The sequence below is a fragment of the Euprymna scolopes genome, chromosome 6 (assembly GCF_053919585.1).
Source record: "Euprymna scolopes isolate OS-2025 chromosome 6, ASM5391958v1, whole genome shotgun sequence".
Classification (NCBI taxonomy): domain Eukaryota; kingdom Metazoa; phylum Mollusca; class Cephalopoda; order Sepiida; family Sepiolidae; genus Euprymna; species Euprymna scolopes.
This window is the reverse complement of record NC_136487.1, coordinates 90,575,987-90,720,165: the sequence shown is the minus strand read 5'-3', so window position 1 is coordinate 90,720,165 and position 144,179 is coordinate 90,575,987. Positions and strand designations below refer to the sequence as shown.

Here is a 144,179-nt window from a genome sequence, read left to right as displayed (position 1 = left end):
AAAAAACGTTTACAAGTGTTTTTGATGTAGATGTACATAAGAATACTTTGATAAGTATGTTTTAACTTAAATAGGGATGGTATAATAAAATTGTGGGGTCTGCATTTGCACCTGGCCTCCATAGAATGGAAATAGGCACAAACTTTAATAAAGACTTTTCATATCTATCTGCGTAAATATACTTTGATAATTATGTTTCAGTTTGAAGAAATATGGTATAATAAAATTATTGGGTGTTCGTTCGCGCCTGACCTCCATAGAATGGAAATATGTCACAAAGTTTAACAAGGTTTTTTAATATAGATCCACAGAATATTGTGATAAGTGTTTCAGTGTGAACAGGTATGGTATAATAAATTATGGGGTGTATCTATTTTATTTTTTACTTTCATCATATTTTGCTTTGGTTTTGATACCCCCAAATTCAACCCAAATTTACAACCCTTCCTTTTCATAACCTATCATACTTTCATAAATCAGAGTCCATTTTCTGTAGGCTGTTTTTGAACCCAATCAACGATGGGTACTTTTGCTAGTATATATATATATATATATATATATATATATATATATATATATATATATATATATATATATATATATATATATATATATATGTAACAGTTTGAATTTATTATTTGTTAATAATTGTTACTTTGTAATATAATTATATTTGGTTAATAATAAAGCTATTTAAAATATTTTAAAAATAAAATTAATAAAACACATTGCAATTATTAAAACGTTTGATTTTATTATTTATTAAAAATATTTTCAAAATAAAAAAATAAATTATAAAACAGTTTGATTTTATTATTTATTAAAAATGCTTTGAAAAAACTATTAATTAAAAAAACATTCCAATTATAAAAACATTTGATTTTATTATTTATTAAAAATACTTTAAAAAAATTATTAAATTTAAAAAACATTCCACTAATAAAAATGTTTGATTGTATTATTTGCTAAAAAATATTAAAAAAAAAAAATATTGGAAAAAATTTAATTATAAAATACAACATGATTTTATTATTTGTTAAAGAATATTTAAAAACTTTAAAAACAAATTTCAATTATAAAATACAGTGTGATTTTATTATTCCTTTAAAATATTTTCAAAATAAAAATAAAATAAAAAATTAAATCATAAAAAACACTTTAGTTGTATTATTTGTTAAAATATTTTCAAAATAAGATAACAAAAATCAATTTTAAAAACAGTTTGATTTTATTATTTGTTAAAAATATTTTCAAAATAAAAATAGAATAAAAAATTTGAATTATAAATATACAGCTTGATTGTATTATTTGTTAATAATTAAACAAGGTCCTGAAACAGTTGCTTCTGCATGTAAATATCATAGTAAAATATGACAGTTAAAAATAAAATAACAGGAAAAATTTTGAAAATATTTTTTATTAAAAAATATGTAAAATCATTGAGTAGAATTTTAATAAAAAGTAACATGAATTTATGCATAATATTAACAATTTTACAATGAAATGTAGAAGAAAAGTCAGTTCTTGTGCAGGTTAGTGATGGATGTTTTAAACCAATACATTTCCAGTAAAAATCATTGTTACGTACTTATGTGTCATGTTGAAATTAGTACCAGTTTAAAAAATTATGAAAAATTATCCAGTAGAAAAATAATTACAAGTTAAAACAGAATTTATTGAATTATCGAGTTTTATGATATGTTTTAGTGTGGGAAGAGTTGTGCAACTAGTTTTGTATGAAAATCTGAATTATCCCCCTTGATTTTAATTACAGTCTTTAATTTTTAAATGCAAAATATCAACATGTAATTATTTTTTGTTAAAAATACATGTAGCACATCTACTGGATCATTTTTTGTCATTTCTGCAATTTATATTAATTTCGACATGACACATAAGTATGTAATAATGTTTTCACTTGAAATGTGTTGCTTTAAAAGATCACTAATCTCCACAAGTACTGAAAAGTTTGATTTATCTCCCTTGAATGGCTAAAATGGCAGTGGTTGAAGAATATGAATATTAGTTGAATTTCTTAAATATAAATTTAAATACTCTAGAGAACGGGGACGACTGATAAAATGAGTTGGAAAAAAGTGGAACACCAGTCGTCATGTGGGGTTATAAATTCAGTGCTACTCTCAGACTCAGTAGACAGTTTAAGTTCACTTTACATGGCGCTATGAACAGGATTTATTTTTGCAGGATCATTTTCTTACAGAAATTTGAATAGTAATGGCGTAAGGACAATGATGATGAACATTACTTGCAACTAATTTATCAGTTGATGAATTTACAGAAAGAAAACAATGGCAGAGAAAATGTGTCAAACTGGCCCAACACTAGAAAAAACAGACAGAACTAGGATGGTTATACAGACTGGAACTGGGCATTATTCATTGCCATATGGCTCTGGTACAAACAAGTGTGCAGTTTAACTGACCCCATGGAAATACATAACAAATTAAGAATGGCTTGCTCAGACAAGGTAAATAGACTTTTGTTCAAACTAGTAGGGCCTGGAGCTTGCAATATAACCATGGAAGAATAGCTCCTATACGACTCATTACAGTGAAAGGTCTATATCAAGAGGTACATAGACATAGATTCCACAATATGAAACAGCAAAAAGGTAAAGGTCCCACACAGTTTTTAGCAAAGCTTCAGTCCCAAGCAAAATTTTGCAATTTTACTGTCTAGTGTCTTAATAAGAGCTGCTGACAGGCTATAAACTATTCGGAAGATATGGTGGCTGGCCAACTCATAGCTGGACTTGCAAATACAGAATACCAGTGCAAGCTGTTGACCAAAGCCAATATTTTGACAACAGTGAAACAGAAATTTCACAGACTGGTTAGTCTAGAGACAACAGATACGTCAACTCCTCACTTGCAAAGCAGCTTAAATGATCGTTTGGTGTTTGGTTCAATAAGATTCAAGAAGAAATCAATTCGGGAGAGGAAGAAACCCAGAACCCCTGAAAATAAACCATAAAGGGTATGGAGGACATCACACCCCAACGGGCTAAAAGGATGTAAGAACTGTCCAGTGAGAGAACTCAAATGCCATAATTGTGGAATTACTGGACACTTATGAAAAGTGTGCTGAAAATCAGAGAGATCAACAAGAGTCAATGAGTGATTCAACACAACACCAGTAAAAAAATACTTAGCAGCAGAGAAGGAGGAAGATCAGCGTTTTGTGAATAAAAACAGAAATTAGCAGCAATACCACATCTTGCATTGAGCATAATCATGTTCAAAAGAAGCCCACCCAAACCGCCACCGTCCATAAAAGTTGAAGTATCTTTGATACCAGAGTGCCATGCCAAATTTGGGCATGCCTTAGATAAGAGGACATGCCATTAAATACACCATATCCAGGCTGTTGCGGATACTAGTGCTCAAACATGTTCGAGTGGCCCTGAAATACTGAAAGTATTTTGATGCATTAGCAATGTGAAATACCAATGATCCATAGAATACATGGAATCACGGATGACCTACTACACATCGAGGGCATAATTTTTACACATATTAAAGTTGGCCTTAAAGAAACCAGACAAATTGTTTATGTATCAGAGAACACATTGGAATTTTATTTATCTGAGTCGACACTGAAAGACTTAGAATTAATCCCTCATGACTTCCCACACCAGATATCGAAAGCTGACATGTCAGCCTCAAATAATAGGATAGCTCCATATGGATGCCCCTAAAGAAAAACGGTTCTGAACAAACCTACAAGAATTCCGTTTGCTCCTATTGGAAATGATAAGAAACATTTGGTTACAGTGCATTTCAAATCAAGTGCATTCAACACCCCCCCCCATCAACTGTTACACAGGTGATGTTAGGGAGACCACTGGATATAATGTTTGCACTGGGAGTGAAACCATCATCTGTGCACACACCCATTTCTGTCCCCCATCATTGGAAAAAGAAGGTGAAGGAAGATTTAGATAGGGATGTTGCGTTGGGCATCATCAAGCCAGTACCAGCAGGTACGCCTACAATCTGGTGTTTGAAGATGGTGGTTGCACCAAAGAAGGACAGATCACTAATAAGGATGGTGGACCTACAAAAATTGAATGCCACAATGATGAGGAAAGACCATCATACTCTGTGCCCATTTAACCAAATGTCTGTTATGCTTTTGTGAACCAAGAAAACAGTTTTAGATGTATAGAACAGATGTCACAGTTTATTGCTCTCCCCAACAGCCCAAGACACAACCATATTCATAACAGAGTGGGGTCATTATTAGTACCTTAGAGCACCCCAAGGTTTCCATACCTCTGGAGAGGGGTACACTCGCTGGTTCAACGACATTATGGTATACATGCACTGAAGGACTCATTGCATTGATGACACCCTTCTTTGGGATTAAACTATGGAATCTGCTTTCTGGCACACAGTGGACTATGTCATCCATTGTGGCAGAAATGGAATCATTTTCAATCCTGATGTTTCAATTTGCAGGCAATGAAGTCGAATTTGCCAGCTTTTTATTAATTGCTAATGATATAATGCCAACTAAAAAAAAAATGGCTGAAGCTATTCTCAACTTCCCGATGCCAACAAACATCACTGGGATCAGATTGTGGTTTGGACTGGTTAACCAGGTATTGTACGCATTTCTACAGGTCAATATCATGTCCCTCTTTTGAGAATTGTTGCGCATGAAGGACCGCAAATTCTAAACGAGCTTTTTGGAAAATCGAGGAGGTGGGGGGTCAAAGCATTTGATATGAACAGGGCGACTTGCCTCTCAATGGGCTATAGCAAAGTTGGCATTGGGTATTTTCTATTTCAGAAACACTGCAAATGCCCAACAGACTAAGGACCTAACTGGTAAGGATCACTGGAAAATGATTTTGGCTGGATCTCGTCTTATGAAGGATACAAAATCTCGCTACTCTTCCATAGAGGGAGAAGCTCTGGCATTGATATACAAATTCGAGTCTTGTAGAATGTTCGTTTTTGGGGTGTCCAGATTTATTTGTTGCAGTGAACCACCAGCCACTGGTAGAAATATTCTCAGATCTGGTCATAGAAAACATAAAACACTGGTTTGTTTTCTTTCAAAGAATGGTTGTTAATGTATATGTTCCAGATGAAGCATGTTCCTGGAAAACTTAACGCCGTTATGGACTGCAACTCTTGATACCCGGCACTGCCAAGACATAGTAAATTAAAGACCACTGATACTACTCAGCAGATTGCAGAGGTTATACAAGCATCAATCACAGCCATGTACGTGCATGACCTCAAATTTCAAGCTATAACCTGGGATAGAATCGTGGCAGCTGCAACCACTAACAAGGAATGCCGAACGTTAGCAATATATATACAAGACAGGTTCCCAAAGTCACGATACAAACTGCCACTGAAAGTCTGGCAATTCTAGACGATGGTAGACCAACTATATTGTTTGGAAGCTTAGAGCTGAAGTACGAGAGGCACTGCACTCTGCCCATCAAGGGGTGAATGGGATGTTGGCTAACACTAGATAATGGTTATTTTGGCCTTGTCTAGACGCTAGTATCCAACAAACAAGGGCACAATGTTGAAAATGCAATTCAATCGCCCCATCCGAACCAAGAGAACCATTAATGCCCCCTTAAACACAGAATTTCCATTCCAAAAGACTGTCATAGACCTACTGGATATGCATGGGATGAGTTACATGGTATATGCGGACCAATACATCAGCTGGATTGAAGTTGTCCCCCTACCATCAGGGAAGGCTGCAGCAGTATGCAGTGCATTAAGGGGGTGGTTCTGCATATAAAGTGCACTGAAGGAGGGCCACCATTTAACTCATTGGAGTAAAAATCATTCCTAGATGAGTGGGGTGTAAAGAGACATATATCATCTGCACATTATCCCCAAAGTAATGTCCAAGCTGAACTGGCCATAAAAACAGCCAAAAGAATGTTCATGGATTGATAGCTATGGCTACTTATGCTACGATTGGGCAGCACAGCCGATGATGACACATAGGAACACATCCCCACCAGGACCTCGGATTATCACCAGCCAAATTGTTATATGGTCAAACAATAAGGGATTACCTCCATATACTTTGTGAGAAGCACTGGATTCATGGTCGTTAGACAGAAACCAAAGAATTGAGAGGAAGGGTGATGGCAAAAAGTCACGTGCTAAACAAAGAACAGTACAGCATGCACAGCCGTCCACTACAACAGCTTCAGGTCGGTAAATCCATTCAGGTGCAGAATCAGAAGGGACCATATCCACAATGATGGACAAAAATGGGGAGAGTTGTCGAGACGATAGGTAATAGACAATACTGGATACAGTTTGATGGAAATGGCAGAATCACGCTACGCAATTGTTCCCTCTGGAAGATCCAACCTATCATGGATATACCAGATTGTCACACGTAACCCCCCCCTTAACCACCAATGTATTCCCGTGTGACATACACGAGAGGATGGATGTGGAAAACATGAATGATGATGTAATGATGGCAGACGATATATCTGATGCAGATATGAAGGTGGATAACCAAGACTCGATTAGGCACAAACCAATGAGTCTGATCCTGCAATGCATCATGAGAGTAACATGACCACCAAGACCCTTATCCCCACAAATATGAAGACCAATTCACAACTACACAGAACTTTCCCAACAAGTGACCACAAACACCTGCATTGCGATCATAAAATGGGGGGGGGCATGTATAGAATGAGGATAACCGATGAGACAGGTCAGAAAAAAGTGGAGAAATGTGCAGACTTCAATTGTGCAAAGAAAACGTTGTATACAGCTTTTACTTTGAACCCCTTTGCCGCATTGAAACAATTTGCAGCATGCTGTCTTCAGTCAGGCAATATCTTCTTGGTAGAACTATGCAGTTTTGTTTTGTGGCATGTCAGATTAGTGGCTGCAGTGTGCATTTATTGCCGAAGTGTCCAAGCATTCAGAAGAGATCTTAAAAGTGTCCTCTCAAATGGAGGACCTATATTTGCGATGCGTACTGGCATGAGCTTGTGCCATCTTTAAAAACTGCATTGATTACAGAGCACTGTGCAGTAGCTGCACAGGCGTCACAATGCACACAGAAAGAAATGAATACATCTCCATGATGTTATAACTGAGATGGACCTAATCATAAGGTAAGCGATTGTCTCCTGAAATAGAAAGCTATAAGAGGTGCTGATGAAAATCTCAAAAAATACTCACGTCCGTGGCACATTGTTTGATGTTGCCCAGGAAATGGACAAGGGGACAAGAACTCAGTGCCAATCCTATCCCTCAAACTTTTGTAAATGGTGCATTACCGGTGGTGACTGTCCACATCAATAGAATTCTATCTAAAGCTCTAGTGGACACAGGATAGTATGCAAGTTGTGCTGTCAGTCATGGACAAGGAAAGCAACTCGCATGTTCACAGCAGACGGAGGTGCACCTAAGTAATGTGGAACTGCAGTGGTTGTTAATGCAAATACAACCAATTCAGATGTTTGCTTACAAAAATTAAGGGAATGGCAACAGCAAGGCTCAAAAGTTGCGGTTCTAGATCTAAATTGGGTCTATCTGCAAATACATGTCACTAAGTCCCCTTGGCTGTTTTCAACTGTGGAGATCAAGTGATGTCCTGAGTGATTGCAGATATTTGTATGAGAATAGGGCAGGACAATCCTGTGAATGGTGACTGGTGTATCATTGGTGTGAGTAGATACAAGTTCCTTAGTCACCGATGCAATTATAGAGAAGAATGGCTTTGTGGCAGAAGACATAACAGGAATAGGAATTCATCAACTTGGCTGAGCTCAATGCTGTTCTGTGAGGTGTAAACTATGCCTTGCAATATAAGGCAAAAATGATTAATTTATGGACTGACTTTCCGTGTATAGCTGATATCTTGTTTGGACAAACAAAAGTGCTCACCAAAGCAGCATCTGAAATGTTGATCAGACAGTGGGTTACAACAGTCCGAAAGTCAGTCCTTGAATATAAACTGCAGACTGATGTGAGAAGTTTGCCAAATTTCACAGTTACCAAGCTGATCTGTTTACAAGGATTCCACATTAAAGGTTTGAGAATCACATATTAATGTGGCAAAAATTAGCCCTGAAAAGGGCTGTTTGAACTACTGCTGCTGGAGACTCTTCGGCTGCTGTACTCAACCTGACTGGGAACGTCAAAGTCGCATCTCGCAGGACTTCCTACTCCCCTCCCCCTCGCCTGCATGCTTTATTTATGAGAACGTATTGTTACAACACGCGCTGATCTTAGAGAGAAAACAAATGAATAGAATTAATTCTCCGCGAATCGAATACAACCAAAATAATTCCACGTGTAAATTGATTGTGTTTATGTTCAATTCAGCTCAGAATTAAAGTCTCTGCTATTTATTTTTATAGAGAAAGAGTTGAACTTTGATTTCTTTCACCTCTGTTCGATTTGAGAAAATGGTTATTTGTCGCCAGGCATATATGTATGTATATGAGATTGTTCACAAATGAAAAAAATAGCTGGCATAGGAAAATATAAACCACAATGTAAGTGTACCGTGGCAAGTGTAGCTATTTTGTATATTGAAATATTGAGCTTCCTCTTTTCTTTTAGAAATTTATTCCTAATTAAAGTGATCTGAACTATATATATATATATATATATATATATATATATATATATATATATATATATATATATATATATGTATATATATATGTGTTAAGTAAACTATACAGAAATTACCTGGATTTACTTTTTATAAATGTTTTTATAGCTACTACCTAATCAGAAGTATTGGATTTATTGCCCTTTTCCTACCTACTTATTTCCATCAGCCAATGAGTGTTAGCCCCTCTGTTTGAAAGGGGTTTTGGCACATCTAAGTGGGTCATATGAATAAAAACTGACCTTATGCTGATGCCAAAAGAAATTAACTTTGAAATTTCTTCTGATAAGATCAAGAGGTCAGAAACATTTAAATACTTCCAGGACGGGTTATCTCGATTGCTATCTTGTCAGTAAATTTACTCCAAATTATTATAATTCTAAATGACTCACTGACCTAACTGCAAATATTTTTAATCATTCTCTATCCTTGATTAGCTTTTCTATTATTATTACTAGTGTCCACCTTCTGTCAAAAATGATATGTAAATACACATTGATCTTTATTACAGAGTGAAAGATAAACACTTGTACATTAAGAAAACATCATAAAGACTTCTTTATCTTTTATAGTTCAATATATTTATTTGCTATTAAATGTACATAGTAATTTTTATAACAAATTAGGCACAAGGCGAACAAATTTCAGGAGAGGTTATGTTGGTTTATATAAACTTCTCTTAAACTAAAGACTTCCACTGCAACACCACATTTGCTCCGTGGGTTTGACTACTTAGGAAATTCCCAGCATTTGATGAATTATATTTACACTAAGAATATGTACAGATGTATAAATGAGAGAGGGATGACGAAAAACACCCCTCAAAATACTAGAAAATAAAGAAAGCAAATAAAATGAGATTAAATGGTAGATTAGTAATGCTCTCTCAGACCTTCCTAAGCATAAATCAGTTTTCCAGTTTGGCAGTGTCAAAAACACTCAAGAAGATTACTATATGGGAATAGTTTTAAATTAGAAGAGAATAAAAATGAATTGGATTATTTGGATTATTTGTATTACTGTTCTTATCTTGAGCGTTATTCACACAACGTTTTGGTGTAACCTCCGGCCTGCTTCAGATGTATTTTGTCGAACTCGGGAATCTTTCTGTTGAAGCCAGAAATCTGTATGATCTGATTCAAAGTTAGGATGAAACTCATTTGCTCAACTAGCTAAGAGTCTATTTCAAGTGGGGATGCTTTAGGCAGGGAACATGCACACACTCGTTGTTACACTCATTTTCTGTAAAAATCTGTAAATTACAATTTTTCTTGTCACATTTGACCTTAATATTTTAATATTTTTTTTGTTGGGGTGGAAGTAATAATTTTTCACCTTTATTATTATTATTATTGTAACGTCGTACACCTTTTTTAACAGCGTCGTTACATTTTAATGGACCCAAGATGTTGAAGACTCTGTTGCAATGAACATAAGAAAAGAAAAACCTCGACTCACTTTCTTTTTTTTAACAAAAACCTTTATATCTGGTATTTCCAACAACACAATTTTTCTAAATATTTTAACAGTTCTTTTCTTGTATTGAATTAATTTTTGGAATTATTTTGGAGATAAGTAAATTTGTTTTTTTATTTAATCATTTGGACTATCATCCTCATCTTCTATGACGTTTCGGCCAATTATTCCTCTGGCCTTCGTCAGGTAAACTGCAACGGGATATGAATGTCGAATCCTCCAACTACATCCACAGCAATTACTGCTTTCAGTAGTTGTTGTTATCTCACCATAGTTTGGTCAACTAATCCTCTGGGTGGGATTGAAACCGTTACCTCCAGACAATGCTCACTAGAAATCTTGGATATTCCTGCATCTCTATCCACTACGCCACGGGCCCCAAAGGGTAATCAAGGTTGGATTTTTTTTGGTCTTGTAAATCCACAATCTTCCAATTATCGGGTGCGTACCGATTGTTATATTGAATTAATTTTTGGAATTGTTTGGGAGATGAGTAAATTTGTTTTAATTATTAAAAAAAAAAAAAAGTTCTTTTCTCCTTTTCCACGTGTGAGTTTTCATCTTGCCTCTGAATGCTACTTCTCCCAAACACGCATGTCTCAAACATATACTTTTTTGCTTTTTCATGTCTTAACAGGTCTCAAATCCTCTACCTCTAGAGCACATCTTGAATACATGCTTCTCTGAACATGTGTGTCCTTTTTATCTCTGCTGTGACATCACATCACGCAACCAGCTTGGTCATTTGAATATGGCTGCTCCTACTAACCGAGTATTCACAGTTTTATTACAGTATTAACACATAAAAAAATCAAACTGGTTTTTCTAATTGGATTTAAATATTTATTTTTAATTTCAAATAATCAAATACAACTTTTTGTTGGGGAAGGCAAGCTTCTACTTTCTTAGGTGATAACATGTAGTTCTATGACCTTGTAACTCAGACTTGAGTTAGTGGTAAAACATTTAGTTAATTTTCTTAACGAAATGTTTACAAACTAGTGAAGTTAAAAATTCCACCAAAATCTTAGCAGTATAAAATTATAAGCACTACTTGTTGATTTATGATTTCAAGATCATAAACTATTATCAAGTGGTCATTTAATTTAACCTTTTATGTTAAACTTCAAACTAAACCATTTATTTAATCTATAGGGATGTATTGTTCTCGTTCCATCAGCTACATCCAGATAGACGTGTTAAGTATTATATTATTTTTAGTTATTATTGCCTGTAGTAAAACTTGAACATTCAATCTCCAGAATATTGCTATTTAAAACTAATTAAGGTTTTTAACTGTTGCACCAGAATCCAAGTAAACAATTAGTGTATGAATTTTTAACCAACAATCTACGCTAATAGATTAAATAAATGATCTAGTTTGACATAATGATTTCTACCTTCGAAAAGATGAAACTGAAGAAGGTCAGTGTTACATCGTCTAAAACATTCTAAAAATAACAACTAAGATGAGAAGCAAATAAAAAAAGTGAGAAATCTCACACCCAAACACCGCGATTTTCTCTCTTTCTCCATTTCTCTTTCAGGGACAACATACATGTCATCCTGTCTAGATCTTTGGGGAAGACACACATGAACAACAAAACACACTGCTAACCAAAGTAATGTATGCAGTTCATAAACACACTCTCCCACTAAAAAAAACAAACACACTAATATACAAACACATCTACAATGCCTATCCCATGTATACACATTGTTACATGCAAACACACACGGTGCCAGCTGAAATGAACAAAGCTACTATAATTCTCCTTACAGACAAAACAATCTCTCTTCACGTAGGACGTTGTAAGACTCTCTGAATTTTACAATTTATCAATAAGAATGAATTATTTTTGTATAGATAGACTTTATTATTCTTTCTTTCGCTATTACCTTTCCCTTTACAAAAGCATCCAATCCCCTTCCCTTACCAACCGTCAACACATATCATTCCGAAACATGCCACATGTCACTCATGTCCAATTGTCTATGCCAACACATCATTGTGATTGCCAGTGTAATGGGTAGGGACGAATGAAAGAAACCGTATGTATGAGTTAGTGAATGGGGTTAGTCTAAGTATGAGACTAGCAGAACGCTCCAAATTTTCCCCAAACAACACATACCATTAATCCTAATTCGTAAGTTTACACACACACACACACACACACACACACACACACACACACACACACACACACACACACACACACACACACACACTTTTTACGCAAATGTATTAATCATGTAGAATATCTGCATGAATATAATTACATGCTAGGGGTCTCAAATGATTGGATTTTTTACTGACTGTTGTCTTATTGGTCTTTGGCTGGTTAAAATAGTTTTTAATGGGTCAAAAATGTGTAAAAACTGAAAAATCGTTAAACATTTTGTACATTTATCTTAGTTTATTTTTAATCAGTTCATATATGTGTCATGCTGGTACAGTGGTAACGTCACCAGCTTTGAATGCTACAGTTTTGCTTGCAGTTTCGATTCTAGCTGATGGCACCCAAATACATTTTTTTTTACTTTTGAAATCATGACTCTATAAAAATGTATATGAAATCTGGACAAATTAAAATATCATATTTAAGCTTATTTTACAAGTAGGGGAAAAGCTGCCCCCCCCCCACTAGTATATATATATATTTTTAATTAGATTTGATCTTTAGCCGGTAAAAATAGCTGCTAAGGGGGGGATTGAAAAAATTGAAACCCGGTAGGTGTAAAGTATTAAAGTGCTACTGTATGCATGCCCAAATATACGTTAAAATTGGTTCATTTTTAACTCTCTATCAACCATCTAATAATAGCTGATGTGGTAATGACTAAGGCTGAAGTGCTACATGTTTTGGTTTCGATTTTAGCTGATGGCATGCAAGTCATATATTTTTTATTTTTATCTTTGAAATCACTACTATTTATTGGATACAATATAATAATTGATAACAAACACGAAATCTGCATCAATTGAAATATCATATTAAACATTTAACTTAAAATATTGCAGCATTAACGATTTTTTTAAAAATTCAATTTATAACATTATATAATCAATTCTTAATGCTGCAATATTGTAAGTTATAAATTTATTATATTTTTTTACTAGAATATCTTGTCCTTTTCTTTTCCAGTTTGAACAGCTAGTCCGTTACTTTTCCATGTTTAAGCTTAACCATATTACTTTTCATACTCGCATTTTTCTATTGTAATAAAGTATTGTTGAGAGGAAATATTTTTATAAAACAATCCCAGCCAAATAAAATAGCTTAATATACAAGATAGAGGAAAATAAAATTGTAGGATTTATAATTAAATTCTGTGAAGTAAAAATATAGAATTTGGAAAATTGGTTGTGTGATACCAGTATTCAAGAATTCTGGTATGTTCGCATTAAAAAAATAGATGAGTGTTTTTGGGTCAGTAACTGTATAACAGTTGAGCTTGTAATGCAGTTGACAGAAGAATGCAAAGGAAAACAGGAAGAATGATTAGAATGAACTTCAAAGAAAGAGGGATAAATAAAAACCTGGTCAGAGATAGGTTAGTTTGGAAGTCAATTTCTAAAAGGTGTCCAACACATTCCAGCATGTACATGGACGTTAAACTGAATATGGTGGTGGAAATAAGTGAATTTGTGATTAAATGCACTAAAAACGTTTGATATGTCATTAATCAAAGCAACCAAACACAATTAATATGCATTGTTAATTATATTTCCTCTTATAAAAATGAAGAGACATTACCTCATTTATTCACCTGTAACAGATAACTGATAAAGCACATAGGGTGGTGGCGGGGATGTAGACTGATGAAACACATGTGGGAGTAGTGGTGGTGGTGGTGGTGGTGGGTGAAGAGGTTTACTTTCCTATTCTTTCTTGAAGAGAATCAACTCTGCCGACCTTAAAATTGGTGAATTACCTGTTTGCACTTGGTGAGTATTTAAAGGCCAATATTGACAATGTAAACCCGGGACTTTTCTCCTCCTCCTTTCGAAAGTGGGATGGTTTCATTGTCTGTTGCCATCAATCATCAAGGAGTGCCAACAGAACTATACAGGTTATTTTTCGTTCCTATTTCAAAGTTCCCTTGCTTTGTTAAGGGGAGGGGAAACTAGATTCTCCACATTAAACTGACTTTGTATCTAACTTTGCCCTCGTGGGGAGGCGGGTTATTAAAATTATACATAAATACAAAAGTATGGAAAGGCCAAGAGGAAGTTTACTAAATTAAAATTGAAGAAAAATACTGAGAACCTCTACACTTTTTAGAATTAATAATCGTTTAAAAAGAATACCAATCCAAGGATGTGTAAAATTAATAACACAAACAGAACAGTCTTTTATGTCTCCTTATGATGATTAAAATTGAGATATAATACTACTAAACCTTATGTCTAGATACTGATAAAAACAACTGAACAAGCAACTCAACCATACAAAACGAGAGCAAGGAAGACAGTTCACTGGTCCAAGAAACTTGCAAGAGATTACTGTACCTAAATTCTATGATCACCTTCTGCTACAGACGCATCAGTGTCGAACAGTGGTGATATTCCCACAACCGTTCTTGGTGGAGAGCCCTGTAGCAGAGAAGAGATCTCCCTGTGAAAGCGAGCGAGAGTTAAGCTAAAATTTACATATAAATCGACTCACACAAAGAGCAAAGAGCATAAAACCAGTTGACGTCTAAAAGGCAAATGACACATGCTATCTGAGTATCCACTGCAACGAACGGACTTCGCTAAAAGTGATTAAATACCTTAAAAATTGATACAAACCTGTTTTTGTGAAACCTGTAGTGTCTGGTGCAGACAAAAAGAATGAAGAAAAGAAAAAAAAATGACTGCTGCTTCTCTTTATATGCTTGCGATCATGTCACCTCATATGCAAATGAGATCCTTTCGGGTAAATAAAAATCCTAATTTTTCAGAAACTCACTTGATTTTGGATTTGAATATTGGAGTAGCAAGTTTTGACTGCAGTGTGTCGAATTTTGAAGTAGTGATATTTTTCACAGCAGTGTGTCGAATTTGGAGTTATGAGTTTTGACAGCAGTATATCGAATTTAATCCCAGAAATTGCTAGTTGGAAGTGCAGCATAGTCAGCAATCCATTAGGACACGTGTAGAATAATTAACATTTGATTATTTAACCACAACCTATTTTGGCAAACGAGTGAGGTTAAGCAGTGACATTCTGAGGCTGTTTACTTGCAAAGCAGAAACTGTTTGCAAAACTGCAAAAAATTGATAATGTAGTAACATGGATTTGGATGTATCTGGAGAAGAATGCATTAGAAGAATGCATTATTAGTTTATCTGAAAATGCAAGAGAATGACCAAACGATGCTGAGAGCTTTGAGAGAAGATTGAAAACAGCATTTTCAGAGGGTGCTTTTGAGACCTATAATAAGCCCTGAAGAGTTACCTGGATTGCAGAATAAGTGGGTGTATATGCAGCAGAAATAAGGCAACTAGCCAGGATTGGCTGGATATGCAGGATGAAGCCTTGACAAGACTGTTAAACTAGCTTTTTTGAGTGGTTTTCCTGACCGCATCTCTATAGAACTGTAACTGATATAAAAAAAACAGGGAGGTAGAGGAAATTTTGAAGCATGCTGAGGTGCTAGTGAAACATCCTAGTGAACTAGAGACAATTGTAACTTCTACTACAAACAATCTTGGTGGAGGGGAATATGCAGTGAGGAGACAGAGCTGAAAATTTATTGGAAAAGTCTTCAGATGTCAGGGGTGCCACCTAATGAGAGATTGTCAAGAACCGAAACTGGATATCATTTCTGGTGTGATTAAATTGGACACATTAGTAAGAACTGCCCTTCACTTCAGGGAAACAAGTAAAGAGGTTCTATTGTGCCAAAAGTCGTCTCTTTAATTTTGAAAAGCTGTGTGAGACTCTGTTGCCCCAGATAGTAGTCACTATCAATGAGAACAGGGCTAGAGCTCTTGTTGATACCGACTGTACAACTACACTCGTCGCTACAAGTGTCACCGACTCTTGGAATGAAGCCAGCAATATTAGAGCAGTAGATAGCAGAGAGGTGAAGTCTTGTGCAGAGACTGATGCCGAGATTGTAGTAAAGAAAATACTAGGATGACTCTGTGATTGTACTCAATAGACTCGTCACGGGAAACAATGTGATTTTGAGCCTGGATGTTATAGACTGACTAGGAGGAGCTATAACTGCTAAGGGTTATGGGAAGTTCGGCAATTAGTACATAACTAGAATGGTCAGAAATGTGACCAATAGCAATGCTATCCAGCCAACAAAACCGAGGCCATGTCAGATAGAGGATAAGGATTTTTGAGCCTATTTTAATGTTGACAAGTGGACAGTAGAATGGCAATCGATCGCAGGGCCACCTGTGTTGACAAATCGGGTTAACTGCTACAAAAGTACCTTGAGAACAGAGATAAAACCACAGTTTGAGAAGGAAATTGAAAGGTGGATCAGGGAAGGTTGAATGAATTCTGCTAGTCATGGCAGTAGTTCAACCTACCAAGAAGAAAATCATGCCAGTATTGAACTTTCGGAAGTTGAACAAGTATGTTACACATCACACCAAAGGTGGAATTGATGTATGTAAAGAAGTCATGAGAGAGTGAAGGAGAAGGAATGAGCAACCAAAATCGTGGACTAAAAGTCAGCCTACTTACAAATTCACATGGACTATGGCAGTACTAATTGGTCGAATATAAAGGTTAGATTTATTGTTTGATCAAAGTGGGATTTAAACTAAATTTCACACCAAAAATTATACTAGCAGTGCTTAAGACTATGTTGATAAAAGATGATGTAGTGAAAGAGCCGCTTGCTCTTATATCGATGACTACAGACATGACTGCGGAAAGTTTGTGATATCATGTGAACACATATGGGTTGAAGGGTAAACCATCAGAGTCGTTAGAAAATGGAATGACTCTGAAATTGAAATTACTGTGGAATAAGGCAGGAAAGTTGATATTTGGATAAGGAAATTAGATCCTTGAAGTCAAAGATGGCCTAACTAAATGAGAACTTTACTCAGTGTGTGGGAGATTGGTTAGTCATTACCCTTTGGTCAGATGATTGCGAACTACATGCAACTTTATTAAAAGGTAGACTGGTGTGAACCAATGGGAGGAGGCAATTCACTAAGAGGTCTGTGCATGATACAAGAGGTCATTGTGGAAGTAAAAAGGGTTGATCCTGTAAAGGGAGAATGGCAAATAAAAAGAAGCTCAAAAGCGGTAATATGGGATGATACTAGCAGCATGGCATTAGGGGCTTTGTTAGAAATAGGAGTAGTAACTGCTGAAAATGCTTGATTACTAGAAAAGGATGATAGCATCCACATCAATATTGCAGAGTTTGATGCCACGATGAAGAGTATCAATTTGGAAGCTACAGACAGTCGATGTATGAACAGACTCAGCAACAGCAGCATATTGGATTAAATCAGAAGTGTCAGGAGATAAAAGGATCAGGACAAAAGAGCCAGCTGAGATGCTTACCAAGCATCAGCATGGGACACTTGGAGACGTGATCAGAGAATTCGGACTGGAGATAACCATCACATTGGTTTCATCACAAAAAAACAAAGCGAATGGGCTGACCAGAGTGAAGAAGATCTGTCTTTGAATAAATGTGTATGTTAGCAAATCCAACCTTTTCTCTTTTTTACTATTGTCCGTTTATCTTTCTTCCAACACTTGTGTGTTATTTATGGATTATTATCCAACATGCAAAATTGCAAAATGGCAACTATTGTGCTGGAAAAAAAAAAAAAAAAACAAGCGCTCACTAATAACATAAAATCTGGAATATAAAATATTAATTGATTTTCAGTGTGATATACATTTCTTAAAACGTGGAAATCAACTTATATTAAATTCACCTTGTGAAGAAATTAATTTCTAATTTTTGAAAAATTTGTCTTGATTTACACTGACTTAATTCCATAGAATCACTACTACTACTACTACTACTACTACTACTACTACTACCATTAAAGGTACATGATGGTGGCTAAGTGGTCAATGACACAGACTGAGAACTTGGGTATGCTAAATTTAAATCCAGTTCATTCCACAAAATGACTTTCACTTTGAGTTAGTACTCGATGTCTTTTTAGAAAAAAATCTAATTAGAAAGCTACTGGGGAAAAGAATGCCAACGATAATCATCTGATTCATTCGAAATGAATGTTGTTCAACGATAACGACAACAACAACAACAACAGAAGCGAAGAGATTCGATAATTGCTTGACTTAAATGCTTGGTTGGTTGAATGAAAATACACAATCTCGAATGGTTTCTTGTATTAAATTTTAGCCATCAAAAATAATCTGTATGGGAGCTGGATGCATGTTCTCAGAACCTATATAAACAATCACATTTGCTGTTTCAACACATATAAAAATGCCAAATTGGCTGACAAATCTTTGTCAATCTGAATCCTTCTGAACTTCTTCTTGGCAAATGCATTAGTAGGTTCTGGTTACTGTTAGCATTGACACATAGACTTAACTTCCAAAAGTGACATCACTTCAGCACATGGGCATTTACTACTAATAATACAAAGCCTGTCAGTCTCATAAACTTCCTACACAACTCCCATAGATACGATCATGATGACATTTTCATTGTCTTACCTTTTGAACTTTTAATATAACACATGAGCATTTAATAAGTTCTTTATTTAGTTGAGTAAAGGCATGAAATAAAGTTGATAAAATATGCTAGAAAAGACTTTGTCATTTGATTTACTTGTGATCACAAATCTTATTTCCACAATTCTATTGGGTTTAATGTCAAGTAGCAACAATAAAACAAATATGGAATATATGTAATCATATAGTGAAAATACTATAAAGATGCAAGGTACCGTAGATACAAATTTACTTAATATATTTAATTTGCTGAAAAGCCTTTAGTATGCGCGAGCCTTTTCTAGTCTCACACAAAAACACGCATTCACATTTCAAGCTATATTACTTGTCACATACATACATGCACACAAACATACGCGCCCACGTCCACACACGTACATATATTCACATTCGCGTACATACACTCACATTCACGTATACACACACACACGCTAACGTACGCACATACATGCACGCATGGACAACGTCACTTCCCCTTTCAAAGGAAATCCACACATGCACAAAAGACCACCGGAAACACCTATAAAAGAAAAAGCAATAAGCGGCTTCTTCCTTTTCCAACCTGCCTTCCGAGGTGGTTGGTCGGCACACCAACCACCGCCGTTTCGGCAGGCGCACGCACGTGCGTACCTCACACCACTTGCTACTATGTGGGACAAAAAGCTAACAGACCGTACGTACACTTTATACGCTTTCTATCTCCATAACCTGGATTGACTTTCTCACTCTATCTCCCCTTTCGGCTTTGGTCCATCAAAATAGACATGTGCGCAACTCTCTACTGAGCTTAACCCTCTCTTTCTACAGGCCGGCTTGCCACTTCGCGTTTCTCTATTGCATTCCCTTTTCCTTCCATGCGTGTAGTCGTCAACGGCTGAATGAACACGTTTACACCCAAGAATTTCATTTCTCAACAGAAAATAAACGACATGTTTATTTTATTCCAGCATTTGAGTTCTTTGTTTCCTTCATTCAATTCGTTTCATTATTTTTTCTTGTAGCGAGTTTAGGGTATTTATATCCTAGTCTTCTACAAGTATTATAATATATTTTGGTAGTGGTGAATTTTCTTTGGCAGACTGGAGAAGAAAAGATTTTTTTTATGTTTGGAAACTTATACTCTGCATATTCTTCTGAAACTTGGATGTTAAAAGCAGAGGATGAACCCAGACCCTCTGAATTTGAAAATGTCAGTCTGAGAACAATGGTTGACAAAATCCCTCTCAATCACTGTAAGATAACCCAAAGTCTTGGATTTCAAAATGACAAGGTTATCAAGGAAAAGAAGAATGAACTGGTTTCGTTACTTTATTAGAAGAGGTTCTGAAAGCATTCAAGGAAGGTAGGCTTCCAAAATGTTGGACTGACCAAACCTGCAGCAATGCAGAGCTTCTTTTTGTTTATGGTGAAAAGAATTGTCAAATACCAAACAATATGGAAGGATTATTTATTTAGAAAGTGTGCAAAAATCCTTTGAGGATTATTCGGTACTCATGCAGAGAGTGATCCAGATGTAACTCAGAGTCCGCACGGCTTTCTTCGGAACATGACGTCAACAGCTGGAGTAAACCGAGCGTCACCGAGGAAATTAAGCCGATATAAGCATGACAAGAAAAGAAAACTTACCTTAAATTTTAAGTTTTATTAACTGCAAAGAAAAATGTTATAACAATATTTTTTTTATGCTATGTATATATTTTTAAATAAATAATGTTAAAATTTTTTTGTTTCAGAAAATGGTTCAAAGGTAAGTCAAATAAATACTTTCAAGGAATTTTTTTTGTAAAGTTTTTTTTTTCAAGAAAAATTAAAAATTTTTTTAATTTTTTTATTTTTTAAGGAAAAACCTGAAAACTAGAAAAATTGAAACAAAACTGGGTGGGATAGTTTTTTTTCTTTTTTCATATTAAAACAGTTGTTGTTGTTGTTTCCTCAGACCGTTGTTTTATTAATGGTGTGCGTAGATCATATTCCGCATTCACGCTGAAGGTCTTTCTGTGTTGCTTGCTTGAACGCCCACAAGTAGATTATTTTAAGTATGATAGCAATTGTCAGCCTAGTACCAGTCCGGATTGATGTAAAGGTTTGGTATTTGGTAGCCTGACACTTTCAGGCATAACCATCGCTTACCTTTCCTCATATAATAAGATTACATCTGTGTCCACATGATGCACAAGTTTTTATATGTACCAGTAATATTTTTTCTTGACAAAAGTTGAGGACTGTGGCTGGTATTTTCAGCTGCTCACTTAAGGTTGTAAAATTCATGTTTTTTTTTTTTTTTTTCTGACGTGAAAGTACGAAATGGTGTGTGTGCTTTTTTCTTCTTTTTTTTTTTACTAATTTGTTTTCTTTTCTTCCTCTTCCAAATTGTCGTCTGCTGCTTTGAATTTTCAACTTGTACGAACGTGCGTCATGTTGAAAACCATCGTGCTACATTGTCATTGGCTCAGCTTTATGTTACATCAGATGGTTTAATTTCCTTGGCGATGCTCGGCTTACTCCGGCTGTTGATATCATGTTCTGGGGAAAGCCAGACAGACACTGAGTTACTTCTGGATCACTCTCTGCATGAGTACTGATTATTCAATTAAAGTAAAGTAATTTATATTATTTGAATTATTCAGATGACTGTTCTTATCTGGAATGTTATTTTCACAAAATTTCGGATAATGTAACCTCTGACATGTTTGAGGTGCATCTTTATGCCAAAATCGAGAATCTGTATGGAATTTTGAACAAAACCCTTTATTTAATTCACAAGGGGTAGTGTGCTTGTGTTCTGAACCCATAGAACACTTGATAAAAGTGCTTAGTAGTAATGAGTTTTAAATGATAGACTGCTGGATATGAAGGATCAATCCTCAGTACAGGCAATACTTATAATACAATTATGAATTATTCATAGCTGACAGAACAAGAGAAAGCTATCTCCATAGATGGGATAGATGGGAGTTTTGTTTGAAATTCCATACAGATTATTGAATTTGACATACATTCCTAAGTTTCACGAGATGCACCTGAAGAAGATCAAACTTTGGATTGATAGTTATATTAGCCGAAACTTTGTGAGGATAACATTCAACATGAGAAAAGTAATAATACAAAAAATACAAAATCATCAACCACCCCCTCCAAAAAAAAAAAAAAAAAAAAAAAAATTTTAAACAAAGAATATTTTAATTGGATAAGATTTTTATTTATTTTTTTTTTTTTTAACTATAATTCTAAAATATTAACTCTTCTAGTTGAACTCAAGAAAATACCATTTTATTAAAAACTTCAGGGAAATTACGATTTTATTTTTAACAGTGCCTCCCAAACTTGGTAGCTATACTTTTTTTTTTTTTTTTTTTAGTTGGTGATCTTAGAATTTCAAATATAAAATCAATGATCTTTATACAAAAACAAATTCTCTAATGCACCTTTTTGTCCAAACATTTTTTTTTTGTGTGCCAGATCATTTTGTAAGAAAAGAATGATATTTTAAAATATGCGGGGAAAAAGAAAAGAAATATGTTTGAAAGAAAAGGTTGTAGGTCAATTTTGGAAACTTTCATTTTCTCTCCTCTCTCACACCCACCGGATTAATCATGAAACTTTTATTCGCTTTTTCTTATTTTCCTTCAATTCCTAGCAATACACAAGAAAACTAATCCGAGTAGCGTTTTGTTAACCACTTCAAAACTTGTTGTTTTTTTTCTAGTAAGTGTGTATTTTAAATTTAAGAAATATTTATTAATGTGCTTTCGAAATGATTTTAAAAATCATATTAAGTAATAATGAATGATCTGCCCTTAGTTTCGTCCGATCCACTAATAGATGTCGCTTTGGTCACAAGCATGTCACACAGCAACCAACCAGCGCTCTCTCCTCCCCTTCACCCCCCGTATTTGCATACTGTTGTCTGTCTGTTACCCCCTCCCTGTCTTTTTCATTTCGTCTAATCTCTCGAACTGAGAGTGAGTTTTGTTGCTTCAGTCGGACACCAACAGAGGTCGCTGGAGTTCTAGCTGGCAGCATAGGTTTTTTTGGCCGGTAAGGTTTATCTCCATAAATATGTATTATACGAACACTGTACATGTTGACGATTTGTCTACATTTCGTCTCCGTCTCTAACTCAAATGTTTGTCAGTTTTTATTTTTTGTGTGTTTTTCTTTTAGATAGGATGCAAACCCACCTCCCTCCCATCCGACACATGCTGGGAGGCGGTCGATAGGTTTTGCTCTAAAAAATGCCGTCATGTCCACTACACTTTCTTTTAACTTTATATAAACTTTTACGTCCGGTATTAATATTTCTTAAATATATGTATATATTTATATATATTCCCTTTTATTTATTTATTTATTTTTTTAAAGATTTTTTTTTTATATATAAAGCTTATTCATTGATTATTTTGTTTGTATTTATTTATAAGATTGTTCTTTTTCGTGTTGCTCTCTTTCTCATATATTCCCTCCCTTTCTGGCCTCTCTCTCGTTTTTCTCCCTCTGTGTGTCTATGTGCCTCTCTTCGCCCTCCCTCTTTATTTCAGAGTGTTCTTTTTGTAAACACCACTACCAACAGCGCCACGATGTCAGTTTTAGATGTGTAGACATTTAGTCTCCACTCGGTGGCAGTCTTGTTGTTGTAGTAGTCGTCGTTGAATCTGTGTTGGAGCCATGGCTCCCACAGTTATCCCTCATTGACAAGACATAGACTAAATGATGTGTGTGTGTATATTTATATAACTGATGCTCTCCATCGATGGCCACATTTCTCACTTTCTTTCTCTCCAACTTCTATATTCTTATTAGTGACGCCATGCTGCTATTTTATTTTCTGATTGTAGAATCGCGTTCGTGAATCTCATCGCTTTTCATGTTTATTTGTGTTTTTAATGTTCAAAATTTCCTCAGTATAAATCGTTTAAGTATACTGAATGATACAAAAAGTTTTTTTTTTAGAATCGCTCTTGAGTGAGATGCTTTATGCATTTATTTTTAACCCTAACTGTTCAAAATATATAAGGAAGGAAAAATGAATAAAATAAAGTTTCGAGGCGGGAGTGATTCTATAAAAATGTATCAAAGGTTAGAGTGAACAAAAAAACTTGTCCAAACATTTTAAACATTCCATAGCACTTGTTATATCAATATCTGGCACTTATGCAGAATACGGACCGGTTTATTTTTTTTAAAGTGATTTTCAAGTTAAATTAAATTTTTACTGTATTTTATTAAATTGTTAGGTTAAAGTACAGAATAAATTCCCTATGTTAAGGCTAGGTTTCTAGATAATAACATTATTTCAGCACGGTCGGTATTCTGTATAACTACACAATAAATGGCAAACGTTATATATTTTTAATTAAATATAAACAAAAACTTGTCAAGACTTATCGGTAAATTTTTACGACGTGCACACCACATAAACACCCCAACCTCCCCATGTTAAGAACGGCTATTCCGAAAGCCGTTCTTAACATGGAGGTTGGGGTGTTTATAGTACGCTGGGGTATGTCGTAAAAATTTACCGACTTATCTCCCCCCTCCCCGCCTAAAAGTAAATTTAGAATTCTAGTAATAGAAAAGTTGACCATAAGTTAGTTTAGTCACTAAACTTTAGTGTTTATATAAATGACTTTACAGTTTAGTAAACTTAGAATGACCCTTATCCCTCATAGGTTCCCATTACTCTAAAAACTGTCTCCATCACTTCACATCGGTCACTTCTAAAGTAAATAACTGCTACTAATAATATCAAGTTGACTACTACTACCATAGGCTACCCCCCCCCACCACATAAAACTACTAGTCAATGTTGATCCTTAAATGCTACTAGTTTTTACTGCTTATGATATCTAACAAAAAGTCCTTATTATAAAATGCACATTAGTTTTTGTTTAAACCACTGCCTTTAGAAGCTTAGCTTATTTATCTGAAATTAACGTGTTGATCTTTCTAATTTTTGAGTAAGTTAACTTTTTCCGACTCTGTGGGTGAGTTGGTTTCCTTCTCTCCCTCCCTCTCTCTCTCTCTCTCAACAGGTCAACAACAAATCACGTTAGTTCACGACCCCCACAACTCAGAATTTCCTCGACTTTCCCCTTTGCTGTGTTTTGAAACTTAAAATTTGACAATTATGATTCAAACACCTGCTGTCGGGTGTCACCTATATAAGCACACCAGTTGAGTTGACCCCTTTGCCCACACAGATGCACTTGTTCACCCCACTACTCACCACCAAACATTCTTGGGCTTCGCTTCATTATCTTTTATCATTTTTTTTTTTTTTTTATTTCATTCAATAAACAACCCCCTCCCCCATTACTCACATTTTATTTTGCAGTACACACCTAAGCTGCACGCACTATTTTTATTAAAAAAAAAAAAAAAAAAAAAAAATCACGTTATCTTTTTCCTCATACATTTTTGTCCCCATTATTTGTTGGAATTATTAAAACTTGAAAATTAATTTTGTACTTAAAAGGGGTGCGTAGTAGATTAATATCCTCGGCTAAATCGCACCCCACCCCTGCACAAAAAATGAGACTCGACTGGAAAAATTTGACGGAAACAAAACAAATATTTTATAATTTCAAGTAATCGATCAATTATGCAATGGATGCATATAAATTTAACGTAAAATGCAGCGTTTTAGGTTAGTTAACACCTTTTTGACGGACCTGAACGAGCTTTTCCCCCTTCGGACCTAAACGAGTTTGATATACCACCAGCTTTCTCCCTGCCATAAAAAAGAATTCCTTTTTTTTTTTTCCTGTGGATTATCGTCGATAACAGACTTAACTTTCATATTAGCAGGAAAAATTTATTTAAAAGTTCATTTAATGACAACGTGTGTGTAGGGGGGGGGGGTCAGTGATCTCCCATGTTAAAATTTAATAGAACGTTATAATTAAAGTGATCACGAATCAAAGGGGCAAAGCTCGTTCAGGTCCGCCCCCCCCTTTTTTTTTAAATTTATTGGGGATGATAGTTAAATTCAAAATTTGTCTCCATGTTTACAAAGCCCAGAGCAGAGCTGTCATCTGCAAAATGGAACGAGTTAGTTTTCTTCAAATTTTATTTTTTTAAAAGATAAACAAGAGAACAGGAAATTTGATAACCGAATGTTTTTTTTTTTTCGTTTATTTAAAAAAAACACAATTTGAAAAAAAAACAAAACAAAAACAAAGCAAACTATTTTGCTCTGGCAAAACTGTTGTAAACATCGGAGGATTAATACTTTTACGTATACTTTTGTGACCTTGATACACGAACAGGGTTAGTGGTAAAAAATAGTTAACTACCTTAAAAAGTTAGAATAACATGGATTATTTTAAGTTTATACACTAAACTGGTCCCATGCTATAACTGATAATCATTCGATCAACTTTTTCGAGGTGTTAACATCGTTTAAAAAAAAAAAAAAAAGGTAAAGTCTTATTTTGATGGAAGATTTAGATGAAGTTGTTAACCTGCAATTGTACCCATTTTTTACACGATATCTGATCTATTTAATATTCAAGTATTCATACTTAAAATAGAACTAGATCATTGGTATTTTTTATACGCAGACCTGTACGAGAGTGCCCACCCCTTAAAAATACGTGTTTTTCACCTTTTTTCCGAGGATTATCATATTACATACTTGAGTATCATATTGGAAAAAATTTTGAAAGAAAATAAATTTGACTTTTAAGGGGGTTCACTTGTTATAGCACTTTAATCACGTGGCACGCCTGTAAAGAAATGGGCAGTAAGTCAGGTAGCAATGAAGTAGAAGTTTATAACGAGAAAGTGAACCAAGTCATATATATATATATATATATATATATATATATATATATATATATATATATATATAATTAAAAAAAATTTTTTTCTGCTAATACGATACTTAAGTTTGTAGATTAGACTGTATCGGGAAAACTTATAAAAGGTGTTTTTAGGGGCTGGTCTTATTATATTCAAAATTATATGAATTTAAATTCTATAAATGTTTTGAAAATCTTATCGGCATTGTTTTTTTTTTTTAATTCCTGTAGAGAATAGCAACTTTTCACGATTTTGTTTTTACCCCCTCAGACACCTTTTAAAGAAATAACATGTGTCAAGTTCACAAGTTGTGTAATGTCCCAATCCCAAGTTTACTTTATAAGTATTTCTCCTCAGAGCGCAAATATGTTCACATGCTACATCATTGTCAATGACAACTAGCAACTCTTAATTTACATTTTTTTTTTTTGTGCGTTCAAATTTTGATGCATCGGATTTAAAACTTCCGTATACATATTTTTTTAAATTTTGATTTAATTTTTAGTAGGAAACTACTCTTGCTAATTTGTTTCTCTTACTCGCTCATACCCCACCCTTACTGCATCACCTTTTTCTCTCTATAAATGTTTGTTTCTCTTTTCTCCTCTTCCTTCTCCCACTGGTGCGGTCGTCCCGACGCCTGTGTGGCGGCGGCCCGACGGTGGGTGCTTCCACTCTGGGGCGAGTGAACCGATTCGGAAATGAATCTCTCTCTCTCTTTCTCTCTTTAACGGAGGACGAAGAGAGTGAGTGAGAGAAGTCTCTCTCTCACTATCTTCTTTGATAGCACCTTCTTCACTAGTTGTGTGTGTGTGTGTGTGTATATATATATATATATATATATATATATATATATATAAATAATTCCTCATCATCGGTCACTGTTTATACTATGTAGATAAGAGAAGATATATGGCTGATCTATTTTCCACGTGTTTAGTAAATATAACAAACGGCACATTTCCGGCGCATCGAATATTTTTTGGTATTTCTGCAGTTTACGGATCGTACTATTTTTTTTAGATAGGATTTTTAAGTTAATTTTTTTATTTTTAAATTGTTAAGTACAGAACAATTAACAATGCCACTCCCTCCCCCTCCACATCTAATAAGTTCATAAACAATGTTATTTCATCACGGTCCGTAAACTGCAAAAGTATCTTTTTTTTTTAATCCCTATTATTTTTACGCATTACATGGATTTCTGTAAGTTTTGTGAATTGAATTGTATTGATATTTGTTAGTCATCACAGTAACCGGCGTACAGTTATTGTATGCAAAATATGAACGTTTATGGGTCCGTTTTTACTTGCTCTCACTAGAGTAAAGTTACATACAAGTTGAGTTTTCATGTTTTTGGGGAAAGATTCGGCTCCCCCAAAGGGTCACTCTACATTGGAACAAAAATACATGGTAGTCTCGTCGACAGACCCTCCCCTCATAAATTAAGGCGTCTCTGTGGCAGTCAGTAAACTCATTTCGTTAGGCAACGAGAAGGTGATGAGATCGAATACTACACTTTGATCATTGGCCGGAATTACTTTATTGATGTGTGTTTTGATTTTTTTTTCCACCCTCACCTATAACGACAAAGATCAGTTTATAGTGAACTCCCTTCTTTCCTTCTTCCCAAAATGAATAGTCTGGATGGGTTAAAAATTAACGATTGTTAGCATTCCCCGATGAGGACGCTTCAGGCGATCGGCAATTAACCAACTCCCTGACCAACTAAGAGGTAATACTTGTGAGCATGGGATGGCCTTCTGAGACCGAACAGAACAGAAAGTACACTTTGCTTTCTACCAAAAGCAAAAATGTTTGTGTTTGGTAAAATATATAAGGCTATTACCTTCATCCCCTCTTTTTTTCACGTAGCCTAACCCCCTCTTTATACTCTATAGATAAAAAAAAAAAAAAAAAAAGGAATCGTCGGTCGCCTTTACTGGCGACGAATGTGACTGAGTTAAAACCGCATTTGTAGACATTTAGAGAGGGTAAAAGAAAGAAGGATGTTTATTCCATTTTAGTCTATCTCCCTCTAGTCGCAGACACTCAGTCTGGCGCTACCTTTTCCTCTCTCTTTCCCTCAACTTTTAATATATTTTTCCAGCACACATTTACCCCGGGTCACTTTCCTTTTACTCTCCAGTCTAGTCTAACTCGTTTGTACCAAACAATCGTAGATCAGTTTATCTTTTATCTACCCCCCCCTATTTTTTGTAATCTATTCACATACACACACGTCTCGTGAGACCAATAATAAACGATTATTTCCCTATCCTCACTCTCTTTTAAGTTAGGCTTTATATAGAAACTTCCTAAATATACATTTATTAAAACAAGCCGCCTCAATATCGCTCTTGCACTGTTTTGAGCTCATATAAAAGTTTTCATCAGAGATATTATCTTAGTTTTTTAATCTAATGAAACGTATAGATGAGCACCTTCGCCCCCTCACCACCTCAATCTCAATTGTACATTTTTGGTTTAACTGAACACCCTGAAATACTTGGCGGAAAAAAAAAATCAATTATTTTAGAATTTAGAGCGGGAGATCAATTTCGCATATAAATTTGACCTAAAATGATCTTCCTAATTTCTGAGCCATTATAGCGATTTAAAACATTTAAAAGTCACCGTCAATAGACAATATTTAACCACATTTCTTTTCTTTTGCTTTGGGAGATAAACTCTGCCTTTTTTTTTTTTTTTTTTTTTTTGGAGGGGGGGGGGCGTTTTTAGGATTACGACCATGACAATTTTTCCCCCTAAAAAGTTAGATTTATGAGAAGCTGATCTTCAATCGCCTGATGAATAAAATATAATAAATTAGCTTGATTTCCACCGGAAGGAAAACATGAACGTTTGTGCGGCTTACTTGCCATAAATATTTTCATACTAAGTAAATTATTCGTTTAGGGGAAATATTTTATATTTAAATGATAGTTAGTCATTAGTTTATTTTTCCAACTTAATCTATAAATTTTTCACTTTTTTTAAAAAATCCTTTCGATTTTAATTTGGTACTTCCCAATTTTGTTATTTACAAATTTATATCAGCTATTACAACTTTTCGTCAAGAGCAAAGTGTATAATCTGTTCTAATATTACTTTACCTTTCTGCCTTCGGACAGTGAAAGAGAAATTCTTGTATGAGGTAATTTACAAATTGTGGTCCTTATACAGAGATTCCCTTTTCTCAGAACTGGGTTTCCTCACCCCGCCTCATTTTGCCCTTGTGGGGAGGCAAGTGAATAGAAACAGAACTTATTTCTTGTCTTCGTGTCAGGAGATTTCAATTGGAAGTTGCACCCCCCCCAAACAAAAACATTCTTTAACCTAGACATTTAGTTTAATCGTAGGAAATTAAACTTTATCTACATTTGTGCTGTTAAGCTTAAAAAAGAATTAAATTTGACATGTGTCGATGTAGACAGACCTATGTATGTGTGCTCTTTGTTTACTGGCCTAAGTTGTGCAAACAGGAGGATCCCCCTTCTCTTGGTGAATAGCTAATAAAAATGGCGGCCTTTTTATTACTATTACTACTGTTCGTATCCTGTATGTATGAACACGCAAAGGGACGTCGGTTTAGGGTGCGATGGAATTTGCTTTATTACGAATCTTATAAAATAAAAATGAACAGAAAACTTTACCCTAGTTATCAATATTTTAATTAAATTATTGTTTGATATTAATAATTTAGCTGTCCGTATTTCATAATATTACACAACATATTTCATTTCCTTCCAATCTCTGCCTCTCATTTTTTACTGTAAACAAAACTTAAAGCCATGACTTCATTTCCTTATTTTTCGCCTAGAAATGTGAAAGAGAATAAAAAGCTTGAATGTCGTTTTATTAACATCATGATTGTTAATGAGAATTTCTTTTACTTTCATGTTATGATTGATTAAACTTTCTGAAAATGCCATTTTTTTAAACGTGTTTTGCATGGAAACTTCATAAAAAAACGTAAAAATTAATTTTACAAAACACCAAAGATAGTTTTTTTTTCTTCCTTCGGAAAGAAAACTATGGTAAACGTTACAATTAGCGACATTAATTTTAATTGGGAAATTAATCATAACTATTTTAATTTCAGGTTTACCTACTCATTTGGGTTAAAAAAATATGAATATAATTATAGGTTATGAGTAAAGGTCTTGTTTATTGACAGGAAGTACGGTATCGAATTAAGTTATTACTTAACAACAACCAATAATTAGGAACAACTTAAAATGCGTTCAGTTTCTATTTTTTAAATATAAATACGTTACGAATGAGTGCGTTTGTTTGACTAATTTCCCAACTGTAATTTCCTTAAAAAAAAAAAAAAAAAAAAAAAAAAAATTAATAACTTTTAACGTTGGAGATCACTTAAATTATAACGTTCTATTAAATTGATACTCCACTTTTCAGCCAATCAGCAAAACTCTCCTTATTAAGCTATTTTTGTGGTGTAAAAGAAAAGTTATAATTGAAGTGATCCCCCACGTTAAAAGTTATTAGTTCACGTGTACAAGTGGTACCCTCCAGCCCATATTCTTTAGTTTCGTCTTTTCAATTTTTTCAGCGGATTATTATCGAATGGACCAGATTATAAAAAAAAGCAGAAACAAGTAAAGCATCCATGGTCCCCCGTGTGCACAGTGAACGAGGCATAAAAAATAACCAAGTTCAGTATTGCCCCCCCCCTCCATTTTAGCCCCAAAAGCCCCCAAGGGACGTCAATTCCTGGTGAAAATGAACAAACGGTGTAGTTTTAGGCTTTAACATATGTAAATTGGAGTTCTGCTCTGCACCATGCAAAAAAAGAAATGTCAATCATTTGTCCCCCCCCCATTTACCCCCCAAAATCCTCAAGGCCTTAACATATTTGAATTCAGCACCATGCAAAACTGCTAAATAGACACACAGAAAATTTTGGATAAATATGATAAAATAGTCCCAAAATGGAATGTTTTTATTAGCCCTAAAAGAGCCCCTGAGGCACACCCAAGAGTTATCACAAAGTATAGACAAACCAAATTATATAGAAATCAGTTAGTTACAACTTTTCAGAAAGTCTTATAAAAATCCAAGGCATCAATTTTTTTTTTTTTAATAAGCACAAAAAGTGTCAATTTTAACCATTTTTACCTGAAAGGCAATCAGTTTTGCTTTTTTTACTCATATCATGCTTAATGTTTGCACAAAATTTAAAAAAAATTCCAAGGCGTAGTTATTAAAAGTGCGGACAGACGAACGGACAAGGGTGAATTTACAGGTCCACCCTCCTTTTGTCGGGGGACCAAAAAAAAAAAAAATTTTAAGTTTGTAAGGGGTGCTTGTTTTCTAATTCAACATGTTAGTAAATCGATCACCCATTTTAGAACCACTTGACATTTTTAAGTGAAAATCAATAAACAAGATCTAACACTTATTTCTTTACTCATAACCAATGATGGAAGGTTTCTATTAAATATTCATTTTTTTTTTAATCTCGAATACAGTAGGGAGGAGCAAATATCGTAAATAGTGTGGATGTATTTATCATAAAATTTTACAAAAACTTTGTAATTTTCTTTATAAAACGTGGGGTTTGGATGAAGGGACATTTGTCGTCTGCCTGATCTCTTCTCTAAATTAGTTTCAATCACTCAAATACCACATTCACTCTATGGACAACCCTACTGAACATTATCCCCAATTGTTTGACGAATTGTGGAACGGTAAACATTTCCTGTAAACAAGATTTAATATTAAATCTTTAAAATAATTCTGATGGATAATATTTGTAGGTGTATTATTTTATTTATTTTATTTTATTTTTTTTAAATAATACTTATTTAAAAACAATCATCTGGCATTTTCCACCAATTTTTTCTAATATTTTTGAAGAAAGTAAAGACTCGATAACATAGAATTAAAAAAAAATTTACATTTGTTAAACTACTTTATAACTAATCGACTGATAGTTATAGGTGAAACGTTAAATCTGTCGGTTAACACATTCACAGATTATACTTCCATTCTTTTTGTAGATGATTACGTGTATGCACTCTGAAAAATTTGTTGATAAAACAAAAAAAAAAAAAAATCACTTCCAGTAAGCGTTAATCAAGTTTTTTATGACTAACCCTTAGTCCGAGTAGCCAAGTCGTAAAACCATATGTAATCGCCTCAATTTAATAACAAAAACAGAAAGTTGAAAAAAAATCAAAACACTACTTTTATATATGTATTACAACTCTGAATTTTTTAGATGAGGGTTGATTGTTTGTATTACTTGTTTTGATCGAACTATTGATCTCATCTTGAGTGTTATTTATTTCGTCAGGTATGTTGATCACTATCTTGGAAAAGAAAGGAGAAAAGTTACTTGCTCCATAGTTGGTTTCATATTCTTGGAGTTTTTTTTTTTTAAGCTGTGGTTTCATGTGTCAAAAAATTTGTTTGATAAAGTGGTGGTGGGGGGTAACTTTAATAAAGTTTGACAGAGGATTATCTCCTTTTTTACTGTTGAAATTTTAAGGAGTGTATTATACAATTTTTGTTTATCATAATTAGAGGCTCCCACATACTGCTGATCTCTATGCTTGGTCTGCTTAGTAATATTTTTTTTTTTTTTTTTTTTTTTTTTTTTAAGTATATGTGCCGCATCTTTAAGTAGTCTAACTCTTCATCTTGCATCCCTGCCAATTATTTTGATCTTGATTATTTTGATAAAGGGAAGTGTGTTCCTTTTTCTTTCCATATGTGATCAGCCAGCCCCGATTTTTTTTTTTACCTCTCTTGTGTTTTTTTTTTTTTTGTCACAAGACTTTCGATTAAAGGCTTTACTCACTAGACGCTTTTTGAGATTTGAGTCACTCGTGAACACTATTCTGATGTCATATGGACTGCATATTACATTTTTTTCGGACAGGTTCTTTATGATGTGCAAACTGGCACGTTTTTTGGGTATTGTCCTTTGAAGTTTGTTCCAGGTTTTTCTGAGCTGATGTAATGCCCTCTGGGTAGTCTGATGTTGGCCTGCTACTATGAATTCTGAATGTGAGTGCCAAAAATTAAAAATAGAATTAGGGAGACATCTACAACAGGAGAACCAAATTTTAAAATTCAAAGAATTTTCCTTCATTGATCAAATTCAAAGCAAATCTGAAATATTTAAAGTTTCGATTAGGTTATTCTCATATTGTTTCCTAAAAAATAGGGAATGTTTATTAATTAATATCTAATACTGGTGAAAATTTCACAAAAAATCAGATCTGAATTTTCACAAAGAGTTTTCACTCTCATTTTATCCACTTTGTTTAAAACAATTAAAAGAAGTATAGGACACATTTGGATCTCTGTTCTAAAATTCCAAATGATCAGTTTATTAGTTTAGGAATGAATCCTGTAAATACAAATAGGTAAACAACCATAACTTTGTAAAGATAATCATCCATGCACATCTTTGAGTATCTGATTCTGTCAAAAATGACATGTTACATTTTTCGAACATTTCAATCCAGCATTAAAAAAACAAATGTGCAGTATTTTCATATCGCATAATGTATTTATATTTAAACAATGAACAATTTACATTAACAGTTTCTTCTAAGATTGTTTAATGAAATTTACTTCTGGATGTGATTGAAATGAAAATGTACAGACCTGTACAGGTATCAAACTCTCAGCTTTTAGATTAGAAATACTCCCCCCCCCTCCTTTCACACTTGAATAACCTTTAAGTCTTTGAGCTTTTGTGTCTAAGAGTGGATGAACAAAAGCTTGGAGACAGGCCATACCAAGGCTTACACTTGTATGCTGGTATCAATTTCTTTTTTTTTTTCATCCAGCTCTGAATTTTTAAACCATGTTGATTTTGTGCTGGAATATCTGGTTTATAATTTATAAATGCAATAACAGATGTCACTGACAAAATTTTGCTATTCTCCCTTCCTCGAAACAGGAGGTCATTTATATATAAGTTGTAGTTGCTGTCTGTTCACACACTTCTAAAGTTTTGGGGATTAATTAATAAGGTCAAGTATTCTTCTGAATAATTTCCTTCAACTATTTCTGTTGAGCATTTCTATTGGCAAGTCCTAGATGTCATCCAGATTTTTCTACACATTGGTAGATGTGTGTTGAAGTCTTTAAATTGGTCTGTTTTTGAGTAATGAATTTCGTAAGTTCTGACTTATTTCTGCAGTAAGCTGAAGCCTTCACTCTCTGTGATATTGAGATAGGCAGGTGCTCATATAGGCATTTCTTGGTTGTTTCCGTCTAATGCCCAATACAATTTGTGATGTCTTTGTATTGTCCATCAAATGCTGTTTTTTTTTTTTTTTTTTTTAGTGTCTGAGCTGAAGAATAAGAGATTCCACTGTAGCACTAAAAATTCCTCTTAATATTATTGGGAAGGGAGGACTTTTAGATGGTGCACAGTCCATCAGAGCCCCCCCCCTCCTCCACCAAACCTTGCTTTTGTAGATTTTGATGTCTTTTTTTCCCCTGGAGTAAAAGTTGCTGCTGGGGTATGCAAATTTTTGGATAGGTTTGATGTTTCCTTTTTTTCAGTTTTGAAGATAGCACTTGCATAACCACTTGCATACGTGTGAGCACACACATACATATGATATATACGCCTAAATAAAGACATACTTAACATTTGAAGAGATCTTAGTTATTAATAACTACAGATTGAAACATTGTCATGCCAGTGTAGCAAAACCTGTTACATATATGTATAAATAAATAAATAAATATATATTTCTTGCATTTAGATCCAAGGAAATACAACATTATTGTAGTAGTTCATATTTATGCTTGACACCAATAAAAAGAAAATTATATAAAATAAAAATGTTAAGAGGTTCAGGGCTTGGAGCAGGATTTTATAGGTGCTCTTAAGCGTCTGAAGGATATTAAATTTTATTCTGATTATCGATATCAATTTACTTCGATTCACTTCCAATCAATAGTGAGTACATTGTTGTACCCCCACCCTTAAAATTGAAAATGGTAAAATGTAAAAGAAAAAGTTTTTTAGTGTAGGTGGTAAATGAACATAATTTCTCCTTCATTTCAGAGAAATAATTTTGTCTATTTGATCAGTTGATGATTCCTGTCCATTCTAAAATTCTAACCAAATATAAATCAGGGTACTCCTGCAGTATTTTACCCACCGATTTCACGATCTTAGCCGAGCGTTGACGAACGCTTTCGGCGTTAACGCCGACGAAAGCCGAGAATTCGGAGCTACGGTGCAAGAACGCTAAAAGTATGTGAATAGCAACAACATTACAAGGAAAAGATATTACACACACACAACAAAATGGATAAAATTAATACACAAAAATTTGGATAAAATAAATCACAAACACTTACCGTAAGTTTTTTTAAAGTAAAATAAATTTATTTTGTTGAATATTTTTTTTTTTTTTTTTTTTTTTTTTTTTTTTTGGTTCATTTTGTTTTCCGATAGCTTTTTTTTTTGGGGGGGGGTAAGCAACAGTAATAAACACTTCAATGTTTTTTTTTTGTTTGTTTTTAACAAAACGTTATTAAACAGTAACAATGTTTTTTTTTTTTTTTTTTTTTTTTTTTTCCAGTAATGTTTGTAAGGGGGGGGGGGACAACAATTACTGTTTATCTTTAGTTCAGACTGGAAGATTTTCTACTGACTGTAGAGGCAAAGTAGGGAGCAAAGGGTTTTCAGAGGATGTGGAAAGAAGCTCCGGCACTTTTTACTGAGTGTGGACCCAAGCAAAAATTTTTTTTTTGCTTAAGTACGCATGCGCGCAATCGTAAGTCTGCGGCCAAAAAAAAAGGCCAAAAAAAAAAGTCAAATACACATTGAACACATTGACCTCAACAGCGATTTTTTTTATCTCTCGGAACTCGCCAAATACTGCTAAAGCTATAAATTAAAAGCTTATTTTCTGTTGTGTCACAAAGTTTACTGGTGCACTTCAGTACAGTGGAGTCCCATTTGGACGAATTTTTATGGAGGGAGGTTTACGGAAAAAGTGGCAAAGACGCTTTTGACAATGTGTTGCTGCATATATCGCAGTGGTATATTGTTTAAAATAAAATTTGACTTGTAAAAATTTCATTTCACATTTCTTTCACTTTTTGGATAAAAAAAAATCTCAACTTGTTGGTACATCTACAGAAAATCGCTGTTGAGGTCAATGTGTTCAATGTGTATTTGACTTTTTTTTGGCCGCAGACTTACGATTGCGCGCATGCGTACTTAAGCAAAAACAAAATTTTTGCTTGGGTCCACACTCAGTAAAAAGTGTCTTGGCTGATAGAGTATCGTACCGCTCGCCATGTTCTGGCGTTTTCCGATGGATGTCGATCAACGCTCGGCTAAGATCGTGAAATTGGTGGGTAAAATACTGCAGGAGTACCTAAATCAGACTAAAATGTTAATTGTTCGGTTTAGCCACGTTGAAATCCTAAAAGCAATGTTTACCAAGCATACAAATTTTCTGGTAAGAGATCTTGTTGTAGGCCTCCCAAGTGCTGGACTGACCAGATCTATATTGATTTAAAGCTTCCTTTGCTAATGGTGCAAAGATCACTCAAGCATCAAACAATATGGTAAAATTGTCTATTGAAAAGTAAACAAAGATACTCTAATGATTATACAACAACTTTTTAAGAAATAAGAATGTAAATAGTTTTTTTGTTTTTTTTTCTCACTAGTCATGTCTTTAAATTCTCACGTTTTCACTCAAAAGGCTTTTCATTTATGTTTTTTGTATTCGATCATAATTTCGATTGTGATACAATTATAAATTCTGTTCTAAATTCTTGAATTCTGATTTTTTTTATGTATATTAGGGGTGTACCGATTAATTGGCAGGCAATCAGTAATCGGCCAATTAATCAGACGATTAATTACTTTTCTCTTTCCTATTAAATTTAAATCATTTCATCACTACCAAGTGACTTATCAGATGGCTTTGACACATTAACATACTAATTGCTAATTTAACTCAACATTTGATTGTCTGGCCACTATTATGGCTTTTTGCCTTTATTAAACTGCTTCATTATCATCAGTAGAAAGTAGATGTAGAATCCAATTAGTGTTTTCCATGTTATTTTGAAATTTAAATTTGGATCTAGGAAAGTGGATGCTAACAAGTTTTTATCATTTAGATAAGATGAAAATCTCGTTTCCATTGTATTGTTAAATAGTGGTAAGGATTCCACTAAAGTCAGAAATATCAGAATTATATTGGACAGCTTTTGAAAGAAATAACCCCAAAGCTAAAATCGTAGGTATTATCGACATGGTTAAAGTTTTGTGACTTGCTTCTTTGATTTCTTCAAATGAACTCAGTAACTGAACAATTTTTTGAATAAATCTCTATTGGCAAGTTAAGGTAGCAATCTTAGTGTTCTAAATTCTTGTATGAAAAAAATGAACAAATCTCTTAAAAACAAATCCGCTTTGTGTGAATAATTCTGCTTAACATATATGCCATGAAAGTCCTTTCTGATTAATCTTTACCAGTTCAAAAACATTGTTATTCTGAAAAACAGCCAAGTTTGTTTGCTTATTTTAAAACTGGTAAACATTAATCAGAAGAGGCTTTTTCTGGCCATTTAACGTAAAGCAGAACGGTTTGCAGAAACTGGAAATAAATCACTTGTAAACAATCACAGCGTTAACTTGAACAAAGCCAATACAAAAATAAAATAAAGATGCTAAAATAATAAAAAACAATAATACTTGATGGTGAACGTTTTGAAAACGCTTAACATGTTGAGGTGTTTTTCTAACTAATCTATACTTTTAATGAACAATACAAAACAAGTGAATTAGGCCACAAGCATTGGACAACAAATTTTTTCTGTGTATTTGACTGGAGAAGGGGTTGAGGGAACCACATGAAATGGACGAATATGATCAGTGCCAAGCAAAGAAAATATCAATTGTATAAAGAACTCTATCAACATGCCACTCTCTCTTTTATTAAAAGTTCAATTGATGTTTAACATGTATGTTTACTTGATTACATTGCCATGATGAACAAAGTGAAAAACATGACATAAAATTATTACATTTTCTTGACGATACTCTCTAAGAAGTATTTGGTGTAAAGAGCTGGCATTTGGATATAGCATTCTATAATATGTATAGATTAGGCATGCAATATTTCAGATCTGTATCTGTTTTTGTGATGTGTGATTTTGAAATGTTTGACATTTGGTACTTTATTTCTACAACCAAAATTGAACATAGCATTTTTATTGACTTATAATTAAGTTGCAGCAGGAATTGTTTAAAAAAAAAAAAATAGGCATAATAATCATTATGTATAGAATTATATTGAATATTCATATTTACTGTAATTTAATTCATTTTTATTTGATGATACTTTAAAAATTGTCCATCAGTGCAATTTTTCTATTATAAATGATGTAATGTTCATTTTTCACACATCAAAAATGAAGGCCGAAATTGAATAAAAAATAATTGTACTTTTACTTCCTATTATCTTATACTAGGAGTAATGAAAGCATCTTTTGTGACATTTTTACTGGTTACTTTTTTTGTTGGTTTCAAAGTTGTAATTTACACATGTTCATGCTTCTTCACCCTCAGCAGGGTAGTGTATCCGTCTGATTCTGCTTTATTAACATCAGTGGAAAGTAGATGCAGAATGTAATTCTAAATAATATTGTGCTTCCTGTTAGCTCCAACTTTTGCTTTTTTTAAAATGAACCTTTCTGTAATGGTGTTACATATTAGTCGTAAAAGTTTTTGCTTATTTGCCATCCTTTGATCTGATGGTTTGATATAACTTGCAGGCAGCTGCATTCTTATTTTGGAAATTAACATCGAAATACTTCCAGCGGAAACTGGTTGTCATAATGGTTGAAATTTAGTTAATTTTTTATGTATTTAAATTACTTATTTGATATCTAATTAGTAATTTATCTCAATAAAATATACATTGCCTAAACTAGAAAAATAAAAATATATGTAATGGTGACAAGAGTCCAAAAGTGAGGAACAAGAGTATCACTGAAGAATGCTTTATTTTCCGTTCGCACATCTTTGCAATTTACTGTATAATTCCTCAACATGAAAACTGAAAGAAAGTAATTTTATTTGACAGTGATTTAAAGTAAAATATGATAATGTTAATTTAATAGGAAGAGAAAGGAAGGAAATTACATCTATTTGCCTCCAATTCAGTGCAGTTTAAGTCTACGTATTAACAGCATATCATGCTTGTTATTTGATATGGTGTAGATGATGCATGTCTCTTTGATAAATTTTCACAAGCAAAAGAGGGAGTTAATTTGTCTTCCTTTACAAAATAATTTAATTAATATTAGTATCATTTGACAACAAAATTTGCTGATAAATCAGCATTAGAAAACTTATTAATCGGACGATTATTAAAGGCCAATTAATGAGCAATTGCCCAATTTGCAAATCAGTACATCCCTAATATATATATATATATATATATATATATAGTAGGGGGGGGGCACCCGGCATTGCCCGAGTGTTTGGTGGGGGTGGGGTGTTAATGAAAACCTAAGAATAAGCGAAGTAAAAAAGGAAAACATAAAAACGAACGGTAAAACTTAAGCGGGGGGGGGGGGGTAATAAAAACATCGGAAAAAAAAACACAAAAAAAACTAACATAATGCAAACGAACGATGTTAAATGTAAAAATCAAAAAAGAAAACAGAAAAACAAACGTTAACCCCCCCCCCCCCCCAAAAAAAAAAAAAACATGTGAAAAATGGCTTAAATAAGCCTGTTTCGATATTAAAATTTAAAAAATCTGTGGGTACCCGGGTGTTTTTGGGTGTGTGTGGTCGGTCGGGGGTGTTAATGAAAACTAAAGAATAAACGAAGTGTAAAAAAAAAAAAAAAAAAAAAGTGAAAAATGGCTTAAATAACACTGGTTCAATATTTAAATTTAAAAAATTAAAAAAAAAAATCTCCTACCACGATTCGAACCCAAAACGTTTAGATAATGAACCAACGCTCTAACCAATTGAGCTAACACGACGTACATGAAATTTAGTCAGTTCTTCAACTATTTAAACTAAATCAGGTCATGACGTAGAACCGATCTCGTCATGAGAGGACGGTTTTTGTTGACCCCCCCCCCCCCGTAGAAAATTGTTGATTTCAGGGTGAAAAAATGAACGTTTTTGGCCAATTTTTCGATATTTTTCAAGCGAAGGATGGAGCTTCAATATGATAGCAAGTTTGTGAATTTTTGTTTTGTCTGTCGAAAGTTTTTAGCGGACACACAAACACACATACATACATTTTCGCGTTTATATATATAGACTAGTGGGGGTACCTAGCGTTGCCCGGGTGTTAGGTAGGGTGTTTTGTGTTAAATAAAAAAAGAAACCGGGGGAGGGGGGGTTTAAAAGTTGGTAGGATTGAACCCGAAGACCTGAGGCGAAGTTTGAAAATAAAATCGACCAGCCAGAATGAGTTAGTGAAAGATGTTTGAATTTATTTAAGTAAGAACCAAATTGACAGGTGCGCGCACGGAAGTCGTCGAACGTTACGACGTCAATTACCAGGTTTGTTTGTTATAAGCGAAGTAAAAAAAGAAAACGTTAAAACTTAAGTGGGGGGGGGTAATCAAAACATCGAAAAAAAAACCACAAAAAAACTAACGTAAGGCAAATGAACGATGAAAACAGAAAAACAAACACGTGAAAAATGGCTTGAATAAGCCTGTTTTGATATTAAAATTTAAAAAATCGGTGGGTACCCGGGTGTTTTTGGGTGTGTGGTCAGGGGTGGATAAGCAAAGTAAAAAAACAAAACAGAAAAACGAACGTTACGTGAAAAATGACTTAAATAACACTGGTTCAACATTTAAATTTAAAAAATCAAAAAAAAAAAAAGACATCTCACACCACGACTCAAACCCAAAACGTTTAGATAACGAACCAACGCGCTAATCAACTGAGCTAACAGGACTGCTTTTCCCCCCACATTAAAAATAATCTTCATGGGAGATTTAAAAGCAACACCATTTCTGCAAGTCATCTTTTTGAATAACTACGTTTAATTTGAACGCTTAACACTTTCAGTTGTGTCATGGCATAGCGGTAAGACGTCTGGTTTCTTTCACTTTCTTTGACGCCTTTACCTGCCTACTACCTTTTTTATTTTTACATCTACAAACACCCAGGCTAGTTAAAATATGAAATCCTGAATGAACAATTGCAGTCAATCAACAGACAGGCATGTTAACTTTTCCTGCTTTCTTTTACACCTTGAGCCTATATTTGTAATGGCTGTCACTCTGGTCAAGTTGAACCGGAATCTTTCAGAGCAATCTTTCTGATACAGCCCACTTTCGTCAATTCTGAGCAAAGTCTGGCGATATCGCTAGCCAATCTTTATTACATAGTCGAAAACTAAATACTAAAGTACTATCCTTCTTCACTGTGGCAAGTCGGTGCTTAATGCTATAGTATCAGAGCTATGGTGTTGGGAATTTTGTTTCTTCAGAAGGCCACCTAAATGGGATTGATTTAACATTTTGACTAAAAGACTAATGAAAATACAACCTTATGTTGCTCAGACCCTGTGTCTGTAGGGCATCTATGGCAAACAATGCATTTGCTAGTGTAGGGTTTAGGACCCTTCCATTATCAGAATCTGAAAGAAACTCGATAAGTCATTTGCAATTGTATTTTGAGTGTCACCTACACTGAGGATTGAACCTTGCAATTCCCAGAAAAGTGTAACTTACTACTGAATTTTACCAAGTACTTCATTCACTATGCCATGAGTTCTTGCGGACAATTTATGAATGACGGAACAAGAGCATCCCCCCTCCCCCCCCCCGATTAAATAAAGAGATTCATTAGAAATTTTGTGTAGTACCTAGAGTTCAACGTAAAGCTTCATGGATTTACATCTGAAAAATGTTGGAGATTACATTAACCAATGTGAAAATAACACTCAAGATGAGAACAGTAGTTCAAATAATCTAAGTACAAATTCTCATCTAAAAAATTCAGAAACACTGTTTTAATGTGTTTTACTTTACAGATGGGAAACTCTGGAGAGAAACTGTTTATGGAAATTCTGTTTGATATTAGGCACACAGGAAGGAAAGTTCTTTCTAATCGTGGTAGAAAGATGATTTCTTAAAACTAAATACTAAAGGAGAAAACATTAAAATAACAATACTTGTCTGTAAACATGGAACTGCAGAGAACAGAAGAGACTATCCCTCACTAGATTGTGAAGTTGATTTTGTACCTTGTCAAGGCAAGAAAGTATGCTGCCTAAAAGTATAACTGAATGACTACAATAGATTCAATTGTCTTTGAACTCGCCATAGTTAATTCCATAGTCCATGATGAACTATCTAACCCCCCTCTCTACCTCGTATCTGAAAAATACTATTTTAAAAATAGTTAATTTTTTTTTTTTATGTCATAAATTTATCTTTTGAAAATGTTTCTTTCAAAAGATTATTCAATAATGAATTTTGGACTTTAATGTCCATAATTCATTGTCTAGAGTTTCTGCAACTTAAAAAAAAAAAAAAATCTAACATGTTTATGACCTCACACTCGACAGATGAGTACTTTTAACTTTTGCTATTACAAGCATTTAACTACTTCACATTAAAAACAAAATTCTGTTTAAAACACTGAATGTAGCATGAGGTTATTTAACTCTTTATTTTCTATGAATGATACTTTTTTTTTTTTTATTAATGTGTTACTTAGTAAGGATAAGGATTAATAAGATGGATAGATTGTCATGTGAATAATGTAAAATTTTATGAAAAGATTAAAATGATGAATGGAAGCAAAAATACATAGGGGGATGTTTTTATGACAAACATTTAACTTTGGATTTGAAGACAACCATGTAATTTGCATGGAGGTGTTCCTGTGTTCCACAGATGGGAAGTTCTCTGAAAGTAACTCTGGAAATTCTGTTTGACATGAGATATTACTGAACAACTACTTTATACTTTTTGAATGTTATTTAGATTTCTACAACTGATTTAGGACATTTTTGCACTGCTGAATCAAGAAATGGCGCCGTTTGTCTCCATCAGGTCAGGTTTTTGTGCTAAGTTAATTTGAAAAAAAAGAACACCCCAAAAGATCAGATTTTGTGACGAAAGCAATTACATTTTTGTGGCATTATCAGCTGATTTATCATCCTAAATATGTTTTTAAGAGAAAAAAATGTTTTTCCAGCAACATATATTCATTACCTGATAAAAACATTAATTACTGCAAACTAAATGGTTGGCATTAATAAACATAAGTATAGGTAAATTGCATGTTGCTTCACCATTGTTCAAACCTCAGGACTTGAACTTCTGTTTCTTCAAACTTCTGGAATGCTCAACGGCAGGGAGGTCTCTTTTTCAGATTCCAACAGTAGTTAACCATCATGACTGCGACCCTGATATCTGGTCTCTATCTCTTTCAGGTTCAGATGGAATCTCATTCCCTACTTGTCACTCATTGAACCCAGGTTCTTGGGAAACTGGTCCATATGTGAAAATACGTTGTACATCTTTACTCTCCTGTTGCAACCCAGGTTTCTGAAAGCAGTCAGCATGTTAAGTTCTGCATAGTTTCTGGCCTTATTGTTGCTAAGAAAGTTCTTCATTATCAGAACAAATGCCTTCCACGCTTCCAATTCCACTTTGTTCATTGAATTTTCAAACTCTGGATCTCTGAGATGCTGGATTCGACAACTGTTAAAGATGCCAGCTTTCAACTTCATGGTCAATCTCAGAAAAACCTGGCACAGGTGAAGCAGTCACCATCATTTGTGAACTGCTTCATATGCAGCAATGAGAAGTGGACAGAGATAAATCTTCTCATTGCTGCATATGAAGCAGTTCACAAATGATGGTGACTGCTTCACCTGTGCCAGGTTTTTCTGAGATTGACCATGAAGTTGAAAGCTGGCATCTTTAACAGTTGTCGAATCCAGCATCTCAGAGATCCAGAGTTTGAAAATTCAATTTAGCTCTGTTAAAGGAAGAGCGAAATCCGATTAGCTAGCCGTTTTACATTTTTATTTTTTAAAGTCCATGTGAATTGGTCTTTTTTTTTTTTTTTTTTTTTTTTACCAACGATTATTAAATTTTGTACCCCCCCCTCAATTCAAATATATATTCTATACATCATAATGCTCGATTCATTAGTTTAGGTGTGAATCTTATTCATAAAAAGTAAAAAATCGTTTTGTAGCTTAAAGTCGTCGTCTTGTACTTCTATCGGTGAACTATCTGTGATATGATGCTATCCTATCACCAATTTTATATCCAACTACGCTGATATCTATTTAATACATCTTAGAGAATATCTACCTAAGTAGTTTGTCATTTGGCTTTTTATGTACAAATATTAGATGAACTAAAATGACTAGTAAACCATAGATGAGACCTTGATGGTTAGTTATAATGTACACCTTTGGCATCAGACTTTCCAAGAATTTTTATACATTTTAACAGTTGCTTAATTGACAATGATAAAAAAGAATGTCTTGACTGTAAATCGTGTCATTATCAATAAGTGATTGTATGAGGGTTGTTCCAAAAGTAATGCTTCCTCTTTTTAATTTAAAAAGAACTATGCAAACAAGAGTGGTACTGTTAAAATGAGCGACCTTCTGTGCTGTAGAATGTATTTTACTAGATAGTCAGTATTTTCAATGCATTTTTGCCAGTGATGGAAGAGTCTGTTTTTCATGGCTGCGGTTATGACATTGTTACTTGGAGAAATGCTACCCACATAATGTGTGCTTCAGATGTCTGAACAAGTGGAAGTCTGATGCCAGGTCTGGACTATGGTGGGTAAGACAGCACCATCCAGTCAAACTTTGTCACACATTCTGTGGTCTTGAAATGTGTGTGGCTTGGTGTTGTGTTGCAAACAGAATGTTTCCCTTTTCTCTGGCCATTGCATGGGCAATCCAAGCCTTCAGCTTTGTCTACTTTTCAACATAATGATTAGTTGACAGTCAACCTTGGTTCTAAGTAATCCAGGATGATGACCTCTTTCTTGTCCCAAAAGAGTATGCATATTACTTTGTCTGCATCTTGTATTTCTTTGCTGGGGAGTGTGTGGTGCGATTCCATCGACTGTTTAAACTCTGGCTTGTAGTGGTGACACCACGTCTCGTCGCCAGTTATGATATGGTCCAAGAATCTTACCTTCGGCTTTGTACTGATTCCAGAAGTACTGAGTGACATCCCGTCAGTGGTCGTTTTAGTCCTGCGTAAGCATTCATGGAACACATCTACCATGTACTTGCTGTATTCTAGAGATGACCTCGTTTTCAGTTCACTGACACCAACATTCAACTCTACGTGCATTTCATTCACCATTATCTGTTGATCGAGGCGCACAGTGTTTTCTAGGGTGACGGCTGTGCGTGGGTGTTTGGAGCACGCTTTGTCACTAACATGTTTATTGCCACTCTGAAATTGATGAACCCATCTTCTGTGCTGACATCAAATGAGTCAGTTTTGTAAATGTTCAGCAAGCACGAGTAAATGTTGATCAAATGAATTTATTTATTTTTTTTTTTTTTTGCATCGAGGAACTCTATGCTGCATGTCTGCTTCTGACACCTGTCCATAATGTCTTCGTCTCACATCATCAATATCTGTAACAGATGTAACTTTCAAGTCATTAATGTATAAGTTTAGTCAGTCATAAGCATCCAATTTGTAATCTCCTCTGATCTATTTGGGTGGAATAAAAAATAGAAGGCATTACTTTTGGAATGACCCTTGTATTAACCTGCATATATTAATATTTTGCAAAAACTAAAATGGTTATCGTTAAGATTGTCTGTTCCTTTTGGTTTCTGATGTCCATTTGACTAGATAATTAAACATGATCAAGAGTACAAAAAAGCTATTCTTAACATGCGGAAAGAAACGAGCTTTCATGTTATCTAAGAGGAAAATAATCATTAATCAGAAGGACTCGTATCTTGCTTGTCACTGAGAGGTGGTCTAAAAGTAATGCTTGCCAAAGTACAGTTTCTGTAAAATATCACAAATCATGAGTGAACATCATTTGTACCTTCTCGACAATGTCAATGAATGTTGAATGTTGATGCATTACATGTTCTTTTCTATGTGGAGTACTGTTGTCATATCTAAGCTGATGAATCTGTTCCATTTTGAAGGTTCTTGATAAGGTGCAGAAATTTGTAATTTGATTGGTTCCCCCACCATTCTTCTCTGCTAGCTCGCTCGCTCTCTATCTCTCTCTGAGATATTTCTAGTCCCTATCTTTTTTATAAATACTATTATGGCCTGTGTTCTTCAGAATTGTCTGATCTATTTTTTGCTTCCTTTGTTCAAGCTCATTTGACTGACTGATTTAGTGGTCTACATCAATTTGCTGTTTTGATACTTCATTGTAATACAGCTTCCTATTCCAGTAACTTATTTTCAAGAACTTTGGTTTTGTGGAACTCTACTATTCGTTACTGATTTCCTCCTACCTAAAGCTTTGGTCTTGAGCATGTCTTATATTTGCAATAATTATCTTCCATTCTTGTGAACTCCTGACATCAAGTGGCTTAGTGCCTTGTTCAGAGCGATTGCCATAAAAAACAAATTACAGTATTTCTTTTATTGTTTTAGTGTCATATTTGTCTTACTGAACCTGGACATGTTTTGTATTGCTATATTACTTGCTACTGTTATTTCTTGGCAGTCCTAACAAGATTTTCAGACCAGACTGTACTTTGTGAAAGAGATAGTTAAAAAAAAAAAAAAAATGTATAGAGATCTGTTCAAAGTGTTCCCAGTATTTAAAAAAAAACAAAAACTTGTACAATTTGATTTTATACTTTTTTTTACCTGCGGGATTAAATCTCTGAATAAATAGTGCAATTAGCTTAATAGCTTGAAATTAATTTTATATTCATTTTAAAGTTGAGCAAAATGGTGAAAATTAAGATTTTGTAAAAGTTAACTGTAACTTTAGAAAAATTAAAATTAGTAAAGTTAAGTAATTTTTGCAAATGAGGATAACTTTGGAACCACAGATTTTAATAAGACAAGTGAGCATACAAGAAAATTTATAAACAATTTAAATAACTTAAAAACAACCTCAGGATTTAGATTTAATAACCTCAGATTTGTTAAGATGGTTAATGTGTTGAAATTAACTGGTTTGTCAATTCTACCTTAGTTTAAAACAAAATTTAAAGTTGAAATTAGAAAATTTTTTGCTGTAAAATAGACTTGAGATTAATATCCCCTCCCCCTCCCCAATCAATTTAAATTTTCTTGCTCCAAATTTTATGGATTTTGCATTCATATAGACCATTCTAACTTTTTAGTGGTTATGTGCTATTTGGGTTAATTTCATGTGTGAAAAGCAAAGTAAAAAAAATAAAGTTATATTATTTATTTATTCAGAAGATATGGTTTTTAGCTCATTTAAAGTCAAAATATTGAAGTTTTTGCTTTGTGGCTGAAATGGACTCTACAGAAGAAAAACACAACTTCATTCCAAAGACATTTAAGGTTTGCCACAATTATATATAGCAAGATTCAATAAATGATTTCTCTTCATTTAGAACAGATTAATAATTTTTAGGAAATAATCTTAGTTTTTTTTTGTACAAGATCACAAAGAACCATAGATTTTTAACGGTCATTGTTTCATAGCACTGCCAAGCTTATTGTAAAGCATGTTACTCTCTTCAACCTTCCCCCACGTTTCACTCTTTTCCCTTACTTGTCTTGTATATTGTTTTAACAGCGTCGGTTACCACGGCTCTCCAAATTGTAGAGCAATGGTAATCTCTGGAAAACGAGCAATGACGGTAGTTTCAGTCTTGATTCGGGGTGGGGTCTATCTCCCCTATCGGTTAAATACGCCCCTAGATACCAACCTGAAAATTTCTACAACTGGGTGCGGTACATACAGCATCTAGCCTTCCCAAATGGCCAGGCTCGTCGTTGCTTAACTGGTGATCTGCAAGAACTGGTGTGTCAATGTGATTGTGTTGTATAGACATTTGTCTTTATACTTGTCTTAGTGATACTAAAATCCTGCAAAACACATGTTAAGTCATTTGCCTCTTTTTAATTGACCTTACAATAGTGACAAAAACTTTCAGTCACCTTGTATAACATCTACCATTTTGCCATTAATTATAGACAACTCAATGTTAATAGAAAGGACATTTTTGTAAATAGTAAACACTGAAGAAGATTTCATTGTATGTGCTGCATCAATAAATGGTTTAAGATGCTTCAAAACAATGCCATGTTTTTTTTTTTTTTTTTTTTCACATAAACACAGAACAACAAAGTAACAATGAATTTGGAAGTTTTGTTTGACAAATGAGTTTGTCATCTACAAGAACTAAAAGGAAGCTCTTATGTAACTGGTTTCACTAGTATTATTGTTGATATCTTCAAGTTATGTTGAATTTGGTGAGAATCAGGACCATTAATACAAAAGTTTACCATGGTTCATTGCAGGATATTTTCAAGCCAGAAAAGTTTTTATTCTGTGGATTCTTGGAATTCACAATAAGTTTTAATTACTTCTACAATATATACTGATAGATTAGACTATTTTGTATGAATCTATCTCATTACAGGTGGGAATAAATATGGAGTGATCTTTCATATACAAAGTTTTTAATACTTGTCTAGAGAAAAGTTGACACTGTATATCAGGGCATAGATATCCTGTACTGATGTCTGGCTTTTTTCTATTCATCCTTTGATTTCCACTTCACCAACAATGACCTCTCATTTAGCTCTGGGGTAATTTGTTGTATTGTTTCATCTTCAATTTTAACTGGCAAAGCCTCTAAAATCTTGAATTCAGTTCTTTTAGAAACATCCTTCCTGAAATGTTTTCTAGGTCCCCAATATTAAAAGCCAGTAAAGCTACTTTGCACTTCAAACATGAGATAAAATGTTTGAAATTGTTCTGGTTTATTTTTCTGAAGCTGAAGTATAAATGACTGAATAAAAATTTTTTTTTTTTAATTTTGCACAAGAAAAAAACGTTTCATACAATTCCAGATGAATAAGTCTAAATGCACTTCTAATGAGCTATTAATGACAATTTTATTTCAAACACTATTCTAAAATTGAATTTTTAAAAAGGTTTCATCAATATGCCTCCATTAAGATCTGGCAATCTCAATTTTTTATTGTTTGTGTTAACATCTGTCTTTGTGATAATCATATTTGGTTCTAGTTAGCTAGTTATATCAAGTGGCTTCATGCCTTGTTTGGAGCAGATTCCATTAAAAAAAATTAAAATGCTATAAATTCTCTTAAGTTTGCTCTTCTCAACACACTAGCAGGGTGATTTGATGTTGCAATGATGATCAACGAATGTTTCATACTCCCATATTTTTAGTGATCAAAATCAATAAAATTACTCATTTTTTAATCAAATCAATTGATTGCATGCTCTAATTGGAGACCCATCGCAATGCACCTGGACGAAGCTTCACATGCCTCTCACAGTGACTAAGTTTACAATAAAAAAAGTAATCTACACTGCACTGTATAGAACTTTTGATTTTATAAATTTTTTTTATATATAATAGCTTGCATTAAAGTTTAAGATACAAAAGTTAAGTATCATGCTTTAATTGTGCTCTAAAACAGAAACATTAGTTTCGAACACACCCCTGTCATATCGAAGAGCCTACTGTTGATTTTATATGCCTGGCGTTACTAGTTATGTGGTGATAGTGGCTTGAATTTAAGTTTTAAACGAAAAAGTCATGTGTCCTTGTGAAATTGTGTTTGAAACAGAAATATTCATATTTTTCTTATCATATCAAACAACCTACTGTTGATTTTATGTTACGCCTTTTGGCTTGTGTAGTAATAGAACTTCTCAAATGCATTTGTGAAGTCAGGCTGTGTAAGATGTTAACTTTGGTTAAAATCGCCTGTTCCTTCTTTCATTGGATTATTTCGATTAGCGATACTTATGAAAGACATTCCGATAAAAAAAAACCTAAGAACACTGCCAGACACATAAAGGAACTTTATGTGAAATGTCATAAAAATCGACCCAGCTGTTTGAGTTCATAGGGAAGGAACTCAATACAGACTCACAAAGTTCCTATTATATAATAGATAAGATTATCAACATTTATTTCTAATGCAATGAATCTTTTGTCCATTCTATTTCATTTTCTCACATAAATAAATCAATAAAATGGTTAAATCTTCACTAATTAGTGGACAACAACTCATCTATAGTCTTCAAGAATTTGTTACAGCAAATTTTATTTACTAATGTCAAGACCCGTGGAGAGGGAACCACTTGAGGATAAGGGTTACTTAAATTGTTAAATGGACGATGATCACCTCCACGAAAAGACTACAAACAATTGAGATGAGCAGTTTATTTAAAAGGGAATGATTATCCAAGAGAATAGCTTGAGTATTTATCATTAGACTCGGTACTATAGTTGGGTTAGGAAGCCACCTTGTCATGTCTTGTTTCACAAGTGATGTTCTAAGAAACTTTGTTCATAAAAAATTACTTTATTTCTTAAATTATAAATAAATAAAATATCAGTTTAAAACCTTGGTAAAACATTTGCAGGAACTTGCTGATTCTAAATATTTTATTGAATTTGCTTGATGAGCTGATGCGTGGACATGAAAACATTTTTTTGCTTTGTGGAAAAATTTCAAGAAAAATCAACTATTACAATATAAAAATTTCTTTTTTATATTTTTTTATATAGTGAGTCTTCAGGCCTCCTGAATGGTGATTTAAGTGGATCCATGGGAACTTCGGTGGGTTCTAGAATTTCTTCATAAATTGTAAAGTAGTTGAATACAGTATGTTCTAAAATTTATTATTGAATGTTTGGAATATTCTCGATAACCAATCAAAGCCTTTTCGATGATAAATCTTGGAAACCTATTTTTTCAATTTTTTATGTTTTAGCCCCACTCCATTTAAACAAAAAAAAAATTGGCAATTTAATTTGCATAGCAAACTGAACTTTTCATCTAAAAATTAAACAGTAAATTAATGATTTTATAATATAAGAAGTTTGTGTTTGATATAGTAATTTAGATTTAAGAGATTTTCTCTGAAAATATTAACTTTGCATCTCTTTCTATTCTTCATCCATGCCAATGAAAAATTTAATTTGTTTAAACAAAAAATAGTAAACCCTAAAATTCAATGCTGTATTGATAGTAATACTAAGATTAAAAAGGAAAAATTTGGAATAAACATTTTCGGTGCGGGTAGTTGTAGCTCTAATCTGTATAACCCTCACATCTAAACTTTTTTTTCTTTATACTGATTTACTTGGATTAAAAATAGAAAACTTCTCACATATAATAGGTATCCCAAACCAAAATTTTATTTTCATTATATCTAAAAAAAAAAAAAAAAAATGAATGTGGTCATATAGATTTTTGTAAACCATGAACAAAAGTACCAAATATATTTTGGTAGCTCAATTAGCCATCAAGTTGTGATCGTTGAAAATTTGCTATTATGGTCCAGAAGCCAAATTTCATAGTATATAACTAAAAATGTAAGCTACTAACAAGTGAAAAATCCTTATAAATGTAATGTCATCTTGTGATAAATGAAAATTAATACTAATGAAAGCAATAATTATTAGATGAAACCAACCTAAACACTAGGCAAAATCCCACTACCAACAGGAAAAAAGTGCAAATATGACACGGAAATGCAACTTTGACTGTTCATATCAATTTCATTTCAATAGCTAATGTATTGAATCTTCTTGGGATTCATAACACATTAGAGATCAAGATAATTTTTTTCTTTTAATTATAAATTGATTAAAACTACTCAATTGTGGACCATATAAAAGCAGTCGAACAGACAATTTGGTAAAAAGGGCAAAAAAAAAAAAAACCCAACAATAAGATTTAGAACTTTTTTTCAAGCATTGAAAAACTTTCAACTTAAAAGACAAGTAAACAAGTAAGATATTTTATAGGCAGAAGTTACTACAATTCCTTTCCTTATTGATTTTCTCTCAGAATTCTTTCATAGGTTTCTGCTATGGTAGATATATCGAACACTCCAAATCCTACCATCGCTTGAAACTGGCATCACCTCAAAACCCCATCTGTAAACAAACGCTGACTCTACCTGTGCAATGTCATCTGACAAAGGCCATCGAAAAAAATCTTTTCTACCTTTGGTTTGTGATAAAAATTTTATTACAGCGCTGGATGCAGATATAAACTCAATGACTTGACCAATGTAAAAATTGGTGTCATAGTAGACAGCAACTCCTTGTCCTTGATACTCATAACTGAAGATATCCTCAGATGGTTCTTCATCACAACTGCAGGAGTTATCTGAATGTTTAGCAGATTCACTAAGGGACTTTTTTTGTTGCTTTGGAGGTGTAAATGAATTAACTGGATTTCTTTTCAAGTAGTCAGAGAGCAGCTTCCTGTTGAACTTTATTTCCACTGGTGTTTTTGACACCTAACACAACCTTGAGATATCTTAGTTCAAGTTTATCAAAAACACCTGATAGAACATACAGCGGAGTTACTATCTTTAAGAATATATCTGAGAAAATTGACCACATCCTGTCTGCTCATCACTCAGCTGACATTCACATTTGTGGTGACTTCAATGTCCATAACATGGAATAGCTGACCCACTCAAATAAGACAAATGATGAGGGGAGGTTCTGTCATGATTTTGCCATTGCCTATGACCTCACTCAGATTGTTCGCGAAACCACCCGTGTGCCCGATACTACCGGTCAGTATGCAAGCCTTCTAGACCTTTTTCTCTCAACTTCCCCTGAGCTATGTTCATGTAAGTACTTTTTGACAGACCGTCTTTTTAAAAATTTACCAAAAATCAGGTAATTATCCAATCAATACGAAATTTTCAGCAATTATTAAGAGAAGAATGAATTTTATAACAGTGTATTTATTTTTCATAAACAATATTTATATATGTATTTTTTTTTTTTTTGCTTACAACCTCCCCCCCCCCCCTGTTTTGAGGGGGTTCCAAATATGCTTAAAATAATCTTCTGAAACTGAACAAAACATTGTGTTGTTGTAAGGGATAGGATTATAGATTAAAAAACAAAAACAACTTGTTTGCATACCTTATTTTGATGTCTGAATATCAGAATATCGATTGCGTTTAATTATTCCGCTTTTGAGTTTTGAAGTGTGAAATTCAGTGAATGTTAAGTAAAATAATTAATGTTAAGCAAAACAAAAAAAGCCATTTTAAAATCTTTGATAAATAAATTAACATTTTTTAGCGAACCGAATAATCTATAACCATTATTAAACAGGGAATGCTTTGAAGAATCGATACAAAAAAAAATCGATAAATATTGTGCCCTTTGTGTTAAAAATATCATTTTTTCAATCCCGTTTGAAAACGTTTGCTGCCTTTCGACTACGGTGGACCAAATGCGCTGAAATAATTTTTTTTATTCTGCTTTAAATTGCCTCTCTCCCATTTTGGGGAGCCTGACCCACATACACATACACATTAAAAACTAAACCTTACAAATGGTCATCCATCTGGTACTGGCTAGCCTCAACATTAATAATACATTGAAATTTTCGTCACTGAAAAATAATTAAAAAAAAATTTTTTTTTGGCCTGTTTTTCGTAGTTTGCTTTTTATCAATTACAAATGTAAACATTGTATCAAATCGACACGAAGTAACTGGTTGCCTATATGAATAAGTGGAATTATTTGAAATCAAGGTACTTATATTATAATATTTTTGCATATTCTCATAGAAAATCACCCTAAATAATCTTAGACAAGAAATAAACAAATTAATTCTTTAAAAAACCCTTTTTTACTATTTATATACGTTTTTGTGCAAGACAATGTCAATTGTAAACTTTTGGAAAATTTAACATTTAAAATTTAATTAAAAATAGTAGAAAAAGTTTTACATTATTCTGCTTTCTATATGATAAAATTTGTTATCTTTCTGAAAAAAAAAAAGTTATTCAGAAATAATGGATTTTAATAAATTTAATTTCCTTTTAAAATAACAACTTGATTTTTCAGACATTTTTGGCGGTATCTAGATTATAGTGTTAAAAAAGCTTCAACCAGAACTTGCTCCCATACTTACAAAACTGTTTAAGCATTGCCTTAAGGAGAAGTGCTTTCCAACACCCTGGAAAACCTCATCAGTATGCCCTGTATTTAAGAATTCAGGTGATAAGTCATCTCCCTCTCAGTACAGACCAATAAGTCTCCTGTGTGTCATGAGTAAGTTGCTGGAATCCATATTAAATAGAGAAGTAGTCGACCACTTCAGCAGAAATAACCTTCTTAGTGACACGCAATATGGTTTCCATTCTGCTAGATCTACAGCAGATGTGCTAACTGTTATATCTCGTAGGATTAGCGAATCTCTCGACAAAAGCTTCCTTTCTAGGGCAATTGCTCTTGACATATCAAAGGCCTTCGATAAGGTATGGCATAAAGGCCTACTTCACAAGATTTTCAGCTATGGTATAACTGGAAATGTTTTCTAAATCATTTCTCTCTGATAGGCTCATAAGGTTAGTGGTTGATGGGCAGAAATCAGAGGCCCACAGTATTAATGCTGGAGTCCCTCAGGTGTCGATCCTGAGACCAACTCTCTTCCTGATCTATATCAATAATCTCCCAAAACGCACAAATCATTCGTTGACATCTATGCTGATGACATGACCATGTATGGCAACACATCCAAGGCTGTAAATGACAAAGTTCTCTCTGATTCTCTTTCCTCTGATCTTGAGCACGTGGTACAGGTGGGGGGAAGAGGTGGCTAGTTATCTTTAATGCATCTAAAACCAAGCTCCTATCTCTACATCATAAACGCTCTGATCCTCTATCTGACATCAATTGAAATGGATCGCTATCGTCTAGGGGAGGCCCCATGTATTGATAAGCTTCTGGGTTTGACCTTTACTCCTGATCTGAAATGGAACACGTACATCAAGTCTGTTGCCAAGGTCGCTGGGAAAATGGTGGGATCCTTCTACCGCTCCAGAAGATATCTCACTACTGATACAATTCTCTATCTATATAAAAGCCAAGTACGTCCAAGGATGGAATACTGCTGCCACATCTGGGCAGGAGCTGCTAAAAAAGCTTATCCTACCTTGTGGCTTAGTGGAGGATGCCCTTTTCTCTTCCCTGCAACCTCTCTCCCACAGAAGAGACGTTGCGAGCCTATCTTTGTTTATCGTTATTTCCATGGCAAGTGCTCGCCCAAGCTCCAATCTCTGGTTCCCCCTCGCCAATCTTTCATGATAAACACCCGTCTAACTGAAACCACTGTCAATAATTTTCCCCACTCTTTATCTGTGCCTAAATCAAAACGTAGATTCCATGAACAAAGCTTCTTTCTTAGAAGAGCACGCCTGTGGAACTCTCTGCCGCTTGCCTGTTTCCCACCTGACTACAACTTGGATGTCTTCAAGTCCAACAAAAACAAATTCCTGATGAACTGCCCCCTTAAGTAATGACACTTTATCAAATCTCCAATACTAACGAATATCACAACACTATCCCATTGATTAATGCACATGCAATAACCCTTATCTCGAGTGGTTTCTAGGTCTTGATAAGTGGTGACCTCCATGAAAAAAAAAACTCGGGGGGGGGGGTACTTCTACAGTTTATCACTAAAAATGGAGACGCCATTTTTTTCGTGCACCTGTCGTTAAAATCCGAGGGAGAAATCAGTATTTTAAACTATGATCGAAGCATGAAATAAATAACAAAATTAAATTAGATAATGATTCTTCAGTTTCATTTAAATTTGTTGTTGACCCTTTAAAGTTGCTTTAATTAAAAAAAATGTTTCATTAAAATTTTTTATTTGTTCGGAAAAAACCCCCAACTATTTTATAAAAATCCAATGTTGCTTTCATTACAAAATTGTTTTATTAAAATTATATTTTCTTATGCAAACTTTTCAATAAATGTTTTTACAATTATATTTTGATAAATTTCCATATAGTAAATGTTTTGGTTTTCAATGGCGCTTGCTCAGTTTAGACAATTATGAATGTCATTTTCATTTTCTGTTTTTAATAATAAAAATATATATACGTTTTATGAAAAACGTTTCCGTTTTCATTAATTAAATTAAATTAATTACGGATATATGTTCTCTTTCACTTTATTTACTTTTTTTTTTTTTCATAGTTCTCTCTGTAAGTAATTACTATCGTGTTTAATTTTTTGTTATTTATTTCTAACTTTGGTCAAAGTTTAAAATACTGATTTCTCCCTCGGATTTTAATGACAGGTGTGCGAAAAAAAAAAGGTGTCTCCATTTTCGGCGATAAACTGTAGAAGTACCGTTTCAGTAATTATTAAATAAAAAATGATTTTTACAGTGAAGTTAATTTTTTCATTTATGCGCCACGTGCACATAACTTATATTTTCAGTTGTTTTTTAAGTAATGTACAGTGTAATAAAAAAATAATTTAACAAAATCTTCAAATTTATCAAAAACGCCCGATAGAACATGCACATTTTTATGTGAAGTTATTGACTTGATGCACATAACTTAAAACTTAGCTATATTTTATCAATTTTTTTTTTTTAACTAAAAATGTTTTCTTTTGGTTTAAAATGTACCCAGTTTAATTTTTAAAAGAATTTAACAATACTGAAGTTTATCCAACCGAAAGAAGATATAGAAAATAAACAATTAACATTATTTTTTAAATTGCAAATTTTCATTTCTTTTATTGATGTGCTTGTCGCACTAAAAATATTGTTTTAAACAATAACTTTAACTTGTAAATAGACAAAAACAAATCCATAGTGAAACAAGTTGTGTTTACGTTGTGCCTCGTTTGCGCTGACAGTTGATTTTCGTGATGATACTTCTTACTTAGGTCACTTGGGATTAAGTTGTAAAGTTTCTGTGTAGGTACGTTCACTTTTATTAGTGGCGCTCCTTAATTTAAGAGTGTAATAATGACACCAACAGATTATTAAAGAGGAGATATTTCTTTACAAAACGGTGTGATTTTTGGAATTTTTTCAATTGAATTTCTTTCATATTTTTTTTCACTGAAGTTTTCAAGTTGGATTTTTTTTGTGAAAAACAACGCCCTTTTTTAAGCTCACCATATTTATAAGTGACCTTTTTTTCTTTATACCTAGAGACTCATATCGTGCGCACCAAATTTGAAAAACACCATTTTTTTGTGTAAAAAATAGATAAATAAATAAATAAATAAAGCTGCGTTCACCAAAATTAGTGACATAACTTGAAGTAGTCTGGAAAAAAAAAACTAAAGACACAAGAAAAAGAATTATATATCTATAAAGCAAAAAGATTAAATTTTATTTAAATCAACTTTATCAAAATAACCAAAAAAATGAGATATTGCAAGTTGAAGTTAAGGGAAATTTAACTTTATTTACCAGTTTTCGCATGGCCTTCGGGACAAGATCAAAGTGTAGTATCTGTTCTTCAGATGCTGCACTTCAATTTCTTGTTCTGTCAGTGGAGGATAAATCCTTCACGACTGAGACAATTCCACGTTAAAAACTGACCCTGGTGTCTAACTCTGTCGCGTGGGGAGGCATTGTAAATAGGAACTAGGCTAGTTTGGGATACCTACATATAGTTTATTACACATAGTTCTTGTAAATTAATAGGTTATGCCTTTAGTTAGAAAATATTTATTGTAATTAACAAAGATTGAATTGACCAAAATGGGCAACTTTTTTTTTTTTTCTAAGTTTATTTATCTACAAATATATTTGAAACTAGCAGGACTGTGTACCAGCGTTGCACGGTGGAAGTATGCCCCCGCCCCCCACCCCACCCCACTTGTAAAAAAAAAACAAAAAAACTATGGTTGTTAGTGGGAGCCACTGCTGGCCCAGTAGAATAGCGGGCACTGGTGCATTTCATATATATTTATCGATTGAAGAGTTTAGCTTCCAGATAATTATATTTTCTAATGATTTTTTCAGAAAAAACAATATTACGGAATATTATTAAAGGAAATATGTAGTGTAAATACAATTGTTGGCAAAAAATAAGTTTGTTTTATTTTGTTCAATAAATTTCCATATTTATATTTATCTTTTGGCAGAATAAAAAAACTCAACGTTGTTGACGTAGATATCAGTGTTTGTTAGATTTTAGGAAAAATCTGAATAGAAAAGTCCCAAATATTTAGCTAAATTCCTCAATGTATGAATACATATGTAATGTATAGTTTTGAAATGTCACCAGTGAACACTGTATTTTTATGCTAAAAGAAATCTGTTTATTAATAGTTTGATGAAAGCATCGTCATTGTTAAAGACGGCACTGGTGTTTTATTTTGTTATTAGAAAAAATCTGAAGGTAAAAGCCGCCAATATATTGGAGCTAAAATGTTCGATATTTAAATACATAAGTAATGCATCATTTTCAAACATCAATAAATAATTGATTATATTTTCTCATGATTTATTCCGAAAAAAAAAATATGGAATATTATTAAAGGAAATAGGTAGTATAAATACAATTGTTGACAAAAAATAAGTTTGTTTTATTTTGTTCAATAAATTTCCATATTTATCTTTTGGCATAATATAAAAAAAAAGACATTTCAGAGCTGACCTTTTCAATAAAGTTAGTAAAAAATAAGGTTTTTTCAATTTGTTTGATGAATTTCCGTATTTATCTGTCGGCATAAAAAACGCAATGTAGTCGGCATTGTCAATGAAGACGTCAATGTTTGTTTATTTTAAGTTTTTAGGAAAAATCTGTGTGTAATAGTATAAGAACTGTTTTGGTGATGTAATGAGAAAACTTCATTGTTGTAAATTTGTCTCTTAGCAACACCATAGTGTAATGTTATGAAGCAAGAAACTAGATTCTGGAATATGAGAATTTTCAAAACTCGTCCAATCAGAATGGACAGAATTTAGTGAGGAAGACGTTATTATGAATCAGAAATAGGAAAGATTGTCATCTCTGTATATATGAGCCAGTTACAATCTGTGTAAATTCAGTATCTGTGGAACATATAGAATGACAACTGGTAGTGGTAGGACTAAATATTTAGAGGAAAATAGGGACGCCTTCTTCTGAAGATATTGTGATGGTGTTGTTCAGCGGCTGCAATGTAGTATTTTATTATAACAGAATGTGTATAAAATGGGGTTTGAAAGCTACATAAAATAGTGGCTATTAGGCTAGATGTATTACATTTGTATGTGGCATCTGTTGTTGCAAATCTGTGGTACTTTGGTCCTGAGGGGAATTGTCTTTTTATTATATAAGAGATAAATTTCAATCAAATGTTTACACCTCTTTATTTAGAGTTATAAATATTGTTTGATAAAATTATGAGAACATTAAAACCCTTGGTATAAACAAAATGTGTTTGCAGCATTTAGTAATCACATTTCCACACAATATTCTCTCAATGTTATAAGTGATAGCATTTTTCTCATTAACTTGTAAACAAACTAGAAAAATTACTGTTTCGGGACGGGTAAAATTGTCTGAACAAAAGTTTTGCACTACTTTTATGTCTCCTTACAAAGATTAAAATCAAGATATGATACTAAACCTTATATTTAGAATCCTTATTCCAATTTTGATCAAAATCCATATATTCCCAAAAAAGACCCTTTTAAAGTGCTCCAAAGAAGCTGAAATTTGAAATAGGTTTATTGATCCCTCATAACTATTCAAATTTCACAAAAAATTGGAGATCTCTAAATTTTCACGAAGATTCCTCTTGATCCCGTTTGCATTAAACACTCGTTAAATCCTTTCTCTTTGATAATTTTTTATAATTAATCGTTGATGGGTATAAGTCTAAAGCACATCATATTCAATTTAGGCCCAATCCTTTCTCTGATTTTTATCAATGATTTCCCTAAACACATTCTAAGATCGTTTTTCGGCACTTATGCAAACGAGACAGTCATCTTCGGCAACACTTTGAAGACTATTAATGATTAAAATCTTTCTAATTCTCTAACATCCAAGCTGGAGCACGTGATATAATGGGGGGGGGTCACTGCTTTTTATGCGTCTCAAACCAAGCTTTCCTTTCACCACCAATGTTTGAATCCTCATTTTGTTCCAATTGAAATAAATGGCTCTCTCCTTGAGGAAGTCCCAGCTTTAATAAGCTTCTAGAACTCATCTTCATAGAAGACTTGCATCAAATCTGTTGCTAAGGTCACTGGAAAAATAATTGGAACATTCTAGTGCTCCAGAAAGTATGTCACACCTGACGGAAACCATTTATTTGTATTATAGTAAAATACATTTTAAGATGGGAGTACTACTGTCACATCTGGGGAAGCGCTACTTGGAGCACCGTTTCCTGTCATAACAAAGTACAAAACTAACTTTGAAATTTAGTGGAGGATGTCCTTTTCCCTTTTCTACAGCTACTTAGAAGAGATCTTATTGACCTTTCTCTATAATAGTTTCATGGTAGGTGCTCAGCTGAGCTCCAAGCTATTGTTTCCTCTGTAAAGCATTCATAAACTTGTTTAGCTACAATTACTGTTGATAATTTTCCTTTCTCCTTGTGTGTATCTAAAACTAAGTAGCACTTCCATGAACAAAGTTTCTTTTATAGAACTACTTGTCTGAAACACAATAACACTAGGGGTGCTTTTCCAGCTGATTACAACATGGTCATTTTCAAGTCCATAAATTCTTGGCTGTTTTCTTAGTTAAATTCTGCCTAATTTCAACCATTGCTACCAATCGTCATGGCGTTATCTCATTATTAGGGCTATGACAACAGAATATTCTTTTCACTGTTTTCACTCGAGTTTATATTCGACACAGAACCACATATAAAAACATAAGATATCAACAGACATACTAGAGTCAGAATCATGAAAGAATATGCTGTTGTCATAGCCCTACCCATCATCCATCTGACAAACTAACTTGTCCTTGAATGGCTCTTAGGCCTTCATGATTCAGAGTATATTTAGGGATTTTTAAATCCAGAAAAGTGGATTTCTGCTTGAATTGCCAGTCAATTTATTTAAAGGAATTTGGTTGCTTTTTGGCTGGATTTAATTTCATCTTTTTTTTTTTCTTGCCTTTCTCTCGTTTCCTGTTTTTCTCTTCATTTCTGTCTTGTCTTGCCATTTCTTCACTAATGACAATTATTATTTCTAAAAAACAAAAATGTTAATTTGGACATGAAGGTCAAGACTTCAAAGAATTAGGGGAGAGTCAAAAGATTCTTGTTTCATCAAAGATTTATCCCCCCCCCCGTCTATGCACACATTCTCATTCTATTAATTTTATAAATTATTTTAAATACGTTTTTATTATGTATCCTTAACACTTTAGGTTGTTCTTTGTGCTAACCTACACATACACACACACATTGAAGAGATGACCAGACAGGTTTAGAAATTCATTTTCTATTTCAGTTTTTTTTTTTTTTTTTTTCCATCAGAAATATTTATATAGTTTTCTTCTCAATTTCAGGCTGTCTGAATTTGACAATGACTTCGGCAATTTCCAGTTTGAATAGCTTGTTTTCATTTACGAGTCCTGCTGTCAAGCGCTTACTGGGATGGAAGCAAGGAGATGAGGAAGAGAAATGGGCTGAGAAGGCAGTTGATTCATTAGTAAAGAAATTAAAGAAGGAAAAGAAAGGTGCGTTGGAAGAGTTGGAGAAGGCCCTCAGTTGTCCTGGCCAACCAAGCAAATGTGTTACGATTGCCCGGTCTCTAGATGGTCGTCTCCAAGTATCGCATCGCAAAGGTTTACCACATGTCATTTATTGTCGCGTTTGGCGTTGGCCTGACTTGCAAAGTCATCATGAACTAAAACCTCTTGAATGTTGTCAGTATCCATTCAGTGCCAAACAAAAAGAAGTTTGCATCAATCCCTACCACTACAAACGTGTAGAAAGTCCAGGTAAGAAATTCACTTTTTCTAAAGATTTTTTTTCTGCATATCCTATATTTCTGTAAAGACATCATTCATCTATGAAGTATTGTTGCACCCATTTAGGCTGGTTCACCGACAATTGGCTTTTCTGGGATAAGGTGGTAAAAAGTATTATTTTTTTTAACCTAATAGGTCCACATCTGCTCAGCTCCTGTTGCGGTGCTTGTTGGTCTCCCGATTATCGGAGAGGGACCTATGTTTTCAGTGGCATCCATGCGTCCGGACGATTGCCAGATAACTGATCACTAGTTTTAGTTTTTCTTGAAATTTTGCCACAAATTGTATTTCATTAAATAGATATGCACAGTAAAAAAAATTTTTTGTGCAAAAATTCTCATTGCATCCCCAGGGGCCCAAGAGGTTAAAAATGGCCAAAAATGACTTTTGATCCATCCATTAGATTTTTCTGAAACTTGGCCAAAAGGTGGAGCCCATTGTTCTTAGTATGGGTGACCCTGACAAAGTTTTGGTTTGCGTCCCCGGGGACTTTTAGTGCTAAAAACGCCCCTTTTTGTGGCTTTTTTTTTTTCATATTTCTCAAAAACTTGATATGTATGTCTATAGTGGTTTTCTGTGGTACTGAATTCAAATATACATGTGTTAAGGCGTGAAACTGCACCGTTCGTCCATTTTCATTGAGATTCGGCATTCCCAGGAGCTCAAAAGAGGTCACAAATGCCCCAAAATTGCCAAAAAATTACACTTTTTACCCCATATCTTTTGCCCCATCCATAAAATTTTTCTGAAACTTGGCGAAAATGTGAAGGCAACGTTGGTCCTTCACACTTCTCACATTCATCATTTCTTCACATTTTTTTGTGGTGTCATCTCACATGCAGCACAAGAGAGGGACCATGCATATGCAGCTTGTTTTATAAGTACTTTCACAAAATGTGATGCGATGAATTTGCTGCACTTGTACCCCCCAACCCACCTTACTAACAGCAAAATCCCACCTCTTCACTGTAGAGGTCACTATATGTTGGAAGATTTTCTATTTTAATAGTCACTTTCCTTGAACTGTTTGTCCTTGAAATTCTATCCCTGTTACCTGCTGTACCAACATGCAGAAATTGAAATGTTATATTAACAAACATCTTGCTGCCCAACTTCCTACCTAGATTGTCCCTCCTCCCCTAAATGTAGCCCCCTATCACAGTAACCCCCTCCATCAGTGGCAATATGCCTTGTTTAGGTTTAACAAAAGTGGGTGGACAGTGGTGAAATTCTTTCATGTACTTTTATTACAATTACGTCCAATAATCAATTAAATTAAATCCAAGACGGAAATATAAAAATGTTATAAGCATGGATCCCAGCAGAGGAGAAAGAGGATGTTGGAGAGGTATGTTATGTAAGTTTGGTTGGAAGATTAACGCTTCTTTAAAGAAAAACCTATTTTGTCTACATAAAACAGCTGTAAGGATTATATATTAGCACTATATAAAGTTATAAATGTTTATTTTGTATTTACCTTATTCGGACTATTGTAGAAGTCATAATTGTATTCTTAGTATTATCTACATTGAGGATTGAGCCTCCAACTTCTAGATGATCTCTTAGAACTGATCATACTTGATGCTTATATCTGTTGCAACACAAATATGGCTGACAAGAAAGAGTGAGTGACTTCTGTGGATTAAATAAAGCATTCCATTTGAAATCCTGTGCAAATTCCAGAGTTTGACATTCTGTTACCTCCAATTTCTGTAAAATTGAAACGATAAATATTTCCTAAATTTCTTTGGAATATTTTTTATTTTTAGGGAGCATAATATGGATTCGACTTCCCATTTAATGATTCCAATATATCAGGTTTGTAGTGAGTCAGAAGACACCAATTAAACACTATTTTGTGAATTTCTTAAATTTTATATATTTTCTAGAATCAAGGTAATTTAATGAATTTTGATCAAAATTAGAATATATATATATATATATAATCTCCTGCGATTGAATAATCTTGATTTTAATCTTTGTAAAGGAACATGGAAGTAGTGCACACCCGTTCTGGGAAATTTTCAACTACGGTGGAAATTCCACGGTAGTTGAACATTTTTAAAACCTAAATAAAATGAATAAAAAATAAAACAAATAATGACAAATTAAAAATTTTTTTAGCAAATTCATTTTTAACCTTTTAAAGCTAAAAAGAATTGATTTTAAAAAAAATGTAGGTTTTTTTTATTTTATTTATTTAATTTTTTTGATGAAAATTCAATAAAACCATTTTCTTTCTGAATAATTTTTTAACATAAATTATAAAGGAACAGATGTCAATTCACTTTTAAATTTTAAAATGTAACTATAATAAAAAACTTAGTTTCCTCTCAACATGACTTTTTTTATTTATAAAATCGCCAATTTGAAACTGAACACAGCCATGTTTTTTAAATTTTTGGAGAGAAAATGGTTTTGATTTTTAACTGAGAAAGAGCGACTATAAAGGGAGGTAGTTTGTTTCTCATTAATTGCGATGATGGTCCTTTTGTGGCACTGGATGTATGGATAAGTTGGGGCAGAAATGTATGTATATATTCATATATATTAAACACCTTGTCCACTCTTCCCCTACCTGTATTTGTGTTTAATAGTTTTTTTAATGCAAAGTACATATATAAGGTTAATATTAGCATGTGTTTAAAAAATGGTTGCTTTTCTGATTCTCATTTTGATATTTAATTTTGATTAATGATATACAAAAGAAAGGAATTTTACCCTCTAACATTCACATACAACTAGATAAATTGTGTGTATATGTTTAAATTCATATAATTTACTATTTTACCCATATACACATAGGTAATAGATATTGTGTGTGTGTGTATGTGTATATATATATATATATATATATATATACAGTCATCCACATACAGTACTGTTTCGCTGTTTCACAGCTCATCAGTGCGGCTAGACAAGCAACTACCTCAAACCCGGATCGAAACCCGACCACCCAAACGACAGTCGGATCTTCTAATGGTTACACTATTCGACTGCTGCTATGCGGGCAGTGAGTTAACAATGTTTTGACATTGTTCAAATACCTAAGCTCAATTTACACAAAGAGCATTGCTTAATACATTAATGGTAATTTGTACATCACTTCCCATATGCTCAACCCAATATAGGAGCATTATATATATATTCAATATTTATTTTGGTGCTTAATACTTAGTAGTATGAAAATGTATCTATGGTAAGTAGACTACGCAGAACAGTTTGTTTCATTTATGTAGGAAAGCATCAGGCTCATTTTCTGCAGGAATGAAGCCTGAACTTTTCTGTATAGTCTAATTCGCAGTAGCATGAAAATATGTAAGCTAAGTAAACTTTTGTCTGGTGCATGATTGAGACAATTACCAACAAGCATGCCCACAACATTGTCAACTCTCTGAAGGCTGTAGCAGTGAACACCTGATGTCAGACGACATGGTTGCTTAAGCATTTGATTTATTTTGCACCTGCCTTGAAATGGTCGTTTCTGGCAGTGGCAGAAAAATAATGTATGTAACAATGTTACTGAATAAGCTATCAGGTCTGCATATACAACTTTTGTTGTTGCCTATTTTGTTTACTTTTTGTTGGGTATCGAACTGTGCTGACACACCCCTATATGTTAGTGATGGGATCATTCCACTATTTTTTCCGATTCCGATACAATTACCGATTCCATACTAAATTCCGGATTCCGATTCTTTATTACAAATCTCTAAATATTTTACTATAATATTGTTATTTTGTCCCGATTACCGTAAAAACACATTTGTGAGGGGATGATCTAGAGATTTTAGTTTTTTACTGGAAGTTTAAATCAACAAGTATTTATTATTTTATTATTACTACCAGCAGTGAGAGATGATTTATAAAAAACAAAATCAAATAAAATAGATAATTAAAGGAATCTGTTTTGGCATCTGAAAATAAGCTAAAAATTTTCCTGATTCCGATACCCCAAAAAGCTCTGATTTTTCCGATTCCCGATCAGAAGTCTCAAATCTACATAAAAAGTTTGACCCATGTCTAAGTTCCCTACATCTAAAAATAGACCCAAAATTGGCAGAGGAGTTTGGTATAATCTGCAATGGTCAACTCTTTCAACTTTTACCTTTTGGCAGCCAAATTTTCGCCCAAAACTGATTAAAATGCTTGCCGCATGTCTGAATACCCATTATGTAAAATTTCAAATGTTTAGACCAAAAATTAAATTAAATTAAAAAGTTTGATCCATGTCTAAGTAACCTACATCTAAAATTTCAAGTGTTTAGATCTAAAATTAGCGGAGGAGTTTGGTAGAGTTTTCAAAAGTCAAATCGTTGAACTTTGACCCCTTGACAGCCAAATTTCTGTCCGAAAACAGATTAAAAAGATTTTCTCAAATCTCAATACCCCTCGAGTCTGTAGACTGAAAATTGACAGAGTACTTTGGTAGAGAAATGTACACATACACACACAGACAATTTCACTTTTATAGATATGTGTGTGCGTGACCTTGTCTGAGGAACGATCTCTACCAAACTACTCAGGCAATTTTTAGTCTACAGACTTGAAATTTGATATATAGGGAATTCAGATCTGTGGAACAAATTTTTTGAACAAGTTTTGATTGATGGCATCCAAGCCATTTTTTTTTTTTTTTTTTTAAACTTTTACAATCACTACTATATATTGAGTACGATATAATAATTAATAGTGAATTGGTTCTGTAATAATAAATATGAAATCTTCATAAATTAAAATATATTTATAACCAAACCCTGCCAGGTGGTTTGTGTGCGTATGTATATATTATTAGTAATCTATGAACACGTGTTTTGCATTACTACCACTTGTCAGGCTAGCTTGACTGTTCTAGGATTTGAACCTTAGACCATTTGTGCTATGGTCGAGTCCATTAACCTTTACAACATGAGCTTCTAGATGGATTTATGTATTATCATTTTTAAACTTATGTTGATTTATTTTTTTTTTTTTTTATATAATTGAATACGGTTATTAGTGTCTCTTAATAAATATATATATATTGTGATGTTCCTGTTACTAGCAACGCCAAGTGACCTGCAAAACACCATTGCCATAAGACCAGGCAGTCTCGTCACATATGCCAAAAGGGAATTAAAACATTGTGGTTAGCCAATAAATAATCCTAATTTGAGGAAGTCATTTACTGTCTTGTGAACTCAAGTTCTGATGAGCTTTCCTAATACTAAGAATTTTTGAAAACTTTCTTTTATCATATTTGCCTTTCTTTTGATATTAGTTTCTTTAAAAAAAAAAAAAATTTTAACTCTAGATTTTGTATCCTCATTTTTTTTTTTTTTTTTTTTTTTTGCTTTAGTTGAACTTTTATGCTTTCCGATAACCTGCCATTCTTGCTTCATTTTTTTTTTTTTAACCAAGAGGTCTAGCAGGTATATAAGCACCTTAGCCCATAGCTGACTCTATCATATGAAGATCTTTGCACCCCTTCCCCCTTTCCCATGGGTTTGACATTCGATAAGATATAGTTTCTGGTAGTGGACTCCCTTGCTCTTTACCAAGCCGGAACAATGAAACTACAGCCTAATCTTTGTGTTGGGATTGAGCTTAATCAAAAACACTCAAAAGTGGATCAGAGATGTAATAATATAAATATGATTTCAAAAATCTCCAATAATGTAGCAATGCAAGACGCCATAATTGTTCAGTGCTGGACAAGGCACACCATGCCATAGTCCTTGAGCCCCTGGAGGAGCATAGGCCATCTGCAACTTTTTGTAGATGTTTTTGTAGCGAGGAGTCCTTTTTTTACAGGATGAGCGTACTGGCCCTACGCCCAACCTTCCCAGAAGGTACATACAATGCCTAGCCTTCCCAAATGGTCACCCATCTGGTACTGGCCAGACTCAATGTTGCTTAACTTCGGTGATCTGGCGAGAACCGGTGTGTCAACGTGATTGTGCCATACGGACAAGGCATAGATTACTACTCAATTTGACGCTCATAGTTTTTAAATTAGTAATAAGTACATTTCTCCTACCTCCATCAAAACAAAATTTATATAACTGGATTCACACTTTAAAATGGTATTTTAATATTTTTGTTGTGATTTGTATATTCAAAGAAATCACTATTTAAATCCGACTATTAAATCTGTCAGCATAGCATGCCCATCGAAGTTGTACCCATCGACGACATATCTAGTTGTTTTAGCTAATTAGGCAAAGAATTGTCTTTGCTACGGAATTTGGACACGTACGTTTTTTCCTGTCAGGAGTTAAAATATCTCAAAGTTGACGCTTTGTAGTACAAAGATAAGATAGAAACTGTTCAAACGCTATTTAATAAGCAAAAATATTTCTTTTGTCCTAAAATTTGAAAAGAATTGGATAAAAACTTTTTATGCTAGAGTCGTTATAAATACTGACAAGCGCTTATAAACATGAGAATTTTTGTGTCGTCGCGCACACAAAAAAAAATCTGTAAACATGCGTTCGTCAACTAACTTATGAACAAAGTATTCATTTTATTTTAAGTTTCTAATTATGGAAAGCAAAAGAATATTTAAAAAAAAAAAAATTATTTGAAAAAGAATAACTGACAATGACCATGCTTTTAAATGAGTTAAAACACACAAACCACTTATATCTAGTTAGTAAAAGAATAACTTTTATTGGGTTTGTTTTACAATCCACAGGTATGAAAAAGTGGCCAAAAAACAAATATATAATAAATGTTACTAAAAGCAAGTACTCTTCTACCTACCTCGATAAATTTTTTGTGTTGTAAATGTTTTTTCTGTTCCAAAAACAGTAGTGTCAAGCATTACATGAGAACAAGAAAGAAAATGGCCACAATGTCTCAAGTTTCGACAATGACTTAAAAATAAAAATTTATACAAAATAAGTGATAGAAACTCACCTGATAATTGTCACAATAACTTGAAGCCGTTAAAAATGAAATTTAATTATTCTAATTAGTTTAATGAACTTGAAAACAATTGTAATCTGTACAAGATTTCCTGCCATTTGATATGCTACAAGCCATACTTTGTTAATAATTTCTTTGAATTGTGTTGTGGTGTCCATCTAGGATTTCCTAGTTGCCATCTTGGATTTTTCACAGTGTAATGATGACAAATGATAAAGTTCATCAGAATAACATTTCGCATGATGATAAACTCTTACCTGCCATTTTTTAAACTTTTTTTTTTTTTTATGATCCTTATATGCATTTGAATAGGACCGACTTAAAGCATAATGTCCAGTGAACCACACATTTTTTGATACTTTGAATGGTCATAACTCCAGTTCTAATAGGCAGATTTAAAAAACTAAAGATATTATTTCTTTGTTTTTATGCTCTTTTCAATAATGCTTGATTTGAGTTTATTCAATCTAAAGAAGAAAAAAAATGGTGTGGTATTGCTAAATAATGAGCAGTGTGAAGTATTTTAACTTAATTATCTCTACAGCCAGATGAACAGTTTTGATTCTGTTAACTCTTTACTAAAAAAAAAAATTACTAGAAAAAAAAATATTCATAGAATTTTATTTTTGGTGGTATATGATTTCTTTCTGATTCTTTTTTTTTTTTTTTTTTTTTTTTTAATCATTTATAAGCTAAGAAATGTGTCCAATGTATAAAGAATCAAATTGGCATAAGAATTGGTAAATTATACAGTTTTTATATTTTTATCGATAACTAGATAAATAGCTATGCCAGAATGGCTAAAATTCTTTGAACAGAACAAGATGGGTTACTAAGCATTATATATAAAATCCTTATTCGAATTTTAATCAAAATCCTTTACATCATTTGAATTCTGGAAAATATCCGACATTTTCAAATGTGAGGTTTTTGTCTATATCTCTTAAAATACTCAAAACAAAGTGAAATTTGGGGAATATTTATTTATTGATGTCCAATATCTACTAAAATTTCACAAAATTGGAGGTATCTGAATTTTTATAACAGGTTTTATCCCCTCTTTGCTCCCTTTGCATGAAACTAAATTTAACTAAATATAGTTCACATTATTTACCTTTATGCCTATCAGTTGTGCTCCAAAATTCCTAATGATTGTTTTATTAGTTTCTGAATGAATCTAGTACATACAAATATATTAAAAGATGCACATATTTAACTAAAGAGGATTTCTTTTCACACATTATAAACAATGTTTTACAATGCTTTCCTCTTCATGCTCTTAACAGTATTTTCACTTTTTCAAATGTAACTGATTATTGGACTTATTTTCTGATAAGAAAAAATGTTAATATTCTATTATCAATTTTTTTTTTTTTTTTGTATTCTAATAAAGTTGATCGTAATGTGATTTGTCACATTTTTGACTGGAAGTTTTCTGTATTCTTCCTTTAAAACTGAACTTTAGGAATCGCAAATAGAAGCCTAGCACCTGTATTCGCATATCTAATATATAAAATGATCTTGGATGATTTTTGGAGTTGTCTTTGGCTTGATAAATTAAGTCAGTTTTTTTTTTTTCTTTTTTTTTTCTTAGATGTTCTTTACAATAAAACATGTGGTTCTTGTCCAAAGTTCTCCTTATATTAAAAAACAAACAAACAAACAAATTTGTACAATGTTCACACCTGTGACAAAATGCAAATATCATGTTCCAAAAATCATGTAAATTCATCAATTAATTTTATTTTTATAAAGAAATTCTTTAAGTGATCAATGGAAATTTATAACTATTATAATATAACTCAACAATAATTTGTACTTACTAGCTTTATTTCCCTTTGTTTCTTAATTCTTTTTCAAAATGGCAGGTGAAATGGTCACTTCTCAAAGACTCATAAAATTTGATCTTTTCCAAAAACAAAACTACTTGATCAATTTGATTTTTTATTACGGACACATACATCATAGAGATTTTTCTTTAATTTTTTTTTTTTTTTTTTCGAGGTATTCTGTATATGTAAAACAAGTAACTCCGCTTTCTTTCGAATAATAGTTGTTCTGACTTGTAACTTTGATAGCACACAGCCATTTTTGTTAATCATCTTCAGTCTCAACTTATTAATAAACTAAGATTTTTTTAAGCACACATAACCTTTCTTCTAGACACCCAAACCATCATTTTCCTCTATTAAAGAGTAAATTTAAGATTTGAAAATATATATATATATATATATATATATATGCACGTTTCATTAAATATCACATTACAACTTTTGCTTGTTTTCCTTGTAATCCTCCTTTTCTCTTTGTCGGACCATTTTCCGAATTTTTTTTTTTTTTTTTTTTTTTTTTTTTTTTTTTTGAGTGAAAAAAGAAATTTCCCATAATCATGAACATTTTCGACCTTCATTGGTCATCCTCAGGCGAGTAGTAAAAATAAAAAATGAAATTAGCGAGATGAAATGAAAAACGATTAAAATCGCTTAAATATTCAAAAGCACTTGAGCATGCCCTCTGTTTCATTTTGAGACTGGTTAATGGTTGGTTTATTAATTTGGATTAACAATGCCTCAAGATTGGGAGGCGCACCTCGCAATATGAGACAGTTAAAATGGCCGTGTTTTTTATTAATGTCTCTAAATTCAGTTTTAGGGTTGTGGTGTGCTATAAGGTGCTGATAGATTGAACTATTCGAGGAAGACAGGTGACATGTTAAACGATGGGAGATGCTGGTTCGAGTCCTGCCAATGTACGAATTATTTTTGGAGACACATTCTCCTATGGGACATTTAAAGATGTACACGGTATTTCTAGTTTTCAGCATACTGCTATCGGATGTAGGGTTATTATTTATTAGTAATTGGTTAGTTTTAAATTTTTTGTAATAAATAATAAATCTTATTTTAGAGTTTGTTTCCGTGGTTACGACATGTTTGTGTACAATATCTTTTATTATTTCTTCGTCTGATTTGTAATTCTCATGCATCTGCTTACAATAATATATGTTAATGTTTTTATTGCTGCTATCATCATTATTATTATTATTATTCCTATTATTAATGGTAGTTAAAAGTGTCTAATCTGCTGGTCAACTTTGTAGTTTGGGAAGCCGTTATTAAAGTTTGTTTTACGCTCAAAAATGATTTAAAGAATATTTAGTTCTGTAGATGAGATTTTTTACGACGGCTATTTTGTATCTATTAATGGAAAACTTAGACGAATTAATAAACATTAAAACCGCTCTTAAAAATAATTCCATACTAAATTTCCTCCTATAACACAACACTCTAGGTAACATACAAATATCTGTGCGTGAGGTCGCCAAGCTAATCAAGAACACAACTGGTCCTGACGGTATTCCAATTATAGTGTTAAAAAAGCTACAACCAGAACTTGCCCCCATACTTACCAAACTGTTTAAGCGTTGCCTTAAGGAGAAGTGCTTTCCAACACCCTGGAAAACCTCATCAGTATGCCCTGTATTTAAGAATTCAGGTGATGAGTCATCCCCCTCTCAGTACAGACCAATAAGTCTCTTGTGTGTCATGAGTAAGTTGCTGGAATCCATATTAAATAGAGAAGTAGTCAACCACCTCGGCAGAAATAACCTTCTTAGTGACACGCAATATGGTTTCCGTTCTGCTAGATCTACAGCAGACGTGCTAACTGTTATATCTCGTAGGATTAGCGAATCTCTCAACAAAGGCTTCATTTCTAGGGCAATTGCTCTTGACATATCAAAGGCCTTTGATAAGGTATGGCATAAAGACCTACTTCACAAGATTTCCAGCTACGGTATAACTGGAAATGTCTTCTCAATCATTAAATCATTTCTCTCTGATAGGCTCATAAGAGTAGTGATTGATGGGCAGAAATCAGACCCACAGTATTAATGCTGGAGTCCCTCAGGGGTCCATCCTAGGACCAACTCTCTTCTTGATCTACAAAGATGATCTCCCAAAACACATACTTAAATCATTCGTTGACATCTATTCTGATGACACGACTATCTATGGCAACACATCAAAGCTGTAAATGACAGTTCTCTCTCCTCAGATCTTGAGCACGTAGTACAATGGGGGGGAGAGGTGGCTGGTTACCTTTAATACATCTAAGACCGAGCTCCTATCATTACATCATAAACGCTCTGATCCCCATCTGGCATCGATTGAAATGAATGGCTCTCGTTTAGGGGAAGCCCCATGTATTGATAAGCTTCTGGGTGTGATTTTTACTTCTGATCTGAAATGGAACACGTACATCAAGTCTGTTGCCAAGGTCACTGGGAAAATGGTGGGATCCTTCTACCGCTTCAGAAGATATTTCGCTAATGATGCAATTCTCTATCTATATAAAAGCCAAGTACGTCCAAGGATGGATTACTGCTGCCACATCTGGATAGGAGCTGCTAAAAACAGCCTATCCTGCCTTGACAGAGTACAAAATAGACTTCGTGGCTTAGTAGGGGATGCCCTTTTCTCTTCCCTGCAACCTCTCTCCCACAGAAGAGACGTTGCAAGCCTGTCTCTGTTTTATCGTTATTTCCATGGCAAGTGGTCATCTGAGCTCCATTCTCTGCCCCCCCCCCTCTCGCCAATCTTTCACGAAAAACATCCGACTAGCTTAAACCACTGTCAATAATTTTCCCCACTCTTTATCCGTGCCTAAATCAAAATGTAGATTCCATGAACAAAGCTTCTTTCTTGGAACTGCACGCCTGCCGCTTGCCTGTTTCCCTCCCAACTTCAACTTGGATGTCTTCAAGTCCAACACAAACAAATTCCTGATGGACTACCCCCTTAAGTAAGACACTTTATCAAATCTCCAATACTAACTATTACTACGATACTATCCCATTAATTACTGTGCAAATATAACCCTTATCCCGAGTGGCTTCTGGGCCTTGATAAGTGGTGACCTCCATGTAAAAAAAAAAAAATTAAAAAAAATATATATATATATATATATATTTCACTCATGAAACAAATATAAACAATAGTATCCCCTTCCTCGATATAGAAATAAAAGTCGACACCGATAAGTTTATTACTCACCCATACAAAAAATCTACCAGTAAGGAATCATGTCTTAATTATAAAAGCGAATGCCCTGATATACAAAACAGCTGTCGTAAAAAAAATCTCATCTACAGAACTAAACGTAATTTTTCCACTAACAAAATATTCTATAAATCACTTTCGAGCATAAAACAAACTTTTAATTAATAGCGGCTTCCTAAACTACATAGTTGACCAGCAGATTAGACACTTTTTTCTAACTACCATTAATAATAGGAATAATAATGATAGCAGCGATAAAAACATTAACATATATTATTGTAAGCAGATGCATGAGAATTACAAATTAGACGAAGAAATAATAAAAGATATTGTACATAAACATGTCATAACCACGGAAACAAACTCTAAAATAAGATTTATTATTTATTACAAAAAATTTAAAACTAACCAATTACTAATAAATAATAACCCTACATCCAATAGCAGAATGCTGAAAACTAGAAATGCCGTGTACATCTTTAAATATCCCATAGGAGAATGTGTCTCCAAAAATAATTCGTACATTGGCAGGACTCGAACCAGCATCTCCCATCGTTTAACATGTCACCTGTCTTCTCCGGATAGTTCAATCTATCAGCACCTTATAGCACACCAAAACCCTAAAACTGAATTTAGAGACATATTAATAAAAAACATGGCCATTTTAACTGTCTCATATTGCGAGGTGCGCCTCCCAGTCTTTGAGGCATTGTTAATTCACATTAATAAACCAACCATTAACCAGGCTCAAAATGAAACAGAGGGCACGCTCAAGTGCTTTTGAATATTTAAGCGATTTTAATCGTCTTTTCATTTCATCTCACTATTTTCATTTTTCAATTTCATTTTTTATTTTTACTACTTGCCTGAGGAGATCAAAAACGTTCGCGATTATGGGAAATTTCTTTTTTCACTCGGAAAATGGTCGAACAAAGAGAAAAGGAGGATTACAAGAAAAACAAGCAAGAGTTGTCTGCTATTTAATGAAACATGCATAAAAGAAAAAATGCTGCCTAAATATTCTAATATATATATTATTTGATCTCATTATATGAGAAAATAAATATTAATTTAATTACAAAATTAGTTTTATTATTCACCATTTTGGGTTTTACAATTGCATTTGTGCTTAGCATCCACTAGCAGCAAGTGAAAGGAACAGTTATTCTACAAAAAAAGAAAAAAAGAAAAGCAAATCTTGGCAAACGCAGACGCCACATAAATTCGCTATGATCAGACTACTAGTGCATATTTGCATCCATCATAAAATCTTATTTCTAGGAGCATCACAATCCAAACTACATTTTAGTTACTGGAAATAACAATTTTTTCTCCCTAATTATTTTCTCTTATTTTCCCATTTGCAACTAGGAAGTTCTCTACATTAGTTGCAAATTTTACTACATTGCCATCTATATTTGCTTTATCAATAGATACAGGGTACCTTAAATAAGTTTCCAGACATTTTTCATATGTGCACTTTTCTTGATAGTACACACATGAAACTCTAGTCCTCTTCAAAGTAATCTCCTCCAGCTGCAATGCACTTGTACCATTTCAACAACTTCTGGAAATCCTCTTGTGTGATCGTGTCAATGACCCTTAGCCTCTTTCATCTCCTCAATTGCTTCATAACGACAACCTCTAAGGTTTTCCTTGAGCTTAGGGAATAACTAAAAGTACAGGAAGTAAGGTCTGGACTATAGGGAGGGTGAGGAACTGTCCTAATGCCCATGACAGCATTGCTCTTTCTGAATTTCTCTGAGCACCCGTGGGATAAACTTCACACAAATCTTCTGCATCTTCAGTTCCTCATTAATAACTGTGTGTACAGTTCACACACTTATATCAAACTGTGCACTCATTTTCTCTATAGACACGTGATGGTCCGTATCCATGAAATTCTTTACTTGGCCAATCAACTCTGGTGTTCTATTTCCTTACTCTTCACACGCCTCTCATCACCCCTCATAGCTTCCCTGCCTTCCTTGATTCTCTTATTCCACTCAAAAACTGATACTTGATTCATGCAAGTTGGTCCAAAAGCAGTCTGAAGTATTCCATACATTTGTGGCATTTTTTCCAAGTTGAAAACAGAATTTTATTGCATATAGTTCTTCTAAAGTGTCCCCATGTCCAGATTGCATTTTTGAAATTCACCAGCTGTAACAATCGGGCATTAGTAGGATGTATTCCAATTCCTGCTGTAGCTGTTCATTTTAACCTGAATATTGCAATAACATATGGAATTTTCAAGAATCTACGACAATTTTAAATGCCTGTACACAAAAAGTCTGAAAACTTATTGAAGGCACCTCATACACTTGACATTAGCTTTATTATTTTCAATTCAGAAAATAATGAATTCTCCCTTCGAAAAGTCCAGCCAATCCCATTGGCTGTCTGCTTGCATTTCTGGGAATATATCGGTTAACAATCTTTTTTAAATGGTTAAACACACAAGATAGTGTCAATCAGACAGCAATTCGACACTGATTATCAGAATATTTACCTCGAACAGTACTCACAAAATTTCTGACAGGATGTATACAGGACACTATTGGTCATCTTCTGCATCTTTTTCGTCTTCTTATGTAAAACTTAAACACAATCTTACAGGATGTTTAAATGACATGCTATTGATTTGACTTTGTATTATTTTTCTTCATCTTTTTTGTCTTCTTTTGTGTCCTTTTTGGCGTCCTTTTTTTTGGTGACTAGCAGACCTATGGCTTTTTTTTCTTATGCTTTTTCTTCTATGTAAAATGGCTTCTTACAGGATGCTTAAGGGACACTTTATTGATTGATTAAAGTGTTTTTCTTAAGTATGACTTTGGATTCACTGGTGTAAATGCTTCAAAATTCGGTTAGATTTTCTCCAAAACGTACATGAATAATGTACTATAGACAAGGATTGTGGATTTCTACCATAGCTTGCACAAGTTTTCACCTTCATTAATGGCATGTAATTGGGAGGATTAAGAAATATTTCTTAAAAAAATCTTTTTAATAGAGTATATACAAATTGTGCCTAAATAAACGTTCCAGATCGCATTCAGGCTCTTTCCATTTTACACACGGATACTTATGCAGAATACAGATTGTACTGAAATACTAACATTATTTATTGACCCAGTCTTAACATGGGGGGGGGTTGCAACTAACAATTAAACAAGACCTAAAATATACACTTGTGACCAAACAAATTTTATACATTTTATTGCACTAAAAGCTATAATGAACAATTGAACAAGGAAACTTAAATGAGACTAATAACAGAACAAGACATTTACTTTAATAAATTTTTAGTGTGGAATCGCATTCCCTTTTGATTTCTTTAAAAGATCAATCCTTTTAGATATGTTCTCAACCAAAATGGAACATTGCGAAGAGGAGATGCTATTCCATTCGCTTTGCCAAGCTTCCCACAGTTTGTCATTGTTCGAAAAAGTTCTTCCATCCAATGCACGAGATATTATGGATCAAATATTCTTGATTGGGTCTAAATGGGGGCTTTGACCTGGCCAAAATATCACATTAATTGAATTATCAGAAAACCATTTTCTTGTGACTTTAGAAGTGTGTGCAGGAGCATTATCATGTTGAAAAATAATGTTCTGGGATATTCCCAGCTTCTGGATACTTGGTAACAGTCCTGTTTCTAATATTCGAATGTATTCCTTTGCATTGATTGATTTCTCACATCTAATAAGTTGCCCAACTCCTGCTGCAGTAAAATTTCCCCATACCATTATCCCTCCATTCCCGTATTTAACTGTCGATTTTATGCAACTTGGCAAAAATCTTTCTCCAGTTCTTTGATTGCACCGTTCGCGAGCATCAGGAGCAAGACAAAATCTTGATTCATCTAACCAGAAAATATTCCTGAACCAGTCTGTATCTTTCTTGCCATAACATGAGAAAAATCTCTTTCTATCACTGATGTTCTTCTGAGATAAAAATGGCTTCTTTGCACACCTTTTAGAAGAAAATCCCATTTCTTTCCTTTGTCTATATATTGTATATCAAGAAAGAGAATTTCCAGCCCCTGTTTTGAATTCTTTGCTATGGTCAACATAAGTTTTCTTTCAATCCTTCAAAGTGGATGCTCTAGGGCGACCAGATCCAGATTTCCCTTTTACCAAGCATTTGACTTTGAACCTTCAACCAATTCGCTTCACTACAGAAAGATGTTTTCACATTTTCTTTTCTTAAAACATCAAAAATCTGCTTGTAAGTCATTTTGGACTGCCTTATTGCTGCAATTCAGTTTTTTATATCCTTGCCAAGATGCGGTTTTACCATTTTTAGGATTAAGTTAAAATTAACAAAAATTCATAGAAAAATATTGAAAAATCGATTTCTTCCTTTCATGCTTGGCCCATTTTTTTTTTTTTGCTCATGAGTATGTATGTATGTATGTATGTATAAGTTTACTTGAACATAATATGTAAAAGATGGCATGGTCCGTATTCTGCCTACGTACAAAACACGTGTTGCTATATAACATCTGGACCAAACATAGTGAAGTTTACATTGGTCATGGCCGCCATTTACCAACACGTGACAACTATGACAATGTTAAGTCAGCTAGTTCCCATAAATAACTCTCAATACAGCAATAACTGGCAGTACCCACCAATACCATCAACTAGCAATGACCACCTATAAAGATCGCTATCCCTCAGTTACTGCAGATAAGTCATAACCATCAGTAGATGACAGTGCCCGATACTAACTGCCATGCACTGACAGTGATAGTTTTAAAGGCAAGTAACTGCCCTAAAGCAACACTAATTGCCAACAGTGACAGCCAGTGGATTCCGTTAGCTGCCACTGCAAGACCGTGAAATCTAGATGCTTTCATTTTGACCACTGCCACCAGTGCCCGCAATTTTCTTGAGCCAAGAATGACTACCACTAGCAACTGCTGCCATCTACCTGTGTTAATATTTTTTTTAGCTGTTTATCCATAGTCAGTAATTTGTGACTCGCATATGATGCAGTAAAGGTTATTTTGATATGCTTTTTTGAGGTGGGGGTGGGGTTATTGTAATTGTTCTGGCTTTGTGTCCTATTTCCACAGGACAGTGCTGGTTCACTGTTTCTACTAATTATAAATATTTCATGGCCCATTGTTTTTCTGAACCACTGTTAATCATACTTTCAGCTTTTTCATTAACTGAATATTCTAATGACGCTGTTCCTTAACTTGGTGGATCTTAACAATTGTCCTCTATTTTGTAAACAAACCAAAAGGAAATGCAAATATGTATTCAAGTTTGCTTTACAAGTAATGCATCTCAATAAATCCTGGACCTAATTAATAAAACAACCTTTTTGCCTTTATTCATCAATGAAGTTTTCTACTAGTGACATGCTGATGCTTCTAACAATCCATTGCATTTTTTTACAGAACGATTTGTCTTTGGCCTTAATGTCTGTTTACAATATCACTTCATTGGAGCCAAATCTTTATTGGGAACATTCTGCAGATTGCCAGTTTTGCTATTATTACAATTGATTTGTGACACTGTGCATTGTCTTGGTGAAAACTGTTTTGTCTTCATTTGCAGCTGTTTTTTACTAATTTCCTCCTGCAAATGCACCAACAATGCTGAATTAAATTTGCTATTTTCCCTTTCTCGGGTAATTAATGAACAAAATACTTTGTGCATCCTAAAAAGCGGAGGTGAAAACTTTTCTTGCAGATTGTCTTTGGTCATTTTAGTCAACTTTCACCTGCTACTGTCTCCTCGGCTAACTGCCAATTTGACTCTGAAGTGAACTGCTAGATTCATGTTTCATTCATTGTCACATGTTGATGCAAAAACTTGGTATGTAGTGAAACATTTGCAAGCAAGTGAATTCAAATTTTGACACGTGCCATTTGAAGGTTAGTACGTTATAAAAATCGTGGATTAATTTTTTTGTTTTTTGTAGAGTTAATGCCACCATATGTGTAAGCCCTGGGGCATATTGAGTAATGTGTTACTAGTATCTTAGAGTTAAAATGCTAGCATTGCAACAAACCTACTATAAGTTAAATAACTGATTTAATACTGATTTTAAAGAATGTTACTTGGCTCATTGCAACTACAAACCTATTTGTAGATCAGTACATGTAGATCCCAATGAAAGAATATTATATGCTTCATTGAATCAATTTATGACCATTGTATAGATGTATTTTGTTTGCTTATATTGAATTTCATTGCTACCATCTGAAATTCAGGAAAGACAAGATTTTTTATTTTATGTAGATCTCTTTTACTTGCACAGAACTGCTATGTTGATATATTCAGTCCTGCCTACCCCCACTCCTACATACATAAAGTTACCTATGACTAAAAAGAAAAGTCACTCCTCAAGTTAATGTTTTTTTTTTTTTTTTTTTTTTTTTAATATAATTTTTCAAACCTTTGAGCTTTGCAGTCATTTTGAAGCACAGGTGGACAGAATAGCCCCCAGCTGTCCATTAAAAATGTATGTTTGGGTTAATGACTTATTTTCAAAAAATTAGGAAGTTTTTTTTTTTAAATGGAAATCATTCTAAATAGGGCATGAAGCCACTTGATTTAAGGAGAAAAAATACAGTTTCAAAAACTAGGTAATAAGTGTTATACAGTAGAACCCCGGAAACGGTGGCTCTAGGATAGTTTTTTCATGTTACAATATGGAATACAATGTCTTTGCAGCCCTTGGTTATGGTATTTGCCCCACCTTACGATGTTATTTATAATGTTATTTGATTCTATACCTGTGTATTATATACTGTACTGTATTTTGTTACTAATTTTAAATATGTACTGTATAAAGTTTTGCTTAGGCCTCGTCATACGGCGATTTCACCTTACGATCCCGACCCCAGAATGGATTAATGCCATATTCCGGGGTTCTACTGTATGGGTAGATTTTGACCTAGAAACTGCAATTATTCCCCCTTTGTCATATTCATTTTATTACTGCTATTATTTTAATGAAAATTAATTATGGGCATGGATACTGATTTATTATTGCACCAATGCTTTGCTGAAATATCTCCATTGTTGTTTCCCTGAAGACAAGTTAATTTCTCATATGGACCACACTTAGCCTGCACATTCTCCAGACCTATCTCGTTTTGGATTATTTTCTGTGGGGATATTAAAAATGATTCTCTTAGAACTATCTGCCTTGGTAGGATATTACCACCAAATTTGAAATACCTTTAGTTTAATAAGTGAAAAGTAGTTGCAGTAACTAAAATATAATTTTTGTCTAATAAGCACTTTTGACCACCCCCATTTTTTTTTTTTTTTTTTTTTTTTTTTTTTTTTTTTGTAGCAGCTTCTGCCGATGGCATGGTTTCAGTTTTGAATTTCAGCTTGAAACACTTGTCTAGCTGCACTGAAAAGCTTGTAATATAGCATAGCATCTATTATGTATTATTATTTGTACTGCAAACTGAGATTTAAAACCCAACTGCTTTGTCAAGTCAAAGCTTCTTAGCTCTGTCACTTTACTACAAAGAGAAATTAAAATGCTTATATTTTTATTTGCATTATCAACTGCTAAGAGTGCTCTCTTTTATACCTTACAGTGGCAGTTTTTTTATTCCCTTATGAGAAAACTAACCATAACAGTAGGGAGCAAAGCAAAATTTGTATAATTTATTGTTCCCCCGATAAATCAGGGGACCAATAAATTCAATTTCCAGTGGTGTCCGTGTGTCCATTAGTCCAGACGATTGCCAGATAACCGTCCATTAGTTTTTCCTGAAATTTTGCCACAAATTGTATTTCATTAAATAGATGTGCACAGTAAAAAAAAAAATTGTTTTTTGCGAAAATCCCCGTTGCATTCTCAGGGACTCAAGAGGTCGAAAATACCCCAAAATGGCCAAAAATTACACATTTTGCCCCATAACTTTTGATCCATCTGTTAGATTTTTTTGAAACTTGGCGAAAATGTGGAGACATTGTTCTTAATAGAAATCCAGTATGGGTGACCTTGGTAAAATTCTGGTTTGCGTTCCTGGGGACTTTCAGTGCTTTTTGTGGCTCTTTTTTCATATTTCTCAACAAAAATTTGATATGTCTGATTATATAGTGGTTTTTCATGGTGGTCAACTCAAATATACATGTTAAGGCCTGAAACTGCACCATTATCCATTTACACTGGAATTCAGCGCCCCCAGGGAGTCAAAAAAAAAAAAAGTAAAAAATAACACTTTTTGACCCATAGCGTTTGATCCATCCATTAGATTTTCCTGAAACTTGGTAAAAATGTGAAGGCCATTATTCTTAATATAAATTCAGTATGGGTGACCCTGGCAAAATTCTGGTTCAATTCCATCTGGGGCTTATAGGGCCAAAAAACATGCCTTCTTGGAGCTTTTTTTTTTCCATATTACTCAAAGACTTGATAGGTATGTCTATATAGTGATTTTCCATGGTACTGAATTCAAATATACATGTCTTAAGGTGTGAAACTGCATAGTTTGTCCGTTTTCACTGGGATTCAATGTTCCCGGGAACTCGAAAGGACTCGCAAATGCCCCCAAATTGCAAAAAATTACACTTTTTACCCCTTAACTTTTGCCCCATCCATTCGATTTTTCTGAAACTTTGCGAAAATCTGAGGGCAACGTTGACCCTTCACACTTCTCACATTCATCATTTCTTCACTATTTTTTGTCGCGTCATCTCACATGCAGCACCAAAGGGGGACCATGCACGCACGGCTTGTAATGATAGGACTTGTATGACTCAAAACTGATTTCACTTTTTTTCCCCTTTAAAATTCAACCTGTTTGTTTTTTTTTTCTCGCAAATACATAGAATAATGAACTAAAATGTTTGTAGATATGAAATCTATGCATTTACTCAGGTGGCAGCAGCTGCTAATATCATCTGACTTGATGAATGTCAGGCTCATCTTGTTCAGGCAGACTAAGTATGTTTCATAGGTACGGAAGAAACTATTTAAATGAAATCAATTATAAAATTCTGCAATGATCGTTTGTCGCATTTTATACATGGTGCAGCATAAAGATCTTGCACATTTTTGAATAGATAGAAAAAAACTATTTGCTTCTAAAATATACATAATATATAATGTATGAATTTGTATTCGTAAAACAGACCAGATCTTGGCTATATGTAACATCGATAAACGCATTTTTATTAATTAAATATTTTTTGTATTTAAGTTGTTTGGACTATTCTCATTGTGGTTGTTTTTCTCAAATTTTCGGTTGTTCTTTGAACGTAGCCATACCATCAAAGCATCCCATTCTGCATGCTTCTCCATATACTGTTTAGATTTTATCTTCCAAGTTCATCAGATGTGAGCCTATATTTTAAAACTTTCGTATGATTGTATCATTTCTCTCCATACAAAACATGTCCTTCACTTGCATTCACACTGTTTTTGGTGAATAGTGAAAAAGATTTTCCAATGGACATAGTTGTTAGAAATTCAAAATGCAAATAGCGCCAAGCCTTTTTTTTGTTTGTTTTTTAATAAATCCGGGTTCATTCAGTTTTTTTTGTATGATGTTGTATATTTTTGAGATGAGGATTGATATTTTTGTTTTTATATCATTTGAATTGTTTGGACTATTATTCTCATTTTGTTTACATCAGCCTAAACATAAGAAAAGCAACAACTATTAGAATAATAATCCGAACACTCCAAATAATGCAAAAATTCTCATCTCAAAAATTAACAAACGTCATATTAATTAAATATTTATTGAAATAACAAAATAAGGGTAGAAATTGTAAACCTGATTATATTTTAAATATTTTTCCCATCTGGTAATGTTGAGTAAAATACTGTATTTGTGTGTATACTAATCCTCCACTTTATGATTAAGAGCAGCATTTATTAGTGTGTGGATATATTCATAAAGCCACAAGTTAGTACAAAACTACTAGACGAATTAAGGAAGGGAGGTCATAATGCTCATTCAAAAAAACATTCTATTTACAAACAATTGTTTCTGCCCATTTCATAAATACACATAGTATACAAAATTCCTCAAATATTCACAAGACTTCATCAGTGTATAACACACCACAATTCAGCTAAACAAGCTGCATCCAACATTCAACAAATTCATATTTAATTTTACATTCCTTTTTTTCTCTTTTCTCGCTCTAATCAAAAGATAAATGTTTCTTAGATTCTGATTTTTTTTTAAAGTTCATAATACATTCTGTCCACCATATGTTTTCCATTTAAAATGCATAAAACCACATGGCAAGATTTACACATCAGAGAATAATTCACACATTCTTTCTATTCAATCTTTTCTTTTTTTTTTCTTCTTCATTGTTATTTGATGTAATAGGATAAAATGACATGTAAAATATAAATTGTTAATTTAAAAATAAAATAATGGAAATAATTTTAATTAACTGTAAGTAAAATGAAATAGGGGTGAATTAATGACATGAGTAACCCGATGTTTAATAAATCACGGAATCTATACAAAATGTTATTGGAAATTCGTGTAAATTGTATTAAGCGTGATTGAGCGATTGAATCATAAAAAATAATGATCAAATTATGACCAGAAATAATGATTAAACAAATATTAAAAAAAATTTTTTTAATTTTATTTATTTGATTACATAATGATGGAATGATAGTTAAAGTAAAAATTATCAATTAAATTACTACAGAAGTTATGTATTAGACATGCAACAACTATAAAGATGAGGATAACAGTTTGCAAAAAGAATAATTGCACAAATTATGAAACCTCATCTGAAAGGATTCCAAAGATAAAAACAAAAATATAGTACTATTCAATACGAACCTAACAATAGAAAACCCGATAAGAACATAAAATTGGATTTATAAGACCATAAAATCCAACCTTGATTGTCCTTCAGAATCTTGGTACAGTTTTCAGGTGAGCATTGTCTGTAGATAGCAGTTTAGATCCTACCCAAGCAGTTCAGGATTAGTTGGTCAAAACATGGTGAAACAACAACAACAACTATGGAAGGCAGTAATTACTGGTAAGTTACAAGACTCAGCATTCCTATCCTGTTGCAGTTTATCAGAACAAAGCCAGAGGATGAGTTGGCCAAAATGTGGTGAAACAACAACTATGAAGATGAGGATGACCGTTTACAAAAAGAATAAATATGCAAATGCGGAAGGAGCTTTGTTAATTATTCTTTCCTTTTGCAATTTTGTTTTGCATTTTGACTAGTGCAAATCTGGTTTGTTTTAAGAGAAATAAATCTTTAGAATTTTTCAGCAATTATAAGGAAAACATTTGAAAAAAAAATATTTAGAAAAATGTACTTGGGTAATATATACCCCTGTCCCCCAGTATATTTTTTTACGTTTGCAAAAAAATGTAGATATTGCACAAGGGTTTTACAGCAATTTGAAAAATTTAAAAAGCAATACATTTTAATTAAATATTTAAAAATTTAAAAAGAATCAAAATCACTTATTTGAATTTAGGACAGAATTAATAATTATATTGAATTGCGGGGGGGGGGGGGGTTACATCAGTAGTACATGCACTATCATTTACCCCTACTTAGTTATTTTATACTTCAAAAATCTCTGCTGGATGCTCATAGTTATAAAATACAAAGATTTAAATGTTGATTATTATCTATAAACTAACAGGGAAATATCTGGCTTTGCACGGTTGTAAAATACACTAAAAATATATTCATGCAGATTTCGTACTTATTATTACATAGCCAATTCTTTTAAATATTATATTGTACCTAATATATAGTACTGATTTCAAAAGTTGAAATAAAAATAACTTTGGTGCCATCAGCTAGAATTGAAATCCAAATATTTAGCGCTCCAGACGCATTCTCTACTGTTTGATCTATCGTGAGATAGATAAAAAAGATTTTAAATTAAACCACATCTAGCTAACTTTGAATTTGTGCATGTGCACAAGTAATAGAAATGTCGGCAAGTTGAAATGAATAGTTTGTATTTCAACTTGCATTATTGATCCAGTCAAAGAAAAAATATTTATTCATTATGAACCATTCTTGGTGTATGATTACTATTTCCTGTTAATTTCAGTGTTATGTGACCAATAGTTTAAGAGTTTGTCGTTTAAATATTTACACACATCTACTGTTTTATTTATATAGATTTAATTTAACATAATTAATGCTTATACATAGTAAACAAAAAGAATTGAGTAAAAAAAAAAAATTTATATGAAGTTTAAAGTTGGGATCAGTAGTTTCTTGGGTTATTAGTTCTTCTGAACAATGCCTGTGTACAAGTCTCGCTAGTTAAAAATGAAACTGAGATGTTAAAAACCGTTTTAAGTTATTAACCAGATTATCTTGTTTTAAAGCGGTTAAGTAACTTAGACTTAAATGTTTTTGATGATAATCTATATCAAACTTATTAAACAGAATTGATGAAAAAATCTCATGTATTTGTCAGATCAGCAAGTTAATGTCACCAGTTAGCACACTTTTTCTTTTAAAAATATTTAAAGATGTTAACTATCAACTGTTTAAATTGGACATTTGTTATATTTGTCAGAGGTGGATAGTTTTGAAGGAGTTTTAAAGCCGATTTTTCATCCTTCCCACCACCAGCTAACTCCCTGCCTCTTAATTTGAAGTTAGTAATATTTGCAGAATCTAATTGGCTTTCAGTTAATACTCGTTCTCCTCTCCCTTCCCCAGGTATACATGTATACATACACACCCACAATCTGTTGCAGGTCGCTACACCTTGAAAGAGATATTTCAGTTTCTTTATGAAGATGACTGCAACTGTGACTTGTAAGACCAGCTTTGCTTTGGCATACTTTACCACAGTTCCTACATAGGTGATCCCAGAGAACTGCAATCATTTAATTTGACATTTCTAAGGCTACTTTCCTCAGTTCTTCATGTTTAATGTGTCTTCTTTCATATTTATGCGCATCAATATTGTTGTCTCATCTCTGTAACCTTGTAGTGCACTGTGTTCAGAATTCCACACTTTTAGGGAGTCTTTGTATCTCTATATCTGTTTATGAGATGGCTTCTTTCTTAGGGTTAAATTTTGCCATAAAAATGACTGCTTTGGAATGCGATCCTCACTCATCACATGCATGCCTGCACCACCTTAAGCAATGTTTATGTAACATACTTTCAATGCTGGAGAACTTCTAAAGAGAATTAAATTTTCTATGAGCAATGAGCGAATTGTCAGCAGCCAAAGATATTTGCTGACTGACTGAAAATCACCAAATTTTGTATCTTTTGGCCTCTTATAGTGATGACTTATAATTTCAATAAATATCCAAATTTAAATGGCTTAAAAATATATTACAACATTCAATATAATCACTGCATTCGTAATGGATGTTTGCGTCTCAGTTTCTGCCTGCAAAAAATGCTGATGTGACATTTATTTAAAAAAAAACTATTTCTATTAAGGATTTAGAAAAATTTTATTTTTAAATGACATCTCTCAATCTGACAGTATTAGCCAGAAATATCCAGAGCAACGTGAATAAAAGTGATCATATCACAAAAACCGCATTCAAATATAGAAAAACTGCATTGCATTTAATTAATATCTTAATAAATAACATGCACCACAATTTTCTAAACACTTGTGTGCATTTTGTGTACGGAGTCTCTCATCAGCCTCATGAACAAGAGCTGAAGGTTTTGCCTGTACATACAGCTTCTTCTGAATGAGAATTCTTCACTTAAAAACTCATTATCACTCTTTGCTGGAACTAATTGTCTTTGGAATATCTAGAGCGACTTTTTAGGGTCAACCTGGGTCCTAAAAGGTCAGAGGCACTGTATCCTGTAAACTACAATTAATCTGTTCATAATATACCATGTACATACTTGCATCATTTGATCTTTTTTTTAATCTTCTGAATTCATCAAATCTGATCCTGTCTTTAAGACTTGTTACGCATCTGATCTATTAGTCTCATATCATTCCTCTTCATATAACTCTCACTTGCTAGGTTTTTCCATACATCATTACACTGTATGCACATGCCTCATAGATTCTTCCCTTGGTCCACAGTGGTAATACTCTTCTGGTTAATAAGGGTAAAAGTTCCCTAAACTTAATCATTCTACTCCGAATTCTTGCTATCATACCAGAACCTGCTCCACTCTGTGCTTCAATGACAGCACCAAATTAACAAAATTCTGTGAACAACCTCAACTTTTCCATTGCACACAAACGCTCAACCTACCAATAATTTGACTGCACTTATGTATCCAATGCTTGCATCTACCACATAAAATTGAGTTGCATTCAACTCCCTCATCACAAATTCATCAATTAAAATTAAATTTGCTTTATTTTCAGACTAAAGATATTGATGACACTTTAGTGTTGAGGTGATGAAAATGTTTTATGTGTTAGCATTGCACTTTTATTTATTTTGGTGCTACAGTCTCCATTTTCTTAGTTAAATTTGTGCAATTTTTTGTTAACATAGTATGATACTAATTTATTCAATAATCTTATTTTGATATGTTTTATAGAAAAATATTTTCTTTGAATTGTGTATCCTACAAAAAGTTAAATATTTCTGATTAATTAATTCCATATTTTTAAGTTTATTAAAATTTTAAAGGAAAGTTGACCTAATCCAATTGATTAGTTTAATTTGCAAAACTATTACTTGGAAATATTACTTAACATTTTATCCATTACACCACAAGTCCTTTGAAGCAATTCGAGTATGAATTTTAGGTGCCTTAAACCTATTCTTGTTTTAGAAGTATAGTCTTTGTACTTATTATATATAAACAGAATTTTGATGGTAATCTAATCTATTATTTATAATTAACTAGCGAAGGGTACCCGGCGTTGTCCGGGTGTTTGTAGGTGTGTGTGAAAAAAAACCAGGTGCCCGTGAAAAAAAAACAAAGCCTTGACGACGCGCAGTTGGAAAATAGTAAAGTGTGAAAAAAAACAAAAAACAGGTGCTCGTTTTTGATTGACGTGACGGCGATTGACATTCAGCAGTCAGCATTTTGTGCGGGACAGTTTTTAATGAGGTCAATAAATCGATTTGTTTGTTTTCAAAAACCCGCTCCCCCGTCGCTTTTTGTTTATACCGAAAACCGAATGTAACGCGTGCCGATGTGGGGAAATGTCGAATAATTAACGTTTGAAAAGTCAATAAAATTAAATAGACAGGTGAGCTCCGTGGTTAAGTGTGAGATATTACAATTTATAGATGATATAAAAAGTTTTAAGAAGTTGTGAATCGAGCGAGCGCTTCTCTGAAAGAAGCCTTTTGTGGACATCAAGGAAAAGCGTACATACATACATTTTCGCTTTTATATATACATAGATGGCTTTCATTAAGTTTTATACTAGGTTTACTTAATAACAGTAATATATAGTGAGAAGTAGTAACACTACATATCTAGAACAAGAATAGGTTTAAGGTTCCTAGAAATCTGATGGAGCAAGAACCAGCTACTTTCTGGATTAAATGGTTCTTTTTGAAATTCCAAAATGATTTTGAAGAAGGTTGGAGTTGATATGAATCGCAACGTTATGAGAATAAGTGCAAATATTTCTGTTCAATCGTGGCCTTGTGGTTGAAGCCTTCATCTTTAGTTCCAATATTTTATGCTATTGTGTTTGAATCTCATACTAGATTTTTTTTTTTTTTTTTTTTTGCTATAGTCTTCCAGTTATTTTCTATATTGATCATCATAAACCTGAATATTCTTAAAAAATAAAAATGTATGAAAAATATTTTATAGTTAACTTCTAATTTGGGCATTAAAATTCAAGAAAGGTTAAAAAAACCTCAGCATAAATGGATACTTTAGCTAATATATAATATTCTATCCCTCCCTACCCCCATCGTAGTTTTGGATTTAAAGTTTTCCTGTTTCAATTTACTTTGCTGTCCACTCCTTGTTCATGAGCATTCACACACAACACATACTAAACTGTTTCCTAAGTGTTTGTTTGTGTCCATGTCGACCACCTGTTGTAAGCAACTTCAGATGTTTTTTGCTTTCTACAGGATATTACAGTCCACATTTCAAGTCTCCTTTAACTCTTCCCATTGTTCACTGATTTTTACTGAAATATTTTCATATTCAATTTACTTTAGTATTTTCAATGTTAATGTCTGCATATAAAGACCAGGTGTTTTTTTTTTCATTTAATTTATGCATACCCCTATGGTTTCATATCCTCCCCCATCCTTAAATGGCCTACATTTTATCCTCCGCTCTACAATAAAGAGTAGTGTGTGTGTGTGTGTGTGTGTATTATAATTTCTATTCTGTCACACAAAAATTAGCAAAAAAAAAACAAAAAAAAACTGAGTGAATCTGTTTCAAGTATTTAGGGAAATTGAGAAAGCAAAGCAGACCCTTTTTTTTTTTTTTTTTTTTTTTTTTTTTTTTTTTTTTTTCTTCCCCTCGGTGAATTTCTTTTTTCTTCCATTCGGCTTTCTATACTGACCCCCCCCCCTTTTTTTCCCCTTTTTAGTTTGAGATATTTTTCTTTGACTTCACTGATTCAGACATTATTTTATGTGAATACTAGCAGGGAGACCCAACTTTGCCTGGGATTGAATGTTCCACAGCATACTTTTTTCATTGAAATTACCCATTTTTGAATCCAATCGATTGCCTGCTCTAGTTGGGGACCCACAGTGGTGCATTAAGAAGAAACTCCACATGCTGTCCTACAGCTACTTAGTCCATAATAAATTGTTATCTACATTGAATTATAGAGAACCTACTGTTGATTTTATACAAGTCCTTTCTGCTTTTTTTTTTCCTTTTTCTAAAATTGGACTGTTCTTTCAGATTTTTTTGATTGATGATTTTCGATACTTACAGAGGCAATTCAATACAAAACCTAAATGCATTTCCAGACACATAAAATACATTCAGAGTTCATAGGAGCGAACTCCTACACACATACAGTGCTCTTTATGTATAAGTAAATATTTTTGTGAACACTGAAGGATACCCCATCCCTGTCATTTTTTAACTTGGTGTACACTTGCCTTGTCTGTTATGATTAGCTAAACTAAAAAAAGAAATCTCATTAAAGATATAGTAAAGGTAATTTCCTCACAAATTATTTCATTTCTTGGATTATCTTAAATGTTCTGACAAGTGCACGTGTATATAGTTTTTGCTTTTTCTCTTATATCTGTATATACACTGCATACATATATTTGCACTACTACTCTGAAACTCCCAAATTGGTGCCTCCTTACCAGATGTAATTTAAGTATATAACCGATACTGGATTAGGATAGACAAATAGGAAATAGGGTAAGAAGAAAAGGCTGGGAAAGATAAATTTCAGGTTGCTAGGTTAAATCCTCATCAAATGGTGTCCACAGCATTTTAGTGCCACGCACAAAACCAATTTTGTGTGGTTATGTAGTGATCCTGTTAAGCAAAATTATCATAGGTTTCTTAGTGTCAGAAGTATTGGATTTATGAAAACAACCATTGTTTGATTTTGTGAAAAACTAAGAATTCAGTTTTTTTTATTTATTTATTTTTTTTTTTTGTCAATTTTCAGCAGCTTGCAAACTTCCACCCCCATTTTGGCTTTAACAAAAGTTTTCTTGTGCCAAACAAGAAATAATCACAACTTTAAATTGATTGTAGACAAGTAAGATTTAATTATAAGCAATTTTATCATCTGAATTTTTGATCTTTAGGAAAAAAAAGAAGGTAAATGTGCTTTTTCCGTTTGAGTTTCAGGAATAAGCAAAACTATTGAACTATATTTCTGTACTTTTTCCCAATTACACAATCAATAAAATGAAAAAATCGATATGACGGTGTATGATTGGATTAGAAATCATTGCCAATCAAACCAAGGACAAAGAATGTGATTCTGTGTCTTTTAGTGAGGTTGGTAGAGCAATTTAGTCATTGTCCACTCTAATAATAAAGATCAAACTGATAAGAGCTTATCTTAGAAAATCCATGGATTAAGGGTCAGTTAATTTATATTTTCTCAAACACTTGATTATTGAAATTTTGTAAATTTTCCAATTTTATCATTTCAATATTTCTTATATATACATGCTTACATACATTACCCCCCCCCCCCAAAAAAAAACAAACATGTTGAACGAAGTTATTTCAAAGACTATCCTTTCAAATGTTTAGGTGAAGAAAGAAAGCAAATAAGTCAAACACCCTCCCATCTGAAATGAGATAAGAAATCATCCATTTTGTAATTAAACATTTTCTATCTATTTTCCTTTTTATACCAATTGATACATTTTTTTTTTCTTAACTTTTTAGTTAAGGATTTTTTTTTTAAATTTTATCAATTGGGAAATTATTTGATATGAATATTAGTGTGAATACTGGTGAAGCACAAGTTTGTATTTTTAATTAGTAACCAGTGTAGATATGTTTGCCACGTGTTAAGTATGATTGATGAGGAATGACATTTGGGTTTAACTTGAGCCCCATATGTGAAGTATAGAGAGGACAAAATAGAGGGGTTGGTTCAGTTTTGTTTTGACGGAATCTCTTAAAAAATCTACAAAAAATAAGTTATCTAATCAATATGAAATTTTCATCGATTAAATGAAGAATGAACTTTATAAAGGTGTAATTTCTTTTTCATAATTGGTTTATTTATATATATATATATATATATATATATATATATATATATACTCATACTCTTAAAATAAAAAGCTGACACTGAACATATAGTTCTTGGATTGTGGGTGGGTGAAAATTGTAGAAGAAAAAAAAAAACAGCTTTGCTTCAAATTCGGAGATTGTAAATCCAAATTTTTAATGTGTTTAATTTTTCATCTTTTGTGTTATGAAATTCATTGAATATGTTAATTATTTTTCAGACTAGCATATAAAAAGTATGATTATTTTCTGAGAAACACTACTTTTAAATCTTTAAAAATAAATTAAAAATTATCTTTTAGAAAGCCCAATTTTTGCCAATATACCATTAAATAGAGAATATTATAAAGAATCTATACCAAAACAGAACAAATATATACTATCGTGGAAGTTTAAAAAAAAAAAAAAAAAAAAAATTACAATAATTGTTTCTGCAATTTGCTGGTTATATCAGGTTTTGTGATGTATGGTGGCTGAAAGTGGCTAAAAACAAACAATATAAAGCTAAAAATAACATTGGAGGTATTTCACCAAAAATGGCATTTGAAATTATTTAATTCAGTTAGTAAAAAACCTGGTATTTGCCTGTTTGGTTACATTAAAATTTAAAATTTCTGGAAATGCTTAAATAAATTTAGACATTTCTATACTTTTAAAAATCTTGCAAAGGAAATTTTTGGCTGGCAATAAAAATGTAATTTTATTTACATTTTTGAAATATTAAAAATAGTCAAGCATGTTTTTAGGAAAAATTAAAAATTTTATTTCAAGTTATAGAAGTATATTCTACTTTTAATATAAAATTCAGGGTTTTATCTTTCTGGGGGAAAAATTGTTCAGAAATCATGGATTTTGCTAGATTAAAAAAAAATAATCCAGCAACTTAGTTTTTCTTTGTCTATAGGCTGTCGCTAGTGAAGTTGTCTTCTAATTATGATAGATTAGAAGTTCGATTTCAACCAAGAAGTTTTAGTCTTGATAATCTAGACCAAACGAATTTGTAGGTAATAAGGAAACAATTATTTACTCAGTATGTTCAAAATTAAGCCGGTCTTTAATACTCAACAATACATGTCTATCGCATCATTCTCATTTCTCTCCATGCATCAATGCTCAATGGCTAGCTTTCACTTCTATACATACTGCGTACACATGCCTGATAGGCTCTTCCTCTGGTTGACAGTGGTAACGCTGCTGGTTGGTTAATAACAAAACAGATACTTCTCTCAATTTGACCTGATAAAGGAAATAATTGATGAAATTGGTTTATGAAAAATGTTGTATTCAGTCTGAAACTGATTAGATTGTTTTTCCAAGTAAACAACAAACCTGGCAGCCATTACCACATTAAAGTGACACATATTCCTCGACATTAATCAATATGAAATGAAGAGTGGGTATGGTTCTCCAGGTGCAATTGTTTATCCTGGATGAGTGACAGAGGATAACCCAAGGGTCAGTTAGAACTCCATATGAAAAGTAGACAGTTGATTGATAGCTTAACTATATGACATTGTTAAGCTTTCTGAAATGTAAACATATTATTCAACATATTTAATATGGCTAAATAGATTTAGTTGTTAACATTACAGATCAGCTTTAAAGGACTGACACTTTCAGGTTGGAATGTTGGAAATGAATTTTAAATATAGGTTAATTAGTCTCTAGGCTAATAAGAAAAAATGATTATTTTGATAAAATGATTTATAGTTTTGTAGACTCAAATGTATAGTAAAATACTTTTTTATTGCTATTTATATAATGTTATGTGTATGTTTATATATTTGTATGTACAGAATTCACTCTTAAACTAATCAACCCGTCATTATGAATTTTGGAACACAGCTACTAATCAAAGGTCACAATGTGGGTTATATTTAGTTTAAATTTTTGTGCAAAGAAGGTTGAAGCCGTTTGCAGAAATTTAGAATTTTGTGAAATATTAACCCTAAGATATTAGACATTAATAAATATTCCTCAAATTCAGTTTCTTTGGAGTAAATTTTTTTTAGTGTTTTTTTTTTAAAAATATTTTTTATTTATATAAAGAGAGAAAATACGAACACAACCTTCCATTTGAAACTTCAAATATTTTAGATTTGCATTAAATTTAATCCATAATAATTTGAGAATAATTAAGCCAGATTCTCTGAATTCCAGCTTACATTTTACTTATTTTCTAGAGTCCAAATAATGTAATAGAACAACGGTTCTAGTTTTAGTATCGTATTTTGATTTAATCTTTGTAAGGAGACAGTAGTATGAGACCTACCTGTTTAGGGAATTAATTTTGTCCAGCCTAAGTCACGCATATATATTGGCTGACATTTTGTTTATTAAAAACAAATTATCTTTAAAATGAATAAGCTAAGTATTATATGTAATGAAATAATAAAAAAAAAAATTTCACATGGCTAATTTTGACGAAACCTTTTAATTTTAATTTCCTGACTATTATCCTCCTTCATTCCTGCATTTAAACATAAATGTGTGTTTGCACGCAAATACACATGCACAATTTTATTTTTTCTTAGTGTTCCAATTCTAGATTCCACAGATTAGTCATTGTTCTTTGAGTGTGTATAAATGAAATTGAAAACTGATCTGGATCTGAAATGCCTGAACTTCCTCTCATTATTTCAAGATCACTCTTCAAGCCCACCCCCTCTCCTTTCACCATTCACCATCCATCTTCCTCTCTCCCCATCTCCATTGACACCATTAACAGAACTATGCTATTATTCATATCCTTATTGTCAGTTTTCAGTAGTAGTGATAACAGAATTAAACATTTTTATTTTTTGATTTTCAAAATCTGTCCCAGAAACTGCTGATAAAAAAAAAGAAATATTTGAGATATAACAGAACAAAAATAGGATGCAATCAAATTTTTTATTTTATCGGACCTGATGAGTATCTTTTGCTAAGGTTGGTGGATATTAAATGGTGTTCACCCAGTATTATCCATGTGGAAATATGTTGCTGGTCGGAAAATTTCTTAAGAAAAAAAATTGTAGAAATTATTATCATTACTGCCAATGGAGGTCACTTCAACGTGTAAAAACATTACCAATACAAAAAAAAAAAAAAAAAAAAAAAAAAAAAAAGACTTGGTGGATAGAAACAAACAATTTTATTAAGAAAAGAAAAAAAAAACTTAGAGCCAAAAAAGTTCCCAAGCTATCTGCTGCTAAGATTTTGCTCTCAGCTACAAAGAAAGTGCTTTGTGTGGTAACAATTACAAAACATAGAAAAACTGGTTGAGAAGGCCTTTTTTTTTTTTTTTTTTTTTTTTTTACTTACTGCTGTGATGAGATTTCAACCATCATAGGGTTTTTAATTTTTTTTTTTTTTTTTTAAAGGTCAGAAAGTTTGCCTCTTTTGTTTTAGTTTTTAAGCTTACATTTTTTAATGTTGTAATGTTTAGTTTTTAAGCTTGCATTTTTTTAATGTTTAGTTTTTAAGCTTGCATTTTTTTAATGTTTAGTTTTTAAGCTTGCATTTTTTTAATGTTTAGTTTTTAAGCTTGCATTTTTTAATGTTTATTTTAAAAGTAAGTCCTCTCGAGTAGATTAGTTGAAATATCTGCAAAGATAACTTATCTGAAATGTTCTGAGTGTTCTTTTATAGCAAGTAATTTATTTCCTCATTTTCCTGAAGGAATAACCTGAAAGAAATACACAATTCTTTGTAAAATAACATTCTCTGAAGAGGAAAGAATCTGGTAAAAAAAAAAATTTCCTAGTTCCTTCTTTGAGTCCAGTTAGAATAGAAATATTTTCTTTTGACTTGGAAAAAATTGCAACTTTACATGTATCCAGTTTCTTCAGGCCTTAGAAGAAAATGTCTAATTATAGTGATAGACATTTCCAATTAGTGAGCATATTTCCCACATGTCTTCTTTCCTGCAGGCTTGTATTTTTCTGGTGTATTTAACTGTCAAGTCCTCGATAGGTTTCTTGGATTTACTTGAAGTAGAGTTCTCTCAGCGAGATATGAATTCCTCAGGTAACTTAGATGAGTTCACTTCAACATTTTAACGTTCTGTTTAAACGGAGAAAAGATAGCACATCAACACATTTCTAGTGCCAAGTTCAAACTGCCAACTTCAGCTTGAATCTTATCACAAAATGTGGGAATGCACAGATCAATAAGCAGGCAGAAATTAGTCACATGACCAACATCAGCAGCAGTGAAGCAAATTCAAGAGAAAAGAGAAAAAAAAAATATATATGTCTCCGAAATTTTTTTTTTACAAAATCTCAAATATTGTCATGTTTACAATTGTTGTGCCTAAAGAAAAGTTAGATAATATTTCCAAGATGGCATCAAGTAATAAACTGTCAGCATTGTTGACGCTGTGTTTCCTGTTTGTATGAAAGGGAAATGTTTTTCTTTCAAATTTAAATCTTAAAAAATACCAATAAAATAATTTAGTAAATTCTTTGAGAAATTCGTTGATTTATGAATTCAAGAAAATCTTTTTAAAGAAGTAAATTCTTTACTTTCTAACAAATCATTTCTATAACACAAGCACGGTACTTTGTACGTGTGAGAGTTTTTTTCTCTGTATACTCTGAAATTGCTCAGTCGATTTTTTTTTCTTTTAAATTTCACACAAATGTACTTTGTGTTTGGGACTGTTCATTGATAGATTTTGTATCGGAATGTCTGATAAGTATCTATAATCGATTAAAGGAACAGTCCAATTTTGATCAAAGTTAACACTGTTATACAACTTAACATCACAAGTGCATTTGAGAAGTTTTATCAATATAAAAGCAAAAAGACCTAATGTATAAAATCAACAGGTGGGGTACATTTGAAAGGAATGTTTCTGTTTAGAGCAAAATTGCACCATGATATTTGACTTTCGCATTTTAAACTTTAATTCAAGCCATTAATGTAGTAACGCCCATTGACCATAAAAATGCCTGAGATATTTTAAGATTTCAAGGTAGTTCTATAAAAATAGTCATATTTTAAAAACCAAAACACTTTAAATCCTCAAAATGCCACCATTTTGTTTGGAATTGAATACCATTTTATATGCTTTAATATATAATTTACATGATATATTTGAAGAATTTTTAGGAAAGCAATGCTATGAAACTGCCCTTTTGAGTTAGATTATTTTTTTGTTTTTAATCCTTTTGGTACTTAAAAGTTCAGTATCTATCTTCTGAGGAATTATATGGAATTCGAGAAACCACCAGAAAAAACAAATCTCACTTATTGTCAGTGTACAAAATAAACTGGTCTATTCATTTATTGACTTATTTTTTTGTTTTAAAAATAAAACTTCGACATGATGTTCAAAACATTGTTTCTAAATATTTTTCATACTCAAAGTACTAAGTAAATTACTGTTTTTATTTTATGCATTAAAATGATAATTCTGTATTGATTTATCTTTTGGTACCATCCGTTTTTAAATAGGTTACTCCCAAAAATTTGTAACCCATTTTCCACAAAAGTAAACAATTTGACTAGTATTCATTAGTTAGCACCTGACTGTCATTGTCGACTATTAGTTTGAAATCAACAAGTTTTGTAAACTGCATTTTGAAAAGAAAAAATTTGTTTAAAATGAATCCAATTTGTGATTGTTTTGTGAAATTTTCATCAAGAGATATTGGTTTTCAGATATACTTAATTTTCAAATTTTAATTGTAATAATGACTTTATAGCTGCTAAGAAAAAACAAAAAAAATGAAAGATTTTCTTTTGGGTGATTGTGTGAATACTTTAAAAAAAAAAAAAAAAAAAAAAAAAAAAAAAAAAAAAAAAAAAATTAGTGAAAAAAAGATAAATGGCGACAAATAATTTAGAGTAGAGGGAGATCATTTTCACATAAATTTAATGTATAATAATCCCCCATTTCCTGACCATTCTTGCCCTTTAGAGCATTTAGTACTCCAAATTCTTTTGATATTTGAAAAGTTAGTATACATATATTATGCTACCACTAAATCTAGATCAGTGACAAGCCCACCTCCTAAAATTGTCGCCCTTGATGTATCATTATCCTTAAATCTTATTGACAAGTCCCACCCACTAAAATTTCCTTTTAACCCTACCATTAATCCTAAGTCAGAGTAGCTAGCCCCCCCCCCTTAATCATATAAAAAATCTTCCGTAACTACCTAAAGACCCAACACTGCCTGTCTCTCATCTGTATGCATAATAAAATAGGAAACATTATTCCCATTCAGAAAAAAAATGCAGACACCACAAATAAATTCATATAGTCTGACTACTAGCTACTACCTGATGTATGTTTTTCTCATTATCAGTCACTTTCAACTGTTATCATAAAATCTTAAATTAATTCCTCAGAGAGTCACATTCTAAAGTGATTCATTTTCACTCTCTAATTATTTTTTCTTTTCACTCTCCCAAATGTAACCAGGGACTTTTTTACATTGATCAAATTTTCTTTCCACAACATCATCAGTGTTTAGTTTTTAGTTAGACACATTTATCATTACTCCTTTTGTCAACAATACTTGAATCACAGATCCCTCCCCGACCAAGTTACGGCTGCTTCTCATTGGCAGTTTGGTTATGTTCAACAAATTTCGTAATTAGCAGAATACAAGAATTCCAAATGGTTAACAAAGAATTTCACAAATTAAACAAAATGTTGTTGCATATTTACAATTACTCGCCTTTCCATTTTCAGTGGTTTACAACATACTAGACTTAAGTTCAACACTTGCAATAATTGATGCCAATCTCCAGTTCACATTAAAACATCACATTAGAACCAGTCACTGTCCTGACTAAGGGTTCATAATTTACAACACAAAATCCCCCTTCCGCGTTGTTCAGTTATGGAGGCCTGTAAGGACAGAAACGTACATTTCCTTTTTAGATGTCATTACTAACATTGGACACTAAACAACAATTGTATATTTGTCATTTGTACATAAACAAACCATCACTGGCTACTGCTATTGCCAGTGACACTGCTTTTGATTGTGGTAATACTATTGCTATACTACTACATTTAGTTACCCTTGTTATTCTTTGAAATATAACTTAACACTATTCTCTTTTCTCAAGTATTAAGTCTGAGAATAGCTGAATTACTTATGAAGACACTGATTTATTGCTTTGTTTGTACTTTTATTTACTATTTTACCAAAGCTTGTAAGGACAGAAAAATAATTTTGTTAGTTTCAGTACTAACATTGAATGCTAAACAAGTTATGTATCAGTTTGTGTCATTTATACATAGCTAAACACACCATCACCAGTTAATGCTATTGCCAATGATAGTATTAATACTATTAGTTGTTTTAATTTTATTACTACTACTACTATTTACCCTTGTTCTCCTTCAAAATATATTGTACAAGAAATTTGCTTTCCTCGAGTATATAAAGTCTGACTCAATTACTGTTTCATTTACTTTTTTTATTATTGTTATAATTGAAAAAGATACAAACGTTCTTTGAACGGACAGTTAGAAAACTAGCTTTTACTTGGTTAGAAACTATGAGCTTATAGAGGAGGGGAATAAATCCTATTTACCTTGATATCCCCACGCTGTCACATATCGTGAATTGATGACATGATATAACTAATAAAGTACAAGAAATTAGTTTTTTTTTTTTTCTTTATTATCAATACACTAAATTTGTAACGTTTTGGGGACGTTACATATTTGCAATGCTGATTTTCTTTTTACTATATTAAGTTTTGCCACATGCCTGACTAATTTAAAAAGAAATCAGCATATGATAAATGACATAAATACAATAGTAAATAAAAACAATCTGGTGCACAATGAAATATTTATACTTTTGTCCGATTCTTTTAGATTTGTTTAGAACTTCCACATTTTTAAGAAATTGTCGAACTGAGTAACGCATTAGTCAACCGTGTGCAATGCTTTTAGATTTGCTGAACATGCTTTTCGACATTTCTTATTTTTGAAAGAACTGCATTTCTTAACTTATAGACCAATTCAGAAAAACAAAACAAAAATACTTCAGTCTATAAGGATTTCTCCTTCATTGAAATACAATGGTTATACGATTGCTTAACATGCTTTTCAACATTTATTTCTATTAGCGGGGATTCATTTCTGAACTTGTACATTACTAGAAAAAAAAACAAAAAAAACTCTCCTTCATTGAAAAACATGAAAACCAATGGTTTTAGGATTGTTTAACATGCTTTTTAGAATTTCTTTTTATTAGCAAATATTTATTTCTTATTAACCAATTCATAAAAACAAAAGTAAAATAACTGTCTACAAGGAATTATCATTCATTGAAAGACAAAAAGAAAACAATGATTTTAGGATGGATTATATTTTTTGAAAACATTTTATGCTGGAGTGGAGGGAGGGCATGCAATACTTTTTTGCAAAACAATTTTATTTTTCATCCTTACATAGGCTATTAACTTGGCTGTATGAGTTTCCATTCTAGGTCGTTACCAATCAGTTCATACAAACAAAACTAAATTACCTCAATCTATAGCTTTTTTTTTCTTCCTTGCAAAAAAACACCTAAACCAATGGTTTCATGATTGATTAAAATATGTCTTCATAAACATTCGTTATTCATTACTTTACTTTATGGGGGTGGGGGAAGGCTATGTACATATGCAAACTTATTAAAATAATTAACTAATATACTTTTCAACATTCTTTATTCTTTACTTTCCATTATGGGGGAGGGGGTGGAAGCACTTTTTTTTTTTTTTTTTTTTTTTTAAGGCATTAATTAATTTGCTTTTTTAATGTTGCTTTTTATTGGCTAGAACTTACCGACCACTTCATGAAACAACAAAATTAGCTCGGTGTATGATAATGCGCTAGAAAATCATAGTTTAATTTGTTTTGGAATGGGTGGAGTTCTTTCAATAAAATTTGGTCTGGTTTTGTGCCATTTCCACTCAGCAACACTGGTACATGGGTTTTGCTCGTAAAAAAAATAAATTGCTCTAAAATGCTAGAATGGTCTGGAAATGGTGAATTATTTTACATTAAATTTATATGCGAAACTAATCTCCCACTCTAAAAAAAATTTTTCTTCTTTCTGCCAAGTTTTCAGGGTGTTCACACGTAATTGCCTCTAGCCCTATCATTAACCCAAAGTCCAAGTGTCAAGTCTTCTCTGCCTACAAAGATCCTCTTAAAAATGTGCATAATTTTTAAAAACCTGAGAATTTATTTCCCGTTGAAAATAAAAAAAGTTTAATCAGACTGCATGGAAAGCAGGCTTGAAATGTTGCCTGGTGTTGCCCACTGTTGAGTCTGGGAAACTCTGAACATCTTAAATACCAAAAGCATATGATGGTGATAAATGTTGACATTTCGTTTGTTAGTTTTTGTCCAAAAATGCCTATAAAGTTGAGATTTTTTTTTTTTTTTTTTTTTTTAAAGTGTAGCAAGATCTGATGAAGACAATATAGACCTTTTTGAGGAAGTTTCTAGGGAATATGAAATTAACATACAGCTCCTAGCTGCATGTATATAGTACTGATTGCAATGTTTTGTGTGTGTGTTTATTTTTTTTTTAAATAAACTCTTTTTAAACAAATACTAGACAATCTGTAACTCATTGTGCCAACATTGATACTTTGTACATTATCTAAATTAGATAAAAATAATACTCCACATGAGTACTAATGTTTTAAACAATCGTAAAAGAATCAAGATGGTCTCTACAAGATGAATTGATACTCGCTTTTCGGCATGTCCAACGGAAAGCCTTTCCAAAATGTTTTTATATTTATTTGTCATCCCCCCCTTGTCCCACTACTCATTTCATTCACTCATTATTATTATCATCATCATTAAAGAGGAAATGTGAAAAATACGAAAAATTTATTGTGCCTGTGAAACTATAGAACTGTGTGGAGGGTTTGCAGGAGTCTTTATACAGAATCCTCACAAAAAAAAAAAAATCATGGGATCAACAAAGGTGATAAAAGACTTTACAGAAGCAGTAGAAACGTTTTCAACATGAATTTGATCCAAAATGGCTGATTCATGTAACCTCATAATACCATAAAATGTTAAAAGGTAGAACAGATTCAGTTCTATTATGTTGTTATCCTCCACAAAATAACTAAATCTATCCTCATGGAAGCTTTAAATACAAGTAGGATTGCTGAAATCATTTTCATGACAGATACAGAGTATTCATGTCACATAATCTATTTTTCTGTCAGGCCATTTAGTTTATCTAGTGTGTAACATGACATCACATTTAAATTTTTCTTTTGAGTAATACTTGTGGAATAGGTCTTCAGGTTTTAAAATCTGAAAGTTTTATGTGTAAATTGAAGAACTAGTAACTTGGCTATAGATATATATTTAAAAATTTTCTAATCTTAATTCTTTGATAACTTCACCTTGTTTTTCTCTCTTTTCAGTTCTTCCACCAGTCCTAGTCCCTCGATATAGTGAGTTCCCAGCTAGTAATCATGGTCCTCACCAGATTGGTCCCTCACACCAGATGGCACCATTTCATCAAATACAAGAATCCGCAATGCCTCAGAATGTTACCTATCCATTTATTAACCAACAGCAACATCAACAGACCCAACATTCTCCGGCCAGTTCTGCTCCAAGCAGTCCTTTTGGACTTCCAGGTATTCTTCAATTGCATCTTAACTTTTTTTAGTCTGCGTTCTTATTAAATGAAACCAATTTTTGTATAAGATCACTGAAATTGAAGTAACTCTTAAATATTGATCTATATAAAAGTGTTCAAACTAGAGAACACCAAAAGGACCATTACATGAGATGTGAGCGGTCCAAAAGCAGCTGATGATATCAGTGATGATAGCATAAAAACGAGTGGGGGGGGGGTCCTCATTCATGAAAGTACATTTCCTCATACATCAGTATTACTTAGCTTCTCATTCATAAATAGGTGGAGATGGGGTGTGGGATTTCATGAAGGTAGGAGAAATAGTATTTGACTTTACCCTGAATGGGATTACAAGAAACTGTTAATCATGACATTGATTGACTGCCTGTTTTCACTTGGTGAAAGGGCAAAGTTCAATATTGCTTCAGCAAAAGTATGAAAATAATGAAAGACAATTTATCACTCCATATCACAGCAATGCAATCGTTCTGTATAAAATAAAATCATACCTTGTATTCTTTTAATGTTTGCCCACAGTGATCCTCTTGAATTGACAACTCCTCAGTCTGAAATTAAAGCCAGGGCCCAATCAATAACAAAAAAAAAAAAAAAAAAAAAAAAAGGAAGAAATTTGGAGGAAGAAGAATTTTTATATAGACTGTTGATATTTCTGACATTTACTAGTAGTAAGGAGAAGAAAAATTGAAAATGCAAATTTGGGGCCTTATCCATTTTCATTTATTGATTCTTAAGTTTGTGTTTGATTCCATTGAGACTCCTAGCTTTTCGCTTTTTTTTCCTATTTTGTCTGATGTCATTTCTTGTAGTAGTTGTTCTCATGGAAAATGTTGACCCTTAAAGACCCGCCACCTATATATGGCAATAGTAGACCGAGGCTTATTTTATTTATGAGCCTATTATGGGGATAGTATTTATTTATACAATATGTATAAATGACAGTGAACTATCATAAACATTATATAGTGTTAGATATTTAAAAAGAAAAAAATTGATCAATATTTGTTTCAGTAGCCTATAATTGCTATATAAATTTCACTATGAAGTAAAGGAGTGTATAACAAATGCTGACAGCCCACTCGGGAATGCTGATCATGCAGTGATAATGGTCGAAATCGCGCTAAACTCTAGACCCAAAACTGAAGAGCCAGTGCTCAAAACAACGAGATATTATAAAAAGGCTGACTGAGAAGCCATCAGAGATCTTATCAGAGATGCCCCATGGAGAAATATTTTTTCTCTTCCTGCTGAACAGTGCGCAAATGAGACCACTGAATGGTTCAAAACAGCAATTGAAGCACATGTTCCCATGCGGAAATTTTATAGCAAGCCCCACTCTCCCCAATGGTTTACTTCTACTTGCGCAACTGCCATTGCTCAAAGGCAGCATGCATACCGCAGATGTAACCGACATAGGTTCAGTTCAAACAGACATAAGTATATAGAAGCTAGAAGTAACGTTAAGAAATAGCGACAGCTAATAGAGAATTTACTGAAACCACTAAAAAACGCATCGAAGCACAAAAATTAGGAACACATGACTTCTGGAAAATCTACAACAGTTTAGTAAATAATGGGCAATCAACAATTCCTCCATTAACCAACAATCACGAGGTTGTTTGCTCAGCAACCGACAAGGCTAATATGCTTGCCAGCCGGTTTGTCTCAAACTCCACACTGGATCTTTCCAACCACCCCCTTCCTGACTTTCCTTTGCGGACAGACGCCACGCTAGACGATCTAAAAATCACCCCTGCTCAGGTACATGCTATCATAAAAAACCTTGACACTTCAAAAGCATGTGGACCTGATCTCATCCCAGCTGTGCAATTAAAAAAGTGCTCAGCCGAAGTAGCTCCAGTTCTCTCCAAACTCTACAACAAATGCCTTAATGAATCATGTTTTCCGGGCTGTTATAAAACTGCTTCTGTAGTACCAGTATTCAAGAATTCTGGCGAAAGAACTGACTCATCAAATTACGGTCCATTAGCCTCTTCCCACTTGTCGCCAAAATATTTGAGACCATAATTAACCATGCTCTAGTCCGTCACCTCACAGATGCTAAACTTCTGATTGACAAACAATATAGATTTAGACAAGCCCGTTCCACAGCAGGCATCCTCGCTGTAATCTCTGGACGTATATACCATTCACTGGACAAAGCAGGGGACGGCAGAGCGGTAGCTCTAGATATATCTAAGGCTTTTGACAGGGTATGGAATGAGGTTCTCCTCAGGAAAATTAAATCATACAGTATCACTGGTAGAATACTTAACATAATTAAATCCTTCTTAGATAAGAGAAAAATCCAGGTTGTCCTCCACGGTCGTACATCTAAACAGTGATATAAATGCGGGAGTGCCTTAAGGGTCTACCCTTGGACCTCTATTGTTCCTAATATTTATTAATGACTTCCCTGACAAAACTGCCTCTGAGATGGGTATATATGCTGATGACACCACACTCTATAACAGGCACGACAGGAAAACAAATGAACACATAACTAAAGTAATGGCAAAAACACTAGAGGATGACCTCCAATCTGTAGTGGAATGGGGACAAAAATGGGTGGTCATATTCAATGCTGCCAAGACTAAGCTGGTTTCCTTCAATAATTACAAGAAACCTTCTCTGGCACCAATAGCAATGACCAGTGACTCCCTGTCTGAGAGTACATCTTTCAAACTGCTTGGCTTAACGTTCACAGGAAACATTTTAAATTATTTTCAATTATATTGAAAACATTGCCAGGGCCGCTGCGAAAAAGGTAGGCTCTCTCTACTGTGCTAGAAAACTACTGACACCTGAAAGTATCCTGTACCTCTATAAGGCCATCATTCACCCATGTATGGAGTATTGCTGTCACATTTGGGCTGGTGCATCTGCTGCTAGTCTCTCACTCCTAAACAAGGTTCAAAAGAGAGTCGCCAATCTGATAGGCTCTGAACTGGCATCTAAGCTTCAGCCTCTGTCCCATCGACGAAACGTTGCATCCCTCTGCCTGTTCTACAAGTATTTTAATGATGAATGCTCTGACGAACTGCAGACACTTGTGCCCCCACGACGTAGACACCCTCGACAAACCTGACAGGCAGCTAAATCCCACCTCCACACAGTAGAGATCCCTAGATGTAGATCTTTCTACTCCAGTAGTTTCTTCCCCAGAACCGCTAGACTCTGGAATTCCATTCCAGGTCCCTGCTTCCCCAACTGTACTGACATGCAGAAGTTAAAGTGTAACGTGAGCCGACATCTTGCTGGACAAATCCCAAAATAGTACCCCAGTAGTTGGTGACCCTGATAGTAGCCTCCTACACCACAGTGGCAATTTGCCTTGTTTGAGGTGAAAATGTAATAAATAAAAAAAAAAATTAAAAAAAAAAAAAATGGATTTTTATGACAGTACTTTTTTTTTAACTATACTTTTAAGAGGATGGTAGTTTGCAAAATAACATTAAGTAAAAGAAGGAATGTAAGATCTTAGTTTTTTTTGTTTTTTTTTGTAAAAGGTTTTCTCCTATACCATTGATGGATTTAAAAAAAAAAAAAAAAACAAAAAAAAAAACAACCTTCTAGTTTATATATCACATTAGTTTTCACATAATAGAAAGGCATCTTAAATCTGCAATTTTGAATCAGTGTTAATCACCAAAAATTCCCCACCTAGATTTTAAGTGGACTTTTTTCTGCAAATACTTAATTTTCAGCATTTTAATTAACACGAAATCAAACTGTTTTTGAAAATTAAAATTTTCTTTTGAAAATATAACAAATACTCAAAACTTTTTATTTTTACAATATTTTAATTATTATGAACCAAACCTAATATTACAAAGTAACACAGTTATTAACAAATAAATAATAAATTTAAACTGTTTTTTATAAATAATAAAAATTCTTCCAGAAGATGTGCATCCTAAAATATTTTTTGTGTGTGGGGCGGGGGGAGTAACAATTTTTTCAATTTGGTTTCTATATTTTTATTTCCTCTAAGCTCCTTGTACACCGTTTACTAATATAGTCCCATACTTATCTATCAAATAATGATCTTCAAATATTTAATGTTTAAAATTCCTAATCAGTTTTCATTTGTTTTATTTTTATATTTCGCAACTTGATTTAAATAATTGAATAATGCTTAAAAAAATGTTTAAACTTATATCTGTACCTACCAAATTTGGCTCAGGCATTTGTATGTAAATAGCTTCCAAAACTTTCAATCTCTCAAATCATGAGGATTTCCTTAGAATCTTAAAGCTAGTAATAACTGTATATCAGACAGTTTAACTGCTTCCAAATTCTCTACAAATTTCAAAGGAGTCATAATTCTTTTTTAACTATTAAATGGCTGAATTATTTGAGGTAGAAATTTATTTGAATTTAACTTTGTAGTTAAATAATTTTTATAAATAGAACTTTTAAAAAAGTTAAAGTACTTTACATTATTGCATTTTGATTTTAATAAATAAAAAAAAAAGTCACTTCAAGTTATGAGAAAGTTCTTTTCATTTCTTCAGCTTTTAAATATATAAATAACACAAAAGTGCATTCAAAACATCTATTTGCCATTATTTGTATTCGCAGTTATTTTTCACTTAAGTAGAGATCACATTCTGAATCTGATACAGTTTAAATTCTCAGATTGGTTCTATTATTCACTAATATGGTTTGGGTTAGGGGTAAGTAACCCCCCCCCCCACACACGCACTCAAAATGAAACTTGTTTGCAACTGATTGCATACAATAAATTGTTCACAGTAGATGTTATATATTTTGATTACTTGCTCACTATTCAGGTTTATCATCCGATGCTACCAAATCAGACAGTCTGAAGATACTGGCCTCATGACATAAAATGCAACAAACATTGATGTTATTGTCGCCCCCCCCCCCCAAAAAAAAAACTCTATCATATTCAAGCAAACCAAACACCATGAAGTAATATATGAAAATGTAACAAGTTTGAAGTGTGAAGATTTTCCCCCAAAATGACTAGATTTTGCGTTGAATAGGGGGGGGGGGTTGATATGCCATAGAACAGGTCAACCAAACCAAGCGACCTGATTAAATATTTGAAGATATAAAAAAAACTTCTACCAAAATGACCGAATTTGGAATTAAATGACCTGAAAACAATTGATATACTGTAAAACCAAACCAAACTGGTTTATCATCTATGTTCCCCGTTGACAGGTGTTTGATGCTAAATCTGACTGTGCTATTGACTGTGTCCATCTGCCACTGCTTAGTCTGTTGTCTCCGGTTCAATATTAAACTTTTCACTGACTGCCATGTGATTCTGGAGCAGTTTTTTTTTTTTTTTTTTTTTTTTTTTTAAGGGGGGGGCTGGATGTTTTTTCTATTAACAGGTATAGCTACCTGAATGGGAAACTGTCCATCAGAACGTATCCACATGCCGATAGTTCATGCATACCCTTGACTTTAAGCACACAGCTGTATTACTGCATCAGCTACTACTGACCATTAGGTCAAGTTCTCTAAGGAAATAAGATGGGAACCTATATTGTGCACTTGCAGTAGTAATATATAGTACCCCATGCTCCAATGGTGTCCCAAGACGATAATTATCAGAGCCAGATAGAGCTAGAAACAAGAAGCATCTGGGGCCACTAGTACCACTGGTCTACTAAGTAACCCATCTAAGTAACCTATGATGTATATAAAAAAAATCACATCTATTCTCTTGTATGTATATATATATATATATATATATATATATATACACACACACACACACACACACACACACTAGAATAATGCCTGAATGGAACAGATTTTGCACCACTTTTATGTCCCCCCTTACAAAGGTTAAAATCAAAATAGAATGTTGCTAAACCATATGTCTCTGTTTCTTATTTCAGTTGTAATCAAAATCCATGATCTGATTTTGAGTCCAAAAATTTAAAATTTAAGGCTTAAACTTTTGAGATTTTAAGAAATTGAAATTCGAGGAACATTGCTTAATTGGTGTCTAATGACTATTGATAAAACTTGATTCAAATTTGAAATATTTAAATATTCATATGGGAGTTTGTGACTATATTATCAAGACCGTCTTAAAAGACAAGATGACCGGTGGGCAAAAATAATTTAATCTGCTGACGTCATCACGGGTAGTCCATTAGTTGTTTCTTTACACCGGTAAACACCGGTATCAACTCGTGGATATCTCCATTCAACAAAGTAAGTTTTAACGTGCTCCCCCCTGTATTTAACACGATGTAACTATAATTTAATTCAATATTATCATCCTAAGTTTTTTACCATTCAAAAGAAGCGTCAAATAAATTGCTAATATTAAAAAAAAAAAATTTTACAGCATACAAAACTAATGAAAATGCGAGACAACATCGACTCTTTTGAAGAGACGATTTTTTTAAGCTGTTGACACGTTTTAAAAATTTAGCAAAAATTAATTTTCCTGAAATTTTCAATATTTAAAAATAAATTATGCCGGCTGATAACATTTTTAAACTTTTTTTTAAAGCTAGAAAGATAAAATTTAAAAATACTTATATATATATATATATATATATATATATATGAAACTTAAAAGTAAAAAAAAAAAAAAAAAAAAAACGCGCGTTCATTTCGGGTTTGTATTACTGTACACAGATTCGAAAAAGTTGTCAAAAAACAAATATATGACAAATAAATGTTATCAAAGGCAAGATAAGTTACTTTTCTACCAAACTAGATATATTTTTCGTGTTTTTATTCAATGTAACATATTTATTCAGCTCCAAAAACAAGGTGTTATAAATAAAAAAACTAGAAAAAATATATGTCAAGCTATGTCACGGTAACATATATTGAGCGAGTTTTTTTTTTACAGTATTTTAACCAGTTTTTTATTTATAACACCTTTTCCCAAACTTACCGTGTTAAAGAGGGAGTCAGACGCCATCTTGAAATTTCCGGGTTTGTATTACTGTACACATAGATTCGAAAAAGTTGTCAAAAAATAAATGTCAAACAAATAAATGTTATCAAAGGCAAGATAAGTTACTTTTCTACCTAACTGGATATATTTTTTGTGTTTTTATTCAATGTAACATATTTATTCAGCTCGAAAAACATAGTGTTTACCGATGTATTGGAAAATTTAAAATGGCGGCCGACTCTCTCTTTAACACGGTAAGTTCGGAAAAAGGTGTAATAAATAATAAACTAGACAAAATACTCTTAGAAATTTGCTCAATATAAGTTACAGTGATAACTTGATATATATTCGGTGGTTTTTTAATAGTATTTTTAAAAACAGTAATGAATTTTCCGAACTCAATATTTTTCAATTTTTAAACTTTAAAAATCTATCAAAATTTTTCTGTTGATTCTATTTTTACGATATTTTCAGGGTCAATGTGAAATTTTATGTTCTTTCCAATAAACCGAATATAATATTTTAGACAAACGTTTTTTTTTTAATTCACGCCCCCCCCCCCCCCCCCCCCCATTGTCACCCATTTTTAACTTTCTCTTAAAAAGTAAATAATTAATTTATGTCGGAGTTTTATATATCACAAATTGAAGAGAAAAGGTCAATAAATAATATATTCAAATTTAAAAAAAAAAAAAAAAAAAAAAGCCTTTTTTAGAAATTTACCTGTAAAGTCCGAAGTTTAAAACCTTTTTAAAAAAAAAAAACACATTGTTTTTTTTTTTGTTTTGTTTTTTTTTCAATAAAACCTTGGTCCTTGCTCCTTTAATTGAAAAAAAAATTAGGGCTTGAATTACATTTTTCGAGGAGTTATAAGCTTGGAAAGATGGGGTGGAATTATTCACTATTTTCACGAAATTTCTGACACTGCTATCGGTAAACACTGTATGGTTTTCGAACTGAATAAACATGTTACATTGAATAAAAACACGAAAAATATGTCCAGTTTGGTAGAAAAGTAACTTATCTTGCCTTTGATAACATTTTCATTTAATTATATTAAATAAACTTCAAGTTTACTACAAATCAAATCGTGTTCCTTCACTTTTTAAAAATGTAATTTATAAGTAATTAAAGAACGCATTCTATCTAATCTTTAAAATCTATAATACAACAAAATATTCAATTGCTTATAATACTTAAAACAACTTGTGTTTTATTATTTTTTTATTATTAATATTAGATGAGTTTCAGTATAAATCATCGTGTTCTTTCTTTATTTCAATCCAATTTTGAAGTTTTGTAACGCTGTCTGTAAAAATTACTGTTCATTATTGACAGTCTAAGAGTTCCACATATCTTGCTTGTTGGGACCTCGGCGATGACGTCATTTTTTTCAGCTGGCCGGCCATCTTTATAACGAAGGCCACGATATTATACTCTCTAAAAATCTTAAAATACTCCAAAGAAACTAAAGATATTTATGGAGAATATTTCTTGATTTCTAATATCTATTGTAAAAAAATTTAACAAAAATCTAAGAAATCTGAATTTTCATGGAGGGTTTCCATCCTCTTTGTACTTACTTTGCATAAAACTAAATGGAGCTAAATATAACTGTTATTCTCCTCCATCATATGCCTCCCAATTGTTTTTGAAAATTCATAGTGAATCGTATACATACAAATACATAAACATATACACATACCTAACTTATATATGAATTTATTTACTAGTTTTTATCTAATTTTCAAAAAGATTTCTATTAATGCCGTGTATAAATGAATGTACAATTTTTATTGATTTTCATTCTCTCTCCTGACTGCATTCATTGTTCTTTTGTGTATGCCCCCTGAATAAATTAATATTAAAAAAAATCACACCTGCACAAGACATTGTCAATTGTTGCATTAACAAAAAGTTGATTTTTAATAACAATATGATAATTGTAAAAGAGGGTGAAAAAAACATTGCAAGCTAGTTTTATTGAATTTCATAATTGCAAAATGTTTTTGAAACTGATTTCAAAATTCAATCAATTCTCTTTAGAAAGTGTGAATTTGATAGAATATAAAATGCCTGAAGGATTTATGAAAATTATAGAAAGATCATTTGTTTTTATTTCCACAAAACTTATAATTCTTAACATTACATTTACTAGTGCCTAATTTGTTATGAGAATACACGTGCAGTGAAGTAAAACACCTGAAATCAAAATATAGGCCTAACATATTTATAATTAGCGGGAGTCTGTTGAAATTTAAATGTTTTCAATCTGTATAATCTAATATTTTTGAAATCATGCCTGTCAGGTTCACTGCTATTTAAAAATATTACTCTTGTAATGTAAAAATAATTGCTGCCAGCAAAACTTTCTGTAAATATCATTGGTTTAATATCAGTTTTACCTGCTGGCATGCATTGAATGGCTTTTAGAAATTAACTTTTAAACTAACCTATCTCTTTATTTATCCTTCAATACAATAGTTTATTAAAAGCAAGATTTTATGTATGGAATTCATAACATTTAGTCTTAAACATAGGTGAAAATCTCATGCTATCACAAATTTGTGCAGAAACAATACAGAAGAACAACTTTGATTGTTCATATAAGTTTTTTTTTTTTTTTTTTTTTTTTTTTTAGCAACTAACATTGAAACTTATGATTCACGTTGACATGCAGATTAATGTAATGTTTTTTGATTTTTTGCCTTAATACATCCGTAAAAATTTCTTTATTTTTAATGTGTAAATATAGCTCAAAGCCTAGTTGAGTAGAAAAATGGGTCAAATATACATTTTACTAAACTTTTTTGTACAAGACTGAAACTGTACTTGATATTTGAATAAAGAATTACGATTTTATGGAGGGATTCAACTTTTGATATATAGAAACAAAAAGTCTGACAAATTTTTTTTTTTTTTTTTTAAACAAAGCTTTAAAAATATTTTTAATGCTAAATTTCAAATGTGTAAAGATAACATCTCTATATTAATACCATAATACATTTTAACATGCGTATGTACGTGTGTCATCGTTTCCAGATTATAAATTATTTGATCAGGAGATCCTATTTATTAAAAAGGAGCATAGGTGATAACATACTACAAACATTAAATTAGCGTATCTATATACTAATTTAATCTTAGTATTAGGTTATCACCTTCTGTCGTCCCTTTTTAATAAATAGGGTCTCACAATCACCGAAGACACAATGTAAAAATTATGTCGCTTTTGGGTTGTATGTGAAACTAAAATATACCTCCTTGATCTTCTGACTAGGATCCAAGGGTAGTATATGTTCTGCCTGAAGATGGTATGATGATATGGAGATTCCGGGTGTCCATACAATGGAAAGATGTCTATTTATTGAAAAATATAATAAATTTTATTGGCAGTTTCAATCATTTTATGTGGCTTTAATTTGGTTAGAGGCTTTTGTTAAAACTAATATATAAAGAATGTTGTATTCTTCCATCACTTTATTGAAGATACTGGAAAGATTCTTTGACATCTTAAGGAATGACATCATCCATTAAAATAGATCATAACCTGTGAGTCGAAGAATTATGGGTGAATCTCATTTAATAAAATATTTTTCAAAATAAATCTGACTAAATCCTTTTAAGCATAGGAAGTTAGCAGGAAATTGTAAATATTTATTCGGAAAGAGAGGAGAGAGAGAGAAGAGACAGAAACGTGAACAGAGAGAAAACAGGACAGTGATAGAAATGAAGGTGATAGAAAATATATGCTAAAACTGGTTTATATTTTTTATTAAAATTCTACTCTATAATTTTTTATAATTTTTGGTGTAAATACCTACTTTTGTCTGATAGTATATTGAAATTTTCCTGTTGATTATTTTCTCATTTAAAGTTATATTTCTCCTATTATATATATGTCACTTTGTATGCGAGTTCTTTCCTTATAGTTTCCCAAACGGCTGAGCTTATCCTTTGCAAATTTATACAAAGGTAATTTATGTCTGACAGTGTTCTTACATATGCTTTTGTACAGAAATTAATCCGATAAAAATCAAAAAAATCTGATCCTAAAGTTTTTTCTTGTTGGTAAAAAAGAATTTTTACAAGGATATTTTTATACGTTACACCAGCAAGGGAGATAATAAAATCTTAGCAAATTATTTCTTTAAAAAAAAAAAATTGACATCGGGAGGTATAACTCACTGGTAGATATGGATCAAATAATCTCCCTGGTCAAGCTTACCATTTTATTCAAAAATTTTTCTTATTAATGAGTTCAATTTACGATAAGAGGTACCATTTTTAAAATCGCCGCAAATCATTCTTTTTCTCTTGCATATTTTAAAACTAAACATTAATCAGAAGTGACTTTTCCAGAGTATTCATCGTCAAGCCCAATATCATATATTTTTTTTTTTTTTTTTTTTTTTTTTTAGCAAATTAGTCTACCGGGCAAGTTATTTTTTGTAATATATAATATTCAATAGAGGATTGATTCTTTAATACATACGCAATTAACATAAATTAAAATAACATTTAATCATCTTGTATGACCGGACAATGCCAAGTATCCAGCTAGTATCATCTATTTGTCTCTTAAGTTGTCCAAAGTTAAAAATATTTAAAGACGTTAATTTTTAAATGGTTCTTTTTATGGTGAAATTAAACCTGTCTTGGGAATAATTTCACCTTAAAATGTGACGCGTCACACTCGTGTAATCCTGTACTGAAGAAATGGATATAATTTTTAAGATCCTAATTATAATCTTACATAAATGGGGGCTGCAACTAGTTTTTAATATTAAACCAAAAAAACTTTTGCTGCAGTTCTTTTTCTTCTGATTGCTTCTATCACCGAAACGATTTCTGTGCAATTTTTGTTTTCCAGCTGACACCCCACCCCCAGCCTATCAGCAGCATGATGATACATCTCAGAACAATATGGCCAATAATATGAATATGCATCAAGGGAACACCGGCATGCAGCAAAGTGGTCAGAGCCCTCCTCAACCAATGGATACCACTATAGCTACACCACAAGGTAGGCATATCTTTTTTAATGTAACTTTAACAAACTAATTTTAATCTTGGTTTGAAGGTGGAGGGGTGATTTCAGGTTGGTTAGTATAACATTTTCACAAATATTTTTGTATAGTATAGGGAAAGTTCTTGCTATCACTTTAGGCACAGCCAAAAAATGGGAGAAAAACCAAGTATTTTTTTTTTTTTTTTTTTTTTTTAAACGAATTAAAATCTTATTCTTCAGCAACTTTTTATTTTCCCAGAAAGATAATAGCCTGAATTTTATCATATAAAAAGCAGAATGATATAAAACTTTCTCTACTATTTTTAATAGAACTTCAAACCCCCCCCCCCCCCCCCTAAAAAAAAAAATCACCATTTACTGCCATTTTTGTCTCAGGTAACCTTTTTATATTTTTTTTTTAAAAGGTTTTTGAATCAATTTTTTTTTTTTTTTTTTCGTCTAAATAAGATTTAGGATGATTTGCTATAAGAATATGCAAAAATGTTATACTACAGGGTGACCCCCCCAAAAAACAGGACATTCAATTGTTTTTCTGAGCATTTTACAGTCAACGGAGAGAAAAAAGGCCAAAGACCCTAGTGTTTTGATGTGATGCTTTGTACATAATAAACTAGTTATGACCAAAGTTTCATTTCATTCAAACAAAACACTAAGAAATGGGGCCTAATTAAAGTTGGAGCCCGTTTTTTTTTTTTTTTTTTTTTGGTCACCCTGTATAAGTACCCGAATTTCAAATAATTCCATCTTTTATCTCAATTTCATGTGGCAAAATTAAAAAATCCAAAATTTAATGATAGTTTGAAAGAAACTACGGTAGCCTTTACATGAATAAATACATTTAGTGCTGTAAATTTCCATGTATTTTTAATGCTTGTTTTGATGATTCAGTGAAGAATCAACTTTATAATGGTTTAATTCTTTTTTTGTAAGTGATACATATTTATTGTCTACAGAACCCCCAAAGTTAAGCAACGATGAGGCTGGCCAGTACCAGATGGGTGACCATTTTGGGAATGCTAGGCATCATATGTGCTGGAGATAACTCCTGCACCTAGTATCACGCTTGGTCGTCTTGACCCTGTCTTACCTTCTGGACAAGTTTGGTAGATGTAAATCCCTTGCACTTTAAACTAAGTCAAGCGCAAATCACAGCAAAAAGGAAAAGGGGAAGATAACGAACAACTGTTTGCAGGCCTTTATGGTCTACCATAGGTGAGGAAATATCATGTAACAACAAATTGCTGAAAGAAATTATCGTGTTTTTAGCAAAATGCGCAGTTATTTATAGATTTTTTTTCTTTTTTGGTATCGATTCTTTAATGAATTTCCTATTAATGGTATATTAGCAATATTGGGCTCACTAAAAGAAAATTATTAATTTACTTTTCAAAAATTTAAGTGTTTTTCGTAAAAATGAAAGTGTTTTTTGTCTGATCTGAAAGAACGGTTAACATATTCAACAAATTTATGAAAAATTAAACCCATTCAAAATTCAGATTTTCAACCTTAAAATCTGTTATGTGCACAGTTTTTTTATTTTTTTATCTACAATCCTCCTCCTCCTCCCTAAAATACAATATATTTTGTTCAGTTTCGGCTGATTATTTTAAGCATATTTGTAACCACAAATAAAGGGGAGGGTTTGTAGGCAAAAAAAATATATATAAATATCGATTATGAAAAAAAAAGAAAAAGTACACCGTTATAAAGTTTATTAATCACTTAATAATTGAAAATTTCATATTGATTGGATAATTACTTGATTTCTGATAGATTTTTAAAGAGACTCCATCAAAAAATACTCTCTCCTCCTGTTTTGGCCGTGCCTAATCAAAGTTGTCAGTAATATGTTGAGAATTGGTTTAAATAAATTAGTAAGAAGTACTCTGAAATAATCTAAGAGGAGGAATAGATAAAAAAACAAATCACAATAACAACAGTTTGGTAATTACATTTGATTTTTGGAGATGAGGATTGGTTATTCGTGTTTAGATTCTTCGGACTACTGTTCTCATCTTGAGTGTGATTTTCAAAGTTTTAGTCAATGTAACATCTGACCTTCTTCAGGTGTATCTTGTTGAACTAGGGAATCTCATGAAGGTTCAATTCTCAGTGTAAAAATACAATTGTGAATTACTAGGATCTCTATCCAGCCATGCCTGACGGAATAAGAGCATGTTATCCTCGTGAAGTAAATAAAGGATTCTGTTTAAAATTCCGTCCAGAGTTCAACAAGACCTGAATAAAGTTGTGAGTTACATTGACCGGAATGTGAATGAATATTACCTACTTGCTGGCTTTGCTCGTTAGCGCTTGCTTCACATTTTAATTCCCATGCAATATTTTAAATCAATTGAAATGAAACTAATCAATAAGAAAAAGACAAAATTAAATTGTTAATAATACTAATAACATCCACCTCCAAACACCCGAGCAATGTTGAATAGCCAGGCTAGTAACTGATAAAAGAATTTCTTTCACTTTCAATAGACACAAAAAGTCTATTGAAAGTGAAAGAAATTCTTTTATCAGTTACTAGCCTGGCTATTCAACATTGCTCGGGTGTTTGGAGGTGTATTAAAAAAAAATTGTTAGTAGACAGGCAGGCTTGAATCCGTACCACGAAGGAGGAAAAGAACATAAAAAAAAGTGACATCTTTGCTGTTGCACCCATTGCCAAATCGGAAGTGACGTAGGTTTAAATTAGTCAATCGAAAAGAGAGGCTGACTTCTGAACATATTGGTGAAAAAAGCAACCCTTCCCTGTAGAAAAGTGCCTAGTTGAGGGTGAAGGAATTATTGTTTTTAGCAAATTTTTTGATATGTCATTAGAAGGGTCAAGTTTCAAAACAATACCAATTTTGTGACAATCCGTCGATTCTGTTGAAATTTTTTGTAAAACATACGTACATACATTTAAACAGACAGGTGAGATTTATATTATAGATTAAATTTAAGTCTTTGCTTCTATGCTCATAAGAATTACATTTACATATGTGATTATTGACATGAAATGTATACATAAACATTCATTTTTATTATATAGATGTTAGGTTGCGATCTAAGACCTGGAACATAAATATGAAATTATGTAAGGGATGTTCCAAAAGTAATGTCTCCTATTTTTATTCCGCCTGAATGGATCAGAGGAGAGTACAAATTGCATTGTTATGATGAACTGAACTTGTGTATTCATGACCTGAAAGTTTCATCTTTCTGTTGCAGAAATTGACAGTGTGAGACTTAGAAAACAATCTCTGTCATGGGCATGCATCAGAAGCAGATAATTATTGAATTAATGGCAAAAATGCATTGAGAATAGTGGTTACTATGTAGAAAACTAAATTGTAGAGCAAAAAATGTCACTCGTTTTAATGGTACCAGCTCCATCTTTGTAGCTCTAAGTTTTTGAGCAAGCCTTGTAATAGGCATAAAAAAAATTAACTAAAACCAGCTCCAAAGTGTAAATGCTCTAATCTGTATATTCCTAGAAATTTTGGATTTTAGAAATTATACCGTTCTGTAATGTCAAGAATTTTATTCAGTTTTGGTGAGTGTTTGTGACTTGGAGGTGGACAGCATTAAGCAATGTCTCGCATCTGCTTGCCATGAAGTTTGTCGCAAAGCTAGGTTTTATGCCTTCACATCGTTTATGCACTAAAACCAGATTTTTAGTCTATTTTGGTCCTTAATATCTAAGATATCCAAATTGATGTGAGAGATGGCAAAATGTATGTGGCCAAACCACTTAAGATGCTAAGCATATAAGGCATTCATAATCTCAAGTTTCTGATGAAGCATGATTAATGGGATCCTTTCTTCCAGTTTGCAGCCACACATTTGATCATAGCATGATTGTTACGCTGAAGTCATTGCAGATCATAAATATTTAGGGTCCATGTCTCCCTATATTGATAAATAGGTCAAATGATTTTTTTTAGGTTTATGCATATTTTGTTGCAAAGTGCAGAGGTTGTATGAATTATAAAGATCTGCATCCTTTGATAATTTAAAGCAGGAAAAATAAAGTATAAAATTAGTAATAATAGTACCATTTAGTGACATCTATATACTTGTACACTAAGGCATTTCATGTTCATACGCAAGTTAACATACATTAATAAAAATGAAATTGTCCGATCACAAAAAAATGTTGATTGGTGTCACAAAACCAAAATTAATAAACGTTTCATTCATAAGTTTTATGTAAATGCAAGACAAAAACTTTAACATTCACAAACGTTGTTTTATTCATATAAATATTAACAATTTGGTTATTTTATAAAATTTGTTGTAAATATGGTCATAAAGAAATGAAAAGAAAGCAGAAATCAATTTGCCTGAGTGTGTGTGAGAAAGTAAGCAGTCATCCTCTCCCCTTTTTATTTCTAGCTAGTGATATTAGTTTAAATTACCTTCCTTGAAAATTAAATATATTTTAAAGAAAGATTTTTTTGTAATGTATCTTGTTTTTTATTAAATCAAATTTTCTATAATAAAAGCTGAACGTCTGTGTGTGTGTCTGGTCACGAATAGGCTCCTATATGGTTGACTATTATAGAAAACTGATGACATATAATGATAGATGTATCAAGACACAGGAATGGGTATGTTTGATCTGGCATAATGATGATTCATTAAAATTGTGGAATCTGCGTATGTGCCTGGTCCACAAAGTATGGAAATAAAAAATTAAAAAAAACGTTTACAAGTGTTTTTGATATAGATGTGCATAATAATACTTTTTTAAGTATGTTTTAAGGGATGTATAATTTAAGTATGTTTTAGGGATGTATAATAAAGTTGTGGGGTCTGCGTTCGTGCCTGGCCTCCATAGAATGGAAATAGGCACAAACTTTAATAAAGACTTTTCATATCTATCTGCGTAAGTATACTTTGATAATTATGTTTCAGTTTGAAGAAATATGGTATAATAAAATTATTGGGTGTTCGTTCGCGCCTGACAAAGTTTAACAAGGTTTTTTTAATATAGATCCACAGAATATTGTGATAAGTGTTTCAGTTTGAACAGGTATGGTATAATAAATTATGGGGTTTATCTATTTTATTTTTACTTTCATCATATTTTGCTTTGGTTTTGATACCCCCAAATTCGAAGCTATCTCTTTACAACCCTTCCTTTTCATAACCTATCATACTGTCATAAATCAGAGTCCATTTTCTGTAGGCTGTTTTTGAACCCAGTCAACGACTGGTACTTTTGCTAGTATATATATATATATATATATATATATATATATGTGAAAATGTGTGTGTGTGTGTGTGTGTGTGTTTGTATGTCTCGCAAAAACTTTTGACAGAGGTGACAGATTTTCACAAGTTCGGTATCATTTTGATACTCAACATCTTGGACGACAAATATCGAATAATTGGCCAAAAACATTAATTCCTTCACTGGACCCTTTTCTACAAGGAGGGGTGGAGAAAAAATGGTTCCTTCGTTTTCTCTCCTCCTGCTACTACGAAAATGACGTCATGTTTGACCTAGATAACATTGACGTTAGTTAAACCACCTGCAAGTGTTTTTACAACAAAAATGGCCCTCTCGTGACAACGACCGGTTCTACACATGCGTCAGATTACGTCATGGCTTTAAATAGTTAAAAAAACTGATTAAATTTCATGTACGTCGTGTTAGGTCAGTTTATTAACGCGTTAGTTCATTATCTAAGTTTTGGGTTCGAATCGTGGTGTGAGATGTCTTTTTTTTTTTTTTTTTTTTAAATTTAAATATTGAACCAGTGTTATTTAAGCTATTCATGTAACGTTCGTTTTTCTGTTTTTTTTTTTTTTTTTACTTCGCTTATCCACCCTGACCACACACCCAAAAACACCCGGGTACCCACTGATTTTTTAAATTTTAATATCGAAACAGGCTTATTTAAGCCATTTTTCACATGTTCGTTTTTCTGTTTTCATCGTTCGTTTGCCTTACGTTAGTTTTTTTTTTCGATGTTTTGATTACTCCTCCCTTCCCCCCCACTTAAGTTTTACCGTTTTCTTTTTTTACTTCGCTTATAACAAACAAACCTGGTCATTGACGACGTCGTCGTTGTAATGCTCGACGACTTCCGTGCACGCACCTGTCAATTTGGTTCTTAAATAAATTCAAACATCTTTCACTAACTCATTCTGGCTGGCTGATTTTATTTTCAAACTTCGCCTTAGGGCTTTTGGGTTCGACCCCCCCCCCCCCCCCGGTTTCTTTTTTATTTAACACCACACACACCTACAAACACCCGGACAACGCCAGGTACCCCCGCTAGTATATATATAAAAGCGAAAATGTATGTATGTTCACTTTTTATGTATGTCTGCAAAAGGCTTTTTTCGTCAGCCTTCTCGCTCAGCTCGCTTCTTCTTAAAACTTTTTATATCACGTCTAAATGATAATGTATACGACTTAAGAATGGGGAGTCGCGTGTGTATTTAATTTGCCAGACTTTCATGCGCTATTTTTTCCAGATATTTCGATCGCCACATGTTTCTTTCGCTTTTCAGTATAAAACAAGCGAAAACTGGCTTGCAGCCACGTCATGGTCAAACATCACGTGACTTAAGTTTCTCGCACCTGTCAATTTCATTTTATAAACATTAAATTAAGATGCTTTTTATTCCTCATCTCTTGTGGCCGAGATGGTTTAGTCCCAGGGTTTTTTTCCATTTCGTTTCCACCTTCACGTCAAATTTTCGGGGTTCAAGCCTACTTTCCTACTAAAACTTTTTTTCTTTTACACCTCCAAACACCCGGTCAATGTTTTTTTTTTTTCAAACAGGGTTGTTTTGAGATCTCATTACATTGTTGGAATGGTGAGTGGGGGGGGGGGGCTCTCAAAACCAATTGTGTTTAGCTTAACATTTTACGGCATTTTTACAGCACTAGTATTGCCGTAAAACTGCAGTTAAGTATCTGGTGTATTTATTGATGTAGCCCTGTCCGAAAGGAAATTAAGCATTTGTCCAAGATTGGCTGTCTTTATTTAGTTCTATTTTAACAGGTTTTTATGTTTTTATTTTTTAAAGTTTTTATTTAGTTATTTATTTCTTTTTAGAGGCAATGAACTTGTGATTAAAATAAATCAAAAATATTATTAAATATGTGGGATATTCTAAGGATTAATTTTTAGCATTTATAATTTAAAGACAATTTCTTGCATATGGCCTCGTTTATATGGCATAATTTAGAGGTCAAATTTTCACAAATTCTGTGCATTAAAATTAGACTGTATTTTGGCAATAATGCATCAAATGCTGTCTTTTAAGTAGTCTATTGTGCCTGGTTTATCAGCATAGACATACCCCCCCCCCCCATCTAATCACATGAAGCTGGTCAGTTGATAGGTTCATTTTGTCAAATATTTTTCTCAGTAAATTGATTGTGCAATTTTCAAACCCTGCTTAGGTGTCTGTCTTTTCATGATAAATTTCCAATCCAAACTGAACTCAATAACTGATAGTTGCCAAATCGGCAAAATAGTTGTCAATTAGAAGTTTGACGTCTGTGTATACACACACACACATATATATAAAGCAAACATTGTTAAAATAAAGATTTTTCTGCTTATCTTTTTGATTTTTCTAATGATCTTTTTAGTGTTACAATAAAAAAAAAACAATGTATGTTCCATATCATGAACATTTCCGATTTGCTTTTGTCTGACAAATATTTAACAAAGAATTGAAAACATCCACGATACATATGGAACATTTTTTTTTTTATTTTACCAGAAAAAACATCAGAAAACTTGAAAACCCCAAAAAAGGTATAATTAAGCAAATGAATTATTTTTCAATGTTTGCTTGAATGAAAAATATATATATGAGAATGTGTATGTGAGGACAACTCTAAACCTATATACTCAACAAATTTTTGATCTACAGACTTGAAATTTGGTATATAGGGTATTCAGACATGTTGAAAACTTTAATTTAAGGGATCAAAAATGAAAAATTGGTACTTGGGAGTCATGTTTGTTTGTCAACTGTTTCACAGCTGTGCATGCATTAATCATTCACATGACAGCTTCCTTATATAAGAATAAGTAGGTTTGAAAATACTTTTTTAAAGTCATGGCAAGCTGGCCTAATGGTTATTGTACTTGACTCACTGTTTCGATCTCAGTTCAGTTTTTGTAAGAATAAAAAAAAAAACATAGCTGTTTAGAAAAAATGACTCACATGTACATGTCTCGGTTTCTTCCGTGTTTTTTTTTTTTTTTTTTTTAAATAAGGAATTTAACATTACATTTAATACCAGGCAACACTTAGTATATCTGTTAGTATATATAAAAGTGACCATGTCTGTGTGTGTGTGCAGAACAGTTTATACCAAACTACTTTGTCAACTTTTGGTCTAGAGACTTGAAACTTTATATATGGGGGTATTTCACCTGTGAGACATATTCAATTTGTTCTTTTAGCTGGAAAAAATAGCTGTTAAGGGGTCAAAATTGAAACTTGACAAGCATAAGTAAACTTCACGTGTATCCTTTACATATGCGCAAATATACATTTATATGTTTAACTGCGTTGATTTTTAAAGTTTTGATATGCATGTGTCCTTAAGTCACATGGTAGTGAATACCTGGAGAGCTGATATTTTGACGTTGATTCTAGCTGATGGTGCTCAAGTCATTCACGCACGCACACACAACTTTTGAAATTACTACTACATATTGTGTGCAATAATATAGAAAACCAAGTATAAATTAGATCCAAGAATCTTTAGAAAATGAATGGAAAATGTGGATAATCACATTGAATCCAAATAATGTTGCACATTACTAATCTTTTGATCACTTGGTAGAAAGATATTTTTGGAGTGAAATGAAAGAAGTTGGTGTGGGAGTAGGTTGTAAGGAAAAGAGGGAAGATTAAGTAGATATGAGTTAGTGAGGGGGAGGTGACTTCAAATGTGTGAGCTGACCAGAAAGGTTTGTAGGGTTGAATGAAAAGGTTTATTGCTTTGATGTTTGTAGCAGGTGTAGGGGAGGAAAATGGGTGATAGAAGTCAGTTAATGGTAGGAAACATGAAACCTAATTTAAGTTGAGGAAAAAGAAATAAAATATCTATTAAATGTGTTTGAGAGATGTGTGTGTGTTGGGGATATTTTTTATTTATATTTTTATACTTGTACTATAAAGGTTGTCTGTTCTGCAATGCAATTGAAAACGGTTTTATCACAAGATCAAACAACTTTTCACTCTTAAAATTTTATGAGGAATCCCAAGGTGCTATTAGTTTTATTATTAGGGCATATTACAATGATACTGTGGGGCTTGTTTTTGCATGCATACAAAAATAGCAGAAGGCAAAATGTTTTACTTTATTAACTTTTGAACAATTGGAATAAAATCTGCATTATGATTGAATAAAACAAGTTTTTAATTTTTGCATTTTTAATTATTTAAAATTTCTGTATGCCACCATTTGTTTTTAAGTATCACTTTCATTCCCAGGAAATGGCTGTGTATGCCTGTCTGTCCAGAAACTTTGCAACTTTTTTTTTTTTTTTTTTTTACTGCATTTATTCAATGCTTTCCGCTCTCCTATATACTGATTTTTTTTTTTTTATCACCCTCTTTTTTATCAGATGAAATATAGAAAATTTCCAATTGATTAAATCAAGCCTATTTAGTTCCGGTTTCATTTTGTGTGTGAATATTGAGAAAACTATCACTTCAATTTTATTTTCTAAAATGAACAATTTAAATGTATAATCACATAGGAAATATGAATATATTTTATTTTAACTAGTTGCTTAAAAATTAAACTAGATAAATATACAGTTAGAAATACAGGACCTCTCCCTCAAAAAAACATCAACAAAACTAAATGGTTAATTTAAAGTGTTTAATTTGCTTTCTGTAAGCCGTTACATAATATGCAAAGCCAATTTCTAGCTGCCCTTTGAATGATTTCTCATAGATTATCGTTCCAACCTTTTATCAACAGCCTTGACCCCCATATTTTCATTTTATTTCAAAATTATAATTCTCAAATTGTACATAAAATGAAGTAAAACATTTCCTTTAAGTTGATGTCATGTGTGGATATTGACTCAACAATGATAATGTATGACCTTTAATCAAAATGAAGTATACTTATCCAAATACTGTGTATTTTGGTTTCAGAATAGACCCATTCTGAATAAACCATATATATACTAGCAGTGAGACTCTGGATTAAATTAGGATAAACCAATGTTCCATACTTCCAATAATGTTTCATTGAAAGTGGTGAAATTGCTAATTTTTCAATCAAATCAATTCATTGCATGCTCCAATCAGGCACTGACAATCATGACGTGTGTGTGTGTGTGTGTGTGTGTGTGTGTGTGTGTGTGTGTGTGTGTGTGTGTGTGTGTGTGTGTGTGTGTGTGTGTGAGATTCACATGCCTCCCTGCAGTGACTTGGTTCATAATACATTGTCTACTTTGCACTGTAGAGAACCTACAGTTGATTTTATTAAATTATTTTTATATAATGGATTTTATTAAAGTTTCCAAAAACAGAAAATCTGTACTCCTATAATCATTTTTGTGTATTGATATTCATATTAAAAACCCTTTTCTATTTATTTAAAAAGAAAATAATTTTCTTATATGGGTCGTGTAATTGCATTCATCTGCAAAAGATCTAGCTAATTTGCATCTTTTAAACATTCATTTTAATTCTCTGTTAGTTTTTTTTTTTCTTATGGAATGATCATCTTTAGTTAACTATTGCGTGTAATTAATTATATTCATGCAGATATTCTACATGACTTATACTTGCGTAATATTTGCATAAAAGTTTATAGTAAACACAAACCTTTCTATATATATTTATGTAAGCATATAGATATTTGTTTTAAAAAATTTATTTACTAAACTCTTGTCAGTTTTAGGTTTACAAACATGAAACTTTATATTTGGGTTTTAAAGGGAGAAATTGGTGCAAAAATGAAACTCTTTTTAAAAAATGGAATTTGCCAGGTGATGGTCGAACCACAGCATTACGAATATGCATGTGTAACATAATAGCTATTGGTTCATGTTTTAATTTTTAACCTTGTAGCAAATGTTTTCATAGTACAGGCATTAATGTTAAAGGAAAAAGTAAATTGTAAGCTAGACGCTTTGGTTTCGATTCTCGGTGGTGGCGCACAAATCATTTTCTTTTTTTTTTTTAAATCATTACTATATATTGGGTCCAATATAATAATATAAAATCGCATATTTTATGACCAGGCAATGCTGGGTGGCCTGCTAGTAAAAAAAAATATAAAATAAAATTAACATTAAAGCCTTTATGTGTTCAATTTAATGATAATGTTTACTGTATGCACAGCATGTTTCATATGAACAGATCTAGCAAAAAATATGTATACTTTAACTAAACATTGCAATTTTAAATTAGATTGTAAAATCACAATTGAATTAAAATAAAATAGAAGTAAGATTAAAAAATAATGTAATTAAAACTTGGGAGAAATATTATTCTAGGTTTTTTTTTTTTTTTTTTTTTTTTTTTTTTTTAATATAAGAGATTGGATAAAAAAATTGTCAGAAAGTGGCCATAATAAATTCACATTGGATTGAAGGAGCCACGATCTGATAAAATGACAATGCTTGATGGGCTTTAAAATCAAACCAAATTATATCTATAAAAAAATGTGGAATTACTTAAACTGTATATAATATTATGTAGATGTTGCCAATGCTAAAAATATTTAACCTGATAATACCATTGTAACACAAGAAGGAGCAGATGTTAGTTTGGTAACAAAAGTCGAGAGTGGATGGTATAAGGTTAGGGAACTTCTGCCATTAACCAATAGTGTGTGCTGACCAAAAGAGTATATCAGGCATGTGCATGCAGTGCGATGTATGGAAGTAAAATCTGGATATTGAGAGTTGAGGACACGTGTTGCATAAAGAGAAATGATATGATGGATGTGTAACGTGAGTCTTAAAGGCACGTAGACTTGATGATTTCAGAGGAAGATAAGATCTGGCGATGTAAGATGTTTGCAGAACAGTAACACATTGTTGGGTTGGTCACATTAAAAGAAGGGATGAAAGTTAAGGTAGTAGTGTCAATTGTAAGGAGAGGCCAAAAAGATAAGGATGAATTTGAAAGAATAGATGTTGTAGCAGGATCAGTTGGTAAAGTAAGGCCTAGGAAAACATGGAAGAAAGTGATAAGAATGGACTTCAGATAAATGGTAAATAGACCTGGCCAAAGATAGGTTAAATCAATTTCTAAAACTAAGTCATTTGATACGTGCCTGTTGAACCGAATATAATGATCCTAGTTAGGATTGTGAAAAAAAAAGAAAAAGAATAACTTGTAAAAACAAGTCATATTTTGATTCTAAATTCTTTTATCTTAGTGTTTCACTTTAGAAACTTATTTAAGCATATTGTAAGAAAAAGTAAATTACTTATTGAAAATATTTTTTGTTTATTTTGGACAGTATCTGTTTGTGTTCTTGCTTTTTTTTCAGATGGTATGCAAGTAACATACCAAGAACCCCAATACTGGAGTTCAATTGTCTACTATGAATTAAACAGCCGCGTTGGAGAAGCCTTCCATGCTTCTAACACCAGTATTGTCGTCGATGGATTTACAGACCCTTCCAATAATGCACAGCGGTTTTGTCTTGGTCTTCTATCAAATGTTAATAGAAATTCTACCATAGAGAATACTAGAAGACACATTGGAAAAGGTAAGTGTTTCTTCTTTAAAAATTAAACATTTTTTTTCTCTTTTCATGGAAACTCATTCTTTTGGAGAAGTTGAAATATTTGATCATAGTGTAAAATGATTTTGGATACAGATACTCTTTATAACTCTATCACTCTTTCTCTACATCTAGAGTTATTTGTATAGTAGCTATGTCAGATTCATGTTATATAGCAATGAATGTTGGGCTTTCACCCAGTCCTCTCTTGCCCAACTACAGAACAGTGATATACATGATTAGATGGATCTGCAACGTGAAATCTAACTAAACACAGCACATCAGGCTAAAGGATTTGTTGAAAGCACTACACTTGCTCAGCAGAGGTTATCCTTAGGATAAACTGATTAGCCTAGTATAATAATGTGGAGTGTGCATCCTTCTGGATAAACAACTGTCGAAACATGGATGCCTTAAACCACTGGAAGATTGGCTGCATAAGGAAAACTTAGGAGTAATAATTAAACAAGACTGCACAGTGAAATCTGGGGACAATTGACTGGATGAACTGTGAGAACTGTTATATGAATAGAAGTCTGGTTCAACATAGTTTTGCCGATTAACCAATTTGCTTGACTTTAGATTATGTTAATGTTTTTAAAAAAAAAATGACAGACAGAATCTGTCTGCTTGCTGTTTTAATGAATTCAATTTATGTATACTTAGATATATCGATGCCCACCATTCAGTTTACAGTATTCAATGTTTTTATCAGATAATAAATATATGTTGTTGGCAAAACATTTTTCCTCTTAAAAACATAGGATGATGTGTTGACAAAATTCAGCTGATAATGCCATAAAAATGCAATCAACTTTGTCATAAGATTTTTTTTTTTTTTTTTTAAATAAACTTAGCATAAAAACATCTGATATAGAGAAACAGATGCCATTCCTAGATTTAGCAATGCAAAAATACCCTAAATCCCTTGTAGAAATCTAGATGCAGGTTTATACTTTGTAATGGCCATTTCATCAAATAAATGTAACATTACAAACTGGTAGCATTTTTCATATTTGCTGATTTATATCAAATGAACATTTTCATGATTGCTAATGAATTCCCATCAAGATGGAATAGTTCTGCTAAATGGTACTCATTGGTGGATTTTTAAGTGTTCAATACTATCAAACTTTCTATTAGTGAAAATAGTCATTTCTGTTTGAAGAACTTTCAATGTTAAATTCATTATTAACAATTTTTTGATATATATATTAGTCATCCATAGACAGTTTGTATGTATCACAGCTCTCTAGCGTGCTTATCCCAAGCCTGGGATCAAACCAACAACTATTGAATTGATAGTCAATAACTATTCAGCAGACCACTAGTTCAGGCACTGTCAGCAATGATATTTAACAATGCTTAAAATAAACATTGATTGCTACTTTCACAGTGTTCCATTTGTTTATTTATTGGGGCAATTAATCAGAATCAGCAATTTGAAAAAATCAGAACTTTTGGGGATATTGGAATTGATATTGAAATCAGGGAAAATTGTGCCTATTTTCTGATGTCAAAAACAATTCCTTTGTCTTTTTGGTCCCCCAATTTATCAAAGAGGGACCTATGATTTCAGTGGCATCTGTGTCCGTCCGTTAGTCCAGACGATTGCCAGATAATTGTTCATTAGTTTTTCCTGAAATTTTGCCACAAATTGTATTTCATTAAATAGATGTACACAGTAAAAAAAAATTTTTTTGCAAAAATTCCCATTGCGTCCCCAGGGGCTCAGAAAAGGTCAAAAATGCCCCCAAAATGACACGTTTTGCCCCATAACATTTGATCCATCCATTACATTTTTCTGAAACTTGGCCAAAATGTGAAGCCCATTGTTCTTAATATAAATCCAGTATGGTTGACCGGGGACTTTTTAGTGCTAAAAATGCCTCTTTTTGTGGCTCTTTATTCATATTTCTTGAGAAAAACTTTGTCTTACTATATAGTGGTTTTTCATGGTGGTCAACTCAAATATACATGTGTTAAGGCCTGAAACTGCACTGTTAAGCATTTACACTGGGATTCAGCATCCCCACACTTAGAGCTAAAAAAACATGCCTTTTTGGAGCTCTTTTTTTCATATTACTCAAAATCTTTATGTATGTCTATATAGTGGCTTTTCATGGTGCTGAATTCAAATATACGTCTTAAGGCGTGAAACTGTACCGTTTGTCCATTTTCACTGGGATTCTGCATTCCTAGGAGCTCAAAAGGGGTCACAAATGCCCCAAAATTGCAAAAAATGACACTTTTTTCCCTATCCATTAGATTTTTCTGAAACTTGGCGAAATGTGAAGGCAATGTTGGCCCTTCACACTTCTCACATTCATCATTTCTTCATTATTTTGTGTGGCATCATATCTCAAATGTAGCACCAGAGGGGACCACATGCACAGCTTGTTTTATTTGATTTTGTTTAAAACAAAACTCGGTCGTAAAATATGTATAAATATGATTTTAATTTGTCTAGATTTTGTATAGATGATTTTAAAGTTGAAAAAAAAAAAAAAAAAAAATATTTGGATGCCATCAGCGAGAACCGAAAGCAAAACTGTAGCATTCAAAGCTGGTGATGTTACCACTGTAACAACGTGACACGCACATGAACTGATTAAAAATAAACTAGGATGAATGTACAAAATGTGTAACGATATTTTTCAATTTTAACCCATCTTTGACCCCTTAAAAACTATTTTAATCAGTTAAAGACCCATAAAAGAACGATCCATAAAAATCTAATCATTTGAGGCTTCTAGTGCTGCTCTGCATCTTTTAGTTTCGGAAGAGATAGTTTGAAAATATGGAGACAGACATAATGAGATCATTAAATTAGATTTATTATCTGACAAAAACATTGTCAATGAAATATTTTGTGTACATTGTTCTATTGCATACACCAGTTTTCATAAATGTAGAGGAGATTGATCACACAAGGCTGTGTTGGAGGTCAATAGATTTATGTGAATATCAATCTCCTGTGTACTTTCTGAGTAGTGTCTCACCTAATTTTTCTGTATCTTTCCTTAGCTAACAGAACAATTTCTTTCTATTAACTACTATTAATTACTTTTAACTACCTACTTTGGGATGCAGGGAAGTCATTTTTAATTGTTTTGCTTTATTTGCACATTTTTCAAACTTATACAGAAAGTAACAATAGCATGTAACAATAAAAAGTCGAAAGTTTGCTAGTGAGAAACAAGTGATATTTTTGTCAGCTAAAAAACATTTTGGTTTGACTTTGAAAATTTGAAGTAATTTTAGAAATATGAAATTTTAAGTTAGCTTGTCTAAAAGATGAGACTGACAACTTTACAGAATCTCAGTTTATAGTCTTTTGTCTCCTCAAATAATTGGTTTTCTTGTTTCTACATGAACTATACAAATTAAATTCCTAAAAATTCGCAATAATTAATAAATTCATAAAGCAAATATTAAATTATTGGCATTTTCATAGATTTTTAAGATTATCTTTAAACATTTATTATATATATATAAATAGTAATTTTGATGCAGAATTTTTTTTTAAACTGACTTTGTACCGTTTATCTATTTAGAAAGTTAATTTTGTCTTATTGTTAATGTAATAGCAGCTTGTACATTTTCAAATACTATTATTTTTCTTACTGATGTTTTTTTTAAACTTAAAATATTTTGTCCTTACTAAATTTAAGCAAATGATTTTAATTCATGATTGAAGAAATTTATAAGTAAATTTGTGATTATTTTGATGGTTTGTTTTTTTTATCTAAAATTAATATTTTAGTACTAATTTTTGTTTTATTTTATTTTTTTAAACCATTATAGGTGTACACTTATATTACGTTGGTGGGGAGATGTTTGCAGAATGCCTCAGTGACAGCAGCATTTTTGTACAGAGCAGAAACTGCAACTATCATCATGGCTTCCACCCCACCACAGTGTGCAAGATCCCACCCGGTTGCAGCCTAAAGATATTCAATAACCAGGAATTTGCACAGCTGCTCAGCCAGTCAGTTAACCACGGCTTTGAATCTGTCTATGAACTAACAAAAATGTGCACAATTCGCATGAGCTTTGTCAAAGGTTGGGGCGCAGAGTATCACCGGCAGGATGTGACCAGTACTCCTTGCTGGATTGAGATCCACTTAAATGGGCCGCTGCAGTGGCTTGACAAGGTGCTCTCACAAATGGGACCACCCCACAATCCTATCTCTTCTGTGTCCTGATCAGTCGTCAGCTCATATCTGTCATCATCATCGTTGTCGTCATTGTTGTTTTCGTCGTTGTCTGGAGACTCTTGCCACTGCAACAGCCACACCCGTCTGTATGTTTTTTTTTTTTTTTTTTGTCATCAGTTCATTCATGGTATCTTTTAATATAGCAACCCTGCAATTGCATATACATTAAGATGAGAAAATAAACTGATAACCAAACAATCAAATATGATACAATGACAAACAATAGAAATGTTAAAGAAAAAACAAAAACGGTTCTTCTTTCCATTGCATATTTTAAAGTTATTTTTACCATTTTGCATCTTCTCCCAATTTGTAAATTTTTTTTTTTTTTTTTTTTTTTTTTTTTTTTTACAAAGATTGAAAAAAAATTTTTTCCGCTTTCATGAAGTTCAGTGAAGGGGGGTGGGTGGGAGTCAAATAGTTCTGTATTTTTAAGGAATGAAGCCTATCAAGAAAAAAGTTTTTTTTTCTTTTTTTTTTTTTTTAAATACCAAAAGAGAGAATTGGTTCTCATGTTTGATTCATGTTTTTTTTCTGTTTTTATGAACCAAATAACAAAAACCAATGCTCAAACTTGTTCCCTTTCTGCTTTTTGTCTCATTCAGAAAGAAACTTATTGCTGTGCAATAAGCTGCCAAGGTTAAAAAAAAAAAAAAAAACCTATATATATATATACACATTCACACACACACATATACATAAAATTCAAAATTACAAGTGTTACCCACCCTCTTTTTTTTTTTTTCTTTTAATATAAATATATATCTATATATTTTGGAATTTGGGATGGATTGACATTTGTCTTTGCATGTGTTGACATATACAAGAACAAAGACTAAAAACAGCCACACTATTATGAAATGTTTTATAAATCTTAACATTTCTGTCAATGCATATTCATTATCATTTCTCATTGCTACCACTTTTCTTTTCATAACATCCAGATGTTTTCATTTAAACAACTGAAAAAGTTTGTAATTTTTATTTTTCAAAAATTTTTTTATCTTGACTGAAATATTTTCTGTATTATTGAAAAAACAAACAAACAAATAAAACAAACAAACTGGGGTGACACATAGGTAAGAAAAGAATATCCATTTTCAATCAATGGTTAGGGTTTATTTTTTTCTTTTTTCTCTTTTTTTTTTTTCTTTTAAAATCCTATTCTATTAATTTTAATTTTTGTAATTTTTCTCCTAAATAATTTTCGACTAGCCATTAAAAAAACATCATTTTCAGATAGTCTAAGTTTATTCAATACCCCTCTCCCTTTTTTAAAATAAAAATCTATCTAGTTCTTTCATTTATAAAACATATTTTACTGTTGTGGAAGTTCACATGTCAGTCTTCTCCTTCCACTACTCCAACAATTTTTCTTTTTTAATGGGAGGGGAGTAAGAATAAAACAAGCTGCATAACGGGTCCAGAACAATGTCCCCACTCTTACTGTTTAAGTTCTTTGTATTATATTAAATTTGTCTCTGTCCTGTGTCAGTTGGAAGTACACGATCTGGAATTTCATATCCCTGAAAATGAATAGATAATTGAACTAATTCTATATACCTGGCCCGATTACATCCTTTTTTTAAGGAGTTATTTATAATTTAAGTTTCAATCTTTGTGTCATTTGTACCATAAGCAGTTCTTTATGTTGGCAAGTTCTGAAAAAAAAAAATTGCATAATGAGTTAAGTACATTTCAAATGAATCTGGACTGAATACTTAAACTGTTTCCTAATAAAAAAAAATGTTAAGACCTGGCATATCAAGAGATATTAAAAAGAAAAATTGCCCAAACTTCAATCATGGTTGAAGATTTTTTTTTTTTTTACACAAATTATTTTCTAATAAAAATATTTGCATCAATAATTTCTATAAATTTAAAACTTAGCTATATTCATATATAGGAATGATGCCAGAGAAAAATTTCTTGATTAAAAAAACAAAAAAACACATTTTGGAGCGAAAATCAGCAAAATATGCATTTTATATTTTAAAAAAAATTTAACTAATTTTTTTGCTAATAAAAACTTTTTTGTCTTAGAATTGTAACATCCTTTTTTTTTTTTTTCCATAATCTAAAAAATTTAGTTTGAAAAGTAATTCATGCCATTTACTTATTTGTAAATTCTAAAATAAAAGAAATGAATACTATTGAAATTCAGTAATTAAAATCGATTGAGTTGTACTTTTTAAAGGAAAGTAGAAACAACAAAGTAGCTATGTCTGTTTTCTCCATCTGCAGTAACGCATAAAATATTCATCTATTTTCAGTTTATATATACAATGATTTCATTTTGCTTTTGACAAAATATTTTTCTACAAAATTTTTTAAACCTTTTTAAAAAATATCTTTTTATTGTTTTGAAATTCAGATCATTTCTCAAATCCATGCTTTTAATTATCAAAACCATTGGTTTTAGCTTGATTTAACATCTTTAAAAATCTTTGTTGCTATTATTGCAACTGATGACCTTTGTAACATCTTTTAGAATAGTAATTGTTATTTTTGCAGCTAGGCGATCCAGAAGATCTATTTAAAATGTCAAATAAATTTTTATCAATTTTAAGATTTTGATTTTAAGTCATTGAAAATACTAAGCTATCAGTAATGTTCTAAACTATTTTTACTTTAACAGAAAGAAAATTTTAAATACTAGAAATAATAACAATGGAAATATAACAATATTTTTTATCATCTGCATACAATGTTAATCTATCTGCTAAAACCTTCTGTGTATACAGCAAACTGCTCAAAATTGTCTCTAACACTGCCTTATATCATTTCAGTTACCTCTATTTAAAACCAAAACTTCTGTCATGATTATCTCCCCTTCCTTTCATCTGAATTCTTCAAAATCTATTTAACCATTACTGTGCTGATTAAACTGATCTGCACTCTGGTGCAGATTCTGAATTTTGCTAAAATTGGCTGATCCATCAAATTTGCCATCAGAATTACCAAAATACTTGTCTAATAGATTAGTTTCTGCTATTTTGCTTTAATTGTTGAAATTAAAACTTTCAGAGAGTAATAAATTATAAAAAATTAACTTGTTTCCTATGTAACCAGTTCATAAGCACAAGCCTCACTTTCCTGAATGTGGGATTTAATTTACCAATTAGAAGTTTTGTTTTAAATTAATAGGAAATTGTGAATCTTACCGTTTTTAATCATGTAATATAGATTTGTAGTTTTGTATTCTGCATAAGCACTTCATATTAGTTCATGATTTGTTTATTTTCTAGTTATTAGAATGCAATAGTTTATATGTATATTACGTATTAAAGTACTGAATTTATCCAGATTACATGAATATAAATATAATTTTTTTATCATAAAAATTTTATATTTTCCAAAAAATATTAATGTATTTTAACAATATTTACGTAAGAATAATTTATATAATTTTGATAATTGAAAATGAATACATAGATAAATATTAAAATAGGAAATATATATATATATATATATATATATATATATATATATATAACATTCTCTCTTGGTGTTTTGCATTTTCTATTCTAATCTATTCTAAAGATAAATTAGTCTTTTAAAGATATTTCTCGGTGAATAAAAATAGACACTATGGATGCACAATGCTTTTTTTTTTTTTTTTTTTTTTTTTTTGACTTGTATTCATTTATTAATAATACAGTGCACATAGGTAACAAATGTGCATATGGATTTTTAGGGGTTATGGCCTGGTCCCCAGGAACTTCATTACCTGATAAAGACTTTACTAAAAAGGAAAATGGTATAATCCTCGTATGAAATGATTAATGTTCAACAGAGTAAATAACATTTTATGAAATATTTAATTTTCCGATTGCTGAGCACAACTCAAATTGAAAAGAATAAATGCAAAAATATAATCTACGTATATATATTTTTTCACTATCATTTAGGCTAAGAAATACACTTATATAAAGTTTACAAAATATATAAGAAAAAGAAGTCTAAATCGACTAATTTCAATAAAATGTTATTGTTCCTGACAATTCATACAATCGACCAATTGGTAATTTTATAGAATCTCTCGCGTTGCCAATTGGGTGTTTTTGTGTATGATTTGAAAACCTGTTGTAAATATATATTGTATAATTCCAGTCTGTCGCTCGGCTCTGCATTGAAGTTCAGCAAATCTTTTAAATGCAGCATGAGTGCAGGACAACCAGCTGGAATGCATGCGATTTTTGTGGCCGTGAACTAAATTTAGTGCAGAGTCTCTCAGAATATGATCCTGAGTGACTTCCACAGCACATACAACTACGTTTGGTTCCACGATAGGGTCGTATAAATATTAAAGGAATTTTATCATTACCTTGGAAAAAGTATAATTATTGAATGACAATTTATTTAAATCCAGTCTCGGTCATTAATATCCAAACACAATTTTTTTTTTTTTTTTTTTTTAATAACTTGATAAATTCTTCTGTGTTCTAGTTATAATTTGTGTAGTCTTTTTCAATAAGGGCAATTTTTTTTTTTTTTTTTTTTTTTTTTTTTTACAGCATCTAGAATTCTTAAATGGTCACTCATCTAAGTCCCAACCAGGCTCAACATCACTTAACATTAGTGGTCTGACTGAAACCGGTGTGACAATCCGATTTAACTGTAATACAAAAGGACTATTTTTATATATAAAAACAAAAAAAAAAAACAACTAGCTGTCCTGACCCAGTGTTGCTCAGAAGTATTTGTAATATGTTCGAAGCTCCTCTTAATTTTTGAATATATTAATAGCTGTTTTTTCTTATAACTGAAATAGATCATTGGATTCTATTTTTTTTTTTATTAATAACCTAATAAGTGGATTTTTAATTTACTGGTCATAATAACCTAATAAGTGGATTTTTAATTTACCGGTCATAATTAAAAAAATGTCTTCATCTTAACGGTTGTCCAGGCGGGACCCCATAATTTAAAAAGCAAATTGTAGAAATGTATGTCAAATAAAAAATTTGCTAGTCAGTATTAAGTTTCAGATATAATCTTACATGCTATTTAAGTTCAACATTAAAAATGAACAAGATGTTAGATTTTCAAATCAATTTGATTTCTAAGTAGGTTTGTTTGTTATGAAGCCTCTGGTGTTAAATCAGTATACAAATTTTATCGCAAATTACAAAAGAAAACCATGATTCTATTCTGCTTACACATTCACCTGTTGAAACAAAACAAAAAAAATTCAAATATCAAACCAAAGTGTAAACATGAAAACAATCTACAAATTAAAATGAAAATTTATAAGTAAAAGTCTTCATTTTAAATTGTAGAAAATTTTTTACTTTTACATTTTTTTAATCATTTTGGTAGAAAAGAATTTGTAAAACAGCTTATTTCTGCTACCCTTTCTTTTCTTCTGCTGTCTATAAAAAATGCTTAAAAAGATTATATGAAATCTACCCCCCCCCCCTTTTTTTTTTTTTTTAAATAAAAGAAAACAGAATAAAGACGCATTCAAACTTTGGTATCATGCTTGAGAGGCCTTTTAGTATTAATGTTATTGTAGATATTAAACTTTTGTTTTATCTAACAAGCTTATATACATCCCTCCCATGTCAAATGTCTCCTCTTCATGCTTATCAATGTCCAGTGGTCATGATGAAAAATATTGCTGAATCCTGCTTGAGCGTTCTACATAATTTAGCTATCCTGTGTAATTATAAACAGAAAACCATATGACATTCTTTTGATGCAGCAAAGCATAACCATCTGATAGATCTATTTAATCGGAAGTTATGCATGGTCATCGCTTAATACAATCATATAGAACACTCGTAATCCTGGCCTTTGGCAAAATATACCAATTAAGCTTTGCTGACAAAGTGATCAGTATTGTTTTACATGTAGCAAATTTGTCAGATACCAAATGAAAAAAAAAAGCATTTTATATAGTACAGCTATTTACGATTCATTTTCTATGGAATGAAAAAAAAAAAAAAAATAGCTATAAAATTGTTTGAGAAAAAGGCCTTTTCATGGTATTATTTTTTTCCTAAATATTTTAATTTTTTTATTTGAAAACCATACTCCAAACTATTGAAAAAAAAAAAAAAAAGTTGAATATTTTGATTCTCTTCTTTCCTTCATTCTGCTTCTTCCCTTCCCTTGTTCACCTTGTCACTTTCATTTTTATACTATTGTATTTAGATTATATTAAACATTTTTTTATTTAAAGATTTTGTTTATTCTGCTAAAGCAGTATTACTAGATTTTCCATATCCAGATTTGCTTGATTACAGCAGTCATACTAAGACTTATGAATCATACCATCTGTCACCAACATGTGCACACATCAGATTTCAGTATAAATGAAGAGGCATGCCGATTTACCAGTTGATCCTCTATGGCTGTGAGATGTGGCCAATGAGGATGGACGATCATTTTAAGTCTTTAACAATGGCTGCCTCAGCCATCTTAAGTGTTGCCAGCAGTCTGATCGTGCCGACTTCTCTGCCAACACCTCAGCCTGAAGTTCCATCTATTCATCTTTTTGTAGCAACATCTTCAATTGTTTTGGAATGCAGCTCATTACCCAAAGGGGCAGTGCGTGACTTATCGGTGGATGATAGCCTCAGGAAGGACTTGGCTGTACTTTTAGATTCATGGGTGATTGGTTACTCATTTCATACAACTTTGTTTAGGACTGCTGTGCATGGGCTGCCATTGTTCAGAAAGTGATTATAGGTAAGAGAGGAGTTAGCTTGATGAGGATGAATGTCATTGTAGCCATAGACATATATAAGATGACTGCAAATCTATTTATATGGAAAAGGCTTATCCATATGTTTCAGCATATTGTATAGCTTTTTCAAAGATTTAAAATCAAAGAGGAATAAGATGCTTTCACATTGGAGATGGCAAAACAAAATAATGGACAGGAAGAAAGTGTTGCGCTAAATTGATTCATGATGACTCTCCTCCACTTCCAGCTTTCTTTCATATTCGATGTGTATAAAGTCTAACCCATATATATATATATATATATATATATATGAATAAACATTTTATCATGGTCATATTTGTGCCATACAGTCATATATATATATATATATATTGGTGATTACAGTATCTCCACAAATAATTCTCTCAAGTTTCGTGTTCTGCATCAAATAGCCCCTCAAATGGCTTGGAAGGCCATTAGCTGATTTACAGGGACAATGAGACACACATGCACACACACATTAAGACTAGTAACTGTGTAGAACTTTTATTATTTTGATAGGTTTGCTTTGCTTAAAGATTATACCATTATCAGATTCATTCATTCATATATATATATATATATATATATATATATATATATATATAATTTAGGAATTTTAAATTTGTGATTTGAAAAACTTAAATTTCAAATATAGAAATTTTATTGTATGCAAGACAAAGAATGCAGTATAGTAAAATAGTAATTCATTTTTTTTTTTATTTTGGCACAATGGTTAGAAGAAATAAAAAGGTATAATTAGCAATGCTTTTATATTCAACAATATTTGTATGAAGAATGCTGGCTAAATACACACGCTTATAATGTGAGATATTTTTCTCTGAAATTGATATTAAAAGCCTACTTTTTCTCTTAAAAATTATTAAAATGAACTTGATATATTCAGTCATATATGCGAACGACTACATGAAGGTTAACTAATTTTCATATTTCTTTAAAAAAATGTGCATTAATTACTTCATTTTTTATGAATCATCTTATTAGATGATTAATTTCGTTTTACTATTATGCTGAATTCTATTCATGCAGTTTCTACACTGCATGGTTGCGTAGAATTTAAGCTGAAAAAGTTCTAGTACATGGAAATATTTGTATATGTCTATATATAAATGACCTTGTTGGTGTGCGTGCGTGAATATTTGGTTTAGAGTTGAAATTTAATATATAGGGTATTTTGACCTTTAAATTTGGTTTTTAGCTTAGGTTAAAATTGAAAACAAAATAGTTTACTATGGCAGGATAAGTGTAATGAAACATTACTCTTGCTGTTACTTTTGCACATGTGCAAAATTAAATATTCATAGGTCAGAGTTGCTTAATTTGTAATCTTTCATATCCATCAGAGAGGAATAAGATACTCAGATGGTAAAGATACTGGGAAATAAATAGCTATTACTGATTTGAATTCTAGTGGATAGTACCCAAGACATGTTTTTATAATTTTTTTAAATCATTACTATATCTTGGATAATAGAGAATTTGCTCTATAATAAGAAATTTGCATGAATTAAAATATATTTATGCATATTTTATGACCGGGCAACATGCTAGTGTGTGTGTGTGTGTATATATATATATATATATATATATAGAGAGAGAGAGAGAATAAATGATAAAAATTTATATTCCAAAATTCATTATGTTGACCATCTTATTTATTCCTTTAAATCAGTCGATTTATACAATTCTTGACAGTATGTTTCGTAGCGCAACATCAATCACTTAATTATTATATCCCAAAACAGATACTTTCTAGAATTGTATAAATCGACTGATATAAAGGAATAAACTAGAAGATTGTCAACATCATAAATTTTGGAATATAGATTTGTCATTTATTCTATATACGGCTCTGCAATCACATTGAGCTTCTTATATAAGGATTGATATATAATAAAATATATTTCTACAGAAATATATATATATATATATATATGGTGCGTCATTGGAAACGGATGATGCTTTTTGAATAGTCCTTGCTCTCCTTGAGTAAGGGATAGGGAGTGAGGAAGGTGATCGTTAAACCTGCTTAAGATGTGTTTAGTTTGTTGTTATTTGTTTTGTTTTCCTTAACAACATCCGTTTCCTGTCACTCACCATATATATATATATATATATATATATATATATATATATATATAAAAACAAACTTATTTTTCTATAATTAAATACTGACCCCTCTTCCCCACTTAATTGTGAATTCTGCGACCCTATAGTGTGTTTTTATCTTCTTCCTGTATAGGAATGAACAAATCAAACTTTGAGTGAATAACGTTTTTAATCCTGACATTGGTTTTGCTTTTCTAGAATAGTGGTTCCTCTTTGATTTAGTAACAAACGAATACTCAACTTGAATTCTAACCAGAAATTAGTTTTGAATTGATGTTTTAAAAGCTTCAAAATCATTTGAATTTCCTGCGCTAAACATTGCTGTCAAGCATGTTTGTTTTTATTATTGCACATAAAAAAACTAACCCTCTCCACATATTCATTTATGATTGTAGGAAATTCAAAAAGTTATTTTGAAGCCTTTAAATTAGTGAATAAAGTTATTTATGGCTGAAATTAAAATTTATCGGCTTAAGTTAAGTATTATAGTTTATTATTATTATTATTATTATTACAATACCTAAATCTTGTGTGAACTTTTAGCCACACTGGTTTTAAACTAAAAAAAGAAAGAAAAAAAAACATTGATTTCTTAAAATCTCAGGAATTTATTTTTTACCTTTTTTTCATTAATTAGCCTAATGGCAAAATGTTTTGTTGATATCAACAAAATAAAGTATGTTTGCAAAAGGTATGGTTTTCAAATAAAATTGCATATATATTTTTCTTAAATCTTTCTCTTCAGCTTTTTTTCCTTTCCCTACATCCTTCATGTCACCTTGCATGCCCAACGTCTAAGGTATGCTGTCCATTTCAGTCAGGGTCTCAGTGTTGGTGGTCACGTACCTCTGAACACTGCATACGTTTCCGGCCATAGCATTTATATAACTTTTCAAGTACTGTCATCCTCATTATCAGGTTTGGACTCTTCCAAAGATAGGATGTGTTTATCACCTTTGGTTAAAATAGTCTGTCTATATCAACATTGCTTTATGAATCCTTCACACTTGTTTTTAGTTTGCATTTAGACAAAATTCATTTTACTATGATCCATCACGATTGGTCCATAGTTCATTGTACAAAGAACATCGATTTTTTTTTTTTTTTTTTTTTTTTTTTTTTTTTTTTTAAACTAGTTTTTAGTCTGAGATGACTCTTTCATATGCTCATTATGACCATTCTTATAAATTTGAATGTAAATATCTACTTGTACTGATCTTATAATTAAAATAACAATTTACAAACATCATGGCTTTTTTCTGATTCTTCAGACAATGATCGTCTTTTCAACTTGAACCCAAATTATTTACATGTTTTGAACAATTATTCTAATTGTAGTTGTTACACTCTGCAATGTAAATAATACTTCATCTTTGAAATATTGATTGCAATTATTTCTGTATAAAACACTGGTTATTAAAAAAAAATTAAATATCTGACAGAATTAAATAACAGATGGCCATTTATCTAATTTTTAATTTTAACTCTTTGAATTAAATGAACTCTTTCATTAAACACTAAATTATAAACTTTTTTAGCCATTAAAATTTTACCAAGGAGGTTCAGTTTATTAAGCAAATTACCATAAAATGATATGGAGGTGATATTTTTCTGAAAAATTATCACTTTCAAAATTATTTTAATTTAATTTTGAGGGTGTGGGTATGAAAACTGTTCACATTGCTAAAGACCAAATTCAAAAATTATTAAAAATAATTTAAAACAACTTTATACAAATTTTAGAGGAATTTTTTATGTAAATTAAATTTTAAACAGGATTATTTTGGTAAACATTGGTCAAAAATCAAATATTTTAATTTTTTACTTTAAATCTTTAAAATTAAATTTATCCTGAACATTTGATGTTTAATTTTCTTAAGGGGCCACTGCCATTTAATTCTGCCATTTTATTCCTCGCTTGTATTTCATGTTTTTTAATAAAAGAACCCTTTGTCCATTCTCAGATTCCAGGGGTTCTCAAATTTAAAAATCTGTATGATTTTAGTATAAAATATTTCTTCCCTACACCCCTTATGTTAGTATTCAAAATGTAAAAATATTGGAAGAATTTTCTATGTCTACAAATAAAGAAATTTCGATGCTTTGAAATTTAATGTGATTTATTACATCTATTGTTAATGTCAGTAGTTAGATCAATTAAATGAAATTTCCAAGTGTCTATGGATAATTGAAGATTTGGAAATGTTTGTTTTCCTGTCATAATTTTAAAATTATTTCTTTGGAATTGTGTATTAGAAATTGATCAGATGATTAAAATTAAAATTCCTATAAAGAAAGAAATGATGAAATTTAAACGTTTTAAAATTTAAGTATTATTGAAAAAAAAATTTGTTTTTATCTTTTATTGTTTTGTGGATTTGTAACTTTATAATTTATAAAACAATTTACTCTTTTTTTTTCATAAGAAGAATGAGTGATTAATACAGAAGCAAAATATGGCAGTTAAAAATAAATTACAGGAAAACTATTTGTATTTACATATCAGGCAAAACTAATTCTGCACCTCAAAATTTATGGAAATAAAATTTATATCTTGCTCATTTCCATCAGGCATTTTGAGTCGGT

At 32.3% G+C, this 144,179-nt stretch overlaps 1 protein-coding gene across 3 annotated transcripts; it reads left to right on the top strand.

The window, feature by feature from the left end:
- Positions 1–22,640: 22,640 nt before the first annotated feature.
- On the top strand, positions 22,641–141,615 carry LOC145277775 (protein mothers against dpp-like). 3 transcript variants are annotated; one of them, XM_080129523.1, is made up of 6 exons: positions 22,641–22,859; positions 62,142–62,576; positions 103,609–103,827; positions 115,625–115,777; positions 128,295–128,516; positions 132,339–141,615. In XM_080129523.1, the coding sequence occupies exons 2-6, from the start codon at positions 62,159–62,161 to the stop codon at positions 132,737–132,739; spliced, it is 1,413 nt and encodes a 470-aa protein (XP_079985649.1). In that variant the 5' UTR covers positions 22,641–22,859; positions 62,142–62,158; the 3' UTR covers positions 132,740–141,615. The 3 variants fall into 3 exon arrangements, with proteins under 3 accessions (XP_079985649.1, XP_079985651.1, XP_079985650.1); XM_080129525.1 differs by having other exon boundaries at positions 115,625–115,780; positions 128,301–128,516; XM_080129524.1 differs by lacking the exon at positions 22,641–22,859 and adding an exon at positions 49,952–51,433.
- The last annotated feature ends 2,564 nt before the right edge of the window (positions 141,616–144,179 follow it).

Bases quoted from the DNA above. Each gene is read 5' to 3' on its own strand.
- LOC145277775 (XM_080129523.1), top strand. From the start codon at position 62,159: ATGACTTCGGCAATTTCCAGTTTGAATAGCTTGTTTTCATTTACGAGT. The intron at 103,828-115,624 runs GTATTCTTCAAT...TTTGTTTTCCAG, and splicing joins CAGTCCTTTTGGACTTCCAG to CTGACACCCCACCCCCAGCC. The intron at 115,778-128,294 runs GTAGGCATATCT...CTTTTTTTTCAG, and splicing joins CACTATAGCTACACCACAAG to ATGGTATGCAAGTAACATAC.